Source organism: Dendrobates tinctorius, unplaced genomic scaffold (genome assembly GCF_039654945.1).
Source record: "Dendrobates tinctorius isolate UK_male_01 unplaced genomic scaffold, ASM3965494v1 ptg000073l, whole genome shotgun sequence".
In the NCBI taxonomy this organism is placed as follows: Eukaryota; Metazoa; Chordata; class Amphibia; order Anura; family Dendrobatidae; genus Dendrobates; species Dendrobates tinctorius.
Genome location: NW_027361741.1, coordinates 4072638 through 4216816, shown reverse-complemented (window position 1 = coordinate 4216816; position 144179 = coordinate 4072638). Strand labels below are relative to the sequence as shown.

The window sequence follows — 144179 nt, the reverse complement described above, 5'->3', positions numbered from 1 at the left end:
GGCTGAAACAGGCATGTGTATGACCAGGCACAAGGTGTGTATATAGTATTGGGGAGAATTGGAAGCTCCCTAGAGATTTTAGGAGGCTGAACTATTATCTCAGGCCCACTATAGATTACACCTCAATTTAACAGGCTGAAATTGGCTGGTGTATGACAAAGTACAAGGTGTGTATATAGTATTGGGGAGAATTGGAAGCTCCCTAGAGATTTTAGGAGGCTGAACTACTATCGCAGGCCCACTATAGATTACACCTCAATTTAACAGGCTGAAATTGGCTGGTGTATGACCAGGCACAAGGTGTGTATATAGTATTGGGGAGAATTGGAAGCTCCCTAGAGATTTTAGGAGGCTGACAATGATGCTCTCAGTCCAAGTATGGACACAGGCAGCCTAAGGCTGGAGTTACACACAACCATTAAAAAATCGGTCCGATTTTAACGGTACGAAATCACAAAAAGATTTCTTGACCAGTGATCCGTTTTCAATGCGATTTTTAATCGCATCCATAGACTTGCATTGTAGAATCCGATCCGAAAATCGGTGACAATCGCAGCGTGCTGCGATTGTCTCGGTCCGAGGAGCAAATCCGATAAAAAAACGCATGATGGGAGCAGCACCATAGAATAACATTGGGATGAATGCAATGCGATTTTTTTTTTTTTTTTTTTATCGCATTGCATTCGTCCGATTTAATCGCTAGTGTGACGCCGGCCTAATAAGCAGGACTGCTGCACACAAAAGTGTGGAAAAATGAACGTTTGGTAACTGTGCAGAAAAGAGGAAGAAAAGTATTTTTGCTTTTAAAAAAGCAGTTTGCACAGCAGTGTGCAAACAGCAATGCAGCTATCAGGGAGCCTTATAAGGCAGCTTAATAACCAACAGAGCTAATGCACAAAAATATAGCCTCCCCTGTCACTGCACACAAACTGTTGTGTTGTATTTTGGAAGTGCATTGAGCAGCAAGGTGGTGTGCTGGTGAAAGGGGAAAAAAAAAACAAACCTCTTTTAAATCTTCTTCCTGAGCGAGTGTGAACGAGCTGAGTGTGACCTGAGCGTAAGTGCGAACTGTGGTAAGTGTGTGACTTGAAATTCAGTGACTTTAGATTCAGAGAGTTTCCAAGGGAGGTCTTACTGAATTGCTGTTATAGTAATACTTTTTTTTTTTTTTATTTATTTTTGCTTATCTTATTGTCTGGTGCAATCCCCATTAGGATGTGCTCCACTATTGCCAATGCCATCCAGTGCACGTCTTGCCGCATGTATGCAGTCCTTGAACAGCCGGTCGAGGGTGCATACTGATGTACGAGATGTGAGCACGTTGTGCATTTGGAAGCCCAGATACTGGATCTAAATGTGCAGCTGGCAACACTGAGATCCATAGACAATATGGAAAGGAGTCTTCTGCTCACTGAGCAGACGCTCAATGGGATAGATGAGGGGGGGGGATGCTAGGTTGGAGCTGCAGGACAATGAAGCAGCTAGCTGGGTGACAGTTAGAAGGCGGGGTAGAGGGAAGAGCACCAGGGAGGCTAGTCCTGATCTGGCACACCCCAATAAGTTTGCAAAGTTGGCAGATGAGGGGAGTGTTAGTGCAGGAGTAGCACTGCTGCAGCAAGGCATGTCCTCTGAAAGCCGGAGGAGTGTCTTCTCCAGTAAGGGGGGAAATAGGAGAGCAGGGCAGGCCAGACAGGTTCTGGTAGTGGGAGACTCAATTATTAGGGGAACAGATAGGGCAATCTGTCACAAAGACAGGGTTCGTCGAACGGTGTGCTGCCTACCTGGCGCTCGAGTCCGACACATCGCTGATCGGGTTGACAGATTACTGGGAGGGGCTGGTGAGGATCCAGCGGTCATGGTGCACATTGGCACAAATGACAAAGTTAGAGGTAGGTGGAAGGTCCTTAAAGATGATTTCAGGGAATTAGGCTGTAAGCTTAAAGCAAGGACCTCCAAGGTGGTATTTTCGGAAATACTTCCTGTACCACGTGCCACGCCAGAGAGGCAACGGGAGATTAGGGAGGTTAATAAGTGGCTCAGGAATTGGTGTAGGAAGGAGGGGTTTGGGTTCCTGCAGAAGTGGGCCGACTTCTCAGTTGGCTACAGGTTCTACGCTAGGGACGGGCTGCACCTCAATGGGGAGGGTGCAGCTGTGCTGGGGGAGAAAATGGCTAGAAGGTTGGAGGAGTGTTTAAACTAGGGATGGGGGGGTATTCCTTTTATAGGAGGGGAAGACAGTGCAGATAGAGACCTGGGCACAAATAATGACATTGGGAGTGGGGGTGGCATGGGGGGTGGGGTTAGAACAGTTAATAATTTAAGAAAGAATAGAGGTACAGAGAGATACATAAAGTGCATGTATACTAATGCCAGAAGTCTCGCCAACAAAATGGAGGAATTGGAGTTAATGTTGTTGGAACATAATTATGACATGGTGGGGATATCTGAGACATGGCTGGATGAGAGCCATGACTGGGCAGTTAATTTACAGGGCTATAGTCTGTTCAGAAATGACCGTACAAATAAGCGAGGGGGAGGCGTGTGTTTATATGTAAAATCATCCTTAAAACCCATCCTTCGTGATAATATATATGAATCTAATGAAAATGTAGAGTCCCTGTGGGTAGAGATAAGGGGAGGGGGGAAAAATAATAAATTACTGATAGGGGTTTGTTATAAATCTCCAAAAATAATGGAAGCTACAGAGAATATCCTCATAAAGCAAATAGATGAAGCAGCGACTCAAGGAGAAGTCATTATTATGGGGGACTTCAACTACCCTGAAATACATTGGGGAACCGAAACCTTCAGTTCCAGCAAAGGTAATAGGTTTTTGACTACTATGAGAGACAATTATCTTTCACAACTGGTTCAAGACCCAACAAGAGGGGGGGCACTGCTAGACCTAATATTAACCAGCAGGCCAGACCGCATATCAAATGTAAGGGTTGGGGGTCACTTGGGTAATAGTGATCACAAACTAATAAGTTTTCATGTATCCTTTAATAAGATGTGTAGTAGAGGGGTTACAAGGACACTAAACTTCAGGAAGGCAAATTTCCAACGGATGAGAGATGATCTTGGTGCAATTAACTGGGACGATATCCTGAGACATAAAAATACACAAAGAAAATGGGAGACGTTTATTAGCATCCTGAATAGGATCTGTGCACAATATATACCGTATGGGAATAAACATGCGAGAAATAGGAGGAAACCACTATGGCTAAATAGAGCTGTAAGGGGCGCAATAAGAGATAAAAATAAAGCATTTAGAGAATTAAAGCAAGTAGGTAGTGATGAGGCATTAAATAAATACAGAAGATTAAATAAATTCTGTAAAAAGCAAATCAAGACAGCAAAGATTGAGACAGAGAGACTCATTGCCAGAGAAAGTAAAAATAATCCCAAAATATTCTTTAACTACATAAATAGTAAGAAGCTAAAAAATGATAGTGTTGGTCCCCTTAAAAATAGTCTGGGTGAAATGGTGGATGAGGATGAGGAAAAAGCCAATATGCTAAATGACTTTTTTTCAACAGTATTTACACAAGAAAATCCCATGATGGATAACATGATCAGGGATAAAAATTCTCCATTAAATGTCACCTGCTTAACCCAGCAGGAAGTACGGCGGCGTCTACAAATCACTAAAATTGACAAATCCCCGGGCCCGGATGGGATACACCCCCGAGTACTGCAGGAATTAAGCACAGTCATTGATAGACCACTATTTTTAATCTTTAAAGATTCCATAATAACAGGGTCTGTGCCACAGGACTGGCGTATAGCAAATGTGGTGCCAATATTCAAAAAGGGGACAAAAACTGAACTTGGAAATTATAGGCCTGTAAGTTTAACCTCAACTGTGGGTAAAATCCTGGAAGGTTTTCTAAGAGATACTATACTGGAGTATCTGGAGAAGAATAACCTTATGACCCAATATCAACATGGGTTTACAAGAGACCGTTCCTGTCAGACTAATCTGATAAACTTTTATGAAGAGGTAAGTTCCGGACTGGACCAAGGGAATGCAGTGGACGTGGTGTACATGGACTTTTCAAAAGCTTTTGATACGGTGCCACACAAAAGGTTGATACATAAAATGAGAACAATGGGGATAGGGGAAAATATGTGTAGGTGGGTTAAGAGCTGGCTCAGGGATAGGAAACAAAGGGTGGTTATTAATGGAGCACACTCGGACTGGGTCACGGTTAGCAGTGGGGTACCACAGGGGTCAGTTTTGGGCCCGCTTCTTTTTAACATATTTATTAATGACCTTGTAGGGGGCATAGAGAGTAGAATTTCAATATTTGCAGATGACACTAAACTCTGCAGGGTAATTAATACAGAGGAGGACAATTTTATATTACAGGAGGATTTATGTAAACTAGAAGCTTGGGCTGATAAATGGCAAATGAGCTTTAATGGGGATAAATGTAAGGTCATGCACTTGGGTAGAACGAACAAGTTGTATAATTATGTGCTTAATTGTAAAACACTGGGCAAAACAGTCACTGAAAAAGACCTGGGTGTATGGGTGGACGACAAACTCACATTTAGTGGCCAGAGTCAAGCAGCTGCTGCAAAGGCAAATAAAATAATGGGATGTATTAAAAGAGGCATAGATGCTCATGAGGAGAACATAATTTTACCTCTATATAAGTCACTAGTGCGACCACACTTAGAATACTGTGTACAGTTCTGGTCTCCGGTGTATAAGAAAGACATAGCTGAACTGGAGCGGGTGCAGAGAAGAGCGACCAAGGTTATTAGGGAACTAGGGGGTCTGCAATACCAAGACAGGTTATTACACTTGGGGTTATTTAGTTTGGAGAATCGAAGGCTTAGGGGTGATCTTATTACAATGTATAAATATATGTGGGGACAATACAAAGACCTTTCTAATGATCTTTTTACTCTTAGACCTGTGACGGGGACAAGGGGGCATCCTCTACGTCTGGAGGAAAGAAGGTTTAAGCATACTCACAGACGCGGATTCTTTACTGTAAGAGCAGTGAGACTATGGAACTCTCTGCCATATGATGTTGTAATGAGTGATTCACTACTAAAATTTAAGAAGGGACTGGATGCCTTTCTTGAAAAGTATAATATTACAGGGTATATACACTAGTCTCCTTAATATTGCGTTGATCCAGGGAGCTAGTCTGATTGCCGTATGTGGAGTCGGGAAGGAATTTTTTTCCCCAATGTGAAGCTTACTGTTGCCACATGGGTTTTTTTTGCCTTCCTCTGGATCAACATGTTAGGGCAAGTTAGGATAGGATATGGGTTGAACTAGATGGACTTAAAGTCTCCCTTCAACCTTAATTACTATGTTACTATGTTACTATGTTACTATGTATAGTGGATATCGCTAACAGGAGAAGCAGTTTTTTTGCTCTTCTTCCCTGCCTAACGCTCTCCCTTATTCAGAATCAGCAGCTGCAACCTCTCCCTAAGGCCGGAGTCAGACTAGCGATTAAATCGGACGAATGCAATGCGATAAAAAATCGCATTGCATTCGTCCCAATGTTATTCTATGGTGCTGCTCACATCATGCGTTTTTTAATCGGATCCGTTCCTCGGACCGAGACAATCGCAGCACGCTGCGATTGTCACCGATTTTCGGATCGGATTCGCCAATGCAAGTCTATGGATGCGATTAAAAATCACATTGAAAACGGACCACACGTGTGACTTGGGATTAAATTGCAAGACTTCTCCACATCAAAAGGAAAGAGCATCAGGCATTGGCATTGGATGTCAATTTGATGCTTAGATGCGAATAAAATCGGTTCATTGCCGGAAAATGGGATGACAGACGGATCCCTGGACAAGAAATCTTTGTGCGATTTCGTTCCTTAAAAATTGGAACGATTTTTTAATCGTTGTGTGTGACTCCAGCCTAATACTAATATCGGCAGAAGTAAGATGGCGGTCGGCGTGCATGCCCTTTTATAGCCCCTGTGACGCCACACAAAGCAAGCCAATCACTTGCATGCCCTTCTCAAAGATGGTGGTGACCGATGCCCATGTCATCGCGTTGCCCACAGTGTGCGTCCTCCATCATTGGCTGAAAAAGGGCGCTGGAAGCATAATTTGAAACGCGACTTTGGCGCTCTGGTCGCCGACCTCATGGCCGACCTCACGCTATGGTCGGGTTTCGTTTCATGAAACCCAACTTCAGCGAAAGTCGGCGACTTATGAATTTGACCGACCCGTTTCGCTCAACTTTAACAATGACACATTTTATTTGTCATATTTCCATCACTGTCCCCATCTACTCACAAACTGTACAAACTCCTGATCCTGCTGATACCCCAATACTGAGCCCGTCCTGCTGTATTTATCCTGTTACTGGACGGACCTACTATGTGGCACACAACAGGCCTCCTCTTAGTGCCCTACTTAACAATAATTTTCTGTACTAGCACTGTTTTTTGATTCTTAGTTTCTTATATTTTTATCCTTGGTGTCTAATTGGTGCCTACTTGACCGACAGAGCACTTTAAGGTTCTTTTAACATGTCAGTTTATCTTTACCATTTAGAACAGAGCAACAGAATGGAAAAAAAAACCAAAATTAGCATCCTGTGCATTCCTGTTTCAAAGGAAAGCAGAGGGACCCAATAGATTTGTATGAGGTCCGTCTGAACTGAAACAGTTTTTTTCCATTCTAAAAACAAACAACAAATGGAAACCAGACTAGACCCTATAAATCTATAGGGCCCCCATGCTTTCGTTTTGAAACAGGAATGCATAGGAAGCTAATTATATTTATCTATTTTGTTTGTCTGTTCTATATGTGACTATGACCCGGACATGTGAATAGAGACTAACGAGTACAATGAATATGATTAAACCTTTATTCTGCCTATGAGACTCTTAGGTGGGAACCACAGTAACCTATGGCATCCAATGGGAGAGCATCCATTGAGATATGGTAATGACACTCAGCTCTTGCTCTGCTGCGAGCGTGAGAGCGTCGCAGCATAGGTGTGAAGGAGATGAGTAAAGTAATTTCTCCATCTCTTCCATTGCCTGTCTAAGCCTATATTAGACGACATCCGAGTGCAGTCCGATGTTTCACAAGCACCATATACTTGTATTGGTGCATGTGAGACGAGTCTCGCTGCCAGTCGCAGCATGCTGCGATTGTTCTCTCCTGCCGAAATAAATGCAGAACTGCTCTGTCCCATAGTATAACAGTATAAAACATCAGCTAGCACTTGGCCATGTTATACGCTAGTGTGACCCCCGACCTTAAAGCACCACTCCAGTGGCTTTTTTATTGCATCGCTGGAGTGGTGCTTTACATGTAAATCCCCTGCCCCCTGACTCATATTCCCCTGTCACCACCTTCATTCTTTTCCAGTGTTGCTCCCATTGGTCTCCGGCGAAAAGTGAAAAAACTTTTCAATTGTAGATGTAGATAGAGGGGGATAAGTTACAGATTAAATATTAGAAAAAATATTTTTACAGTGAGGGTGATCAATGAGTGGAACAGGCTGCCACGAGAGGTGGTGTGTTCTCCTTCAATGGAAGTCTTCAAACAGAGCCTGGACAGACATCTGTCTGAGATCGTTTTGTGAATCCTGCATTGAGCAAGGGGTTTGGACACGCTGACCCTTGAAGACCCTTCCTACTCTAATGTGCTATGATTCTATGATATGACAGACTTGTTCTGGTTCTCATAGACTTGTACTGAGCTCTAGTGATGTAGCTTCTAACTTCCGACCAGTCAAAAGTTACAGGCACAAGATGGCGCCTTGGGACCGGAGCGGCGTCAGTAAAAGTTAAAGATTCCAGAAGGTGAGTATAAGAACCGGGGCTGGAGGCTTACATTTAAAGCACCACTCCTGTGCTGAAAGAAAACAAAATGTTGGAGTGGTGCTAAAAGCAAAATTAGACTTGTCATTCTGAAGCTGCTGTTCTTGTCTTTCTGTTTCTTTCCATATGCTACTAGTTATAGACTACTCATGGCAACAGATTAAAAGAAATCCACCTGTGCAAATATTCAATTCTGATTACTTCTTTGACCAGTTTATACAATACAATGCAATACAAAAGATAAAAATAAAAATAGGACATCAATCTCCTTTAAAAGTTGTGTACAAGTCTGCAGTGGTCATTGGGTTTCAACATATGTGAAGCTGATTTCTGAACAACAGTAAAAAAAATGTAAAATAGTGTTCTGCAATAGTCTAATAACTGTTAAAACAGTCACTTTTCCCACTAATACATATTAACAAGCGAAAGGGTTCTTGATAAACTTTACAACTACAACAACAAATTTTGGGAACCCAACACTAAAATGTGAGTCTCTTCTCATGTGGTTTAATGCTAATATACTGACTAATATGACTAATATGGGTAGTGTGAGCAGGTTGCGGGATGCAATGACAGACAGGAGACAAATCAAGGGTTAATGTATTTACTAATACAGGGAGTTAATAGGTTTTGAAGGATTATTGCAGTAATGGGCAAAAACAACAAGGAAGTAGGATGCAAGGAGCAACACTTGTGTAGAGATAGAAAAGAGTTCTTAAAGGATAAACTTATTCGGTCAGTAGACTTCCAGGTACTGGATTCAATGATGTGGAGCAGTAACGCTGACAACCATCAGCGTAAGCTTGTTTCGGTGGAGTGCTGAGGGAAACGTGGATCCGGTAGAGTCTGTACGGCAACAGTTTGTCTCTGGTACCCTACACAGGGTTCTGACTCCGAGGCTTGTGGTCGCTAATAAAGTGTGGGCCGGAACACAGTTCAGGCACACCGTGGCTCGGCAGATATGGACCGGGGAGTCAGGGCACAGTTCTCGGTCACATGCCTGGTCTTCCTCCGAAGCGGTACGAGTGCAGCACAAGCATGACCACAGTGTTCTACACCCTGGTATGGGAGAGCCCGCAGAGGCACTCCAAATCTCTGTCCACAATCCCTGCGGATGGCCGAGGATATTCTCGAGCGATGGCCTGCGCTGCTCTCGTTCTGCAGGGACAGAGCACTTACGTCCCCCTGCTGCACACTGTCCCTTCCCGCCAAGTCTGCCCACTTCTGCGCACGCTCCATTCTCCTCGAGCTAACACGCCCCCTGCTGCTAGCTGCAAAGGTCGGTCCAGTTGTTTTAGCCTTCCCCTGGACAACAGAGGAGACAGTCCCGACAGTTCCGGACCCACCCGGCGCCAGAAAGGTACCCCCAGCCCTGTCCTGCTGCTTACACTAGCATGGTGGCTTATGGTGCTGGGGTCCTGGGTTCAAATCCTACCAAGGACAACATCTTTAAGGAGTTTGTATGTTCTCCCCGTGTTTGCGTGGGTTTTCTTCAGGTACTCCAGTTTCCTCTTACACCCTAAAGATGAACTTAGGTTATGAGCCCCAATGGGGAGAGTGATGATGATGCTAAAGACTGCAGTAAGATTTCTATTATAAGGCCAAGTGCACATGCTCAGTATTAGGTCAGTATTTTACCTCAGTATATGTAAGCCAAAACCAGGAGTGGAACAATCAGAGGAAAAGTATAATAGAAACATTGCACCACTTCTGCATTTATCATCTACTCCTGGTTTTGGCTTAAAAATACTGAGGTAAAATACTGTACAAATACTGAGGTAAACACACCAAATACTCAGTGTATACATGTGGCCTTAGGCACGCCGCAGATAGTCATGAATTAGACAAACTGGGGTATCACACCCCCCATTTTGCCCCAGCTCCACACAATTTGGCAGAGATGGGTGAAACTCGTGTGACAATGACAAAAGTCGAAAACACTTAGCTGAATCAAGGCCATCGACTATGAAGTCTGATAGGTTATTTGTGAATGAACCTATTAATAATAGAACCTTATGGCAAAGAACTGTCTCCAAAATTAAATGGGTGTTAGCAAAAGCTGATTACCAGAAGAGGGAGCTTTTCTTTTGTAACCTATTATTGTGTTGAACTTGAACCCAATCGAGGGATTCTTCTGGTACTGTAGTGGATTAGTCCAAGCACGTAATTAGATATTTCCATGTAGTTGTCAGGAATATTAAACTTATTACTTTCAGGTTATAATGTACCTGATAAGCACATTATTACTAAGTGAAAATAAAATACCGTACTTTCTTTTAACAAGGAATTTTGGGGGGAAATCCATATTCCAGCCTGCCTCTCTTTGTTGTGTTTCACATAGCTCTCCTATCTTCTAGTTCTATGCTGGAAGCAAGGGTTGAACTGTCAGAATTGTGTACTATTGGGTAATGGGTATCTTACTGCATAATCCTAATTATGGTAGATTCTCGCTAAACAGATTTTGTTGCAGACATTTCTTAGACTGTTTATTACATCGGAATGGGATTTGACAAAAATCCATGCGTTACCTACCATACCAATTCCATTCAGATGACTTGAACTGATTTTAGGCTGCATTTTCTGTAAGAAAATCTGCCATGTGTGAATATACCAGTACTTCCTACACATTGTGATCTAATTATAATTTATTAGAGTTTCATGATTTTCTTCACTAGGGGTGTAATATAGTTGAGAACATATTGACTATCCTGAGGGGACATTACTGGTGAGAGGAGAGTCTTGTTTTGACAAGTAGTGCCATTTAAAAAATGAAGAAAATCGATGGACAAAAATAAGTCACATTCCAAGATACTTCATTGAGGAGGCAGGAGGAAAATCAGATAAAGTGTCTGCTGCTTGTGTCAAGGGGATCCCTGGCTGACACTACCTAACACTCGTCTTATTATGCAGCTGTTTAGGACTTGGCAGAGCTGGATATCTGCTTATAACAGATACTCCACAGCATGCTGGTGACAAGAATTTACATTATGATTGTCACTGGCTAACTGATTACTAAGATAGAATTATGTCTGCATGTTACCTATTTGATGTTATCTAGGAGAGAAATAACCTAATGTTTGATTGTAACAAATTAGCAGGAGAATGCTGTAAACTCCTGGATCTCATGCACTTTTACTATCTATGGACGGACCTAGAAATGTTGTAAAGATGTTGAAAGATTTCTCGGTTATAGTTACACAATGGCTTGAAAGAAAACATCCATTCATCAAGTTGAATGCCATCAACCTGGGGGCTAGAGAAATGACAAGTGACTTCCTTGGCCAAGTTCTCTAGATACGTGGATATGGAAGTAAATTAAATTTTGTATAATGGGCTGTAACTGTATGATGAAACCTTATTTTGTAAAGTGCCTTCTTCAATAACTTCTATGGAACACTCAGTTATCCTTTCTATATTATTTAATTGTACATGCTCTATTGTTTTGTCAATTTTGTAACATCTTTGTATAGTTTTATAAACACTGCCTACTTTAGAATTAAATATATAAAATCAAAAAATTTTGTTCCTCTTGCTCTGTCAACCACATCCCTGAAGCTATACGCTACCTATAACGAGTGTCCAATCACACTGCATAAATGATTGGTGGTGGCAGCTAGTTCCTTTTGTTATTGTGGAGTTTGGCAGCGACCGTATCAGAGTATATATGTATATACCATGTGTAGGAATCGGATGTGTATATACTATACGTTTATTGTGACCTCCCAAAGAACCAGCCTAGTAGTGAAAATAGCCGTGGCCTTGTTCATCACTCGTCAGTCAATTGTGTAATTGTCCTCTCGATTGGAGGCAGCTGAGTTTTAAGGCCGCGTCACACACAGCGAGATCGCTGATCTTGTGATGCATCAGCGATCTCGCCAGCAATCTTGCGGTGTGTGACACGTATCAGCAACCGGCCCCCCCCCCGCCGGGTATCGCTGATCGTGCACGAATGTCCTGGGCCGTTTTTTTGATCGTTAGTCTCCTGCTGGCCAGCATGCATCGCTGAGTGTGGCAGCGGGAGACCAACGATCAGTGAACTCCCAGCACTGTAAGCAGACGCTGGGAGCTGGTATTGTTGTGGGAATTTGATAGATATATACATATATATATATATATATATATATATATATATATTTGTGTGTGCTGCGGCCTGTCCTAATCAGGACAGAGTCTCATTGAGCGCTCAATGGAAAAGAAGACGCTAACCACCTTGCTAGCAGCAACTCATTCCAGCAGGACTCTGCCAGTTTTATTGCACATACATGGTTTTATCATTTTGTACAGAAAGGAGTGGTTACTCAATTAACATAAGGCTGAACTTCTTATCTTATTGGCTATTTGAGTAAATGAACATATATGGCAGTGTCCGACATAAAGGTTGATTTAGCAATATAATGTACGGCACCCATTGTTCTGCAATGTCAGCAAAACTCCGATATCGGCTGGTGCATCTGGTCTAGCTTCCTTTTTCTCATGTCTGGAAGATATATCACAAGACAATAAATGTTGGTTCTCCAGACTGGCTCATGGGGTTAGTAGGTCATCTTTCAACAACTGAATATAAAGTTCAAGATAGCTATGAATATATATCTATAACTGCATACGAGTATATATGAATACATAAATATAGAGCATGCAAGTGAGATCTATATGGAATACATATATATATTTCCATCACAATCCCCCCTTAGATATCACTTGCCCTAAAATCCTGCTCCTGTCCCAAAGCACTGCAACTCTTTTATGCTGCCAGTGGGTTGATACATGCCTAGCGCATACGCCCCCCACCGTACAGACTTCCGAAAATGGGCAGTCAGGAGGTCTGTCCCTAATGGGGGTTCATTATATTGTAATCAAAGTCTCTTAGTTAGCAGTCTATGCAGTCAGTAGTGTGTATTCTCTGTCAGGTAGATAATTTATTCAGTCAGGTAGTGTTAAGGTACTGTCACACTTAGCGATGTACCAGCGATCCCGACCAGCTGGTGCATCGCTAAGTGGTCGCTAGTGAGCTGCCACACAGGCAGATCTCACCAGCGACATCGCTGGGACGGGGGTCGCTACTTACCTGTCAGCCACGGCGATCCTGCGTCCTCCCGCCCGGCTCCACGCGTCGCTCGTCTCTCCACAGGAAGCTGATGACGAGAAACGGTCCTGAATGTTCTCGCGCGATCAGCGATAACCAGCGGGGGAGCCGGTCGTAGGTAAGTATCAGACACAGCGATATCGCTAGCAATATCGCTATAACGTCACAAGTTATAGCGATATTGCTAGCGATATCTCTTAGTGTGACAGGCCCTTTAGGAGTCAGATTTCTGCCCTGGCTATGCAGAGACCTAGACCCTTACATCCTGCAGTCTCCTGCTATCCGTCCTTCACCCCATACTCTGAGCATGCTCCTGGGACAACCTCCCATTGGAGCTCAGGAGTCAGGTGCTCAGGTCCTGCTCCTGATTCCATTGGTCCAGTTCAGGGTTATGGAGACTTGCGGAAGGTCCCATACACTATAAAAAGTGCACATGGCTGTTCCGCCATGCGCTAGTATTTTCATACTGCTGCTGTGTGTATGGTTTTGTATGCTTGGACTGGTGGATGACTTATTATGAAACCCCTTCCCTCTGATATTACGATTGTGTAAGTGATTGGGCAGCCGCCAGTAGCAGCGCTAGCGCCAGCGCGCTCCAGCCATACCTTGTGCAGCAGCTAAGCGTCCTGCATTGCGCCAGCGTCCTTGCAGTGCCTTGCTTGCGGCTCTCTTCACGCCGCGCTGCAGTTGCAGCTTATTTCTGCGTCCGCGGTTGCAATGCCAGCACACGTGTTACTACGGTAGGTGTCGGACATAGTGACGTTTTAACTACTCCAGTTTTTGCCTACCGCATGTGTGTCACTGAGTCCCTGTGTTACTAACAGGCTCAGCGTTGCTTTTCTATTTTTCCTGGAGCAGCTCTGTGCACTTAACAGAGACTGCTTGATTGCACCTGGGTGATATAGAACCCCCTGCACATTACCGCCACAGTGCTCTGTGTCTTCTAGCTGCGGTTTTTCCATCTGCCGCACGGTGGACCCCGGGCGGCGGACACGTTTATTTATATTTTTTTAAGCGTGTTCCGCCGTCGTAACATAATACTAGCGCCAGGGTCTGGCTAGAGATGACGGGACAGCAGCAACTCCTCCAGTGTGTGCGACAGCTCGAGACTCGCTTGACCACCCTTGAAAGAGCTCTCGCAGCTTCGCAGGCCACGGATGCTGCTGTAAAGGCACTTACTGATGCGGTCGGGCGGATGTCCATGTCCACCCTTGCACCGACAGTTACCCGCCTCCCGTTGCCCGATAAATATTCCCCCTCCTGCAGGGGGTTTATTAGCCAGTGCTTGATCCACCTGGAGCTGCTGGCTGCGCAATTCCCTACGGAATGGGCTAAGGTGGCCTTTATTATATCCCTACTGTCGGGCAAGGCGCTGGAATGGGCTACGCCTTTATGGGAGCGGGGTGATCCCGAGATTCGGACCGCTGCCCACTTGCTGACAGCCATCAGGCAAGTTTTTCTCGGTCCCCGGGTCACCCATGACACCTCTCTACAGTTGCTTGCCTTGTCTCAGGGGTCTCTCTCGGTTTGCCAGTACACCGTCCGTATTCGGACACTGGCGTCCGAGTTGGAGTGGTCCGACAAGGCACTGATCCCTGTTTTTTGGAGAGGATTAGCGGGGCATGTTAAGGATGCTCTCTCCACTAGAGAGATCCCTACCTCTCTGGAGGAGCTAATTTCTATCTCCTCCCGTATCGATCTCCATTTTTTCGGAGCGTGGTATGGAGCGAGCTCACTCCAAGCGGAAAGGTACCCCGGCTCCCAACCTTTTTGTGCCTCTGGAGCTTCCCGAGCCAGAGGTTCTACCTCCCGAGCCCATGGAAGTGTCTCGCACCATTTCAGAGACACCTCCGGCTCACGGGTCCATATGCGGTTGCCACCACCTACACGCTGCTTCCCAGGAAGACAGTCCCCCGCAATGGTCTGACTGTGAGTCGGTAGGCGAGACTTTTGTTCCCCCTCACCAGCGGCCTAAAATTCTCGCGTGGGCACACGCACCCAATGCGGACGGCCACCGTGGCTATATGCAGACCACAAAGTCTCTGGCCGGATCGTATTGGTGGCCGCATAGGGCTCAGGACGTGAAAAAATTCATTCGGGCATGCACTTTATGTGCCCGGGATAGCTTTGCCGAACGGAGTGTGGCGACGGCCGTCGATACACGGCGGCGTCCTCCTAAAACTCCCACTTCCATTATCTCCCAGGTGTCCTTCCTGAGACCTGGCGACCTGGCCTCCGCTGATTCCATCCGTATATCCTGGTTTTCGGTTTCACCTACCGGCACTTCAGACTCGCCTTTTGACGAGTCTGAGGCCTGTGCCACTGTCAGGCACAGGCTGGCGGATCGGAAGGTTCAGGGAGGGGGGGGCCCTAGGAGGGGGGGGTAATGTTAGGAGTCAGATTTCTGCCCTGGCTATGCAGAGATCTAGACCCTTACATCCTGAAGTCTCCTGCTATCCGTCCACTGCAGGAGAGTTTGCAGAAGAGTTTGCTTTTCAGCAACTCTCTCCGGAGGCTAAGTCCTTCACCTCATACTCTGAGCATGCTCCTGGGACAACCTCCCATTGGAGCTCAGGAGTCAGGTGCTCAGGTCCTGCTCCTGATTCCATTGCTCCAGCTCAGGGTTATGGAGACTTCCGGAAGGTCCCGTACACTATAAAAAGTGCGCATGGCTGTTCCGCCATGCGCTAGTATTTTCATACTGCTGCTGTGTGTATGGTTTTGTATGCTTGGACTGGTGGATGACTTATTATGAAACCCCTTCCCTCTGATATTACGATTGTGTGAGTGATTGGGCAGCTGCCAGTAGCAGCGATAGCGCCAGCGCGCTCCAGCCATACCTTGTGCAGCAGCTAAGAGTCCTGCATTGCGCCAGTGTCCTTGCAGGGCCTTGCTTGCGGCTCTGTTCACGCCGTGCTGCAGTTGCAGCTTATTTCTGCGTCCGTGGTTGCGACGCCAGCACACGTGTTTCTACGGTAGGTGTCGGACGTAGTGACGTTTTAACTACTCCGGTTTTTGCCTACCGCATGTGTGTCACTGAGTCCCTGTGTTACTAACAGGCTCAGCGTTGCTTTTCTATTTTTCCTGGAGCAGCTCTGTGCACTTAACAGAGACTGCTTGATTGCACCTGGGTGATATAGAACCCCGTGCACATTACCGCCACAGTGTTCTGTGTCTTCTAGCTGCGGTTTTTCCATCTGCCGCACGGTGGACCCCGGGCGGCGAACACGTTTATTTATATTTTTTTAAGAGTGTTCCGTCGTCGTAACAGGTAGGGCATCCACAGCATCATTCCAGCTCAGGTGTATCTTCTGGTATGAGGGCTTTCCTGCAATGCGATGCGTGGATCCAGGTGGGGGTTTTCCCTCCAGGTTGGTGGCATCAGCACTTGGAGAAGGGCCATCAAATCTGAGATCGAGTGCTCTCCTTACGAACTTTTTCCTCCAACACTCAGTCTTCTGACTTCTGAGCGTGCATACCAGGCACCGAATCTGGACCTGGCAATGAGGAAAAAACTTGGGAATGGACATTAGCAAGATTCTTGTTAAATTCAATTACACAAGCAGACAAAGTATCACATTGCATAGTCAACTGCTGAGGAAAGAAAACCCATAACCTGGGTTTAGACCCAAATAAAATTTCATATTGGTGACAGCTTTTTCTGAGCCTATGGGAGTGTCTAATGCCATGGTTTGTCTGTCTCTTGGGCAATTTTTTTAGCATGCTGCTCTTAAATGTCCCACTTAGTCTATGGTGCAGGATGGTGGGAAGTGTGTAGGTCTAAGTCTGACCTTACTGCTGATCAGATCTCTTGTGTCAGGTTTGCTATGAATGTGGGTCCCTGATCACTTGCTGTCACTTCTGGAACCTCATATCTGCTCACTATTTTTGAGAGTAGCTTCTTTGCAGTAGTCTTCAACAACTGGTTCCTTACTGGGAAAGCTTCAGGCCAGATGATGTGGGAGAACTTTTTCCCACTCGCCCAATATTGCTTTTGTCGGGGGCCAGACAGCTGCTGGAAATTTGACTGTTAAGGTGGGAGTCCAGTCCAATCAGGTTATTCATCTGTGTCTTCAATTCTGTGCAGGGGTCATGTGCCCATTGAACCACCATAGGGTATATACTTTGAGGTAGACTGGGTCTGCCTTGAGGTAGACATTTGAGGTAGACAAGGTTTTGGAGTCCAGTGCTTTTGCCCTTCTTCCTTCATATGTTATCCCTTCAGCATCTAGCTTTCCTTCTCCTCCTTTGGAGTCTTGTCCTGCAACTTCTTGTACAGGTCCCAGGACTTCATTTTGTCAGGTTTTCTTGTCTTCAGTCATCACGTAGTAGCTGTCCGGCTCTACGACCTCTCCCACTCTTCCATATTGTCTTCCTCTGGCTGCTTCTTTGGCTGCCAGCCAGCAGCCGTTCCTTTCATCCAGCTTGATCTCAGGTCAGCATTTGTTAACCACTTTGAGGAGCTGAGTGGCTGTCTTCTGGTCCAGGGCCTGGATAAACTTCAGGGAGCACCTTCAGAATCTTGTCCAAGATGATCCTCTGGCGCTGGAGCCGGAAGCAGTGCAGCCATTTTACGAAGCATGTAAGGTCCCTTTGGATTGAAAATTTCCTGGCCCATGCCAAAGTTCTTAGGCCGTTTGTAGCACTCAGACCTCCAGTTGGTCAGAGACAGTTTCACTCTTGGTGGTGGACATGGGATGCTGGGCCTTGTGAGGGTACGGGGTTCCAGACTTGAGTGACACCTGCACTGGCACAACTTGAAGTCTCCCTTGGACCATAGGCTTCCGGGTACTATGTCCAGCACCTCCGGGTACTATGCCCAGCACTATGTCCAGCACCACGTTGGGCGCCAAAAATGTTGTGGAAAATTGATTTATATATATATAGATCTGTGTGTGCTGCGGCCTGTCCTAATCAGAACAGAGTCTCATTGAGCGCTCAACGGAAAAGAAGACGCTAACCACCTTGGCGATGGGCGCCCATTGTAAAAAGGGGAAAGTTTGTAAGTGATTCGTGACGCCACCTGTGGTGTTCGGCAATGTAGATGTAAGCGGACGCTGCAGACAGATCCTCTGGGACAGATGGTGTGGTGCAGCAGTGATGTTATAGCCCTCCACAGGCAGGGCTGTAGTCCCAGGGCAGAGTAGGTGTAGTGACACTTAGATGGTGTAGTGTCGGACGCAAGGGATGTAGGGGTGCTGGGCTTGTTGTCGCGGGAATAAGTGGAGGACACCAGGGCATGTAGTTCCAAAGCTTTACTCACAGTCTGTTGTGGTACAGGTGCCCGCATCCATGCCGTGTCCTCCGGGTCAGGAGCTCAGCCAACTTCCAGGCAAGATGAAGTACCCCTTTCCAACACTCCGCCAACATATGTGCCTTCTCTGAACGTCTCCTCTTATAGCGCCTTTAAGTGAAGTACTCACAGTTCTGGGTTACACTGGAGTTCCTCCTGTCAGATGTTCCTATGAACTCTACTTGTACGGCAGACAGCTGTAGCCTGCTTCGGGGACTCCTTACTACCTAGTCCCGGCTCACTATCGTTGCTGTTGTGCCCCCAAGTCTTGTTTGGGAATAAAGTGGTCACTACTTCTATTCCTCCGGTGTCTGCTGCAAGACCATTAGTATCCATACAACCTCGGGGACCGGACCCCGACCTTGCGCTTAGAACTTGGGAAGGGTTCTCTCTTCCAATCCTGATCCTTAGTCCTCCTATTCTCCTTATGTTCTGTACTAATCCTTCTTTCCAATGGAGAATCAAGCTTCTTTTCTCTGTTTCTTTCCTGTGCCAGCAGACCCAGATCACTGTGGCCTGCTGCAGAACCTCCTTCTTCCATCCCTCTCCCGGGGATCTTCACTTTCTCACTCTCTGTCCTTCTACATCCTCATTCACTGACTGAATGAAATACTGACTGACTCAACTTTTCCCGCTCTTTTATGTGAACTAAACTCCACCCACCTCCCAGCACGTTTCGTGTTCCAAGCAGGGAGCCACCAAGGGGTGCTATGCTACACTCCAAGCAGGGAGCCGCCGAAGGTGCTTTGCTACACTACTTTGTGGTGTAGGGTGCAGGTGTTGGAGTGTGGTCAGGTGTCTCCACCTTACCTGGATGGTGGGGCACCACACCTCAGGAGGAGGTGCAGTACCTCTGTGGCGACTGAACCCTCAGGGGCGCCACAAATATACAGTTGAAACTATAAGTTTGCATACACTATATAAAAAGACACATATGCATGTTTTTCTCAATATCTAACGTGAGATCAGAATAAATCTTTCCCGTTTTAGGTTAATTAGGATTACCATAATTATTAATATTTGCCAAATGCCAGAATAATCAGAGAGATAATGTTTTAAGGTATTTTTATTACTTACTGCAAAGTCAAATGTTTACATACACTAAGATTACTATGCCTTTAACCCTGCAGTTATGTTCGGTCAAAAACGACCGAATTTGAACGTTAATATTTTTTAAAATATTCAAGATGCAGTTCTGAAGCTTGTGGTTGATTGATTTTTCCCCATTTGAGGGGTTCTTACTTTTTTTTTTTTGTTTACTTTTTGCTCCACAATTTTTATACACTTGTACTGTTTGGTCAAAAATGACCGATAGCCTTTTATAGTGATCTCCAGCCATTTTATGAGTAAAATAAAGGAGCTATAATCTCATTTTGGACTATATATTACATCTACTACTATTTACCAATCTATTTAGGTCCTTTTGGTCCATGCAGATTTACACATACATACATTTTCTCATTACAATACTGCTGATGGATTACCTTCAGATATTGAGAAAAACATGCATGTGTCTCTTTATACAGTATACGTAAACTTCTAGTTTCAACTGTATGTGTATACATTAAAGGGCTCCAAATAACCCACCTGTAATCTTATAAGTCATCTTTTTTTACGATCTACATTAGTCTATCCAATAAGTGACCACTAGATGACAGCAGTCCAGCTTTAAAACTATATAGAAAAACCTAAGTCATCGAACCTCCAGGTGGAAAACATACAGCTGAAGTAATGATGATGATTAGTGACGAGCGAGTATACTGTTTGTTAGGAAATCCCCACATGCATTCAGGCTGTCTAGCAGCCGCAAATCATGCAGCTACGGCGACAGAAACAAAATCTCCGAGCACATCCAAATACTCGGAGGTCACCTGAGCATACTCAGGAAATCTCGAGTAACGAATATAGTCGCTCATCACTAATGATGATTATATATATATATATACACTCACTGGCCACTTTATTAGGTACACCTGTCCAACTGTGTGTTAAGACTTAATTTCTAATCAGCCAATCACATGGCGGCAACTCAGTGCATTTAGGCATGTAGACATGGTCAAGACAATCTCCTGCAGTTCAAACCGAGCATCAGTATGGGGAAGAAAGGTGATTTGAGTGCCTTTGAACGTGGCATGATTGTTGGTGCCAGAAGGGCTGGTCTGAGTATTTCAGAAACTGCTGATCTACTGGGATTTTCACGCACAACCATCTCTAGGGTTTACAGAGAATGGTCCGAAAAAGAAAAAAAATCCAGTGAGCGGCAGTTCTGTGGCCGGAAATGCCTTGTTGATGCCAGAGGTCAGAGGAGAATGGGCATACTGGTTCGAGCTGATAGAAAGGCAACAGTGACTCAAATTGCCACCCGTTACAACCAAGGTAGGCAGAAGAGCATCTCTGAACGCACAGTGCGTCGAACTTTGAGGCAGATGGGCTACAGCAGCAGAAGACCACACTGGGTACCACTCCTCTCAGCTAAGAACAGGCATCTGATGGCTACTTTCAGCAGGATAATGCGCCATGTCATAAAGCTCGAATCATCTCAGATTGGTTTCTTGAACATGACAATGAGTTCACTGTACTCAAATGGCCTCCTCATTCACCAGATCTCAATCCAATAGAGCATCTTTGGGATGTGGTGGAACGGGAGATTCGCATCAGGGATGTGCAGCCGACAAATCTGCGCCAACTGTGTGATGCCATCATGTCAATATGGTCCAAAATCTCTGAGGAATGCTTCCAGCACCTTGTTGAATCTCTGCCACGAAGAATTGAGGCAGTTCTGAAGGCAAAAGGGGGTCCAACCCGTTACTAGCATGGTGTACCTAATAAAGTGGCCAGTGAGTGTATAATGTGTATATATATATATATATAATAACCTTAAATACTAGTTAAATAACTAAAGTAAACAAAAGTAAGAAATTAAATTATATAAGTATATATCTGTATTTATAGTCACCATCTTAGGTATAAATGTATATGTATGTAATAGACTGTAAATTTATGTATGTGTAATAAATATCGTTTATTGATACACGGTTTTGTAAGTGCTTAGTATAAGGAACAGTAAGGCATCACTAATAAGTTGTATAGTAATTATTAATAGTCGAGTTTGACATGAATAATTAACATCGGACCCAGTAGCGTAGCTACCGGGGGGACAGAGGGGGCAGTGGCTCGCCGATACAGTTATATTCTGCAGCAGAGCAGGGGGAATTGATCTCCCTGCTCTGCCGCCTGGCCGCTATGGGCCCCTGAGCAGGCAGGGGGGCCCTGTGCCAGCAGTGGGCCCCCTGCCCATCATCGCAGGGTCAGCTGTATCGGCATCTAGCCGATACAGCTGACCGCACTGATGAGAGAAGGAGCGATGACGTCGCTGTCAGGAGATGAGCGGGAGCTCAGAGCAGTGCAGGAGCCGGGAAAAGAGAGGTGAGTATTTATTTATTTTTATTTTTTTATTATTTTTTTATAGGGATGTATTATTTTAGTGTCTGCCTATGGGGGGTGCTGCCTTACCTAACTGTCTGCTTATGGGGGGCTGCCTTACCTAACAGTCTGCCTATAGGGGGGCTGCCTTACCTAACAGTCTGCCTATGGGGGCGATGCCTTACCTATCAGTCTGCCTATGGGTGGTGCTGCCTTACCTATCAGTCTGCCTATGTGGGGGTGCTGCCTTACCTATCAGTCTGCCTATGGGGGGTGCTGCCTTACCTATCAGTCTGCCTATGAGGGGGGTGCTGCCTTACCTATCAGTCTGCCTAAGGGGGGGGGGTGCTGCCTTATCTATCAGTCTGCCTATGGGGGGTGCTGCCTTACCTTACAGTCTGCCTATTGGGAGGTGCTGTCTTACATTACAGTCTGCCTATGGGAGGGTACTGCGTTACATTACAGTCTGCTTATGGGGGGCTGCATTATACTATACAGTCTGCCTAGTGGGGGCTGCATTATACTCTAGAGTCTGCCTATGGGGAGTGCATTATACTATATTGAGGACTATCTAGGGGGCCATCATATAGTGTTGGAGCCATTGAAAAGTTTGGGGGATAGTAATGGGTCAGTATACTGTCAGTGTACTGTATATAAAGTGAGGGGGCATTATACTGTGTATAACAGAGCATCATACTGTCTATAGGGGAGCAGTACAGGGGGGACTCCGGACATTATTAAATGTAAAGTGAGCACTTATTGTTATAGGGGATCTCGGGTAACTGTGACTGTCAAAGGGGTACACATAGGGCATTATTACTATTATTAGGGGGCAAAATGTGGGCACTGTTTTCTAAGGCACTTGCACCAAGCACCACTATATTGTAGAGGGTTGCTTTAGAATTTAAAAGGCACAGAGAACCACCCGGCAGGTGCAGTAATAGAGACACATACAGCAGCAGCAGCAGCTCAGCATTGGGGTATCAGTAGGATGAGGGGTTTGCACAGGTTGGGGATAGATGGTGATGGGGCTGGAATATGAGAAGTGAAACGTGTCTTTCTTGTATTCTCTGTAGCCGAGTCCTGGCTGGAGAATTGTCATTGTCGGTCTGGGCCAGATGGAAAAAACATTAAAAGTGAATGATTCCATCAGAAAGAATGTTGGCTGTAAGACACTATCTGTAATTGCTGTAATCACTTGTTCTGTAGGACTGATATCTACCACTGACCATATGGCGGTAATATCAATATTGGTCTTTATATAGAGATTATTTCAGTAACATCTCAGTCACCAAACAGCCACTTGAACTGGTAGCCTTGGACCACGTGAAGCTGAACCCAAGCCGTTCAGGCTATATCTACGCCCTCACCATTGTTGACCATTATTCAAGGTTCCTGGTAGTTGTGCCAGTGAAAGACTAGACAGCAAAGACAGCGGCCAAAGCATTTCAGCGACACTTTTGTCGAACGCACGGTTACCCTGAATGATTACTTACCGACCAAGGCCCAGCCTTTGAAGCAGAAGTGTTCCAAGAGTTCTGTAACCTGTACGGCTGCAAGAAAATCAGGACGCCGCCGTACTATCCACAGACAAATGGCATGTGTGAGAAAATGAGCCAAGTGGTAATTGACTTATTGAAGACCTTGCCCCTGGACAAGAGAAACCTGTGGCCAGAGAAGTTGCCGAACCTGGTAGATCTCTACAATCATATCACTGTAAACTCCACCAACTGTACTCCAGCCTACTTGATGAGAACAAGACCTGGCAAGTTACCCATTGACTTGGAAATGGGAGTCTTAACACCTGAAGTAACATCACCAGATGCAGATTGGAATACAGGCAAGACAAACGCAAGAAATAAATTATAATCAGCACGCCCCCTTGTCACCTGGAGAGTTGGTACTCAAAAGGAAGAGACTAGTGCACAAACTAGATGAACAATGGGAGGCTGAGCTCTACGTTGTTTTACCTTCAGACTTCAATAACACCAAGGTGTGCCTCATCAGCAAAGATGGAGGAGAAACCTCAGCAGCAGTGTCAACAGATCATCTAAAGCCATGCCCTGACCAACTGAAGGAAAAGATTGAAGACCAATACAGTAGAAGAAGTGGAGGAAAAGATCAGCACTGTACTCGGCAAGTTCCCTTCAAATTGGACAAGAGTGAACCAAGCATAGTCGTGCCTGTCTTAACCTTTCCCCAGCTGGAAGTGCCAGAAAGAGAAGCAATTCAAGACCAGCCTGAAGATCCGCAAGCTCAAGTAACAGAAGTCACATCTGCAGTAGAATGCGAAAATCTGCCCCCTGCTAGTGGTGAATCTGTCATACCCACGGTGAGTCTAAGATGTCGCAGACGGCTACTGCCCAGCTTACCAACAAACACACTAGACCAGGCTAGATCTTTACAGGCACCTGTACTGTGTAAAAAAAAAAAATATATAAGTGTAATGCTAATGTAAATAAGTTAAAAATGTTGATAATTGCAACTGTTAAGTATGTGAGCCTACAGAGACTTACTGTATGAACTTTTAACCATTCTTGTTTCATGATTATATGGACGATTGAGTCACTGGACTCGTAGTAACCAGGACAATAATTGTATATAGTTAGCACCGGTGACTACAGAACAAAAACCGTCTGGCGTGACCGAAGAAGAAGTCCAACCTGGTGACCACTAATGCCCTGTAGTCACACCCAGGGCCTACGTTGAGAGTTTGAGACGGGTTCCCTCAAATTGCACTTTGTATGGTGAAAAGGACACCCCATTTCAGGACTTCGCTGAAGTTATGTATTTGTTGTTAAAATCCTGTAAAAAGTTGTTTTATTTCTTTTATGTTTCCTCAGTCTGGATTACTGAATTGTATTAGGAGGGAATAAGGCACCCCACGAGTTCGGTTGCCACAATGGCCTTGACTCCCTCCAAGGGGGAGTAATGTTATGCCTGGAAGCAAAGAATGAATCCCCTTACCAGGTAATTCCAGCATACAACACAGTTCCTGCTCCAGGCTAGCAGAGGGAGCGCTAAACCCGATTTCAGGGGAGTTTCTCTCTCTGGTCAAGAGGAGGAAGTTAGTGGAGAGAATTAGAGCCTGAACAAGGTTGAGCGAGGACATGTGGAAAGGAGCTGGGGATAGGAGCTTCATCTGAGCTCACCCCAGGCTTGAGCACCAGTGACCTGGCACCGGAGCCTGAGGATGTGTGGGTACTAAAGCCCCAGCAGCAGAATCCAGAGGGTAGAAGACCACAGATCCTCTGTCCCCTACTGATACTCGACGACACAGCAGCACATGTGAGCTGGAGACACCAGACAGGAGCAACCCCTGAAGCAGGCTCCAGCTGCCTGTCATGCAAGTGGAGTTCTACCTAAGCATCAGACAGAAAGAGGGACTTGAATAGAGTTTACAGCATCAAGTACCTCAGAGAATAGCGCTTGAAAGGAGGCCTCCCAACCCACCTGACTAAGGAAATTCCCAAATTGCTTCCAGGCCGACCAGCTCCAGAACCATCTGTAACCTGAGCCCCGAACTGTACCTGCGCAGCTCAGTGAAAGGTAAAGAAAACTGCACCTTGCTGTGTCTTCTGAATCATTCCTGCGTCACCTGCCATGCACCACAATCACCACCAATATCACCTTTATCATCCTAACTGCCCTGGGACACAGCTCTACCCATGGAGAGCTTAACCATCTTTGCTGCCCTATCATCACCTCAGAGGATCTGCATTGCAACGTCGGTCCCCTGACTGAATACCACGGGTGGCGTCATGAACACTTTATTACAAACTTTATTATCCCCTTTTTCACCATCCCTTTTATTGGACGCCCAGGGCCACGGACCGGGTTACTGCTGCTCTGACACTTCCCCTTTAAGAAGTGGCCCAGTACCGAGTATCCCCACTGCCCTGGTGGACGATCCACATCTGCAGTAAGGTAAGAAAGTGAAAGAACTGGGAGCGCAAGTGGTCTTTACTGGGAGGATGGAAGAGGATGGCCACAGAACAAGGAGGTGGAATAAGATTTTGCAGGTGAACAACTGGCTATGTTGATGGTGCCGTCAGCAAGGATTTGGGTTTCTGGATCATGAAGTGAATTACCTATACGACAAACTACTTCCTAGAGATGGGGTGCACCTTACGAAGACTGGAAAACATGTATTTGGAAGACGCCTTGCTACACTCATCAGGAGAGCTTTAAACTAGAACAATGTGGGAAGGGAAGCAAAAGGCCAGAAAAAGCCTGACAAATACTATTGGGAACTCTGCTATTAGAAGTGGAAAGGAAGAACAAAGACAAAATAATAAAAATATTGGAGAAAGAGAAACCAATCACAAACTAAAATGTTTCTATACAAATGCACAAAGCATGGGCAACAAACAAGGAGAATTGGAACTACAAACGCAGGAAAAGAAATATGATGTCATTTGAATCACTGTGTAAGCATCGTTCCTATTCTGCTGTGTTCCGGACTTTGCCCTTACTGTTGCCCTTAAGCCTGGCTTCGTTCGGCCATACTGGTTCCTGTGACATCACCGCCTGTTGGTCCCGCCCGCCGGGTTTAAATAGCTTTCCTGGACGTGACTACCTTGCTTGTATATCTCGTCCTGTACCTGATCTGCTAGCTGGGAGTTGCACGCTGTGCTACCTCCTTCCTTCCTGCTGAATCCACCTGGATTACCTGCTGCCTAACTGCCGCTGCCTGGACCTTCTGACGGTGTCGGCCTGAAGGCTCCTTCCAGCCCTGCCTCCACCGCTCACCGCTACTACAGCACTCACGGTATGCGCTGAAGATCTTGACTGCTGTGTGCGTTCCACCTGGGAGACTATCCCTGCTACCTTTGCACATCCAGTATCAATTACCTAGTGACTTTCTCTGCCACTGCACTGTGCCCGAAGATTCCCCTCCCGCAAGGGAGAAGGCTAAGTGACTGTCCTTGCCTGCATTCTTAAGACTGTGTCTGCTTACATCTACACAGTGCTGGTGTACAACTTGCTATCTACTGGACTGAGTTCTGCTGCTGTTACCACTGCTGTCATTATCTGGCTCCGCCAGCACCTGTGCTGTTCTGTGCTGCTTGTTTAATACAAACTACTTTCACGTATACCTGTGTCTGTGACTCTATCATCTAGCCACTGTCTTCATAGAAACCTACTATACATCATTACAGGATATACAAGCCACCAATATGGAGACCGCAGGTGTAGAGTCCCTGGAGAAACGTGTAAGCAAGCAGCTTGCTTTGATACGGCAGGATGTGGCAGGCATTAGGACCCAGCTGGACATGCTGGAGCAACGTATCGAACACAACGCCGGGGCAGCAGAGGCACAGTTGCAACGACTGGCAAATCGGAATACGGCGCTGGAACAAGCAGCTCCTCTTCAGGGTGATCGTGTTCTGGCGTTGGAGCAAGCGATTCCTATGCAGCTCGATCGGATTGCTGCTCTGGAACAGGCCCCAGCCGCGCAGGTAGCAGGTGTTGCCCGGGATACTACACCGACCTTCCCGAAGCTTCCACCCTTCCGGTTCGCTGGTGAGAGGGATAAATTCCGAGTTTTTTTGAACCAGTGTCGGATCTTCTTTGCTGCTCATGCCCCACAGTTCACTACGGAACGCTCCAAAGTTCTGACCATAGTCATGCTGCTGTCTGGTAAGGCGCTCGCGTGGGCCAACCCTTTGATTGAGACCGACGACCCTCTGCTTAACTCTATGGACAATTTCATTGCCGCAATGACGCAGATGTTTGATGACCCGAACCGAGCTAATACTGCTGAGACGACGCTGCTGACCCTTCGGCAGGGGAAGCGTTCGGTGCTGGAGTATGCATTGGACTTCCGTAGATGGGCTTTAGACACCACCTGGAACGGGGCAGCCAAGCAGGCCATCTTCCGCAGGGGATTGTCTACGGCAGTTAAGGATGAACTGGCACGCGGGGACTCGCCCGTGCTTCTTGGGGACTTCATCAACCACTGCATCTGCATTGACAATCGACTCTCTGAGCGCAGACAGGAGCGCTGGTCTGATCTACGGTTTAATAACACTGTTCCGTTCTCTTCTCCCTCCAGAGATGTCACCAGCAGGAGGAATCCCGAGCCCGAGCCCGAACCGATGCAGGTGGATGCCGTACGTAGAAATCCTCCTGATGCCCGCAAGGAGCATCGCTTTAAGGAAAACCTGTGCTTCTACTGCGGGGGGACCGGTCACTTCATCTCCGAGTGTCCAGTCAGGAGACGTAAGACGGCTGCAGCTATCATTGATTGTAACTCCGAGGCGGGGGAGTCCTGCGTCCTAGATCTGAACAATTCGGGGGGCAGAGACAATCAGAGAGACCTGGACTTTGCCGATATGAATTCGCTGGCATCTCTTCCATTGAACGCAGTGGTGATCTCGATGACTTCCGTCGTTTCCTCCTTCGCTACTAAGAAGAATGCCCACTATTACCTATCCTTGAGGGTCTGCTTCCAGGGTCGGTGTGTCGAGAGCGCGGCCATGTTGGACTCCGGGGCCAGTGGAAACTTCATGGATATCGCGTTTGCAAGGAAGCATGGAATCAGGGCAGTGAAGAGGGAGTCGTCAGTCTTGATGGAGACAGTAGACGGGTCACCACTTACATCGGGACCGGTAACCATGGAGACTGAGTCGGTGAAGGTATGCATTGGAGAGGAACATGTGGAACATTTGTCCTTTTTACTAATATCTTCTCCTCACTTTCCTATTATCCTGGGGTTACCTTGGCTCCAGGTTCAGAATCCTCACATCAACTGGGAGACCAGGGAAGTGCAGTTCCCTCCAAGTTCTAACAGCAACCCCGCTATTCCTAAGGTCGCTGCTATCCCCAAGGTAGTAGCTACGACTGAGGGACAATTACCAATGGAGTATCAGGATCTGGCAGAGGTATGTGATAAGAAGAGGGCAGATATGTTACCTCCCCACCGGCCTTATGATTGCCCGATAGAACTGATATCTGGGGCGGAGATTCCATTCGGGCGTATTTACCCTTTGTCTGGTCCTGAATTAAAGGCCTTGAAGGACTTCATCGACGAGAATCTCGCCAAGGGCTTCATCCGACCGTCTACTTCTCCTGCGGGTGCACCAATCTTCTTCGTGAAGAAAAAGGACGGGGGTCTGCGTCCTTGCATGGACTACCGTGATTTAAACAAGGTAACGGTCATGAATCGGCACCGGCTACCCTTAATCTCTGAACTACTGGAGAGGGTGAAGCAGGCTAAGATATTCACCAAACTGGATCTTCGGGGAGCCTACAATCTCGTGAGAATTCGGTCTGGAGATGAGTGGAGGACGGCCTTCCGCTGCCGTTATGGACACTTCGAATCACGGGTCATGCCGTTCGGACTACGAAATGCTCCTGCAACCTTTCAGCATTTTGTTAATGACATTTTCCGAGATGTGCTTGATGTATTTATGGTTGTGTATCTCGATGACATTTTAATCTTTTCCAGTGATCTCGAGGAACATCGGCTCCACGTGAGGACAGTGCTGCAACGCCTGCTGCATAACCATCTTTACATCAAATTGGAGAAATGCGAGTTCCACAGGGCAACAGTGCAGTTCCTCGGTTATGTCATCTCTCCACAGGGTCTCCAGATGGACGATCAAAAGACCAGAGCGATCCAGGAGTGGCCAGCGCCAGGATCGGTGAAGGAAGTTCAGAGGTTTGTGGGATTCGCCAACTTCTATAGGCGCTTCATCCGTAACTTCTCTGAGATTGTGGCTCCCATCACCCAACTGACCAAGAAGGGGGTACCGTTCCGGTGGACTCTGCAAGCCCAGGAGGCGTTCACACGGCTGAAGGACAAATTTGTGTCGGCTCCCATCTTAAGACATCCAGACCCAGACCTGAGCTTTACTCTTGAGGTGGACGCATCGGATGTCGCCATCGGCGCAGTGTTGTCACAGAGAGGAGGTGAGAAGGCAGTTCTTCATCCTTGTGCCTTTCTTTCTCAGAAGCTATCCCCGGCGCAGAAGAACTATGACGTAGGGAACAAGGAGTTACTGGCGATTGTGACGGCATTCAAGGAGTGGAGACACTTGCTGCTGGGGTCCTCAACTCCGATTACAGTTCTTACCGACCACCGAAACTTGGAATTCATGCAGTCCGTAAGATGTTTGAACCCACGTCAGGCATGTTGGAGCTTGTTTCTAAACCAATTCAACTTCATCATCTCCTACAGGTCGGGGGCACGGAATGGTAAGGCAGATGCGCTATCTAGGATTGCTGCTCCTGAGGAAGTGATTAAGTCGTCTCCTAGTACTGTTGTGTCTCCCGCTCATTTCATCTCTGCAATCCATCATCAGGATCTTCTGTCTGAGATCAAAGCAGCATACGCAGCAGATCCGTTGCTAAGGCAACCTACCCCCGAAGTAAGCCTAAATTACAATGGAGGAGTGTGGTTACAGGAGAATCGGCTGTATGTACCAGAGGTGACAAGACTTGAAGTCCTCCGACTGATCCATGATTCTAAGATTGGGGGACATCGTGGAATAACGAAGACCCAAGAGTTCCTGGCTCGGTACTTCTGGTGGCCTTCGTACCGGAAGGACGTGGAGGGATACGTGTCATCCTGCGAGGTATGTGCTCTGTTCAAGACGCCTCGTGCGTCGCCTTCCGGGTTGTTACAACCCTTGCCTATACCATCTCGTCCCTGGAGATCCATCTCAATGGACTTTATTGTTGAACTACCGGTCTCCAAGGGTAAGAACACCATTCTAGTGGTCGTGGACCGCCTCACTAAGGCAGCACACTTTATCCCTTGCGCTGGATTACCCACAGCAAAACAGACTGCAGACTTGTTGATTCAAGAGGTGGTCCGTCTGCACGGAGTCCCGGATGAGGTGATCTCGGATCGTGGGGTGCAGTTCACGTCTAGGTTCTGGAGATGTTTCTGCGCGGCTCTGGATATTAGAGTAAGTCTGTCTTCGGCTTACCATCCACAGACTAATGGACAGACGGAACGTACGAATCAGACCCTGGAGCAGTACCTCCGTTGCTACTTAAGTCATCTGCAGGACGATTGGGTAGATCTGCTTCCCCTGGCAGAGTTCACATATAACAACTCGCAGCACTCCTCGATTAAGCAGTCACCGTTCTTTGCTAATCAGGGTTACCACCCAAGCATCTTGCCGCAGTTCCCCAAGGAGGCTGCAGTGCCTGCTGTGTCTGACCATCTTTCTTTCTTACAGCAGAATTTGGAAGCTCTGAAGACCACCTTGACGACTGCGCAGGAAAGGTATAAGAGAGCAGCAGATCGTACCAGGAGGCCGGCTCCGGTGTATAGGGTGGGAGATACGGTCTGGTTGTCTACCAAGAATCTGAGGGTGAGGGCACCGACTGTCAAGCTGGGGCAGAAGTTTGTAGGGCCATACAAGATCGTGGCTCTAGTGAATTCGGTAGCGGTGCGTCTGAAATTACCCCCTGCCTGGAAGGTTCACCCGGTGTTCCATGTTTCCCTACTAAAGCCAGTTGTACCAAATTCTTTCCCAGGGCGTACTTCCTCTCCTCCAGCTCCAGTGCTCGTTGATGGACATGAACAATATGTCGTGGAGAAGATTCTGGATTCACGGATCTTCAGAAGGAAGTTGCAATATCTGGTCAAGTGGCAAGGATACTCTGTCGAGGAGAATTCCTGGGAACCGGTGGAGAATATCTGTGCTCCGCGGCTGCTGGAGCAGTTTCATCTAAGGTACCCGGACAAGCCTGGTCGAAGATTGTCCGGAGGACATTCTTTAAGGGGGGAATAATGTAAGCATCGTTCCTATTCTGCTGTGTTCCGGACTTTGCCCTTACTGTTGCCCTTAAGCCTGGCTTCGTTCGGCCATACTGGTTCCTGTGACATCACCGCCTGTTGGTCCCGCCCGCCGGGTTTAAATAGCTTTCCTGGACGTGACTACCTTGCTTGTATATCTCGTCCTGTACCTGATCTGCTAGCTGGGAGTTGCACGCTGTGCTACCTCCTTCCTTCCTGCTGAATCCACCTGGATTACCTGCTGCCTAACTGCCGCTGCCTGGACCTTCTGACGGTGTCGGCCTGAAGGCTCCTTCCAGCCCTGCCTCCACCGCTCACCGCTACTACAGCACTCACGGTATGCGCTGAAGATCTTGACTGCTGTGTGCGTTCCACCTGAGAGACTATCCCTGCTACCTTTGAACATCCAGTATCAATTACCTAGTGACTTTCTCTGCCACTGCACTGTGCCCGAAGATTCCCCTCCCGCAAGGGAGAGGGCTAAGTGACTGTCCTTGCCTGCATTCTTAAGACTGTGTCTGCTTACATCTACACAGTGCTGGTGTACAACTTGCTATCTACTGGACTGAGTTCTGCTGCTGTTACCACTGCTGTCATTATCTGGCTCCGCCAGCACCTGTGCTGTTCTGTGCTGCTTGTTTAATACAAACTACTTTCACGTATACCTGTGTCTGTGACTCTATCATCTAGCCACTGTCTTCATAGAAACCTACTATACATCATTACACACTGAAACTTGGTGGGGCAATACACATGATTGGAATACAAGGCTAGAAGGATACAACTTATTTGCAAGAAACAGACTTGATAAACGAGGAGGAGGTGTCGCATTGTATGTTAGAAAAGCATATATCTGCAGAGATTGAAGCTTCAGAAACTAAGAGTTCTGGGGATACTGTTTGGGTTAGAATACAAGGAGAGAACAACAGAAAGGACACCATTGTAGGCATTTACTACAGGCCACCTGTGCAAGCTGAAGATATGGATGAACTCTTTATGCATCAAATGGCCAAGTTCTCCAAAAAATATGACATAGTGGTCATGGGAGATTTCAACTATCCAGACATTTGTTGGGAATCTCTCTCAGGCAATGCTAACTGATCCAGCAAATTCTTATCCTCTCTTGCTGACAACTTAACCTTTCAAAATTAAGAGGAGAAAACAAGGGGATCTGCTACATTGGATCTAATTCTTACAAACAGGGTGGAAATGATTGAGGAGATAAGAGTGGTTGGGACCCTAGGAGGTAGCGACCATGTAATTTTAGAATTTTGGATAACTAGAAGAGGAACATCTGTGAAGACTCAGGCTTCAAGGTTAGATTTCAGAAAGGCAGATTTTAATGGACTCAAAAAGAGAATTGGAGGGATCCAATAGCTGGATATCCTTAAGGACAAAAATGTCCACGAATGATGGGAAATCTTGAAAAATGAGATTCTCAAAGCACATTCGTTAACAATTCTAAAAAGAGGGAAGAATAGGAAGCTTTTAAGGAAACCAGGATGTATGAACATAGAACGTAAACACATGCAACAAAAAAGAAGAAAGGAATGTGTATCAAATGGAAAGAGGGAGGCATATCTAAAGAAGAATATAATGCAGTCTGCAGAACCTGCAGGGCGCGAATTAGATTACTAAAGCTGACAATGAATTGAGGCTTGCAAGAGAAGTCAAAAGCAATAAAAAAGGATTTTGGGGATATGTCAAAAGTAAAAGAAAAGTCAAAGATGCTATCGGATTTTTACAGGATGAAAATGATGAAATGGTACAAAAGGATGTTGAGAAGTCCGAACTTTTAAATTCCTAAACAATTAAACACACTGGCGCTTACCCACTAAGGAAATCCTCAGCAGCTGGAATCAAGACATAAAGTGCCAGTTCTGGCAAAAAATGCTTAGGAATAATAATTACTACTGATACCGCGCTTAAGGATAAATAATAAGAAGGAGCACCTAGAATGACACAAACAGTGTCACCTTGGTACTGCAGTGTGCTTCACAATAATATACACTCCTTGTTATAGTCCCGCTAAGTCACTACTTAGAGTAGCTCCAAATTGCCTTTTTCTAGGGTCAATTTAAATGGCCACTTTAAGAGCTAGTAAAGGTTGAATGTTGTCTAAAGTGTCCGTATAAAGTGTAGGTGTCAAGAAAAATTACCTCTTACAGTAGGATACAATATTAAATTCAAAAAATGTTAATCACCATTGATTGGCAATCACCTTAAATTGAGATGGACCTGTACATATAGTTAGATACCTTTCTAGGGTCACCACAGGGAGCTTGCTAGCACCAATTGTACAAATGGAACAATGCCCAGATTGTGAATATTGCAGAGAATGTAGGGGCACATACAGCCACTTGCTTACCTATGGTCATGTAGATCTCACAGGAAGCATGTGCTCATAAAACCCGGGAGACTGCTGGAGTGCGAGGTGCTGCATAGAGCCAGGGAAGCCAGGGAAGCGACCAGAATGGTGACGGGTCAGCAAACCATGTCCTATGAGGAACAGTTACAGGATTTGGGAACTTTTAGCTTGCAAAAAAGATGAGAGGAGACTTAATAGCTGTCTACAAATATCTCAAGGGCTGTCACATTGTAGAAGGATCATCTTTATTCTCATTTGCACAAGGAAAGACTAGAAGCCATGGGATGAAACTGAATGGAATGAGACGGATTAGATATTAGAAGAAAACTTTCTGACAATTAGGTTGATCAATGGGTGGAACAAGCTGCCACGAAAGGTGGTGAGTTCTCCTTCAACTGAGGTTTTCAAATAGAGGCTGGACAGACATCTGTATGGGATGATGTAGTGAATCCTGCTTTGAGCAAGGGATTGGACCAGATGACCCAGGAGGTCCCTTCCAACTCTACCGTTCTATGATTCTATGACATGGCGTCCGCATTCAATTCCAGCCAATTTTGCGTTCAAAAATCAAAAGGTGTTCCTTCCCTTCCAAGCCCTGCCGTGCACCCAAACAATGGTTTTCCCCTCACATATGAGGTATTGGTGTACTCAGAAGAAATTGCACAACAACTTTAGTGGTTTATTTTCTGTTTTTAAACTTGTGAAAATAAAAAAAAATGTTGCTAAAAGATGATTTTTGGGGAAAAAAATGTGATTTTTTTTTATTTTCACAGCTCTATGTTATAAATTTCTGTGAAGCACCTGGGGGTTAAAAGTGCTCACCACACAGCTAGATAAGTTCCGTGAAGGGTCTAGTTTCCAAAATGGGGTCAATTGTGGGGGTTTTCCAATGTTTAGGCACATCAGGGGCTCTTCAAACGCAACATTGCGTCCAGATTCAATTCCAGCCAAATTTGGGTTAAAAAAGTCAAAAGGTGCTCCTTCCCTTCCGAGCCCTGTCGTGCGCCCAAACAGTGGTCTTCCCCACATACAGTATGGGGTATTGGCGTACTCAGGAGAAATTGCACAACAACTTTGGTTGTCCATTTTCTCCTTTTACACTTGTGAAAATAAAAAAAAATGTTTTTAATTGCTTTTAATGCTTCTAATGCTTTTGGTGTCTGGTAGAATCCAGTTTACTGATATTGATTATACAGCTCCCCCAACTCCTGTTTTAAATTCACCTTACAGCGGCTTCACCCACTATGACAGTTGTTCCATTGGGATCTGGTCTCAAAAATGAAACGTGGAGCTTACAAAATGCAGGTTTCACAGCACCTGCTGGACCTCTGCTAATTGTCAGCGAGGGCCGCATAATGACTTGGCGGTGGACATGTGGTGGTGGCGGGCAAAGCCCTAAATTCAAATGGGCATAAAGTGAAGAGGAATATGCCTTCCACTATCTGGCTAACTATTTGGCATGAGGGAGGGAGTGAGAGCACTCCCATATGTATGATACAGGGCCACCTGAGGACCTTTACCAAACCCAGGTTTCATGGCAGCTGCTGGCACTCTGCTAATTGTCAGCGAGGGCCGCATAAAAACATGGTGGTGGACATGGTGGTGGTGGAGGGCAATGCCTAAAATGCAAATGGGCATGTTTGAAATGGCATTGTAAAGGGATGGAGAATATGTATTCCACTATCTTGCTAACTATTTGGCATGAGGGAGGGTCCTTCCAAATGTAGGAGTGAGAGCCCACACAAATGTTAAAGTAAAAAATAAAGCCAAAATGCTCAGTGTGAACATATGCTAAAGGGGAGGAATATATTTGTTTTATTTTTTTTTTTAATTTTGCATTACATACATGTAATTATGAAGGAAATAATGTTTCTTAGCATTTTTCAGTTTAAAAAAAAAATTTGGTTTGGTAAGTCTTTTGTGAGTCAGAAAAGCATGTAGGCATCTTCTCCATGCTATTCCCATTTAGTTTTCCTATCCATTTCAGCTTTTTTTATCATGCCCACAGATCTGTATGCTGGGTCCAGCAGAAAAATATTCGGCTCTCCCATTGACTTGCATTGGATTCGTTATTCAGTACGAATACACAGATATTAGAAATTATTTGTGCCGATTTTCCCATATCCAAATATTTCACTATTCGATCATCACTAATTACTTCAGTTTATCTCACTTCAAACCACTTGTGATGTCACAGAATTTGCCTGAGAAATATACAGCTACGGTGTTCCGGTTACTTTACTAACTTGTGATGTCATAGCAGATTACCTGAGTAAAAACCACTGAAATTACAGTTGCTTTCTGACTTCAAAGAACTTGTGTTATGATGGCAGATAGCTGATGGATATTGATGTTACAGCAGCTTTCTCGACAGAATATAAAATGACGTGGGTTCTCCTGTATTTTTGATAACCAGCCAGGCAAAACTGACAGCTGCAGGCTGTAACGCTCAGCTGTCAGCTTCAGCAAGGCTGGTTATCAAGAATATGGGGTCCACATGCTGTTTTTTTAATTATTTAAATAAATAATTTAAAAAAAGGCGAGGGATCGCCCCCATTTTTGTCAATCAGGCATGCTAAAGTAGACAGCTGGGGGCTGGTATTCTCAGGCTGGTAAGGGGCCATTGATATTTGCCCCCACAAGTCTAAAAATAGCAGGCTGCCGCCAACAGAAAAGGCACATCTATTACATGCGCCAATTCTGGCACTTTGCCCAGCTCTTCCCACTTGCCCTGTGGCAGTGGAAAGTGGGTTCATCTGTGAGGCTGATGTCACCTTTGTATTGTCCAGTGATATCAAAGTCACAGCTTAGTAATGGAGAGGCATCTATAAGACACCTATCCATTACTAATCCTATATTTGTATTGGAAATAAAAACACAGCAAGCATAAAGTCCTTTATTTGAAAAAAAGACAAACACACACTTTTCCTTTTTTATTTAAAGTTAACAAACACAGTTATACTAGCCAAAAGGCCATTCCACTGAATCTCTAGACTTCTGTAATAAAACAAAAATAAAAAACAAACATATCCCTCACCTGTCCATCATTCTGTCCCCTGCTGTAATCCATGTCTGGGGAGGAAAAGTTTTCAGCCTGGACAGTGCCAAGATGCGACTGTCCAGGCTGAGAACCACTGATGAATGAGCTGCTGCAAGTGCAGCATCAGTGAGAAGCGGTGTCCTCATCGAAGTTACCGCTGGTCACTGGGGCTGCATTCCCAGTCGAGCTGAGCTGTGATGACCTCAGCATTGTGAGAACAAGTCAGTGATGACGTCACTGCAGTTCAGTTTTCTTAACATGCAAAAACATATTCTTGGGGGATAACGGGTTTATTGCTTGAATTTGTGGAAAGGTGATTATGGTTCATGACTTAGGAGTTGCAAAACACTTGCCTTGACCTGAAAAATATTCAGGATTGAGAGTCCTCAGTAGTTGATACCTTTTAATGGCTAACTGAAAAGATGGTAATACATTGCAAGCTTTCGAGACTACTCAGGTCTCTTCATCAGGCTAGACTAATACAAAATCTGAAGTCACATATTTATGCACAATACAGCCTTGACCTGGGCACTGACAACCCATGCTACCCCACTTTTGGCGATCCTTTTTCCTTTGACAGTAGTATCCATAGGATTGCATCAGTGTTGATTAACATGACTAAGGATTTACATGTCTGTCCCTGGAATCCACCTGAATATGCCAAAAACAACCTAAATCAATGTAAAGCAACTACATTCATCATGTCTGAGATTTAATTTTAATCCATCATGAATGCTGATACAGTTGAAACCAATGATTGAGTAGGGAAGTCATCTGCTCCCTCCCCCATCATTCTCATTTGGCTTCTGAAATCTGATGCCTCAGTGCAGCAGATGCCAGGATGTCACTAAATGGTGCATTGGCACCTGCTGTGCATTGATGTCCAGCGCTTCAGACCACACCCTGAAGAGACCGGAGCAGTGGGGGACCAAGGGGACTTGTTATTATTTATTTTATAATGAGTACATTGTGTGTCGCATTATACTATGTGGAGGCACAGTATACTATATGAAATGCAAATGGGAAGCATTAGGCTATGTGCACACGCTGCGGATTGGTCTGCGGATTTTTTTATCCTGGGAACCGTAGGTAAAATGACCTGCAATTTTACCTGCGGATTGGCCTGCAGTTTTCCCTGTGGTTTATCATCTCTACAATGGAGGAGATGGTAAACCGCAGCAGAATCCGCAGAAAAGAATTGACATGTCAATTCTTTCTGCGGATTCAAAACCGCAGCTTTTCCGCAGTTAAAAATCCGCAACGTGTGCACAGCAGAATGTAAATCCCATAGGATAACATGCTACTGTGCACTGTCTGCAGAACTGCTGTAGTTCTGCTGCGGCCAAAACCGCAGCAAAAACAGCAGCGTGTGCACATAGCCTTACACTATCTGGAGGGCAATGGGGGTGCATTATACTATGTAAAGTACAATGGGGTGCATAATACTATCTGGAGAGCAATGCGGGTGCATTATACTATATGAAGTGCAATGGGGCTCATTATACAATATGGAGGCACATTATACTATGTGAGGCTGAATGGGGATGCATTATACTATATGGAGGGCAATGGGCAGATTATACTATATGGAGGACTATGGGGGCATTATACTATACGAAGTGCAGTGGGGGCGCATTATACTATATGAAGGGCAATGGAAGCGCACCATGCTATATTTATTTATTTATTTTACTCACTTATATACGCCATTAAATCCTCAGCACTTTACAGACATCGGCACTGTCCCCATTGAGACTCAAACTCTACATTCCCTATCAGTATGTGTTTGGAGTGTGGAAGAAAACAGGAGAACAATGTGAAGGGTTGTGTTGGGGTGATTACAGTGTATGGAGAGTTGTATTGGGGCCAGTATACTGTATGGAGGGCTGTGTTAGGGTCATAGTTGGGGCATCACACTCTGTTGGGGTCACCATACTTTGCCCAGGGGTGGGGAGTGTACAGTAGAGTCAGCATACTGTGCATGTGGAGGGTACTGTGGAGTAATTCACTGTTGGGGTATCATACTGTTTATGGAGGCAATGAGAGGGGAAGGTAGGGTCTTCAACAGTAGGAAAATTACTTTTAAGGGCTGCAAAATTGCATCTTTGGCAGGAAAATGCAGCCTCAAAAATGTTGCAGTTTTGGTGCATTTTTGCCTGCGTTTTTCACCTATTGAATGCACTGAAAAAATGCACAGAGAACTGACATGTTGCAGCTTATTTTCTGCACCAAATCTGCAAGTCAAAAATACTCAACGTGTGCACGACATGTCAGGTTTCTCATTCTGTCTGCTGGCATCAGGCTTTGTCACAAATCCGCACAGAAAAAAGTGACAGAAACTCATCAAATCTGCAACATGTGCACACAGGCTTAGGGTATGTTCACACTGGGTGTTTTGCTGTTTTTTTATGCTAATTTTCAGCTGCTTTTTACAGTACCAGCAAACCCTCATGCACACACATAGTTTTTTTTGGAATCAGGATTTTGTGCTTTGCAGCATTTTTTTAACATAGAGCATGTCACTTCTTTCAGCGTTTTTGCAGCATTTTTCACCCATTGAATTGAATGGATGGTGAAAAAATGCTGCAAATATGCATGTTGACTTTTTTTGCAGCATATATGCTGCAGAAAAGTCAAGGACAGCAGGATGTGACCTCGCAGTCAGCTCCGCTACATCTAGATGGCAGGCTGCATGATGCGTCCATACAGCCTGTCATCCAGCAGAGCGCACACAAGCCCCATTCACTTGCATAATACAGTGTTTTTGCAGAATACAGTGTTTGACACGCTGTCATGTGCATGAAAGCATGGCAAACATCGCTTCTGATCGACGGAGAAACCATCACCGCCAGTCAGAGAGCCGCAGATCCCATTCTGTCAAAAGACAGCGTGAGCGCTCAGCTGTGATTGAAGGTATAAAGTTTACTTTCGGTCACTGGTGTCAGCTGATGGGACTACAACTCCCATCATCCGACAGCTGCTGCTGCTAATAACAGTGAGAGCAGGAGCGGCTGATGGGTGTATTCATTTAATAAAAATAAAACCCTGTGTGGTTTCCCCCTATTTTTGATAACAAGCCAGGCAAAACTCACAGCTGGGGGCTGCAACCCTCAGCTGTCAGCATTAGCAAGGTTGGCTATCAAGAATAGAGGGGTCCTCATGATGCTTTTTAAAATTATTTAAATGAATAAATAATTTAAAAAAAACAGTGTGGGGTACCCCCATTTTTAACAACAAGCCTTGTTAAAGCAGACAGCAGGGGGCTGGTATTCTCAGGCTGGTAAGGGGCCATGGATAATGGCCCCCCCAACCTAATAATAGCAGCCCGCAGCTGCCCAGAAAAGGCACATCTATTAGATGCGCCAATTCTGGCGCTTTGCCCGGCGCTTCCCACTTACCCTGTAGCGGTGGCAAGTGGGGTTCATATTTGTGAGGTTGATGTCACCTTTGTATTGTCAGGTGACATCAAGCCCACGGCTTAGCAATGGAGAGGTGTCTATAAGGCTGGAGTCACACTAACCTGCGTAAAATACGGTCAGTATTTTACATGCGTAATACGGATGACAGACCCCTAAACAGTGCTCCGTATGTCATCCGTAATGAAGGTGTGGTCGCGTATTTTGCGCATGTCAGCATCCGTATGTAATCCGTATGGCATCCGTATGGTGAGATTTTCTCGCAGGCTTGCAAAATGGACATATAATGGAGCCCTATGACAGTTTTAATAAAGAAATGAAAGAATAGATATAGACACATAGAATGCATATATATATATATATATATATATATATATATATGTATTCTATGTGTCTATATCTATTCTTTCATTTCTTTATTAAAACAGTCAGTGTGAGTTTACTGTATCGTGCACTGAATTGCCGGCTTTGCTAAAAGACACCGGGTGCGTATTTCTCGCAAGTCACATGTGTGCTCCGTGTGTAATCCGTATTTTTTGCGCACCCATAGACTTGCATTGGCGTACTACGGCCGTAGTACGCTGACAATCGCAGCATGCTGCGAGTGGCACGGAGCGTAGGATACTGAGGAGAAATATACGGCTGGTGCGAGTGACCCCATAGAGAATCATTGGTCCGTGTCTAATGCGTGCTTTTTGCGCCTCTCACGCACCCGTATTCCTCGCCACTGTGACTCCGGCCTCTGACACCTATCCATTACTAATCCTATAGTTTTATTGTAAATAAAGACACAGCCAGAATAAAGTATTTTATTAGAAATAAGACAAAACTCAGTTTTCCCTTTTTATTTAAAAATAACAAACACAGTTATAATCACCTAACGCCTAATTCCTCCAACAATATCCTAATCTGTCGGTCGTTCTGTCCCACGCCGTAATCTATGTCTGGGGGATAGTTTTCAACCTGGACGGTGCCAAGATGCGACCATCCAGGCTGAGAACCACTGGTGACTGAACTGCTGCGAGCACAGCATCAGTGACCGGCGGTGACATCATTGAGGTTACCTCCAGTCACTGAGGCTCCGTTCTCAGCCGGGATGAACTGTGGTGGCCTCGGTGAGATCACCGCTAGCACCATAAGAAAGTCGAACGGTGCGGAGGCGAGATCACCACAGTTCAAATTCACAGCAGTGAAATTCTCTCAGTGCACTATCATATATGTATCAAACCCTGCACCTGTTGTCAGGCAAATAAGTAACAGATGACATCAAGAGTTAATAGATTAATGCCAAGATATAAAGAAATAAGTAAAAAAGGTCATACCCTGAATACAGCCCCCTGAGAAAGCCCACATGAAACACGCATTGGGGTTGCGTTTTCTGACGGCACAGTGGACCTATTAGGGTATGACCTTTTTTACTTTTTTTCTTATATCTTGGCATTAATCTATTAACTCTTGATGCTTTCTGTTACTTGTTTGCCTTTGCCGGACAACTGGTGCAGGTTTTGATACATATATGATAGTGCACTGGTTGCTACAAGTAGTGTGTATATATATATATATATATATTAATGGCTTGGATGTAATTTTGGTCTTTTTACCTGGTCTATATATATATATATATAATTCTGATGCCTTAGATTTTTTCATTGTTTGTGTCCTTCTATATATACTTTTTGTCCATATGATGAAATTGTATAATCTTATATATACAATTTTATGATTGAATTAATAAAATATTATATTTGATATTATTCAATTGAGGGTTTTTTTGCTCCTAATTTTTGTTGTCTCCAATCATTATTATGGGAGTATACCAGTTACTTATTAATCAGTATTGTGGCATTGGTGTTTTTATTCATGTTTTTTTGTATTCATTTCTATTCCTGTCAGTGTGATTTTACTGTATATGGCATATGAATTGCCGGCTTTTCAAAGGAACTAGGGGTATGGTTCCACAGGAAGTAGTTTTTTTTTCTCTGGGGGCACTCAACTTTATTAGAATGCACAAAGAGACAGAAGTTATCCCCCAAAACGCATGAAAAAAGCACAACAATTGCAACAAAAAATGCAAACGAAAACGCACCAAAACATGCGTTTTTGAGGCTATGGGCCCACTTAGAGTTTTAAAATGCACAATGAAAACCGGACTCCTTCCCAGAAATCGCGTGTTTTTTTCCGCGCGATTTCACCGCGATTTTGCCGCGATTTTCTCTAGCACTTTCCAAGCGATTTGAAGCATAGTGTTTGACAAGTGTGACCAGCTTTTTACTATTGAGGCCGACTATGCGGCATCAATAGTAAAAAAAAAAAATGTTAAAAATGATAAAAAAATAAAAAATCGGGGTATATTTACCTTCCGACGTCCCGCGCTGCCATCCCGGGCCTCAGCGTTCCCAGCGATGCCTTGCGAGACCTGTGATGACGTTGGTCTCGCGTTACTATAGCGATCTCACGAGACCGCTAGAGTCACGCGAGACTGCGTCATCACAGGACCTTGCCGCAAGGCATTACTGGGAACACTGAGGCCTGGGAAGACTGCGCGTGACGCCGGAAGGTAAATATACCCCGATTTTTTATTTTTTATTCTTTTTTTTTACAGGGGTATGGTACCCAGGGCCTGGAGGACAGTCTCCTCTCCTCCACGCCGTGGGTACCAACCGCACATGAGACGCTTAACTTCCCGCATGGTGGCTATAGCCACATGCGGGAAGCAAGCGATTCTCATGCATTCCTATGGGTGCGGAATTGCGGCAATTCTTTGCGATTCCGCACAAAAGAATGATCATGCTGCGATTTTTTCCGCGATGCGATACCGCAGCGGAAAAAAGCGCAGCATTAGCACAGCATGTGCGGAATGCCTTAAGAATACATGGGGTGCGTCATGTACATTATTTTTAAACGTTTTCGCGCCGAAAATCGCGGCAAAAACGCTTAAAAATCGCATCGTGGGCACACAACCTGAAACATCTTCTTTCCTGCCAAGAAATCAGGTTTTGCTGCAGAAAAAAAGCTGCAGAAAAAAAGCTGCAAAAACGCCCAGTGTGAACTTACCGTAGATCAATCTGTCCCAGTACAGTATCATGTTATCAGCAGCACATCTGCCGTTTACACAGGGCGATGTGCTGCTGAGAACAATGATTTTTGTTCCGACATAAACAATCCAATCATCCAATGCATGAGCCTAATTTTGCTCGTTCTTTGGGTAATTGCTGACATGTTTACACCTATGAACTTGATTTGCACTGCCAATATACTGCATATAAGTATGGATGCTACATACACACGCCATATATGACACAAACACTGCATGTTAAGCATGCATGTTTATATTCATATAAGGCCTGTTTCACACTTCCGTTTTTTGACGTCAGTCAAAATCCGCCAATTTTAGAAAAAAACGGATCCGCCAAAAAAGGGGCGGATCCGTTTTTTTCCCAATAGACTTACATTAGTGGCGGATGTTGACTGACGGTCGTCCGTCCCACCCGGTTTTTGACGGATCCGCCAAGATTTTAGCGTCTCCCGGGCGGATGAGACGGACCCTGCAACGTTTTTTTCCTTGACGGTCCGTCAATTTTAAGTGCGCATGCCCGGAAGCTTTACTCCAGAAAGCATTTTAACCCCGAAATGCCGTTCCAGTAGCGGCGAAAAATCTCTCTCTCTCTCTCTCCTTCCAGACCGCGGACGCTTTAAATTTTTCATCTTCGGCGGATCCGTCCATATTCGCGTCCGCTGACATCCGTATGTCACAACGGAGGCGGATCCGTTAATTTTCGTTTTTGGCGGATGTCAACTGTCCGCCATCAACGGAAGTGTGAAACAGGCCTAATACACACACATATACACAGAGCACAAACACACACATATGTATACACAGAACACTTACGCGCATATGTACACAGATCACATACACACAAACATGTATACAGAGAGCACATACACACACATATATCTATGCACAGAGCACATACACCCACTTATACATAAAGCACATGCATATACACTAGAGATGAACAAATACATTTCAGTGGAATTGATCTCTACTTGAATTTGACAAAAATACACATTTGCCAAAATGCTGATTTTTTTTTTTTATAATATGCTTTCACCTGGATTCAACAAAATACGCAACGTGTATTCTGCAAAACCCCATAAAATGAACCGTGAAAGGCCATTTAAATATTACAAAACAAAAAATATCCTCATACTTATTTCACCACTAAGCTCTCCAGCCCCTCCGCTCCTCATGTATGCCATCCGCTTCTCACCACATTGTCAGATCATCACCGCACACGCTGAAATCCACGCACCTCTCACACTGAGCCTAGATCTCCCGGTTTGAGTAGACCAGCGAGTATTCAGTGCATGCTTTTGGAAAGGTCACAATATCATGATGTGAAAGGTCATGGCATCATGACATCATAGCATGCCCAACAACCTTTGCGGGTGCATGTACAGAACCCCTCAGGGCCTAGTCAAACACAGAATTCCGATTGTGATTGTGAGAAGCGGAGGGGTCTGAGGGGTGAGAAATGGGTATGAGTTTTTAGGTTTTTTTATTATATACTTATAATCTGTGGAGATCCCAGGCCATAATAAGGGACATTCAATTTGTGGAGAATAACACATATATAGACACACATGTAAAAGCAGAGCACATACATAGACATCTATGCATACACAGAGCACATACATATATACATATAGATAGTGCATACATACAAACATATATTTATACACAGAACCAACATGCATATACACTTATATACACATGTACACACAACACATACAGACACACATATCACATAAACACTTGTATACAAAAAGCACATACATGCATACACACTTGTATACACAGAGCATACAGTCGCATGTATACACAGTGCAAATAAAGTCCGTGGAGCCTCATTTAAGAGTCTCAAACACGGGACTAGCCAGATCTTCCTCCAGGGAAGGACCCAGCCAAGGAGTGGCTCCTTTGGGAAACCACCATTACCACCATATTAAGTGGCCCTTTATGTCAATATCCAGCTCTTTACGAGTTTACAGATATGACAATGGAAATACCAAGGCCAGGTATCCATCCACAGACAGCTGTTTCGGGGTGTTGCCCCTCATCAGTGTGGAGTAGGATTCTGGCTAGATGGGAGCAATGCCTAGTAGACCAACATCACGAAACAATCACTGACCTCAGGGAGACCAGTCAAAGAAAACACTGCGGCAGCCGGCAAAGGCGCTCAATCAGTGAAATCCTATTCTAGTCCCATGTTTGAGACTCTTAAATGAGGCTCCATGGACTTTATTTGCATATTCGTATTTCCCAGGAAGCAATGCACTTGGATTTCACTGATTGAGCGCCTTTGCCGGCTGCCGCAGTGTTTTCTTTGACTGGTCTCCCTGAGGTCAGTGATTGTTTCGTGATGTAGACACAGAGCACATTAATAAAGACACACATGTACACACAGCACTAGTGATAGGCAGACCCGTGGATGTTTGGGTCTGTAGGGTTCAGCTGAATTTCTAAAAAAAAAGGTTGGTTCGGGTAAGAGAACAGTACCGAAATTCGAACCCAGACCCCATTCAAACGAATAGGGGAGCACAAACATCTGACTTTTCCCACTCTGTCATCTCTATGACAGCACAAGAAACACTGGCATTTTGCTGAGATGCAGCTTTAACCTGTCTTTCCTGCTTCCCGAAAGTAAGAACAGGGAGGAATCTTTCACAAGCAGGACACAAGTGTAACAGGATGGAGCGGCATCATATAGAAACACACTGAAACTAAATATGAAATAAGTATTATTTAAATCACATTTAAAAAAGTAGTTTAACTAAACTAAAAATACACAAATAGTTAAACTAGTCATGTCTTTCATTGAGCACGTTGAGAAAATTTTCACTGTACATGGAGAAAAAGTAAGTGTTGTGTTAATGACTTATTCATGAGCTAATTGTCACAATGAATTCCTTTAATTAAGGAAACTAAAGTGGAAGTGTGTTTTGTCTATTAAATAATGGCATACATGGTTACTATCAAATATATTCTTCTCAATTTAGTCTGAACCATGTCATTATGGAAAACATATTTCATAATTTGTGTTATAAGGATGCATGAAACTGGAAAACTCTATCTATAGTGTACAATATACATCAATGTGGGGGGGAAGAACACTGCACAACAACACCAAAACCTCATCCCTCCTATGAAGCATGATGGAGGGTGCATCATGGTGAGGGCTGCTCTGCTGCCTCAGGGCCTGAACACCTGGCAGTCATTGAGAGAACAATACATTTAAAAGTGTATCAAAAGATTTTAAAGGAGAAGGTGTCCATGACCTCAAGACAAAAACATGTTCAATTGTTCAAATTGTTTCATTTTGGAATGGTCAAGTCAGAGTTTTGACTTTAATCCTATTGGGATACTGTGGATTAATCTGAAGAGGGCTGTGTATGTAAGGCATCCTAAAAATATTGATGATTGAGACACATTTGCAGATGAGGTCAAAAATTTCTCATCAATGTTGGGCAAACCTTATTTGCACCTAAAACATTTGGTGAAAGTGAATGCTGCTGAAGGAAGGGTATACAAGGGTTCACTTACTTGTAAAGTGCAATGCGGATGCTTACTCAATGTGCTCAGTAGAAGATATGAATAGTACAACTGTTTGTGTATTCTTAGTTTAACTAGATTGTGCCTGTCCTTGTGCAAATAAGAATAAAGATGATCCTTCTGCAATGTGACAGCCCTTGAGATATTTGTAGACAGTTATTAAGTCTCCTCTCAGTCTTCTCTTTTGGTTAAACATTCCCAAATCCTGCAGCCTTTCCTCATAAGACAGGGTTTGCAGACCGGTCACCATTCTGGTCACTCTTTTCTGAACTTGCTTCAGTTTATTGATGTCTTTTATAAAATGTGGCGCCCAAAACTGGACACAGTATTCCAGATGAGGTCTGACCAAAGGAGTAGAGGGCAATAATGACTTCACGTGATCTAGACTGTATGCTTCTGTTAATACATCCTAGAATTGCATTTGCCTTTTTTGCTGCTGCATCACATTGTTGACTCATATTCAGTCTGTGATCTATTAGTATACCCAAGCCTTTTTCACGTGTGATGTTGCTTAGCCCTGTTCCTCCCATTCTGTATATGCTTTTTTCATTTTTATTGCCCAGATGTAGTACTTTGCATTTTTCCCTGTTAAAAACCATTCTGTTAGTTGCTGCCCACTGCTCCAGTTTATTTATATCCTTTTGAATCTTATCTCTCTCTTCTCTAGTATTAGCTATCCATAATCTCTTTATAACCCCGGCCACACCACTGATTGCAGCTTTATGTCTGTTTACAGTGTATGCAAAAAGATGTCAATCATTGTTGTGGTTGGGTTTATTAAGAGCTCAGCGTTCATAAAAGTGGTCAATCTGCAGCAGATTAAAAAGTGATTTTATCAAAACTACAGTAAGCAGCCCAGTAACGAATACCTGTCCTGCCACAAATTCACAAAGCAAGGCCACTGAGTTCTGAAGTGTGTGATACCTACTGTGTCACATCAGTCATTACAGAGTTTCAAACTGTCTCTGGAATGACATTGGCACAAGAAATGGGGTTTGGGAGCTTGATTACATGGGTTGCCGTAGCCAAACAGCTGTACAAATGCCTAGGATCTCCGTACAGGAAAGATGTATATATTTGTACCGTGTTAGCCAGTAGATAGAAAAACATTCAGAATTGAGAGTCCTCAGTGGTTGATACCTTTTAATGGCTAACTGAAAAGATGGTAACAAATTGCAAGCTTTCGAGACTACTCAGGTCCCATCAGGCCTAGAATCTCCGTATGCATTTATAAGATTTAGTTGGACTGATGTAAAATACCTGGACTATGGATCAGAGGAAGTGTGTTTTCTGGCACGATGAATCATGGCAGCAGGATAGATGAATAATATTTAGTGGTGAATCCCACCTCTAAGAATTGGTAGTGCCTTCTGCTATATGGTGGAGAAGCGAGAATATGCTTGGCTGTTTTTGGAAGGTCCACTTATTTCCGGTGAAGGATAATTCAGCAAAATACAAAACCAATGAACAAATTTGAGATAGTTTGGAAGGCTAATTACGAACTATGCCTTTCCAACATAACTTCTTCTCCCTAAAAATGGCTAAAGCGGCCCAAATTCTCACAAGCATGCCTATGGTTTTGGTATAGGATGGCCAACAAACTGAAGTAGGTCCCATGATCAAGTATAAATTTTTGACTTTATCGTGTATCCCTTATTTCAATCTTTTGTTTCTGCTCTTTAATTATCCTCAGTTTGGACGCCAGAATAATATAAATTTCAGATCAGTGTTTATTAAGGGTCTGCTCTTTGTGCTGTGACGGTTTTAAACCTATGTTAACTTTTCAATCCAATATCAAAAGAGATGGGCCCCTAATTGGATTGCTTTTTTACGCCCACATTTTTCCATTTTGTCATTCAGTTTTCATTGATCAACTTTGCATCAAATTTATCAAAATAGTGCACAACGTTTGATGGATTTCGTTCAAACCAAATGGTACTGCGAGGATGGAAAGAACCAGTGGAAAAAAAAGAGCAGAAGACATAATGATCTTGGCGGCAATATGAAAATGACTAAAATGCAAACTTTTACTCCAAAAATGGTAAAAATGAATGACAAAAATGGAGCCTGAATTTAAATAAATGATTCGAACTGAAATAAATTATTAAAAACAAAATATTATAGAATAAACAATAGGTCGCAGAAACAACAACAGACTATCTATCGTATGATAGGAACATAATATTTGAACACTATTTGATATGTTTGGCAAAAGGGAAGAGGTTTCCTGCCATGAAAATTCTGTATTTCACAGACAAAAAAAAGATAAAGGACACGCATTGTATGTAAAATATACTCCTGACAGAGTGCATGTAGGAAGATGTTGGAAACGAAAAGGCTGGTGAACATTGCACAATAAATAAGGAAACACAAAACGTACTTTATTTTTTCAATTCTTTATACAAAATAAGTAAATGTGAAGCTTAGAAGCTTCTCAAATTATAGTACAGCAAAGGGGCTTCCACACTGCCCCCTCCTCTCATCTCCCATAAATTATTTTGTAGGGGCTGGGAGGTTATATAAAAAAACATATTTTTGCACAATTTCTTGGAAGTGCGTAAGTAATAGATAAAGGTGACATTTTGCCTAATATCAGTGAACGACAAATCCTACAAACTTGCCACTAGAGGACATCCTAACACAACATTGTTGGTATACATGAAACGGAGCAATTTAAGCCTCTAGAACTATTTTAAAGGTTTTTTTTTTCCTTCCTTGCATTTTATCATCCGATTGTAAGAATATAAGGGTTATATATTTGACACCCATTTCTTAAGCACACTGGGTTAATACCAGCTAAGAACTTAATCAATGCAAAAACTGAAAATGGGAGCAATATCTAAATCCAATCCATCACATTAGCATGTACAGGTCTGCTAACATTTCTTATTGCTGCAAATTCTGCCCAGCATCACAGCTGATGCCTGAGAATGAAATAAAATTGAATTTTTTTTTATTATTATCGCAAATGACCCATTAGTGACAGTGAGGTTTGGCGTCCGATTTCGTATTTTCCTCTGTATTGTTGTCGATAGAAAATTCTACAAAGAATTGCAAAACACAAATCAAATAAATTATTTGGAATATAAGCTTTTTTTGCTGATGATCTGAATGCTAAATGATTTCCTCGTCTAATCAACTTTTGAAACTGACACTAGTAATAGAATAGAAAGCTATAGTATGAAAATTGGTCCCAATCCATGTGGTAAACTAGTAGCTTCACTTGCGTTCCAATACGAGGGAGGAGGCAGCCCATTCAACAGCCGTGGAGGTGAATTTTGGTTTTAGTGCCATCTTGGTCCCAATGAAGACTCTTATCCTGATCTGACGATCCAGTATTTCAGGATGAGATACAAGGAGACTGACTGGATGTCTACTGTCAGGGCGTTGGCTTTTGGTTGTTTCTGTACTCTTTCATTTTGGTATTTTACTTTGTCCCTTTTGTCAGAGGAGTGTTCATTTCGAGCTCAGCATGGGGCGTTGTGTTGAAGAGCAGGAGGTACGCCAGGAGAGCTTATACTCTACTTTATGCAGGATCAAGTCTTTGTCCTATCACTTTGAAAGATTGAAATAAAAAAACAAATGCTTGATATGTGGTCAGTGACGAGAGAAAGTTTATCCCCAAGCTTCAATTATTACCACACTGTGGCCTCATTAATGTCAGGGTTTTGATGGGGTATAGGACCATTAAAGCCACTATTGCTAGACATAGAAAACGGAGGACTTGGACCACTGCTGAAGACTTCTCCAGATATTGGATGAAGAGAGCCTGTCATGCCAGGCTCTGGACTGGGTGTATCAGGGTGAGATATCATGTCCGCATATCTTTGGTTTTCTGAAGGGTGGTGGCCTGCTAATGGTGGTTCTAGGGAACCAAGAGGAGTAGAACCAGGCCCTGAATTCTGTAAATAGCTGGAATCTGCTGGGGATTGTGTCTGGGAGGATGGAGGACCATGAGGGAAAAAATCATAGTTTCCACTTCCATAATAATCTCCTTGGTAATCTGCAAAAATAGAGACAGGAATAGAGATGAATAAAAATGGTAAAGACAGTGTTGTCATATCTCTTCTTTATATCAATTATTTTTACTTCTTATACCTAAATGTCTATGACATTGTCATTAAAAAAAAGGCAAAATTAGAGGTCAACATCCCAGACTTGTCCATGATGTGTAGTTCTAGCTTGCACTGTTTTTTTTTACCTATTTTGTTTCCAAAAAGGGTCTACTTTTGGCCTTTTATGCATGTTAGTACAGATCAGTGCCTAGCGTTCAGAATCGTAAGCTGGTCTTGGTGGCTGCGGTACACGAGATAGCACCAGAAAGCAGCTCTTTTGTGTGTTTTCTTGTGAATATATAAATTATTCTGTCCATGCGGAGAGAGAGCTGCTGATTAAAAACCCGCCATAGGATTAAAAAGCAGATGACAAGCATATGAAAACTACAAGTGGAAGAAAAGACAAAAAGACTGAAAGGAGAGAAAAGCCACTGTGAAACGAATTCTTGCTTTGCATTAATTAAGACCAAGACGGGAAAGGTGAGGAATTCATTTTTTTCTCACAACTTTTTTCCTAGGTGGAAGAACTGTTTTGTAAATATATATATATTATATTGCTTAGGGCTAGTCTGACATCATCCAGCTCTGCTTTAAAAATAGCCGATGCCATTTGTATTCATATTTCTATCTGAAAAAAAATTCAGAGGCTCAAGACTAAGCGGTATACAAATACAATCTTTACTTCTCGGCTATCAATAAAAGGTAGTGGCACATCTGTGCTTAATGTCGGTGCATATGAGAATTCCTCTAAATGGATGAAAATATATAACCTTTTTTGTTTACTATCTATCATTTAAAAGGCCAAGTGTCTTCACGTGATGTTGACAAAGTTCAGCACCATTTCTTACGGCGGTGGCGGCGTTCTTTGATGCCATGAGATAAACACCTCCCACAATACTAGCTTGTCTGGGGTCAGCGCACTCATATCCTAATTAATGGTAAATAATAAGCCAAACACTTAGTAGAGATAAATCACACAGCTAGCAGAATGAAACCCATTTGTAAGTGTGGCAAGGCATTAAGTGTTCAGGGTATGCTGGGCTGCATTAGGAGGAATGGGATAATACAAAGATGCAGGGAGGGAGCAGATGGGGAAATAATTACTTTTTAGGCTACTTATTACACAATGAAAAAAAAGTACCAAGATGGAATCAAAATGATATATTCTAAAAAAATAGATGCAAAACCTAGAGGCACAACTATAATATTAAAAGAGATACTTCCTTTAGTTGTTTAATAAATATTTACCTTACTTTATGTCATGAACTGAAACAAAATCTAAACTAGATTTCTACTAGTAAATATAAATGTAAATGCAGAAAGGATCCTGTGTGAAAGGATCCATGGGTCAGATTTAGTATCCTTTTAATTGAATTTGCGACTAAATCACCTAGAGGAGAAGGAATAAAGCCATGTATTTGGATTCTTTTGTTTTGCTCTTTGCTCAGAATGAAAGAACCGATTCTGTAATCTCTTGACATACAAATCTATTCAGGGCACAGAATGCACAGCTCTTGGTAAACAGACATCCCCATTCATACAGCTCAAAGAAACAAGACACATCTAACTTGTAACAGATCACAAAGACATAGGAAGGGGGGGATGTATAGAGGAGAACAGAAAATCCGAGATTTGGGAGAGGGAGGCAGAGATGTGGAAAGGATTGAAGGAGGAATATATATTAGGTGTAAGGATGGTAGGGGAGCTGGGGAAGGCTGGTGTAATAGAGGGAAAGGCGTACAGATGGAAAATATTGACATCAATAAGCTTATGAAATAGGCTGGACATTGTACTACATGGTACATGAAGAAAGAAAAAAAATCATCACATGAAGTCCAATAACTAGAATGACATATAAAACTGTGAGTATATCTAGATAGATAGAGCTCAAAAGGTTCTTGACTCATTCCCCATAACATAAATCACACTATATACTTTATTTATATATAAAAAACATATATATTATATATATATATATACTGTATATAATATAGATAGATAATGTTCATTTAATCCACACAATTATTAATTTAAGCCAAAAGATCAGAAAACATTTTTGTTTAAGGGCTTTGAAGAATCTTAATATTTGGTAATAATGCACATGGTAAGGCAGGTGAGAGAAAACATGATAGTTGAATACATACAACAATACGTCAGAGGAGAGAAAAATGATCCGCCGCAGCATTTTGGTATTCTCAGATTATTATTTATGTCTGAGCTTCCGAGCACATGACACTCATAATAATTGCAATGGGTAAATTGTGAGTCAGAGGAAGGAGAAAACAAACAGAGAAAGGCAGGGTACCCTGCTCTCTTCCAATCACCCTCCATATGTTCAAAGAATGTGAAGGTAATTGGAACAACTGTTGTCTGAATAAGGTACAAAGAAAGCAGCTGTGCTATTGTCCCCTACAACACTATGGAGCGAGATGGAGAGAGTGAGGGGAGAGTAAGAAGGGGGAGGTAGAAAGAGGAAAGAGCAGAAAGGTGGGGAGCACATCATGGGGAAAACCCTCCGGGGGCATGTCACCTCTACAATGACATGTCTATTTTACTTTCTACTTGCAGCACAAGAAAAAGTTTTTGAAAAATATTTAGAATTGAGAGTCCTCAGTGGTTGATACCTTTTAATGGCTAACTGAAAAGATGGTAACACATTGCAGGCTTTCGAGACTACTCAGGTCTCTTCATCAGGCATAGACTAATACAAAATCTGAAGAGTCACATATTTATGCACAATACAGCACAGAAAAAATGCAATAGATGAGACAAGTGACGTGAAGCAGAATTATGATTATGGGAGAGGGAGAAATATAAATATTGCTCCAGTTCATAGATAAGGAGTCCGGATGTTTTATTGTCCTCTGATAGGGGTCTCCTAATGTGTTGTGATGCCCCCACAAGGCACAACTGGGTGCCTCTAGTAGTCACCTACAACCCAAATCTGGAAGTGCTAAGGGGAGCTGCACGGAAATTACAACCTTTACTACAAAAAAATACCCGATTACAATCTATTTTTCCAGACCCCCACTACTGTGCTTTAGGCAGCCCCCAAATCTAAGAAGCATCATTGTCAGAAGCTCCCTGTCCTCTCCAACAGCTGCAGGAACCTTTCCTTGCAATCAGAAAAAATGTAAAACTTGTCCATCTATAATGACCACGGACAAGATAAAGATCCCCAATTCACATCAGGACTACAAGATCCCAGGTACTTTCAGCTGCATCACATCTAATGTGGTGTACTTAATTATTTGTACTAAATGTCCAACTGGGGGTCTGTATGTGGGGGAGACAGGGCAAAAGCTTAGAACAAGGATGAATGCTCATCGTCACACAATAAGAGAAAAAAGAATGGATCTACCTGTGGCAAAACATTTTTGTATGATGGACCACAACACCAGGGATATGAAATTACTGGTATTGAAAGGTAACTTCACATCTCAGAGAGAGAGAAGAGTCTGTGAGTATAAATTTATGACGACCTTTGACACTCTCAATGCTGGAATGAATGTGTTGCATGGATTTATGTCTTTTTACATCAATTAAGGAATTTGCTCCTAAGAACTTGTGGGGGTATCACAACGCATTATGAGACCCCAATCAGAGGACAATAAAACATCCGGACTCCTTATCTATGAACTGGAGCAATATTTATGTTTCTCCCTCTCCCACAATCATAATTCTGCTTCACGTCACTTGTCTCATCTATTGCATTTTTTCGGTGCTGTATTGTGCATAAATATGTGACTTCAGATTTTGTATTAGTCTATGCCTGATGAAGAGACCTGAGTAGTCTCGAAAGCTTGCAATGTGTTACCATCTTTTCAGTTAGCCATTAAAAGGTATCAACCACTGAGGACTCTCAATTCTGAATATTTTTCTATCTACTGGCTAACACGGTACAAAGATATACATCTTTCCTGTAAGAAAAAGTTTAGGAAACCTTCTAGAGGTGATGGCTGCCGTGAGAGGAGGAGGTGATGATGGTGGTTAGAGGATTGAGAGGGAAAAGGAGATTAAAGAGACCTCAGGAAGAAACCTTGCGAAAATCCTTCTCTTGGAGGCTTTGCAATCATTTAATCTTTGAAAATGAGGTTTCTGGGTAGGGCAAAGGTATTTTAGGGATAAAGAAAAGTAAAATCCTTTACTATTCCTTAAATAGGCACTGATAGTGGTCACCACAAGGAATGTCATACATCTTAAGTTAAATATGAGTTTTCATTATTGACCTTTTGGTAAAATAAAAAAAAGACGTTAAAGAGATTGGACAACTTTAATCTGTGCACAGAGCTTGGCATGGAACATACGTTCTGTCTGAGTCCAGTAGTGACGCAGGCAAAAAAAAAAAAGATTGTATGCTTTTGGTCATGTATAAAGGAAACATAGGGTTAACACAATTATCAAGTTTTTTCTTTGAGATATTAAAAATGGAGACTGAGCATGATTCTAGAATAATTTGCTTAGTTAATGAAGTTTTATAGTAGAGGGATTTTATTTAAAAAAAATATACACTGTGAGACAAAACAGAAAGTCGTCACTATTCTGAGGGATAATGCATGTTAGGTACTTGGGAGTAAGTTGGACATATTGGTATATATGGGTGACCAAATGTGAATGTTTTAATTAGCTTATGAAATAGATAAATGTATAAACCCCAAATCCCAAAATGTTCTTAATCGAAAACTCATTCCCCATAAAACAATCACACTATATACTTTATTTATAAAACAACCAAAAAAAAACCAAAACAAAACAGCAACAACACAAAAAATACAAATTAATTAATTAGAAAACTTTAACACTGAGAATCAGTTTAAAAAAATAACGTGTGGCCACATCGGACATGAATTCACATCCATATTCCAACTTTGATTTTTCACCAGTAAGGATTAATACTGCCTTTGATCTCACACGTGGTATCCCCAATCAGCTGAGGATCTGTCTGCTGGCACATCACTCTCAGGCTGTATGTTACCTCCATAGTAGCTGTAAGGGCCTGACCCAAGAATGTCCGACTCATCAAGCCTCCCGCCTAATGGCCTCATTCGTCTTGGGCTTCTGAAAAACGCGTGCCTTCTAGCACCTAAAGCACTGAGTTGTTTCATTCTCCTCTCCTTGGATCTCCTATTTTGAAACCAAACCTAAAATAAAAAAAAAGATAAACCTAAGTTACAAAATTATCTACATGGCAACCAATAATACATTTTTCATGTGGATATTAGTAAAAAATTTAATCTTTGTAAAAAAAAAAAAAAAAAAATAATAATCCCGACATCTGTAAAAATGACTTGTCATCAGGAAAGAAGACTATGTTACCCTCCAGTAGCTACAGATAGAAAATTACTGGTTTCCAGCATTTTGCACTAACACACCTGAGACCGGGGCTAGCTGCACAACACTGACATACCAATCATAGCAATATCTTATTAGGTTTGCCAGGCAATGGTGTATTGTCCTTTCTGGCTAACATGAGTGGTATAATCGTAGGCTGTGCCCGAAAAAGACATGATCGATAAGTGACTACTCAAACCATTAGATACCAGACAAAATTAAGGATGACACTTTAAAAATGTATTATTTTTATATGTTTCTTATAGAGCTCCATCATATTACACAGCGCTTTACATACGTTATTGCTGTTCACATTGGGGTCACAACCTAAATTCCCTATCAGTATGTCTTTGGAGTGTGGGAGGAAACCGGAAAACACAGGAGGAAACCCACGCAAACACGAGGAGAACATACAAACTCCTTGCAGATGTTGTCCTTGGTGGGATTTGAACTCAAGACCCCAGTGCTGCAAAGCAACAGTGCTAACCACTGAGCCACTGTCTCCTTATCACTGAGCTACCGTGCTACCCATAATGTATACAAATGAAAGTCAGCCTAACTGTCTAGATATTTTAATCTTTATACAAATAAAGATATTGTCCCCCACCGACTGGTTAAAGAAGGCAGTTGACTCTGACAGTATATAGCAGTCTTTTTTCTTTAGCTTAGTACTACAGACTACCTTAAGGGTGTCCGAGATATTGCAAAATGTCCCAAACATTAGCAAATGAGAAAAACAAACAAACCATAACTTATGCTTTAAATCTCCACTGCTCCAGTGGTCTCTGGTGCTTTGTGCTGTTTTCCGTGGTCATGTGCCAGTGAAGTGCATGACTGCTGCAGCTAATCACTGATTTCAGCAGTGGTGCATGCATGCATGAAACAAAACCACTAAGGCCAGTGATTAGCTGCAGTGGTCATAGGCATGTCCAGCACATAATTACCGCAGAAAGTAACAATTTTAGAAGAGAACACCAGATTGATGGTATGGGGTTATTGGGATTTAAAAAGTAAATTACGGTTAGAGGGTCTTCCAAGCTAGGAAAAAATACGAAACCTATTTATACTCACCTATTAGTACTCATCTGGTCTGCATTGGCACAGGAAGTGGAGGTACTACCATTCAACCGGCCACCACAACACTGCGGCCTGTGATTGACTGCAGCGGTCAGGTGACTTTGAGCAGCTTGTTATCTGAAAAACATTCAATGATGTGCTACAAAAGTCACCTGACCACTGTAGCCAATCACAGGCACCAGTGGTCCGGTGGCTGTTTGATTGGTGCCGATGCCAAATGCAGAGCGGCTTGCTCTTGATCCAGGTGAGTGCCGATAGGTGACTTTAATGAGTTTGGACATTTTTACATATCCAGCCCCCTGTGCAAGCTTTTAGTTTATCCAGTTACCCTTTTAATTAGTATTTATTGCATTTGCTGCTGTTTGGACATTTTTAAAAATATTCGACAACCTCTTAAACATATCCCTAATGATTGAGTAACCTGCGATGAATGGCTTTACATCCAAAACTTAACGTATGAGTAATTGCGTAACCATTCAAATATACAGAAAACCAGAAGATTTTGGGAAGCCTGCATGTTTAATGCTTGGGTACATATAAGAGTCTTCATGAAGATTATTTGTATAGTTTATGATTATTTTTTGTAGTTGTTCCATTAAAACTTCAGCGGCCTCTGCAGTGAATTTCTTGTTCCTGCAAAACTCCTCTCAACAGCTCTTGTCATCCTGTCAATGTGATTAAGGACTAGGGGACATCACACTCCACTGGTCCATACAAGGTCACTGACTAGCAGAGCATAGCAATAGCGGCATGGGAAAGGATGATGGACAGTACAACTTCCAAACCGACTTGTATTAAACCTGCATAAGGAACTGTACGAGATTTAACATAATATCAAGTATATGAAAATAAGTAGAACAAAAAATGACCCATTTGGAGATGTTTCATAAAGGCTCTACTGTCCATGATGAGTATGTGACTCCTAAAAGGGCGGACATACCATTGGTTCAACCTGTGAAGCTGAACGGGGGCCCACTCTGACCTACAAAGCAGATGGAATTGTGCATTATGATGAGCTATTGGCCTGCAGAGGGCCCAAAAAGTGTTCTTGCACAGGGGTCCTCTCCTGACTATGTTCACCAATGTTGATACCAACCTTTAATGAAGGGTGACTTTTTACAGATTTGCTGTGATTGGCCACACTTTTATCAAATATGGGCAGACTGGATCAACACTAAGGCTATGTGCACACGTGTGGAATTCCCGCAGAAATTTCCATGGGAATTCCATTCCGCGGGAAATATGCGAGAAAACCGCATTTTAAATTCCCGCCTATTTCCCATAGAAAAACTAACGATTTGCAAGTGTAATTAGCTTGCAGAATGCTAGTGTTTTCTAAGAGATCTGTAGCATCGCTTGGAAAACTGATTGACAGGTTGGTCACACTCGTCAAACAGTGTTTGACAAGTGTGACCAACTTTTTACTATTGAGGCTGCCTATGCGGCATCAGTAGTAAAAAGATATAATGTTAAAAATAATAAAAAAATAAAAATCGTGTTTTTCTCACCTTCCAACATCCCACGCAGCGTTCCCAATCGTCGCAACGTCATCAAAGGTCATTGTCGCAAGGCATCCCTGGGAGCGGGACTTGCCGGGAGCATCGCTGAGGCCTGCTGATGCTGCAAGGGACGCCGGAAGGTGAGAATATGACAATTTTTTATTTTAATTCTATTTTTTACAGGGATATGGTACCCAGAGCCTGGAGGAGAATCTCCTCATCTCCAGACCGTGGGTACCATCCGCAAATGTTCTGCTTACTTTTCACATGGTGGGCATAGCCACATGCAAAGTAAGCGGAACAATGCATTCCTATGTGTGCGGATTTTCCCTTGATTCTGCACAAAGAATGAACATGCGTATTTTTCCACGATGCAATTCCGCCGTGGAAAAATCCGCAGCATTAGCACAGCATGTGCGGAATCACATAGGATTGCATGGGATGCTTTTTTTTTTGCGTTTTCGTGGCAAAATTGCGCATTTAAAATCGCCGCAAAAACACAAAAAAACCCGCTATGTGTGAACACAGCCTAATTGTTTAGAATGACCGATTGTGTTAAGACTACGTCATGCAGCGCTGTTTCACTTGTCAAAATGGTGAATACTGCTGATAATAATGTCTGTAAAGTGCTGTGGAATATGATGGCTCTGTATAAGCAATTAACACAGCAAAAAAGGGCAATAGTATTTACTTGCCCAGGTCTGTGCACAACCTGTGTGTGACCAGCGCCATATGCAAGCCTTTTTTGTGTGCATTTTTAATACAAAACAATCACCCCCTCCTTGAATTGTTAGGTTGTGAGCTGTTTTCTCATCAATATTTTGCACCTGTGTTGCCACCATCTTTATTAGATGGGTTTGCTGCATCCTGATGCGTTAGTTCTGTGACCTGGCAGGTAAATACTGCTGCCCTTTCTTGTTGTGTTAAATCTTAACCTTTGGGGGGAATTTTAATTCCTATTTTTGCTTTACATTTTTCTACATAAGCAAGCATAAAACATTATAGCAATCTCAACTGGCCCTGCCATAAGTTATTAGGTTTAGTTGGTCATCAAAGGCATCTGTAGTGTGACCAATACGGCACCTTAAGGGCCTGTCACACTAAGCGATATCGCTAGCAATATCGATATAACATCACTGGTTTTTGTGACGCTATAGCGATATTGCTAGTGATATCGCTATGTCTGATACTTACCTCCGACCGCTCCCCCGCTGGTTATCGCTGATCGCGCGAGAACATCCTGGACCGTTTCTCGTCGTCAGCTTCCTGCTGGGCTTCCTGTGACGCTGATGAGCGACGCGTGGACGCGGGCGGGAGGACGTCAGGATCGCCTTGTCTGACAGATAAGTAATGACCCCCGACCCCTGCTTTGTCGCTGGTGAGATCTGCCTGTGTGGCAGCTCACTAGCGACCACTTAGCGATGCACCAGCGATCCTGACCGCGTCATATCGCTGGTCGGGATCGCTGGTGCATCGCTAAGTGTAACGGTACCTTTACTGGGGTTTCTGGTTGTAATATAAATCACAATGAAGATGTGATGTCCACAATGCAGGTGTCTTAGTTATGGAAGCAATCAGATTCTAGATATCATTATTCTTTTCTTTTTTTTCTTCTTTCAATAGAACAATGACCTGACTCTGTTATCTCCATTTCTTTATTGTAATAAATAATGTAATAAAGCCTCATTTAGCTCCATTCCTTGGTTTTACTAAAGTGCTGGTAAATGGAAGATAGCATTGGGAGGGAATAAATGTATATCAGTGTCATACCTGATCAAATCAAGCAGAGAACAATTTTTACTATCATTTCGGGGGGTGTTACCAAAAATATTAGTCACTGCATTGCGTCTACAGCGTAAACTTGACCATGACCTGTATAAGGAATGTATGTTGACCAGAATGTGGACATAATAGCTTACGCTATTGAGGTAATTTACAGTAGGTTGGAAAAAAATGAATCCAAGTGGCTCTGGAAATAATCTACTGGAGATTGATTTTTAAGGAGATAATACATTGACATCTGCTTTAAGCCTCTCGTACATTTTAGAAAGCTATCGGCAAATCGATGGTTCGGTTGATCCTTTGGCCAGCAGCTACATTGGGTACAAAAAGTATTCAGACCCCTTTACATTTTTCACTCTTTGTTCCATTGCAGCTATTAGGTAGATTCAAAAAAGTTAATTTTTTCTCATTAATGTACACTCTACACCCCATCTTCACTGAAAAAAAACAGAAATGTAGAAATTTTTGCAAATTTATTAAAAAATAAAAATTGAAATATCACATGGTCATAAGTATCAGACCCTTTGCTCAGACACTCATATTTAAGTCACATGCTGTCCATTTCCTTGTGATCCTACTTGAGATGGTTCTAATCCTTCATTGGAGTCCAGCTGTGTTTAATTAAACTGATAGGACTTGATTTGTAAAGGCACACTCCTGTCTATATAAGGCCTCACAGCTCTCAGTGCATGTCAGCCCGAATGAGAATCATGAGGTCAAAGGAACTGGCCAAGGAGCTCAGAGACAGAATTGTCGCAAGACACACATATGGCTAAGGTTACAAAAGAAATTCTGCAGTACTCAAGGTTCTTAAGAGCACAGTAGCCTCAATAATCCTTAAATGGAAGAAGTTTTGGACCGCTAGAAGTCTTCCTAGACCTGGCCGTCCAGCCAAACTGAGCAATCGTGGGAGAAGAGCCTTGGTGAGAGAGGTAAAGAAGAACTCTGAGATCACTGTTGCTGAGCTCCACAGATGCAGTAGGGAGGTGGGAGAAAGTTCCACAAAGTCAACTATCACTGCAGCCCCCAACCAGTCAGGTCTTCAGGTCTTTATGGCAGAGTGGCCCGACGGAAGCTTCACCTCAGTGCAAGACAAATGAAAGCTGGCATAGAGTTTGCTAAAACACATGAAAGACTCCCAGACTATGAAAAATAAGGTTCACTGGTTTGATGAGGCAAAAATAGAACATTTTGGTGATAATTCTAAGCAGTATGTGTGGAGAAAACCAGGCATTACTCATCACCTGCCCAATACAATCCCAACAATGAAACATGGTGGTGGCAGCACCATGCTGTGAGGGTGTTTTTCAGCTGCAGGGACAGAACGACTGGTTGTAATTGAAGGAAACATGAATGCGGCCAAGTACAGAGATATCCTGGATGAAAACCTCTTCCAGAGTGCTCTGGACCTGAGACTTGGCCAAAGGTTCACCTTCTAACAAGACCTGAAAATGACTGTCCACCAACGTTCACCATCCAACCGGACGGAACTGGAGAGGTTCTGCAAGGAAGAATGGCAGAGGATCCCCAAATCCAGATGTGAAAAACTTGTTGCATCATTTCCAAGAAGACTCATGGCTGTACTAGCTCAAAAGGGTGCTTCTACTCAATACTGTGCAAAGGGTCTGAATACTTATGACCATGTGATATTTCAGATTTTCTTTTTTAATAAATTTGCAAAAATTTCTACATTTCTGTTTTTTTTTTCAGTCAAGATGGGGTGCAGAGTGTACATTAATTTGAAAAAAAAAAATTAACTTTTTTAAATTTACCAAATGGCTGCAATGAAACAAAGAGTGAAAAATTTAAAGGCATCTGAATACTTTCCGTACCCACTGTATACTGCAAGTCTCTCCCATATACATCAGCGCTGAGTTTGATGGGCTCCCCTGTGTTTTCTATGAGAGAGAAGTTGTCAGACATCTCTGGTGGCAGCGCTCAGAGAAAAAAGGATCAGCAATTCAAAATTGGACATATTGGATTCTTCCTGTATCATCTATTGGAGGAGAATCAGGAGTCCCATATACATTAGATTGTCGGTCATACCCGACGATATTGGTGGGTTTGGCTGATGTTAGCTTAATGTGTATGGGGCATTCAGGCAATACAAACACTATGCCAGGTGTAGAATGTCAGCGAGTCATTGTTATCTTAGCGCCTAGTTGGTGTATATTACATAGACTTATCTATGGCCAGATACCTGAAAATAGCGAGATTCCATGAATCACTCTGTGCAGATTTGTTCTAGAAGTTTCTGCGACTGTTCCAAGGATCTAAAAGGGGCTTTCAAAACTCATTGGGATCGTTGTCCATATTACCCGATTCTGATAAATGGAACTGATTTTAAGTTTTAGAAATCTCTGAAACAAAGCTACATCATGTGAAATAAACATAACAAGGAAGGGAAATACTTTTTGTTTTTTATCCTGTGGTATCAATTTTCCTCAAAGCACAATATACAAGCCCTACCAAGATGGAAAGGAATGATCACATAAAAAAAAACAAAACTAGCCCTAGTCCAATAAAAGTACTCAGGCACTTCCCATCTGATCTGGTGAGATGGGGAAGTTTCATTAACATAGCTTGTACTGGAGATGAGCAAAGGTTATGCACTATTATTACACAATTAATGTTTAATGAGTCTTCAGATGTCCTATTTTGACATACAAGTAGTGAAATATCTTACTCATTTTCACAAAAAAATCCCATAAAGTAGTCTTTACTGTTTAACCTCCATGAAGTTCTGAAAAGAGGTCTTTGCCTGGTGGTTGTTCAAAGAAGAACCACAAAATTGTGATAAATCATCGAAAAAATTTTTATTTCCTGGAACAGGTAATCTATTCACTACTGGTCTGGTGAAAAATAGAAATATTTCACGAGCTAGGGGCAACAACAGAAATTTGGTAAAAAGAGGGTACTGTACTTCTTGAGAAGAACACTTAGAAGGAATGAATATGCATGTTGCATCTATTTTTCAAAGATGTGAATGTGCAGAAGTACCGTACATTAAAATAAAGAGTGTATGTGCATAAGTTATTAACACATAATAATCTTTACATCTAACTATGTTAATAACTTCTAGTAATATAACATTTAGCAAAATATATGCAACTTTGTGTCTGGTAAAAAAAAATACTGCCAGACAGATTGTCAGATACAGAGAGAGTTCAGCATCTTCGTTAAAGTGCTAAAACAAAGTGTCATCCACTTAACGCTATGCGTGTTCCCTGTGAAAGGGAAAGGCAGTACAGTTTTGACCATATATTGGGTAAGTAGTAAATATTTTTTATCTGCCTCCAGCATGTTGACACAATGGTTAGCATTACCGTCTTGCGTTGCTGGGATGTCCTCATTTATTCAGAATCAGGCACCATCTGCATGCAGGGTGAATGAATGACCCCATATTTGCATGGGTCTCTCCTAGACACTCTGGTTACCTCCCACAATCTAAAAACCACAGTTGCAGGTTAATTGGCTTCCTATGAAATTGACCCCTGTGTGTTTTTTTGCCTGTGCTATGAAAATTAGATAGCAAGCTCCATTGGGACAGGGACCTGAGATGAAAGCATAAATCCTATCTGTGTGGCGCTGCTCACCATGTTTGGGCTATGCCAACAAAGATTAGTAATAGCCGCTTATATACTACTCAAAAAAATAAAGGGAACAATATTCCATTTGCAGCAGGCTGCTTGTGTTCCCTTTATTTTTTTGAGCAGTATATTTACATGAGGAGCTAGTGTTATAGGGTACACGCTACAAAAACAGGTTGCTATGATTTTTTGTTTTTGGAAATGTATTTAACATAAACTAGATAATCTACAGAATATAAAAGTGAAAATAAAAAATAATAATCAAATAATTTTGGGCACAACATGATCTAGTGTCACGAGCTTCTCATCCGGTAATAAAACGTATAAAGTTAAAGTATAAATACTCTATAAGATGAAGAGAGGAGCAAAACATTGATCTTCTGATCGTCGTTACTTAAGGACTTGTGGAAAACACTGAAATTTCACAACATGTCATTGTAGAGGACAAGGTAATTACAAACTTAGTGTAGTGAAACGGTGATGGCATTTTAAAACCACAGGTCTACAGCTCATCCCTTAAGTTTGGTTCTGTCATGGCATCCCACCCCTAAGATGAGGGATTACTGAGAACTTTGGAGGAATTCTTACTGGGATAAGCCGCAAGAGAAGGAACATGAAAACCATCAAACATGAAAACCACTTTATCAAAAGCATCATATCCTGTACAAGCCCCTCTAAAGGGCTTATAGGATACGGATTACAACTCTTTCAGGGCGATGAATGGGGACCCCCGTCTGAGAGACAAGGGAAGGACCTTACTCTTTTGCCGGTGAAATGAGGATTAAAAAACACCAATCTTTTTTACAAACTAAATAATAGGCAGGGACTTGGAAAAAAAAAGTATTGAACTTTGAAAAAAAAAAATAGCTACAGAAAAATACAAAGACCCACAAAAAAATGTAACTAAGAAAGAGAAAGACCGAGCTCTGCCATTTCATCCAGATGTACACCTGAGTTCAGGAACCAGACAAGATAAAATATTACGATTGTGGCATTTGTTTAGTTTATTAATATTCTTTTTATTGTTTAGATATTTCTTTATATATCTTTATATATCTTTATTTAAACCTTCCCTTTAAATAAAGATTCTGAAAATGATTTATAACTTTATTAGTATTTGAGGCTGTGCTCATACTAGCATTTTTTTTTACTGCTGATTGCACAAAAACGTCATAAAATAATACTAATTTTTGATAAGCAGTTTATAAATGTTGTCTCAGATTTAGAGATCTTGACAGAACATTTGGAAATTTTTGTGTAGTCAATATTTTTAGATAATTTTTAATTAATTTCTTTATATATGGAAAAATCTGCTAGTTAATGTGTCAACTGAACAAAGCCAAGTCTAATGTCCTACTGGATGTGCCTAAAATATAAATAAACAAAATCAGTAGCTCTGAGTAATAATTTAATACCGGTCAGGTTCTCTGATTTCTTTATTAAAGGAGTTAAATTATAATTCAAAGTTCCAAATTATCAGATAGGTTTAGAAACCAAATAACTTACATATAACATAATAAAATACCCAAATTAGCTTTTTCTTTAATACCTCCCTTGCTCTACTGTATTTTATCTTACATAATTCAGAATTATTGAAAAATTATTAATAGAAAAGATGCATAATTTGTGATTTTATTAAGTAACTTTTCATTTTTTAAAAAACCAAAAGAGAAATTTCCTCTCATTAAGAACCTCTCACTTCCTGTAAAAACAATATAAAAGTGTTCAACGTAAAAAAAACCCATAAGAATAATCTCCCTAAATATTTCTCTGGAGAACATATATGTGCCCCCTCTACAATGAAAAATATGGGGATTATTTTAAAGAAATTTTTTTTCCAGCAAACACATGGATGAACATTTGACTGTGCAATATTTTATTAATGGACAATGATCATATAGCAAATATAGGGTAAATAACATGATTATGTCATGAGACGCCTCTGACAAAGCCTAGAGGGCGAAACGCGCGTCGAGGTGCAGCTGAGCAGGGTGCTGCGGTGTCAATCTGCCTCCTACACATGGGACTTATGGCCTCAGGTATATTTAGGTCTCTAAAAATATCCAAAATATTAAGCCTACCAATAATGGCACTAGAAAACATCCAACAATATCCAAAAAGACAAAATAGCCTTGCCATAAAATTTTAAAATTTATTGAGGCATAATAGCCATGAAAACAGCTTAAAAAGAGATATCAGTCCACATGACCAAACATAGGTAAATATACACATGTGTAAACAAGTTTGTCATAGGGAGAAAGACCAAAATTCTTTATGCCATATATCTAATTAACCCAAACAGTGTTGTTGGGAAATCTCCCTTTAAAATTAACACTCTCCTCCCTGCACCGGCATGCATCAATATAAAAGGTGTTTCCTATGTATAGTTGCTACACCTACAACTTTCAGTGTGTGTATGGTGTAAAATACCATACACTATATCCACCACCCCTTATCAGGATAAGTGTGTAAACAGTAAATGTGCAGGTGTAAGCACATGGATGACATATATAGAGGTTGTATAATGAGATTATCCTGTAAGACAAAATTATGCACTGAACACTAAGTGCTGAGTATATGCCAAATGTATCTATAAATGAGTAGATTAAAATACACACTAAACAGAATTCAGGAGGCAAACCTGCATTACTATGTATGCCAGTATATTATTATGTCATAAATGGCACGCAGAGAGAAGCAGTATACAAAATAAAGTGCACAATGCATATAGAGAGTGTACAACCTTGTTGGCAACTATCCCCGATGCGCGTTTCGCCACAGCGTCATCCAAGGGGTAAAGTATTATATTTATGTCTCTATCTAGGATCTAATCATCTAGAGAGCAAATCTTGTCACTTGATTAAGTGTTATGAATGAGTCACCGAGGAGGAAAAAACAAAAAGCAAGCTAAGCCCAGAAAACTGGAGAGGTTGGTAACTAGAGGATTGCAGACCCCTGATCCTATCCACAACAACTAGCAGTAGCCGTGGAGCATGCCTACGGTGGTCCTAGACGCCTCGTCACGGCCGGAGAACTAAATAAGCCTAAAGAAAGAAAGGGAAAATCTAAACTGCCCCAGAGCAGACCCCAAAGCAATAGACAGCCCCCAACATGTATTGTCGGTGAAACAAGATGAAAACACAGACACAGGCAGAAAGATAGGCTGAGCAAACGATGGGGCCCTAACTAGAAAGGACAGGAAAGAAAAGCTGCTGTCTGCAATCACGCAAAAAACCTGCCAAAAAATGTCCAACACGTCTGATAGAAAAAGGCCCTGAAGTTGCTAGACTTCAAATCACTATATCAGCACTCAGGTATATTCTGAAGACAGAGCAAAAGAGATCAACTGATCACAGACAAAAATGGGGATTCAGCCCAGTCCCAGCCAGGGCTGGCTGAACACAAAAACTAAGTAAGCCACACAAAAACTCATATGAACAATAGCAGAGAAAACTTAGCTTTAGGAAGGCAGGAACCAAACTGGAAACCAGGAGCCACAGTCAGGAAAAATCACCAGCAAGAAACTAGGGAATCGGCTGCCTTAAATCCAATCAGAAACTCCTGATGTCCAATCGCAGTCCTCTTCCTCAGGTGGCCGGTCTCTGCCATTTAGATCAGCTTCATTACCTCCCTTCACCAACAGAGGGAGTCCAGATAGAGAACTCACTACTCCTCTGTCAGCACAGCCAGCTCCATAACCCTCACCAGAAGCCAGAGGCAAACCCGAAAATGAGCTCACAACAATTAAGCCTAACTACATTGGCAAGCAATAGTTCCAATTTTATAAACAATGGTGGGTTTGCTCATATGAATGACAATGGCTGTTTGACTACTTTTATATTAATTGTTGGATCAGGGGCTTTTTTCTAATTTTATCTGAATGCTACTACATTAAAAACTATCAGATGATAAATGACAACTATATTAACATAAAGGTCCTGCTTTATTTGTAATATACATGTAACTGCAACTCTTTTTTTCCCGGTGTATTGTCCCTATTATGTGGGTCTTTATGTGAGGTTTTCATTTTCTCCTCCTAGCCCCGGCTCTATATGTCTTTTTTACAAGTCTCACATAATCATGTTATATCCCCCGTTTTTTGTATATTTTCTATATGATCATTGTCTATAAATAAAGTATTGTACTGTCAAATGTTCATCCATTTGTTTGCTAAAAAAATTTTTTCTTTAAAATAATCCTCATATTTTGCATTGTAGAGGGCACATGTTTATACTCCAGAGAAATATTTAGGGAGATTATTCTTATGGGTCACTTTTCATTTTTTGCCTTGTGGTATGCGTTGGTGCTGTTTGTTCCAAATTCATTAACATAGCGCACACAGTTCATGAATTTTGAGCAAAATAAAAAAAAAATTATTTATCTTTGTGTGACTTTTTAGTGCAAACAATGTCACATAAATTGTACCAATGTTTCATGCGCCCATAAAATTACTTTAAGGGGACTGGAGTACATTTGTTCCAAGTTTTTCAACTTTTAGAAAAGTCACACATTATGAAAACATCTAGAAACCTCAAACTCTGCCCATAGTGGAAAAAAAACAAAAAACACATGACCACATGAAAAAGGAGCAAATAAGATGAATATAGCACAAACAAAAAAAGCGCAAAACACTAAAAACTTGTAAAAAACAGGCGCAAATGCAGTAATAAATCGGGCCATTCATTTTTCCATGAAATGTGGATATGTATAATTATCTTTTTCTTGGAGCCGGAATAGGCCATAGTTCAATATTACCTGGAGGCAATTAAGGCTTACACAAGCATGTGGTATATATTAAGGAAAATTCATTGCCAGTGGGAATATTAGCAGCATATCGCATTGCCTCTGTGTGATGTCGCCAATAATAAAGCAGCGGTATGTCATGAATGGGCACTACGACGGACTCATTACCACTTATGACTGTTAATGGCCAATCATTGTAGGAGGGACTATTATTTTTCTCTATTGTGACATGAAATCATTATAGTGTTCTTGGATCAGCTGAAAAAATATAAAAAAAAAGGATAGGATGCACTTTAACCCCTTAACGACCCAGGAATTGTTCATTTTTTCACTTCCATTCTTTCCACCTCTTCCACCAAGAGCCATAACTTTTTTTTTTTTAAATTATTTTTCCATCAACATAGACGTGTGAGGGCTTGTTTTTTGTGGGCTGAGGTATAGTTTGAATGATAACATTCATTTTACCATATAATTTACTGAAAAACGAGAGATAAAATTCCAAGAGAAATTGTAAACAACCAAAAAAAAAGCAATTCCGCCATTGTTTTTGGGATTTTTGTCTTCAACGCGTTAATTCTTTGGATAAAATAACTGCGGAGAGGAGTCTACAGGTCAATATGATTTTAGTGATACCAATCTTCCATATTTTTTGTTATTTTAATGGTGAAAAAAGGCCAAAATTTGTAAAAAAAAACAAAAAACAAAAAACCTGTGTTTGTGTCTTCATTTTGCAAGACAGAAAACTTTCCTTTTTTCCTATAGAACTGTATGAGGGCTTGTTTTTTATGCGCTGATCTGTAGCTTTTATTGACACTGTTTTGGTATAGATACATTTTGATGTCTTTTTATTATATTTTTGGGGAGGAAAATGAGGTGACTGCAAATACTGCAATTTCGGAGTTTCACGTCTTTTTTTCTTTTCAGCATCTAATGTAACATTTTAATAACCTTATATTTTGTTAGATTGGACTTTTTAGAAAACGGAGGCCCCAATTATGTTACTTTTTTATTTTGTAATTTTTAATTGGGAGAATAGGTTAATTCAAATTTTAATTTTTTTCATATCTTGTACAACATTTTTTTTGTACATTTTTACTTTACTTTTCAGTCCACGTGTTGAACTTGAACCTACATTTGTTCGATCACTTATACTATATATTTCAAAACCACAGTATTGCAGTATATAGTGTGGTGCAGTGACCGCTATGACAGCTAGGGGGCGCTGTATGGGTCATGCACTCAGGCATATCCATTATTGTAATGGAGAAAGGATGGTAAATGACCGTTATGTATCACAAGGTGGGTGGCCTTGTGATGGAGGCTGGAACCGCTATTAATCAGCAGATATTCTGCTGAGGGTTTGTTACTCTGTATTAGGGAGAGCTTCCAGGTGGCTAGTGAGATGGGTGGGACCAGTCACCTACAAACCCACCCAGGGGCATGTGTCTGAAGTAAAGCCTATGTGTGTGGTTGTGAAGGACCTGCAATGAGGTCATAGCCATGTGATGCTGTGGGTGTGGCTACGGACAATATAAGGTGACCAGGGTAGGTCACATGAGTGAATGCCTGGATCTGATTGGTCCGTGTGGAAGGTCCCGGAAGGCCGACGTGCTAGGAGGTGTGCTACCTTCCTGATGCGCACATGTGGACACCGCTGACCGTGTGTGGTCTGTGTGTAATAGCCTGTGAGTGCTGGCCAGTCCCCAGAAGGGAAGGGGCGTCAGGATTGAGAAGCAGCTAAGAGGTAACCCCGTACTTGGGGGGAATTAACCGAGAGACTGTAGAGCCTGATTGCTGGACAAAGCACAGCCTGTGTGAACACAGGGCTAAGGGAGCGGCACTCCATTGTGAATATTCGTTTGGTCTGCTGTAAGACTGTGTTCGTTTCTTCATGCTGCTATGGTTTATGCCGTGATTAATAAACCGCATGGACTGTTTTATATGAAAAGCCTGTGCCGCACCTGGTTTATCTTCTGCCAAGCGAGTGTTCCCCTACATGAACAATAGGCGCTACCTTACAATAGTAATTTGCGGTTCTTCTATGGATCTTAGCCTGTGAACTTTACTGGAGGATCTAAATGGCGGCTTAAACTACAGTGATTGTAAAAAGCTCTAGTCATTGTAGTGAAATGCATAAATCTGTTGTGCAGCACAGCATCTGCTTGATATAGAGCAGTTGCAGCTCCTGAGACTGTTTCATACATTCGTTATCGACCTATGATGGAAATGTACATCGTAGGTCATTAAGGTGCTAAGTTAGTGTTTGTAATGTCCTAAAGGGCAATAATTTGCTTATCTCTGGTGTAAGAATTCTAGTGAACCCCTCAAAGGTCATTTTCATAATGGTGTAAAAAGAACATATGACATGGGCTCATTATGGCAGAATCCTTCTCACATGGCCTAAACACTAATTTAAAAAAATGTCCCAAAGGTAGATAGAATCAATGTTAAATTTGTAATGGAAGTCTTCTTTTGGTTTCTTTCTTCTCAATGTAGTTTTGCCCCAGGGCACCTGATGTTACACAATGGCCATGTCTTCAGTGACTCATCTGTGCAAATCTTTGGTAACTGGCCATATTATACTCTACTGGTGGTCTACAGAAATTGGGACCCATCTGTACAACAAACATTAATGCATACCTGTCATTTCAGGTAACTTTTCAAAATAAGCTGTCATTTGTGTTTACACGAGGAATTACTTAACTTCTGGACACTATATGACTTGTATCCTTCATCTTGCACCAGCTTTCGCCTCGGCAGGATCTATAATTTTCAGTTCTATCTGAGCTACTGGAAGGAAACTAGCTTCTATGATGTCTCCCATACATAGTATACAAAAACAGAGGGCTGTTTGCTCTTACGCCTCTGTGTAACACATGATCTCAAGCAGCAACATCTCATGGAAGACATTATACAGCTGTACTGAGCTGTGTGGCTGTGAATCCAGCGCTATGCTGAGGTATAATATTTGCTTGAAGCTGCAGCACAAGTCTTGTGTGTCACACTGTGCTGAGCATTCCTAACTTCTCCTCATCCCTCCCCTCTACATAGACTATAACCGGAGGTGTGACCTTGCACCTCATTGGTCTTGTTCTAACCAAAATGGATTTTTTTTTTAGAGTGGATAGTGAGTTCTGGAGATGTGAGGAAGGGAAGAAGTGGCTCCTAAGAATAGAAATTAGCAGATTTCTTTGATAAGATATATCATATATTGGCCACATGCACACAACTGAGTATTTGGTGAGTTTTTTACTCCAGTATTTGTAAGCACCAGGAGTGTAACGGTCAGAGGAAAAGCATAATAGAAATATTTGCAAAACTTCTGCATTTCTCACCCACTCCAGGTTTTGTCTTACAAATACTGGGGTAAAAAACTCACCAAATACAGAATGTGTGCACGTGGCCATTTTCTTATATTCACCTGAACACTGATAATGCAAATATTGTTGAAATTACAGAGACCCTTTATAATGCAAGTTACACATATTACAAATGGAATAACCATGTCCTATCATAATTGTAGAGAAAAAAGGTTCTTTTTAAGATGATGAATTCTTTGGATAGTCTAAGCGCTTAAGGCCCCCCTAGTGGAGGAATCGGGCAGACAGAATTTTACCATTTAACTCAAAGTGCAAACAGGGGATTTGTAGCTCTGTATCAAAAAATTGAGCTACAATGTAAAAATGCATTGATAAAATAGGCAGCACAGAATGGTAGACCTAGAAACAACATGACAAATTGATTTTCACTTTTAAGTGAATCTGTCACCAGGTTTTTGCCACCTAATCCGAGAGTCGTATGATGTAGTGCCAAAAGCCCAGAAACCAGCAATGTGACACTGGACTGCTTGCTGCAGTCTTGATAAAATGGAGTTTATCACTAAAGAACTAGTAACCTTGATGCCATGTAGTCCTAGATATTCATTAGCTTTGTATAACCCACCACTGATTGGCAGCTTTCTGCCCATGAACAGTGTACACAGAAAAATGCCAATCAGTGGTGTTGGTAGGGTTATACAGAGGTCATCATTCAGAGAACTGCTAGATCTGCAGCAGATATAACAGTGATTTTATCAAAACTGCAGAAAGCAGCTCAGTAAAGGGTTCATCACTGTAATCAGGGTGTTAGAAATTTTAAAGGGATAGTCCCATCTCCAAGATCCTATCACATTATGTAGTAGATGTAATAATATTATTAGCAAATACTTTACATTAAAAATGTAGTATAGCTCTTCTGATTCGCTATGTTGCTTACCCCATGTGCAGAGCATTGCAGTAGCTTAGGTATCCATGGTTACAACCACTCATATAATGACAGTTAGTTGTTCATGGTCGTAACCATGGATACCTAAGCTACTGCAATGCCTTGCACATGGGTAAGACATTGCGAATCAGAAGAACTATACTATATTTCTAATTGAAGGTATTTGCTAATATTATGATTATTACACCTTCTACGTATTGGAATAGGAACTTGGAAATGGGAATACCCCTTTATGCATCATTCAGTATTGATCCATTGTAGATAAGGCAAAAACATACACACTGTTTAACTACCAAATCAAACAACTGTTTTTGTAAATTTTTAACAATTATCAATTACATAAAAATAAGGTGGAGAGTTCTTTTTATCCCTTTATACCTGCTTTTTATTCAACTGCATCTAAAGTAATAGACATTAATCACTTTCTGCTTGAAAGAATTTTCATGCATTTTCCCAAACTCCAAGAACAAATACAGGAACAGAAGTATGAATAATAATATTGCACCATAAACGTATACTCTGGAGAATAATAAGAAAGTATAGATTGTAAAGGAAATAATATCTGTCATTTACCTGAATCACTCGCATGTTGAGTCCTGTTTCCTGTGCTAACTGTTCTCGAATGTGTCTTGTTGGTTTTGGAGTGGCTGCAAATGCTGCCTTGAGGGTCTCTAGTTGCTTTGCTTTAATGGTGGTCCTAGGTCCTCTTCTTTTGGTACCAGAGTTCTGCTCCTCATTCTCATTGTTGGCAGTCTCTTTATCAGAAGAGGTGGAATGATCTGTCTCTTTACTTTCATCCTGTATTGGGTCTTGAAGATCTGGAGATAAACTTCTGTCTGTACAAGATGACACTAAGAAACACAGAACGTAGTGTTATACAACCTGTATGTTTAGAAGACAACTAAAATATTCTGTCTAAATGGATTCAGGCACAGAGTTTCAGTCTTTTAGATAGTAAAACAAATACAGTCCAGCAATGGTAGAGTTTCTGAGTAATGCCTTCAAAAAAGTACATCCAACCACGATTCCCTGTCTTGGTGTTAGGGACGGTGGAACGCACCAAATATAAATAATAGGAGGTGCGCTCGCCGCCCGGGGTCCACCGTGCGGTAGGTGTAAAGACCGCTGCTGGATAATGGCAGATTCGCCAGAGGGAGGAGTACAGCGTTCAGGTTAGCGTCACCCGAGGTGCTAGGAGCGGCTCTGTTTAAGGCACAGAGACGCCCTAGAGTAATTTAGAAATAAACGCTGGGCCTGTTCACATCATAGGGCCAGCCAGCGTGTGGCGTCGCAGCCGTGAACGCCAAGAGGTGCTGCTGACTGCAGCGCGACGTAAACAGAAGTCGCTCAACGACAGTGCCGGAGGAGCCGGACACTGTCAGACGCTAGTGCTAGGTGCGGAGAGCACAGTGGCGTATAGCCTGCCACTACCTGGCGCTGACTAGAACCAACACTCTGTCACCATTCGTATTATCAGAGGGAAGGGGTTTCTTAATAAGTCAGTCACCAGAACATGCATCCATCACCATTCACACTCAGCATAATATGCCACACTAGCGCATGGCCGAGCCGCCATGCAGGCTTTTTATAGCCATGCGCTTCCGGGACCTTCCAGTACCCTGGAAGGAACCAATGAGATCCGAAGCAGGACCTGGGCACGTGACCTGTGCTCTCCAGTTAGAGGTCAAGTTGCGGGCATGCCCAGTAGCACGGCACGAGGACTTAGCTTCTGGAGCGGTTCCCTGCTGAGCAGGTTGCGCTACCATTGCTGCACCAGAGGTGGCAGCAACATCCAGGCTCACAGAACAAGTCTGAGCGGCACGCCTGGCTCACCGTGATTGCTGAGCAGGGCCCTGAGCGGTCGGAGTGGAATGAGAGACCGCTGTATGTATGGCTCTGGATTCCTGCTGTGCAGAGCCAGAAATCCGACGCCTAACATTACCCCCCCTCCTAGGGCGCCTCACTGTGCTCAAAGGCCGCGATCAGGAGCGGTGCGTGGATGTTTTCCACCAGCTCCCAGGTTCGAGCCTCGGGCTCATGACCCTTCCAATGCACTAAATAAAATTTTTTGCCACGGACAAACCTGCGCCCTACGATGGCATTAACCTCAAACTCGTCAGACGATAAGTCTGACGACCCGGCCGATGACTCAGAAAACCGGGCCATGTGAACTGGTTTGAGGAGGGACACATGAAACACGTCCGAAATGGCTAAATGTGGAGGAAGAGCCAGGCGATAGACCACCAAGCTAATTCGCTCGAGGACCTTGAAAGGTCCAATGTAACGCGACGTGAACTTGGGGGACTCGACCCGCAGTTTGATATTTCGGGTGAAGAGCCACACCATGTCGCCAGGGGAGAAGCTTGGAGCGGGTCACCGATGCGTGTCGACGGACGCCCTCATCCTTTCCTTAGAAGCACAGATAGCATCCTGAGTGTGATCCCAAATGTCCCGGGCCTCCACTGCCCAGTCTGCCACCCTGGAGTCAGTGGAGGACACTGGCATCGGGACAGGGACGCGTGGATGTTGGCCGTAGTTTAGGAGAAAGGGCGTATGACCAGTGGAATCCGCCACCGCATTGTTTAGGGCAAATTCGGCCCATGGTAGCAAGGATGCCCAGTCATCCTGCCTGGCAGAAACAAAATGCCGTAGGTAGGTGACCAAGGTCTGATTGGCTCTCTCGACCAATCCGTTCGTCTCGGAATGGTAAGCGGAGGACAGATTTAGCGCGATGCTGAGTAAGCTGCAGAGCTCCCTCCAAAACCGAGATGCGAACTGGGGACCTCGATCACTAACGATTTTGTCCGCCATGCCATGTAGGCGGAATACGTGCTTGATGAACAAAGTGGCAAGACCACGAGCTGACGGCAACCGTGCGAGTGGCACCAAATGCACAATTTTGGAAAAATGGTCGGTGACCACCCAGATGACCGTACTGCCACCAGACTTGGGCAGGCCAACCACGAAATCCATGCCAACCATCTCCCAAGGTCTATACGCCACTGGCAGGGGATACAGCAGCCCCGCCGGCCTCTGTCTAGAGGGTTTGTTCCGAGCACACGAGATGCATGCTTGCACGTATTCCTTAACATCTCGAGCCATATGTGGCCACCAATATGACCTTGCCAGGAGTTCAGTGGTCCGTTTATTACCAAAATGACCACCCACCCTGGAGGCATGTGCCCAGGCGATAACCTATGGCCGTAGCTGAGGAGGCACCAAGGTCTTGCCTGGTGGCACTGACTTGAGAGCCACTGGAGCCACGGTCGTAAAACTCTCCGGCGGGAGGATTAACCGCAGCTCAGCCTCCCCTTCCTCCGCCGAAACCACCGAGCGCGAGAGAACATCTGCACGGACATTCTTCTCTCCTGATAGATAATGCAAGGTGAAGCGGAAGCGGGAGAAGAAGAGCGACCACCTGGCCTGACGAGAGTTCAGGCGTTGGACCGTCTGTAGGTAGACCAGGTTTTTATGGTCCGTATAGACCTGGAAGGGAAACCGAGCTCCCTCCAGGAGGTGTCTCCACTCTGAAAAGGCCAACTTCATGGCTAGCAGCTCCCTGTCCCCGATGGAGTAATTCTTCTCCGCCGGTGCGAAGGTCTTTGAGAAGAAGAAGCAGGGATGCTTCCGACCTTGAGCATCCTTTTGGAAAAGGACTGCTCCTGCACCGACAGAAGAGGCATCTACCTCCAGTATAAATGGTTTGTTCACATCGGGACGATGTAAAATGGGAGCGCCAGCAAAATTAGATTTTATAGCCGAGAAGGCCTTGGAAACCAGTTCGGTCCAAGCATTAGGGTTAGCTCCTTTCTTTGTGAGAGCAACCAAAGGAGCAACCAGTGTGGAAAAGTAAGGTATAAACTGGTGGTAATAATTGACGAACCCTAAAAAGCGCTGCACCGCTTTGAGTGAATGGGGTTCTTGCCAATCCATTACCGCTTGCAGTTTGGCCGGATCCATAGCCAACCCCTGGGCCAAGATGATGTAGCCCAGGAACGGCAAGGACTCCTGCTCAAACTGGCACTTTTCTAGCTTGGCGAAAAGGGAGTTCGCCCGTAGACGGTCGAAGATCCTGCAGACGTCTCTCCGGTGAGTGGCCAAATCTGGCGAAAAGATGAGAATGTCATCCAGATAGACCACCACCGAGGTAGAGAGCATGTCGCGGAAGACGTTGTTGACGAAATCCTGGAAGACAGCAGGCGCATTACAAAGGCCGAAGGGCATGACCAGATATTCATAGTGGCCATCCTTGGTATTAAAGGCTGTCTTCCACTCGTCTCCTTCGCGAATGTGGATCAGGTTGTATGCCCCCCGTAGATCTAGTTTCGTAATGATCCGGGCCCCTCGCAACCTGTCAAACAGTTCAGAGATCAACGGAAGAGGGTATTTATTTTTTACAGTTATGGCATTGAGACCTCTGTAGTCAATGCAGGGACGTAACTCTCCGCTCTTCTTCTGAACAAAGAAGAACCCTGCACCAGCCGGCGACACCGACTTTCTAATAAAACCCCTAGCCAGGTTCTCCTGGATATACTGTGACATAGCTTCTGTCTCGGGGAGTGATAGTGGATACACACAGCCTCTAGGAGGTTCTGTGCCTGGCATGAGGTCTATCGGGCAATCGTATAGACGGTGCGGCGGGAGCGTCTCCGCAGATTTTTTGGAGAAGACGTCCGCGTACTGGTGGTAGGGTTTAGGTAGCGCGGAGAGATCCGCAGGCACTTCAGTGGAGGCCACCTGAGGACTGCCCCTCAGACACCTCCCCTCACAGTCCTTGCTCCAGGTGAGTATCTTCCCTGTCGCCCACTCAATATGAGGAGAGTGGCAACGGAGCCAGGGAACCCCGAGAAGCACCTGATCGATGCCCTCTGGCAAGACGAGCAGGGACAGAGTCTCATGATGAGAGGGTGAGATAGAGAGCCCAAGTAGAGCTGTCTGATGGGTCACCTGAGAGGGTAACGGTGCTCCGTTAACCACCCTGATGGTCATAGGCTGTGGTAATAGTACCAGGGGAATGGCGTGTTTCTGGGCGAAGGTAGAAGACATAAAGTTCCCCTCGGCCCCGGGAATCCATGGTAACCTCTGCCTCCCAGGTGGAGGACCCACTGTCTAAGATGCCCTGGAATACCGGTTTGGGTGAGAATGGTTTCATATTGGACTGCCCACCACCTATGGCTACTGGACGTTTTTTTTCGCCCGCGGTGGACACGTGCTAGCTGGGTGACCAAACTGTCGGCACTGATAGCTATGTACAGAGCTTCGCATCGGCCGTGGCTTTGAGCCGGTGCAAGACACCTCCATAGGTTCAGAGAGCGAAAGCTCCTGTGCGGGGTATGTCAGCGGCTCGGAGAATGTGGGAGCCAAGTGAACCCTGCATCTGGATTGTGCCCGTTCCAGCCCGCGCTCCATAAACCGGAGGTCTACGCGGGTGGAAACGGCAATCAATTCCTCCAGACTTGCGGGAACCTCTCTGGTAGCTAGAGCGTCTTTAACGTGCTCAGCTAACCCTCTCCAAAACACCAGGACTAAAGCTTTGTCCAGCCACTCTAATTCGGACGCCAATGTCCGGAAACCGGACGGCATAATGGCTGACCGAGAGTGACCCCTGTGTTAGGGATACTAGCAGGAGAGAGGTATCGTGAGTGATCCGTGGTCCCAAAAAGACCTGCTTCAGGGCCGCGAGGAACTGAGCAGCACCTTGAACCACTGGATCATCACGTTCCCACAACGGTGTAGCCCACTGTAATGCCCGGCCAGACAAGAGTGACACAATAAAGCCCACCTTAGCCCGCTCTGTAGGAAACCGTGCAGCCAGTAACTCGAGCTGAATTGAGCACTGGCTCACGAATCCCCTACAGGTGGCGCTGTCACACGAAAACTTGTCGGGAAGCGGGAGGCGAGTAATAGTCGGCGTGGGCAAAAGTGCGGGCACACGTGAGACAGCCTCAGCGACTGTCTGAGCGGCAGCTAGCGCAATATTCGCAGCTAAGTTGGCGCTCTCAATAGCAGCCAACCTGCTCTCTAGCTGCCGAATATAGCGCTGCAACTGCTGCATGTCTGCCATTACCAGCCAGGCCCTGGCGCTAGTGTAATGTTAGGGACAGCAGAACGCACCAAATATAAATAATAGGAGGTGCGTTCGCGGCCCGGGGTCCACCGTGCGGTAGATGTAAAGACCGCTGCTGGATAATGGCAGATTCGCCAGAGGGCGGAGTACAGCGATCGGGTTAGCGTCACCCGAGGTGCTAGGAGTGGCTCTGTTTAAGGCACAGAGACGCCCTAGAGTAATTTAGAAATAAACGCTGGGCCTGTTCACATCACAGGGCCAGCCAGCGTGTGGCGTCGCAGCCGTGAACGCCAGGAGGTGCTGCAGACTGCAGCGCGACGTAAACAGAAGTCGCTTAACGACAGTGCCGGAGGAGCCGGACACTGTCGGATGCTAGTGCTAGGTGTGGAGAGCACAGTGGCGTATAGCCTGCCACTACCTGGCGCTGACTAGAACCAACACTCTGTCACCATTCGTATTATCAGAGGGAAGGGGTTTCTTAATAAGTCAGTCACTGGAACATGCATCCATCACCATTCACACTCAGCATAATATGCTACACAAGCGCATGGCTGAGCCGCCATGCAGGCTTTTTATAGCCATGCGCTTCCGGGACCTTCCAGTACCCTGGAAGGAACCAATCAGATCCGACGCAGGACCTGAGCACGTGACCTCTGCTCTCCAGTTAGAGGTCAAGTTGCGGGCATGCCCAGTAGCACGGCACGAGGACTTAGCCTCTGGAGCGGTTCCCTGCTGAGCAGGTTGCGCTACCATTGCTGCACCAGAGGTGGCAGCAACATCCAGGCTCACAGAACAAGTCTGAGCAGCATGCCTGCTGACCAGGGCCCTGAGCGGTCGGCGCAGGATGGGAGACCGCTGAATGTACGGCTCTGGATTCCTGCTGTGCAGAGCCAGAAATCCGACGCCTAACACTTGGTGCAAGAACTTTATACCGGTGAAGCTTTACTCCGCAGTCCTCCCGTTGCTGGATTATAACTAGAGATGAGCAAATTTGTTAAGATTTTGTCCCCGAATCTGATTTTGACATATTCGGCCCATATTCGAACACTATTCGTCCTGAATGTTTGTCTTATGTTCGGTTCTGAACATATTCGTTAATTTCTACTCCCACTGACTCTAATGACGTTCGGCAGTGTTCAACGAATATTGCAAAAACAATATTTGATTCCAATCGTATTCAGAACAGAATCTGAACAAATTCGCTCTCCTCTAATTATAACTTTATTATACTTGTTGACTTTATGTATACTGGGGATATGCATGCAAGGGTGGATTGCTGATACACAGGTGGTGAACCGATGTCTTTTGGAAGATGTAGAAAGGGTCTATCAGGTAAAATGGGATTTTGAACATACTTCTTAAACACAAACAAATACAAGCCTAAAACTCTAAACATTGTTTTATCAATGTTTTCTACATTGAAGTCAGTGGTGTAAAGTGGTGCTTAGACTGGTCAATAGCATCAGTTCTTTGATCCTAAAATTGGTATAACTTGCATTTTATTTATTGAAATCATTGTTGATTCTTTGCTCAAAAGTCCAGTGGGAACCTGAAAACCCACCTCATCAAGAAAGCCTACAGCCTGCAATGACCCTGCTACCTCCTCACCACTACTGGAGATATCACCTCAACCAACACCGGAACTGCTGCAACCCCCCAACCTTTTGTCTCCATTCCCACCATCCTGTAGCATGTAAGCCTGAGAGGGCAGGGTCGTCTCCCCTCTGTATCAGTCTGTCATTGTAAGTTTGTTTACTGTAAGTGATATCTGTAATTTGTATGTAACCCCTTCTTATGTACAGCACCATGGAATCAATGGTGCTATATAAATAATAATAATAATAATACTCGCTCATCACTATACACCAGTGATTGCCAAGAAGGGTAAACCAGTGTTCACACACATATAGCACATGAAGTCACAAGGAAAAGGTTTTCTGCTACACTGGTTCCATGGCTGTTTTTGAGCACATGGCCTATGATGACTCTAATAGATGTTAAAGTATCTTGCAAGTTTTATTTTATATCCTATATACACAAATAGGATGGAAGAGGCTGGGTCATGTTGGGTTGACTTGAACTCATGCACAGTAAATATAATGTATACAAGAATCATTTCATTCTCAAGACAAAGTGCACATTGATAGTAAAGTAGTTTTAAGGCTAATTTTCAAAGAATATATTATAATTCATTCACAGTGTTATTTAAGATATAAAAAGGTCACTAAATGCAAATAATCTTAGCATGTTCGCACACGTAGTCTTAACACGAGTGCTTCCTTAAGAATGGACACTGACACAATGAAGCATCTCCTATTTTCATGCATAGTCCCATGCTAGAATTCATCCATGTGAATGGTGTCCTCATAAGCATGGCAAAGGGACACTCAAGAAACACAACACCAGTGGATTTCTTTTTAGAAGTTTTGTGTTGTATACTTAAACATAATTAGCAGTATTGTGTTCATTATTAAAAACACAATATGGTTTCATAGCCATGCATTTCTCTGAAAGTCCCACGATCTGACATTTACAAGGTATATTTTGCTTATTTTTCCAAATAGTAATCCATAGGAAATATAAATGTAACATTGTGACTGGGAAAGGGCCAGTTCCAGGTATATTCGGACCGTTGGGAGACAGGGTTGGCTCCTCTTCACTTTCACTTTTCCATCTTGAATTCCAAGATCATAGCTTTTATATTTTTTGGTTGATGGAATTGTACAAGGTCATTTTTGTTGTACAATCTGTAGTTTTTTTTTATCACTACCATTTTAAGGTCCATACAATTTTCTGATCTTTTTTATTCTAACTTTTTAGTAAGCACATTGATCAAAAACAAAAATTCTGCCATTTTCTAGCACCATTTCAGTATTCACCAAATGGAAGAATACTATGGTTGGATCACTATGCCTCCAGACATACCATATATGTTATTTTTTTTTTTTTTTACCTTTTTGATCTGGAAAAGGGGTAATTTGAACTTTTAGATTTTTTTCTAAATATTTGTCATTGTTTTTCTTTTACATGTTTTTATACCCCACAGATGACTTAAACTTTTGATCTCTTGAATAATACTGTAATATTTCAGTGTATTGTACATTTAAGGATACATTCCCACAATAAGCATTTGGTGAGTTTTTGATGTTATATGTAAATTAGGTTACTTTCATTACATTTTTTAGTGCACTTTTTTTTTTACATGTTTTTTTATTTATTTTACTGTTATATAGCACTATTAATTCCACAGCGCTTTACAGACATTATCGGACTGTCCAAATTGGGGCTCTATCAGTATGTCTTTGGAGCGTTGGAAGAAACTGGAGTACCTGGAGGAAACCCACCCAAACTCCTTGCAGAAGTCCTTTGTGTTTATTATCACAATTTTGACGTTACGGTTGTTGTCTCGTGCTGGTGTGTTATGCTTTAAACAAAGCTTCTTTGTTTGATACCTGCTCATATTTGGCTTTGACAAAACATTATTCATATATACATGTGCGGATTACCTACATTTTTACTGCGCTTCTGTAGCGTAAGTGCGATGAAAATGCATATGCTTTTTCCTACCTGCAGATTTTCTGAATCTAATGAAAGTCTGTGGGGAAAATCTGTGCAAAAACTTCAGTGTACTCACAAGAGAAAATGACACGTTGCAGATTTAAGACGTTTTGTTTTTTTGCAAAGCAAAAATATGCAACGTCAAAAACTCACCAAAATCTTATCGTGTATCCTTAACCTAATGGATTCCTAGTAGGCTCAAGCCACACGCTGGGCTTTATAGGTGCACAAACATGGCAGTCATGGGTCTTTAGTAGTATTTGCGGTCTTGTGAGGAGGGAAAATAATCGTTGGAAGGGGAAACTCCTCCCAATTTCCAAGCTTATTATTGCAGCTGAGTCACTCGACAGCTGTCATGATTGACCAAAACTAGGTCTGATCACAATGACAGCAGTTAGGCTTGCGTGCCAGCTGTACAACGAAACAGGCCCTTTCTCTGTATGGAGTGGGTTTAACTACTGAGACCCTCCATAGATGTGGTGTAAAGAGGGCCGAGTGTGCCCTCCGAGGTCTTGACATATACTTGGCCCGCCAAGAGCTGGCGCCAGCCCCAACCAAGAATATATGAAGTGTGTGCCTTCTGCACCGCTCATTCCTATATTTTGCCATTCACACTTTTTACATTTTCTGCTTGCAGCCTGCCTAGACGAATGGTAATGGTAAATGTGCACAACACTTATTGTAAAATAACATCCATACTGGATATAAAACCCATATGGAAACTAACAGGCGGACAGCAGATATGACTATGGACAGGAGGCCTTTTAAGGAAAATCATCATGGACAAGGAATCCTCCATGTAAACACCAAGAAACGCACAGAAATATAAAACCTATAAAATGCAAAAGTGCATATAATGTGCTGTACCCAGTATGAGCAGGGAGGTCCTGTCCCTAGGTTTAAGGTAAGGGTCAAGTATAAATAGAATTCATGCCAATAATGTGTAACAACCTTTAACAGAAGTGGCCAAACCACCCAAAGTAAAGAAGGTAATCTAAATTGACCATGTATAAACATAATGATGTAGAATCCCTTACCCATATGGTTGCCCAACCAATGTGCAGAGAGCCCCGACGCGCGTTTCGCTGTATCTTCCTCAGGTTGATATTTTTCTACCTTTTGGTATTGATTTGTTTTTTGACGTTTCCACAATGTGGTTAGGAGATCTTGAAAACTCTCTATAAATCATATGTATTTTCTATGTCCTTTTGAGAGGATCCTTGTTTGCCTAATATGAGGTTTCATATGTTAATTTTGTTCTGGTATGCTATTAGAATGGTAATGATATAATCAGCCATTTTTACGGATTGGGTCACTGCTCTTCCCACATCCCCCTAAGATGGTAAGCTCAAATGGACAAGATCCTGTCTGTTTTTACCATAGTAATAGCTGTATGTGTTGTCATGTTTGCTTACTGCTTCTCCATGCTATGTTGGCGCTATAGATACAAATTCCATTTATATACCCTATGGATTTTATAACCATTATTGTACATGGAATGCAAAAGAGACTTTGCAGCAAGAAGAGCCAGACCTGGTAATGTGCACCTGCCCTGTCAATAGTGAGAGATGGCAGTGGATATCTAGCGTACATAACCAATTACACCTTGTCTTCATGCCAGAGTATAGAATGTCAATGATTTGCAAGATGCTGGTGTGAAGGGAGCAGAATAAGGCCGGGTCAGATGAGAAAATGAAAAACTGCATGTTTTTCATTTAGAAAAAAATAGGATGCTTATCACCTGTATTATCATTCATATGCCATCAGTGTGACCTCTATATATATGTTACATCCGTATGGCATCCATTTTTAAACAACAACTCTTAAAAAATATACAAAACCAAATATTTCTTCTTAAGTTAATAATTGCATTTTATCAGTAAAAAATGTCTACAATATGGCTTATCCATCTGGGAGCCATCAGATGACCGACCCTATGCAATAAGAATAGTCCATGTGCTGTCTGTGTGATATCTGATGTAACATGAACTGAAAATCTACGTATTATATGCTCAGCTGAACAAGCCCTTAGACCGCGTTCACACGTTTAGTATTTGGTCAGTTTTTTACAACACTATTTGTAAGACAAAACCTGGAGTGGCGAAATCAGAGGAAAAGTATAATAGAAACCCGTCACCACTTCTGTATGTATCACCCACTCCTGGTTTTGGCTTACACATACTGATGTAAAATACTGACCAAATACTGAACGTGTGAACGTGACCTAAGGCTGAGCACGGTTGGGGCTATATTAGGCTGTATGTATTCTGAAACCCCTAAATTAAATTTAAACTTCATATTTTTAGGAATGTAAAACAAATTCATTTGCCTATGTATATTTAACACAGATATAGCCAAGTTAGAAAACAGACAATTCTATTTTAGAGAACACAGAAAATTCTATTCTACATTAAAAAAAGATTTTAGGCTTTTCTTTCTTTTTAATCAATTAGCTAAATATGTTATTTGTAATTAAAATACAAGCCAATTACCTAAGTCATTAGTATACTCTATAAGTGCTGCGCCAAAAAATGTCCTTTACATAATAGGGCATACAAGAAAAGGTCGGGTGCACGGCTTCTGGTTGGAGAAGTGATGCATAACATGCTATCAATTTGCATTTGTTTTTCAGGTTCCTGGATCAGGTTATTATATGACATATAGATGCTATAAAAAATTGTTCTTTACTGAATAAATGATAGATGCATATTTCTTTGCATCTGACACCCTCATTAAACAAAATCAAAGTTTCAGGATGCAACACATAGAAAAAACAGTGGAAGATAAGGGCTGTGCTCAAAAGAGCCTCAGTTTGGGTTCACATATATTAATTGCATCAGGCTCATCTTTTTAAAGAGAATCTGTCACCCTTTTTTTGGACTATGAGCTGCCGGCATCGACATCAGGGGCTTATCTACATCATTCTGTAATGCTGTAGATAGGCCCCCGTTGTAACCTGAAAGATAAGAAAAAAGAGTTAATTATACTCACCCCGACGTCCGGTCCGGCGCCTCCCATCTTCATATGATGCCATCCTGTTCTTCCCTTCCTGTCATGGCTCCGGCGCAGGCGCACTGCTCTGGCGCCTGAGCAGTGTAGTATTCTGCTCTGCCCTCAACAGGGCAGAGCAGTGTGCCTGCACCGGAGCCACGACAGGAAGGGAAGAAGATGATGACATCGTATGAAGATGGGAGGCGCCGGACCGCAACACCCATCGGCCCAAGACTGGACCGCCCCCCCTTGGTGAGTATAATCTAACTCTTTTTTCTTCTTTTTCAGGTTACAACAGAGGCTTATCTACAGCATTACAGATACATGTAGATAAACCCCTGATTCCCTTTAAGCCTCCCCTAATCACAACTGATGACAAAACTGATGCAAATATGATCGGTTTTCATCAAGCTTTTTCTGTCCTTTTCTTTCTTTCGCTTTTGCTTTTTACTCCCAGGCAATGGTCTGAGGGCAGAACAATAAGGTTACATTAAGGCTGTGTGCCCACATAAGCGTTTTTTTCTTGTTTTTTAAGCGTTTTTTCCATGCAAAAACGCTTTAAAAACTGCATACATTAAGCATCCCATTCTTATCATGCATTCTGCAATTTTTGTGCACATGATGCGTTTTTTCCGCAAAAAACCACATCGCGGTAAAAAACGCAGCATGTTCATTAATTTTACGGAAAAATGCATTTCCAACTATATTTTATGAGAATGTGGATACTCCGGAAAAAAACGCATAAAAAACGCCCAAAAAACGCAAAAAAATGCGTTTTTCCTGGGAAGGAGTCCGGTTTTTAGTCAGGAATTTTCTGCATACATGGGCACATAGCCTAAATGTTGCCCCACTGTGGCACTTGGAGCTGTCCTAAGCTATCATCTATCTATTACCTACCTATTTATCTATCTATCATTTATTTATTATCTATCATCTTTCTATCATCTATCTGTTATCTGTCTATCGTCTATTATCTATCTATATACAGACAAAAAAAGAAGGCACCACACCAGTTCAGTGTGAAAAAATGTGGCTATTTAATTGTCCAAAATGGCGATGTTTCAGCACAGGAAGCGAGAAAGGCCACCCTGCAGAACTCACCGGCAGCGAGGTCCCAACTGCTGTGAGCTACAATCAGGGCCACCGCCTTCAGCGTATCAGTGCATGGCAGGCAAAGGCCACATCTAGCTTCGTCGTGTCTAGAATGGAGTTGCTCCTCTGAGGCATGACATCAAGGAAAAGGGAGGAGCCTCATGGATTACACCGCTGTGCTCATAACCGGAAGCTGCCGTGCATGTGTGAGGGGAAGAGCGGTGTGAGGGGAAAATGAGAGGAGTGGGGGGGGGAATGAGAGGAGGGGGGGAAAGAGAGGAGGGGGGGGAATGAGAGGAGGGGGGGATGAGAGGAGGGGGGGGATGAGAGGAGTGGGGGGGGAAATGAGAGGAGTGGGGGGGAATGAGAGGAGTGGGGGGGAATGAGAGGAGTGGGGGGGAAATGAGAGGAGTGGGGGGAATGAGACGAGTGGGGGGGATGAGGAATGGGGGGAATGAGACGAGTGGGGGGGAAATGAGAGGAGTGGGGGGAAAGGAGAGGAGTGGAGTTGCTCCTCTGAGGCATGACATCAAGGGAAAGGGAGGAGCCTCATGGATTACACCGCTGTGCTCATAACCAGAAGCTGCTGTGCATGTGTGAGGGGAAGAGCAGTGTGAGGGGAAAATGAGAGGAGTGGGGGGAGAAAATGAGAGGGGGGAAATGAGAGAAGTGGGGGGAAAATGAGAGGAGTGGGGGGAAAATGAGAGGAGTGGGGGGAAAATGAGAGGAGTGGGGGGGATGAGAGGAGTGGGGGGAAAATGAGAGGAGTGGGGGGAAAATGAGAGGAGTGGGGAGGGAAATGAGAGGAGTGGGGGGGAAATGAGAGGAGGGGGGAATGAGAGGAGTGGGGGGGAAATGAGAGGAGTGTGCAGACCCATCATATAGTAACATGTTTTTTCATGGTCAATGTGCCCACAGCTTTGATGTTTTTGTTTTACAGCAAGAGGCAGTTAAAAATCACTTGTCAGCTCTCAATTGACAACAGGGTGTGTCCCTACAGAGTCTCATGCTGTCCAGTCCTGTCGCTGTCCTGTGCTGGTAATTGCAGATTGTGTAGGGACACACCCTTTTGATAAAACAAATATTATATTATGTCCTAGTTGTCAATATATTACACATTTTTAAGACCAGCACAATGCATAATTCTAATTAGCATGTACTACAACTGTTTTTGCTAATTGGCATGTGAGGCGTGTTAACAGTTCTTTAAGTAGCTTCAAAACAGAGACATATCCATCACGTGACCACACCAGGCATGTCTGTGAAAAGGAAAGCATAAATAGGAGCATTTTGGGGAGAACATGTTCAAACTAATTGAAAAATATTGCATAAAAAGATCTCCAAAATCATAATATAATGTTGGTCAAATGCTGCAACACTGATTTACTCTCTAACATATGATGTACAAGCTTACACTAATATTGGAGGTAAAATGTATAAATCATATCTCAAATCTTGCTTAAAGGGGTTTTCCACTTTCAGAAACATGGACCCCAATACCTAAAATAAATACAGCAGCTACTCACCCTCTCTGGGCCCAGCGAAAGCTACCAGTTGCTGCTGGTGACTGTGTGACTTCACCGCTGGCGCCAGAGCAGCAGTGAGGTTGTTATTTTAGATACTTTACTGCATTTAGGATCCACATTCCTGAAAGTGGAAAACCCCTCTAACTTTGATTTCAAAACAGGTACAACTATCAAAACCTTTTGGAAACTATTCCTCTATAAAAAGTGACATCTAGTGGTGTGGTGCTAAAACTTCAAAGGCCGTTCCAGAAACGACCAACAATCCACTCACTACAACTCATCAGCATAAATAAAATCAGTGAGATGTACCTGAAAAGTAGGACAAGTGTCATGCGAGTACACTGCGATTTTTCTAACCTAGCATCTGTATGACATCCATATGACATGCATATGCAATCTGTATACAGTACGTTTTTAACCCTCTTCTGACATCGGGCGTAATAGTATATCCATTTTGGAATCCCTCCCTTTGATGTGGGCTCCAGCGCTGATCCCCCATCTTTCCCAGCACATGTCAGCTGTTTTGAACAGCTGACATGTGCCTCTAACAGCTGCGAGTGGAAACAATCTCTGACAGCGGCATTTAACTCGCACTTCCGGCAAGCATGCCAGAAATCGCGCCCATTGGTGAACCCATTACGTGATCGCGGGTCACCGATGGGTTATCATGACAACCAAAGATCTCCAGCAGACCTCTATGGTTGTCATAGCCAGATTGATATGAGCGGTCGGCGCTCATAGCAAGTGAGCATTTCTGCTACATTCAGGCGATCTGATCATCGCCTGTATGTAGCAGAGCCGATCGGACAACTACAGCTTCTAGTCTCCCATGCAGACTATTGAAACATGCAAAAAGTTTTTAAAAAGTTTTTAAAAATATTAAAAAATTAAAAAATAAAAGTTCAAATCACCCCACTCTTGCCCCATTCAAAATAAAACAATAACAAAAAAAAAAATAAATCAAACATACACATATTTGGTATCGCTGCGTTCAGAATCGCCCGATTTTTCAATATAAAAAAAAAAGAATTAACCCTCTTGGTAAATAATGTAACAAGAAAAAAATTAAAAATTTCAGAATTACAGTTTTTGGTAGGTGCTACATTGCAATAAAATGCAAAAACAGGAGACCAAAAGATCGTATATACTGTACACCAAAATGGTATAAAATAAAAACGTCAGCTTGGTGCACAAAAAATAAGCCCTCACCCAGCCCCAAATCGCGAAAAATGGAGACGCTACGGGTCTCGGAAAATGGCGCCTTTTTTAACCAAGGTTTGGTTTTATTTTCACAGCTTAACCCCTTAACGACAAGGGTATTTTTGGTTTTGCGTTTTTCATTTTTCCCTCTAATTCTTCCCAAAGCCATAACTTTTTTATTTTTCCGTCAATATGGCCATGTGAGGGCTTGTTTTTTGCTGGACGAGTTGTACTTTTGAACAACACCATTGGTTTCACCATGTCATGTACTACAAAACGGGGAAAAAAAAAAGTGCAATCCCACACTTGTTTTTTGCTTTGCTTTTTTGCTAAGTTCACTAAATGCTAAAAGTGACCTTCCATTATGATTCTCCAGGTGATTACAAGTTGACAGACACCAAACATGTCTAGGTTCTTTTTTATCTAAAGGGCATGTCACACTAAGAGATATCGCAAGCAATATCGCTATAACTGATGACGTTATAGCGATATTGCTAGCGACATCGCTGTGTCTGATACTTACCTACGACCCGCTCCCCCGCTGGTTATCGCTGATCGCGCTAGAACGTTCAGGACTGTTTCTCGTCGTCAGCTTCCTGCGGCGCTTCCTGCTGTGAAGACGAGCGACACGTGGAGCCGGGCGGGAGGACGCAGGATCGCCTGGTGTGACAGGTAAGTAGCGACCCCCGTCCCCAGCGATGTCGCTGGTGAGATCTGCCTGTGTGGCAGCTCACTAGCGACCACTTAGCGATGTACCAGCGATCCTGACCGCGTCATATCACTGGTCGGGATCGCTGGTACATCGCTAAGTGTGACAGTACCTTAAGTGGTGGAAAAAATTCCATTGTTTGTTTAAAAAAAAAAAATTGCACCATTTTCAGAGACTCGTAGCGTCTCCATTTTTCGTGATCACGGGTTGGGTGAGGGCTTATTTTTTGCGGGCCGAGTTGACGTTTTTAATGATAGGTTCTTTTGATCGCCCGTTATTACATTTTAGTGCAATGTCACAGCGGCCAAAAAGGTCGTAATTCTGGCGTTTTGATTTTTTTTCTCGCTACGCCGTTTAACAATTGGGTTAATCCTTATTTTTATTGATAGATCAGGCAATTCTGAACGCGGCGATACCAAATATGTGTATGTTTGATTTTTATATTGTTTTATTTTGAATGGGGCAAAAGGGGAGTTATTTGAACTTTTATATTTTTTTATTTCAGATTTTTAAAAACATTTTTTTTAACTATTGGCATGCTTCAATAGCCTCCATGGGAGGCTAGAAACTGCCAAAGCTCAATCGGCTCTGCTACAAATAGGCGATGCTCAGATCGCCTGTATGTAGCAGAATTACTGCATTGCTATGATTCTGATTTGGCTTTTATTCTAAGTCATATTACAAGACTCGTTAAAGGGTTAACTGTGACGTGTAGGATCGCTACTACCAGCAGGTGGCGCTATAGAGTTCAAGTCCTCTTTTTCTCTGAAGAGGCAATTTGCATTGCTATGAGCGCCCACCACAGTGTGGCGCTCATAGTAATCCGGCATCGACAACCATAGATGTCTCCAGGAGACCTCTGGTTGTTATTCCAATGCATCGCTGACCCCCGATCACGTGACAGGGGTCAGCGATGCGCATACTTCAAGCTGCACTGGTTAAATGCCGCTGTCAGGGTTTGACTAGTTAATAGACGCGGGTGCATCGTGATTCCATCTGCGCCTATTGCGGACACATGTCAGTAGTTCAAAACAGCTGACATGTCCTGGCTTTGATGCGGGCTCACCGCTGGAGCCCTCATCAAAGCGGGGGAGACGTCCAATGACAGACGTGTCCGTCATTGGACGTTAAGGGGTTAAATAAAAAAGACCTATATATGTTTGGTGTCTATGAACTCGTAATGACCTGGAGAATCATAATGGAAGCTCAGTTTTAGCATTTAGTGAATATGGTAAAAAAAAACGAAAAAAAAAGTGTTTAATTGCACTTTGTTTGCAATTTCACCGCACTTGGAATTTTTTCCTGTTCTCCAGTACAAGATATGTTTAAAATCAGTCATGTTGTTCAAAAGTACAATTTGTCCCGCAAAAAACAAGCTCTCACATGACCATTTTGATTGAAAAATAAAAAAAGTTATGGCTCTGGGGAGAAGGGAAGCAAAAAACGGAAACGCAAAAATGGAAAATGACCCGGGGGTTAAGGGGTTAACATTAGCTTTTACATTCTACAATTTTTTGTCATTTTAAAGCTAGTTTTCTAAGTAATAAATGAATCGATAGATAAATGTCAATGAGCTATATAATCAGTGCTTTGTGTGTACAGCTTACTGTACATGTGTTTAGCTAGCTAATAAAAAAAATTAAACAAAAATTTGGCTTGGGTCCCTCTCATTTTTCTTATCCAGCTGAGGGAAAGCACAAAGCTGAGGGCTGGTGTTATTATTCTGGGAAGGGGTCACTTTCCATGAATTCCTCATCGTTTTAAAAACAGCTCACAGCTGTCTGCACAGCCTACACTGGCCATTAAAAAGGTGGGTACTCCCCAAAAAAATGACCTCTAATGTTATGTTGGGTTTTCGAGGAGACAGGTGTGTAAAATTCGGATGGCTCACACATGATCCGTGTGCTGTGCCATTTTTTTCTGGCATCCATTGACTTGCATTGGTGAGTCTCGTCCGAGATACGTAAGACAATCGCTGCATGCTGTGATTTTTTTCTCAGTCTGATCTGAGCTGAGAAAAAAATCACAGATGAGCACGGACTCATAGACTAAAGGGCCTGTCACACTAAGCGATATTGCTAGCGATATTGCTATGTCTGATACTTACCTCCGACCGCTCCCCCGCTGGTTATCGCTGATCGCGCAAGAACGTCCTGGACTGTTTCTCGTCGTCAGTTTCTTGCTGGACTTCCTGCTGTGACGACGAGCGACGCGTGGAGCCGGGCGGGAGGACGTCAGGATCGGCTCGTCTGACAGGTAAGTAGCGATCCCCGTCCCCTGCGATGTCGCTGGTGAGATCTGCCTGTGTGGCAGCTCACTAGCGACCACTTAGCGATGTACCAGCGATCCTGACCGCGTCATATCATTGTCGGGATCGTGGGTGCATCGCTAAGTGTGACAGTACCTTAACATTAGTAAGAGTGCAATCCGATTTTTTTTTATTGAATTGCACTCTTCCGATTTAAACGCAGATGAGTGTGAGCCCTAAGTCAAGACGATCCTAAGTAGACTATCACAGCTCCATATCAATATTATCACCATATGACTGAATGTTACCTGTAGGCCATAAGGCCTGTGGATAGTTTTGTGTATCCTTCCTTTCTAATGTTTAAATTATAAATCCTTATAATCCTTATTTCATAATTAGAAATTCTGGCAGTATGAATCAGAGCCTGGCTGTGAGATTGCAGCCAGGTATATTAACCTGTCAGTTGAGAAATGTTGCCCAAACCGTGAGCAACACGCATCAGCCACTGGCTGTTGTAACCCAGCCATATATGTTTGTCTGTGAAAGGCTGAAGAGTTTCAGAGAAATACATACTTTTAATGGCCATTGGGGACCAAGCCGTGTGGGTGACTAGGCATACAGGTGGGTCCCTGGCAGCTTCTCCCCGCCCACTGACAGTGACTGACAACCCTGAACCTGCTTGTACATATAGGCAGAGGCATGTCAGTTACTGTCAGTGGGAGGGGAGAAGCCGCTGGGGACGACTTGTCACTAGAGTTGAGTGAATTTGTTCGGGTTCCCTCTTATTCGGAAAGCTATAGTGCTTACCGAATAAGCTGCAGAGGGAACTCGGCTTCCTGGACCGGCTGATCGGCACCACAGCTGAATGTGTCGCGGCTGTGTGACAGTCAGGACACATGCATGGAGAGCCCAACAAACAGGCGACACATGAAGCTGCGGCACTACTCAGCTGATCAGCCGGCGTGATCCAGGTATCCGTGTTCACTCTGCAGCTTATTCGGTAAGCACTATAGCTTGCCGAATAAGAGGGAACCCGTACAAATTTGCTCAACTATGCTAGTCACCAACATGGCTCAGTCCCTGGCAGCTAACAAAAGTATGTTTTTCTCTGAATTGCTGCAGATATTCAGACACAATTATCCATGAATTGGATACGACAGGCAGTGGCCGATACATGCTGTCCATGGATTCTGCAACATGTATCATCTGACAGGGTTCCTTTTAAAGATTGGATAGTGTACCATAGTTGAAGACCAGACTAATCCATCTCCACCCCTGGCCAATTTTCAAGAGCGATGCTGTAGGTGATTGACATGTTTCTCTTGTGTACAGAGGGACAGACCTGTCAATCACCTTTGGCAATGCTGGAAGGAGCTGGCCAAGGGTGGCACCGAACTAGTCCGGTCTCTGGCTATGGTCACCAGCCAGGTTTTTGAAGTATATTTTCTCTGAAATGCCAGAGTGTTTCCGAGAAAAACATACCTGGTTACAATCACACAGCCAGTTTAGGCAGCATGAATCAGATGACAGGTTTCCTTGTCAGTCTTGTCAGAAACACTTGTCAGTCTTATTGCATTTCTTTCCTGTGTGGTACTACAGTGCAGACATTTCTTTTAATTGTTTAGGTCAGTTGCATCCGTAATTATAGATTTGATTAGAAAAAAATTAAACCCCTTAAGTGTATATGCACCCAATGTCATTGGGACACAGGCGGAGCTACCAATGTTTTCTAAGGGTGCTTTCAGATTGTGTTTTGCCATTCTTTCATTGATCCCTCCACAAAGCGGGATTCCGACAACTGCGCCGATGGGGTCATAGACTATAAGGCTATGTGCACATGGTGCGGATTCTGCTGTGGATCCGCAGCGTTTTTCAGGCTCTGCGGGTCCGCAGCAGATTAGGTGCGTTGTACAGTACCATTGTTTTCAATGGTAAACTGAAAAACGCTGTGCACATTCTGTGGGTTCAAATCCACAGCATGTCAATTCTTTGTGTGGAATCCGCAGCGGTTTCACACCTTCTCCAATGTAGAGGTGTGAAACCGCAGGCTAATCCGCAGTTAAAACGCAGATCTTTTGACCTGAGAATTTACCTGCGGATTTTTCCAAATCTGTGGGGAAAAATCCGCAGGACCTCAAACTACGTGTGCACATAACCTTATGGTACAGACAGAGTGAATGTGTGCTCTACTGGATGCAGACATTCAGACATAGTCTACTACATACTATGGCGGTATTTTTCCTAAAGCGGCGTTGCAGGTGGTTTTGCCATCATTCTTGCGGCAGTTCATCTGCCGGTGTATTTTTCTTGTACTTTCAACTGTATTGTCTTTTCATGGTTTCCAAACACTGAAGTGGTAAAAAGAAGCGATAAAAGACTAATCATGTGCACAACAATGCTGTTTTTACTTTGCTGTGCATTATGTTCATTTTTTTTGATGTGGTGTTGCAGCCCTTTTTCAGGCAGAATTCACCTGAAAAAGACATTGTTTGCACATGCCCTTAAAAAGTTTTCTTGAAAATGTATTTTCAAAGCTATTAGACCTACGCAAATTATCCATAAAAAATGTTACATTTGAAAAAAACTGAATTAAACAAATCCATCCTAAACAAACATATTTACAAATATATATTTTTTTAAGTTCAAAGAAAATAAAATTATATAGATGTACCAGGTACAGTCTAAGGAAAAAAAAAGGTGTCTTTAGATGTGCAATGAAAGGAAACAATGACAAAACAAAACTTCACATGTGACCTTGAGGCTTCATTGTGTTTTTTTTCTACTGTATGGTTTTCTTGTTAGATTGATCAGTGCACAATAGAAAAGAAAGGCCTCCAACACATCAATCTGCCAGCACAAGAAGCAATGTTAACATAATATGCCCACTGAATTAGTGACGGCACATTTGTGCCTTAGGTTCTGTTCACATGTCTGTTTCTCTTTTTCATTCGTTGGTTGGGTTTGGAACAAATAGAACAGATAAATGGAATTAGCATTCAGTGTACTCCTGTTTCAAAGGGAAGGGGGGCTCATTTACTTTTTAATGGGTCCGTCTGGCATCCGTTTGTTGTTTATTTTTGGAAATCGCGCTGAACGTATTCATTTCATTCAAAAAAATAAACAGAAAATTAAGAGTGACCCCATATAAAGCCTCATTCAGACATCCGTGGCTCATGTACAAGTTCTATCAGTGTTTTCATGGACAGGACATGTACCCAGTGTAATCTATGGGGCTGTACACATGTCCTTATTTTTTTTTGCAGAACGCATGGCCATAATCAAATAATAATAATCTTTATTTTTATATAGCGCTAACATATTCCGCAGCGCTTTACAGTTTGCACACATCATCATCACTGTCCCCGATGGGGCTCACAATCTAAATTCCCTATCAGTATGTCTTTGGAATGTGGGAGGAAACCGGAGTACCCGGAGGAAACGCACGTAAACACGGGGAGAGCATACAAGCTCCATGCAGATGTTGTCCTTGGTGGGATATCCCAGTTCTGCAAGGCTGCAGTTTGCTTTTGGTGTTTTTGAGTCACAGATCAATTTTTCACAATGTCATCCGTTTGCAATCCGTGCGCTGTCCTTGATTAACATTATAACACATAAGAGAAGCTTTATCATTTATTAATTTTCCATATGAGAAAATCAATGATGAAACTCTGATGGCAAAATCTGACACATGGACCAAATACTGATCAAAATTGGATCAAAAATATGGATGGAACGTTGTTTTACATAACAGAAATGACATCTGAATGGGGTCTTCCAAAAGGGAAACAGGAATGCAAGGGATCCTTATTCCGCCTATCCGCTCTGTTTATCTACTCTACATGGAACGATCAAATGGAAAATATAAACGGACAAGTGAACCGAGTCTAACAACTCATCCCAAACGTTGCTTTGATAGGATATCATAGTATCATCAATTTTAGAATAAATATTTTCTGATTAGACAATGGTCTATTGCAATCTGAAGTTCTGAAGTTCAAGAGACTTTAGGCAGGTAAAAAAGTAATAAACAAGGTTCATATATAAAATGTCTATAGGAATGTATAGAATTCCATAAAGTTGATAAAGGAGTATCCCCAAAGAGCAAATAACAGTGTTCATACTATACTAAGGACAATAACATAGTCAATACTTATCTAGTTGTTTTTCTTGGTCCATTGATAACCCACAGTTAATAAGGACTAATGTCATAATTATGGGTAGGGAGCCAGAATAGTGTGCACTGAAACTAACACAACAAAGTATTGGCCACTAGTGAAATTGGCACCTGAGTGCATGGAAAAAGGGCACTGATGGAGACTGACAGGCTGGGCACTACACCTCTTGTAGGGGATGCCAGTGTCTGGAGAAATACTTGTGGTCCTGGCTAGTTAACAAAAGCAGGTGTGTCTGGCAGTAGTGGTTATGTTCAGACTATAGCTCCTGCTTTCAGGTCCACCCGCAGGCTGGCATAGAGGGAAGGGAGGACGAGGGTTTGTGTATCTCTGTGCTCTGTCTGAGATTAGCAAATCATGACCTCTATTAAGGGCTCATGTAAAAGCGATAGAATTGGGGGTGAGAGGTGGGGGAGGAGGAGAGGGGCATGCAGTCAGCTACATACAGCAATGGACAGGATGGGTATAATAATAATAATAATAATCTTTATTTTTATATAGCGCTAACATATTCCGCAGCGCTTTACAGTTTGCACACATTATCATCTATCCATCCATCTCACATCTATTCTATCACATATCCATCCATCCATCTAGCCATATCTATCCATCTATCTCATATCTATTCTATTCTATCTATCCATCTCATATCTATCATCTCATATCTATCTATACATCCATCTATCCATCCATCTCATATCTATTCCATCACATATCCATCCATCTAGCCATATCTATCCATTCATCTCATATCTATCTATCTATACATCCATCCATCTCATATCTATTCTATCCATTCATCTCATATCTATCTATACATCCATCCACCCATCCCATTTCTACTATTATATCTCATATCTATCCATCAAATCCATTCATCCATTTCATATCTATCTATTACATATCTATTACATATCTATCAATCCATCTCATATCTATCTATCTATGTATCACATAAATTCTACATATATATATATTTATTATCTATCTCTCCTATATATAATCTAGCTATCTAGCTATCTATGTATCCATCTAGCTCTTATTTATCTATCTCATATCTATCCATCCATCTCATATCTATTCCATCACATATCCATCCATCCATCTAGCCATATCTATCCATTCATCTCATATCTATCTATACATCCATCTATCTCATATCTATTCTATCTATCCATCCATTCATCTCATGTCTATCTATCCATCAAATCCATCCATCCATTTCATATCTATCTATGTATCACATAAATTATATATATATATTATCTATCTCTCCCATATCTATCTATCTCTCCTATATATAATCTATCTATCTATCTAGCTATGTATCCATCTATCTCTTATTTATCTATCCATTTCTCTTCCAAACACTCCTGACTCAGATATGTGTCACAAGGCAAAAGCAATGACATCACGGTCACCTTCGATGACGTCACAGCGCCACTCGCAGGTCTCTGCTCTCACCTGAGTTGAGGCTGCTCTCTTTCAGGCTGCTGGCGCTCACATAATCCTCCTTGCAGACAAATTTATTCTCGTCTATGATGTAGAGTTCCTCCCCAGTAGACAGCTGCTTGTTACACACCATACAGGTAAAACAATTCAAGTGGAAAACTTTGTTCCTGGCTTTCCTCACCAGGTCGCTGGGAGAGATCCCAAGAGAGCACCCTGCACATTTCGTCCCGAATTTCCTAGAGAGAAAAAAGAGCACGCCGTAATTTCAGACAGCAAGATTTCCAGAAATCGCGATTCTGCAGAGAGAGTGGTGCAATCTCCGTGCGATCAGTATTTCTCCTACAGCCGTTATATAATGCTCATTAATTTGAAAACCGCAGGGTGGTGGGAGCCCAGTGTGAACGGGGGAGAACCAGAGACCGGGACCGGGCAGAATGGCCGAGGGGTGCTCAATCCTGACAGGGAAGAGGCAGCTCCCCATTAACCGTGCAATGGGCACTTCAGAGAGAATCCACAATATGTCGGGCAATATATATATATATATGCTGCTCCAAAAAATAAACGGAACACTGTTCCATTTGTACAACGGTATTTGTGTTCCCTTGAATTTTGGAGCAATATATATATATATATTACTATATGTCGGTGTCAGAATCACATCACTAACAGCAGTGACTTGTTCTGCCAAGCGTCTATCCCATCATATGGGGTTTTTACATTATATTTTCCTGAAATCATTACGAGAATATATTATTTTACTGCCTTATGTTCCTTTTAGTCCTAACGGAACCTCAGGCCGCTCTCCGGTTCTATTATTTCTATATATTTGCTTCATTTCCAGTTATGTTATTTGCCGCTGGAATCTTAAGAATGATTCCATCCTGACCATGTTCATATTCCCCCTGCTAATGAAAATAAATGAGTGATAACAAATATAATAAAGTAGAAGATAGGTAATATATCGTAACAAGAGGGAGGAATTCTATGGTGCAGGGGAGAGATGTGAGCACTGGATGGGGGAACGGAGACCTGGGCTGCTCTTCATCGCACCGGCTGGAAATACTGCCCGACCACTGCTAGAATCTGATTTCTGTTACGTCATAACAAAGTAAACTACATATAAATCTATCTAATATCTATCTATCCCATATCTATCTATCTATCTATCTATCCCATATCTATCCCATATCTATCTATCTATCTAATATCTATCCCATATCTATCTATCTAATATCTATCTATCCCATATCTATCCCATATCTATCTATCTATCTAATATCTATCCCATATCTATCCCATATCTATCTATCTATCTAATATCTATCTATCCCATATCTATCTATCTAATATCTATCTATCCCATATCTATCCCATATCTATCTATCTATCTATCTATCTATCTATCTATCCCATATCTATCTATCTATCTATCCCATATCTATCTATCTATCTATCTATTCCATATCTATCCCATATCTATCTAATATCTATCTATCCCATATCTATCTATCTAATATCTATCTATCCCATATCTATCCCATATCTATCTATCTATCTATCCCATATCTATCTATCTGTCCCATATCTATCTATCTATCCCATATCTATCTATCTATCTATCTATCTATCCCATATCTATCTATCTATCTATCTAATATCTATCTATCCCATATCTATCCCATATCTATCTATCTATCTATCTATCCCATATCTATCCCATATCTATCTATCTATCTATCTATCTATCCCATATCTATCTATCTATCTATCTATCTATCTATCTAATATATATCTATCCCATATCTATCTATCTATCTAATATCTATCTATCTATCTATCTATCTATCTATCCCATATCTATCTATTTATCTATCTCATATCTATCTATCTATCTATCTATCTATCTATCTATCTATCCCATATCTATCTATCTATCTATTTATTAAGATTGTGGGTATTGCATACAAATATATGAACATGTTTATGTAGGTGTATGTGTTGAAAGCGATAAAGAAGCAGACAATATATATCTACTAAAATAATATATTAAGCATGACTGTTATATGGCAATACTATTTGCAGTAAATTACAAGACCAACATAATATTAAAATAATACAGGCATGAGGAAAATGACTCCATACACAGGACAATCCCAGTATAATAGTCCATGTGGAGCCGATGTGCGGTTGTGCTTTGTAGATAAATTTATTCATCCATCAATAAGTAAGTCGTATGTTCATACAGCTTGGAAATTAAAATACTAAAGTGCTGTAAAATAATTTCCAATGAAATTGTGAAAAAAAATCAATGTAAACCATTTTTAAGACAAAATTTAAATGAACAATTATTTCTTGAGCAATGTGATTGCTCCTGCATTAACGCAAAATATTCCCTCATGCAAAGTATATATATATATATATATATATATATAGTGTGTGTGTATAATGTGTGAGTATATATATACATATATATATATCTATATATATATATATATATATATATAAAGACACAAACAGGTAAGATAATGATAATGATGCATATTCCACCCTGACCATCCCTGTGTGAGGAGTAGCAGTGTTCACCTGAGGCTTCTTGTGACTTTGATTTAGTGTCTGTAATACAGGTCATAAGTCATGGCTGCCTTATCCAGAAAAATAATTAGCTCACCTGCACCTTATCAAAAATCATTAAATGCTTCTAAATAGTTTTCACATTAGTTGGGAGGGGACTTTGAGGAACTGTTCATTTGTTTCATGATGGGGAAGGGGGGGAAACGAATCGCCCAATTAACCCCTTCCTCGGATAGCTTTCAAAACTATCAGTCAATCAAGTTGCCAAAATCAGAAGAACTCTGTAAAAGGTGAGCTGGAGATCCAGGAGCACAATACCCATTCATTCCAGGCTCATTTAGCTCAGTGACATTATATGGCATAACATGGAAGTAAATAGACTGGAAATTTACATGAAAAAGAAACATCCAGATGTGAAAAGTGAGGGATCTGCGATCCTGGAGCACTAATGCTGATGGGCTGGCCCCTATGGCCAATTGTGCCTTAGAAAAGATGGAGAGATCAGACTATTTCACGCAAGAAATATTTATTCACACATATGTATACACACACCCATATATATTTATACATTCACACGCATATATATAAATACAAACACAACTATATTCTCTCACACAAACACACACACATATATATATATATATTTCTATGTGTGGTATGTGTGCAATTATTTATTCAGGTACACTCTCACACATACATATATATGCACCCATAAAGGCATACATGTGTATGTACATACACATATATTTATATATTCACTCATAAATTCCAAATATTCCATTCCAAAGACATACTGATAGGGAATTTAGATTGTGAGCCCCATCGGGGACAGTGATGATGATGTGTGCAAACTAAAGCGCTGCGGAATACGTTAGCGCTATATAAAAATAAAGATTATTATTATTAATAATAATAAAAATAAAGATATATATATAAACACAAACACGATTATATACTCTCACACATCCAAATATATATATATATATATATATATATATATATATAATGAGCACACAAATATATACACACACAGACACACACATATATATATACTTTCATATACACATGCACACATATATATATTTCTTTATATGCACACATAGATAAATAAATACACACACATAAATATATACATTCACACATACAAGTGTATCTATGTGTATATATATATATATATATACAGTGTATTTATATTGTATTACATTTATATGCGTGTGTACATAATATTGATATATATTCACAATTTTATTATTATTATTATTATCATCAGCAGCATTCGGTTTCTTATTTGCCCACGTGTAATGCACCAATGTTGCCTGATTTTATTTTCATTTTAAGAACATCTTAAAGAAAATCCAGCTAAAATCCAAAGTATTATCCATTTCGGTGTGCAGAAAACTGCCATTTACAATTATTTATTTGGGATTTGGTATCTGTAAATGTGAGCTACATGTATTTTAATCTTGTACAGTTAAACTTTTATGAGTAGATAAATAAAGATACAAACAAATAAGTAAATATTATGCTAAACTAATAACAAGTAAGATAGATTGATAAGTAGATATATAGATTTACAGACAGAATGCCTTATGATATTTAATGTGTCTGCTAAATATACACAAACACACAGTATTTGCAGATACAGGAGCCGCTGTCGCCAATACCCGGCACTGTGCACGGCTCCACTGCCCTAATACCCGGCACTGTGCACAGACTCTTCTGCCATAATACCCGACGCTGGGCAGACTCCTCTGCCTTTGTAGCCGACGCTGGGCAGACTAATCTGCGCTAATACCCGGCTCTGGGCACAGACTCTTCTGCCCTAATACTCGGCTCTGGGCACAGACTCTTCTGCCCTAATACTCGGCTCTGGGCACAGACTCCTCTGCACTAATACCCGACTCTGGGCACAGACTCTTTAGCCCTAATACCCGACTCTGGGCACAGACTCTTTAGCCCTAATACCCGACTCTGGGCACGCCTCTCTGCCGCCAATACCCGGCGCCGGGCACGGTTCCTCTGCCCTAATCCCCGGCTCCTGTGCAGACTCTGCCCTTACCTGAAGAAGTCTGTCTTGCAGTAGAGCTTGCCCTCCCTGGAGAAGCACTTCTCGGTGAGGTTACACTTGCAGTCGCAGCACTGGACGCATTTGATGTGCCAAGGCCGGTCCAGCACATTGAGGAGGAAGCGATCCAGGATGGGCCTCTCGCAGCCAGCGCAATGGACCATCATGATTCACCGGAACACCTAGACCTGGATCCAGATAAATCCACATACACCCGGCTCCTCAGCGCCAGTCCCGTGCCCGCATCTGACAGCTGGCAGTGCCCAGTGCTCCCTCAGGTCCTCCTCATTGGCGGCGGTGTGTCCTCCTCACCGGGCACCGGCTGCTGCCTTCTCTCCTGGACGTGCCCGGATCCTAGATGACACTTTCTCCAACTCCACCTCTATGCCCCATAACCAGCTTTGTGTGCCCAGCCTGGCAGTTCGCGCATCCTTATTCAGATTTGGTGACGTCCACCGGCACGTTTGCCACGAGCAGCCAATCAGGGCTCAGTAGCTATGGTTACCAGTTAATTTATATCAGGACTACACTGGCTGGAGACTGGTCCCTGGCACTGGGCAGAGGCCGGGCACTGCTAGGAGTGCTGCCACACGGGTGGACGGCAGCGAGCTCTGTGGGCACACATGGCTGACAGCCTCCATGGGGGCTGCGCAGTGGGCTGTGGCAGCAGCTTTGCATCACAATCACACAATGAGCTCTGCATTTGTTTAGGAGTGTATGGAGAGTAAGTGGCCAGTGCAGCAGCAATGGAGCCCAGAGCCATGGCACCAGGACAATGGCCGGCGCCCTCACTGTCCTCCTCCTCTTTGTCATGCAGAACAGGAGACTTCCAGCCTCCCCTCCACCCGCAGGACTACTCTGGCCAAACTTCATGCTGCCAGTATTGGGCTGGGCTGGGAGGAGAAACAGCTCCTAATGGAGTCCTGCAGGAGAGGAGCCACAAGTGGCCGGCTAAGACTCCGTGTATTTATAGCAGGGACCCCCGCAGTGATCCCCTCCTACTGGCCTTTTGACTTGTAAAATCAGGATTAGTCGAAAATTCCAGGCCCCCCTGTCTGCTTTGTACCTTCTCCAATAGCCAGGCAGTGTGTAACCCTTTGAGTGCTGGACTGATACATCAGGAGTTAAAACGATACAGTATGAAAGTGAGCAATGGGGGGGTGCAATGGGGCCAAGCCAAACTCAAGCCCTAACATGGGTGTGTGGTGAGGGGAGCATCTGGATGGCACAAGAGGAGTAATGTGGGTCTATCCTGTGTGACTACAGGCCTGCTTCCATGTGTGGTGAGGGGAGCATCTGGATGGCACAAGAGGAGTAATGTGGGTCTATCCTGTGTGACTACAGGCCTGCTTCCATTGCAATATATATATACACACACACACACACACACACACACACACACACACACACACACACACACACACACACACACACACCTGCTCAAAAAAATAAAGGGGGCACTATTCCTTTTGCAACAGACTGCTTGCGTTACCTTCATTTCTTGGAGCAGTATATATATGTATGTATGAATGTATATATATATATATATATGTGTGTGTGTATAGCTAGTGTGTGTATATACAGTATATATATATCACCAATGAGTATTTAGTAGGACTGTTATTTGAACATTTGGATTTTAGCTGCCTAGTCGGATCTGTCTGGTGGCAATTGGAATAAGTTGTATAATATCAAAACAAATATACATGATGAAATGGATACAAAACTTTAGTCCATAATATATAGATAGCTATGTGCGTGTATAATACACAGAAATGTATGTATATGTGTGTATATATATATATATATATATAGATATATGTAATATATATCTATCTGTAGGTCACATATATATATATATATACATATATACACACACAGTATATATATATATACACACACACACACACATAAGCTAATGCTATAAATATATATACACATATAAATAAATATATGTATGTGTGTGTATGTATATATATATATATATATATATATATATCCACACACACACTGATCTAGTTTTGGTGTAATTGTCACGTCCAATTCCCTGTGTGGCTGTGATCTGCAGCTCCTCTCTGCATGCAATCATCTTATCACAGGCTGGCCCTGGTTAGATTGGCTTTATGTCACACATTATTTATTTTGACTGGTAATGTGGGAAATACATCTGTAGTCACCCTTGAGTGGGTAATGGGGATCTGCAGGCTGCTGATAACAGTGGCAGCTCTGCCTCTTGCTAACCCATTCAGTGCCAGTGCTGGGGGTTGTGGCTCCCAGGAGAGCAGACAGCTTAGCTGGAGGGGTGATCGTGGGTGCAATGCTGTGTCTCCGGACAGGAGCGCTTCACTGAGCCCTAATGTCCAGAGACTGCTAGCAGAGGGGGAAGCTGTCCAGCATTGGGCTCTTCCATCCCAGCAGCTCCCCGGCCATAGAATATATACAGGAGATCTAGTGTAGGCACAAAACACTTTTTATTTAAAAAAGTTGACTTAATCGAGGGAAAGCCTTCAACTGCACGGTGGCACAGCCTGTTATGATTGTCACAGGAGTTGAAGTGAATATGTTATGACTTCACACCTTACCTCCCATATGTCATGTCAAGTTTAGTCTGGTCAGAAGCTCTGACACTGAGAGTGATAACTGTTCTGTTCTGACACCCCTGCAATTTTGTCAGATAATACTCAGCTTCTTCCTGAAAATGATTGCAAACACAAATTCTTTGGTATTATTATCTTCATTTAATTTGTCTTAAATAAAAAAACACAAAAGAGAATGAAGCAAAAAGCAAAACATTGATCATTTCACATAAAAACTCCAAAAATGGGCCAGACAAAAGTATTCGCACCCTCAGCCTAATACTTGGTTGCACAACCTTTAGCCAAAATAACTGCGACCAACCGCTTCCGGTAACCATCAATGAGTTTCTTACAATGCTCTGCTGGAATTTTAGACCATTCTTCTTTGGCAAACTGCTCCAGGTCCCTGATATTTGAAGGGTGCCTTCTCCAAACTGCCATTTTTAGATCTCTCCACAGGTGTTCTATGGGATTCATATAAGAAAAAAATCCGGCACTCCCAAATGCAAAAAGAAGTTCCTTTTTATTTTTCACAGCTTAATAATCCACATGATGTACATTCAATAACGTTTCGGTCTCTATAATGGACCTTCTTCAGACATGTGGAGCTGTGAGAATCGTCATGTGCAGGAAAACATGCGCTGTCAGTTGTATGCTGCCATAAGAAAAAGTGCGCACTTTTTCTTATGGCAGCATACAACTGACAGCGCATGTTTTCCTGCACATGACGATTCTCACAGCTCCACATGTCTGAAGAAGGTCCATTATAGAGACCGAAACGTTATTGAATGTACATCATGTGGATTATTAAGCTGTGAAAAATAAAAAGGAACTTCTTTTTGCATTTGGGAGTGCCGGATTTTTTTCTTATATGATTTATTGGGACTGGTATCCTGTTCTGAGCACCCCTTATCGAATTTTCGGAGTGACGTGTCTTTTTGTTATTCTATGGGATTCAGGTCTGGACTCATTGCTTATAAGTCTCCAGTGCTTTCTCTCAAACCATTTTCTAGTGCTTTTTGAAGTGTGTTTTGGGTCATTGTCCTGCTGGAAGACCCATGACCTCTGAGGGAGCTCCTGCTTTCTCACACTGGGCCCTACATTATGCTGCAAAATTTGTTGGTAGTCTTCAGACTTCATACGCCATGCACACGGTCAAGCAGTCCAGTGCCAGAGGCAGCAAAGCAACCCCAAAACATCAGGGAACCTCCGCCATGTTTGACTGTAGGGACCATGGTTTTTCTTTGAATGCCTCTTTTTTTCTCCTGTAAACTCTATGTTGATGCCTTTGCCCAAAAAGCTCTACTTTTGTCTTATCTGACCAGAGAACATTCTTCCAAAACGTTTTAGGCTTTTTCAGGTAAGTTTTGGCAAACTCCAGCCTGGCTTTTTTATGTCTCGGGGTAAGAAGTGGGGTCTTCCTGGGTCTCCTACCATACAGTGCCTTTTTATTCAGACGCTGATGGATAGTACGGGTTGACACTGTTGTACCCTCGGACTGCAGGGCAGCTTGAACTTGTTTGGATGTTAGTCGAGGTTCTTTATCCAACATCCGCACAATCTTACGTTGAAATCTCTTGTCAATTTTTCTTTTCCGTCCACAGCTAGGGAGGTTAGCCACAGTGCCATGGGCTTTAACCTTCTTGATGACACTGCGCACGGTAGACACAGGAACATTCAGGTCTTTGGAGATGGACTTGTAGCCTTGAGATTGCTCATGCTTCCTCACAATTTGGTTTCTCAAGTCCTCAGACAGTTCTTTGGTCTTTTTTCTTTTCTCCATGCTCAATGTGGTACACACAAGGACACAGGACAGAGGTTGAGTCAACTTTAACCCATGTCAACTGGCTGCAAGTGTGATTTAGTTATTGCCAACACCTGTTAGTTGCCACAGGTAAGTTACAGGTGCTGTTAATTACACAAATTAGAGAAGCATCACATGATTTTTCGAACAGTGCCAATAATTTTGTCGACGCTCTTTTTTATGTTTGGTGTGGAATTATATCCAATTTGGCTTTAAGACAATTCTTTTTGTGTTTTTTCATTTAAGACAAATTAAATGAAGATAATAATACCAAAGAATTTGTGTTTGCAATCATTTTCAGGAAGAAACTGAGTATTATATGACAAAATTGCAGGGGTGTCAATCTTTTGGCCACAACTGTATCTATCTATCTATCTATCTATCTATCTATCTATCTATCTATCTATCTATCTATCTATCCCATATCTATCTATCTATCTATCTATCTATCTATCTAAATAGAAAAAACAGATAGCAGCACAAACTTGAGCAGATTTTGGGTGCAATAGACCTGAATAATGCAGTTGTCCAACACAAAAATATAAATAGAAAAAAACAGGCAGCACTCCAGTTAAAGGGAAAATTGTGGACTTTAATCCAGCGCCAAGTGGTGCAGCGTTTCGACCTCACAGCACGGTGCTTGACAAAGGCCGTGCTGTGAGGTCGAAACGTTGCACCACTTGGCGCTGGATTAAAGTCCACAATTTTCCCTTTAACTGGAGTGCTGCCTGGTTTTTATCTATCTATCTATCTATCTATCTATCGATCTATCTATCCCATATCTATCTATCTATCTTTCTAATATCTGGTGACAGGTCTGAAGAGATCTATGTTTCTATTTTATTTGGGAGAGCATATGTAAAAAGTAACAATCACGTGGAGCCAAGGTTTTCTAGATTAAAGCTTGTATACTAAGGCCTTCTACATTTTTATGTTAGTTATGCCAACTTTTTGTGAAGTAGGTGGAGATTATCTGAGAGGGGGTATGTCCAAGGGTAGCTTGCAAATTGATTAGTATTTACACCACAAAACTAGCCAAAAGGATCATTTACCAAATGGCAGTCATTTAATAACTAGGTTTACACAAGCAGACTGCCCTTAACAATGTACACTGAATGATCTATAATAGCTCGCTCCGTTCACATATTCTCCCATTCTCCCATTGTTCTTGGCTGTGTGAGTCCTGGTTAGACAGGATAATGAACTTCCAAGAACGATGATCTAATCTCACTTAATACCCCAAAACTGGAGCCGACAAATTTGTTATCACCGTTCCAAAATCGTGGGTTAACAACTATGTTTCAAGCATGTGATGCTCAGTCAAACTCACCTGTGGCAAGTAAGTCATATTTCCCACACCTGAAATCAGTTAAAAAGGGGAGAAGTTTACTCAATCTTTGCATTGTGTGTCTGTGTGTGCCACATTAAACATAGAGAACAGAAAGAGAACTATCTGAGGACTTGAGAACCAAAATTGTTGAAAAATATCAACAATCTCAAGGCACTATACCTAATCTCCCTGGATGTGGAAAACAGAGAAAGATTAATTAAAGGTTGCAACTCAGTATAGTCTGGATGGTGGATAAGAAGCCCTAGTTAAGTTCCATAGAAATTTAAACTGTCCTGCAGGCTTGAGGTGCATTAGTGTTAGTGCATATTATCTATCTACATTTGTATGAAATTAAACACTATGGCAAGAGACCCAGGAAGACCCCACTGCTGACACAGACATGAAAAACCTTGACTGCGGTTTGCCAAAATGTACATGAGTAAGCCAAAATCCTTGTGGGAAAACGTCTTGTGGACAGAAGAGACCAAGATAGCACATTTTGGTAAAGCAAATCATTGTACTGATTACCGAAATGGAATGAAACTTACAAAGAAAGGAACACAGTACCTACAGTCAAAGATGGTGGAGGTTCAAAGATGTTTTGGGGTTGTTTTGCTGTTTCCTGTACTGGGTATCTTGCCTGTGTGCAAAGAATCATGAAATATGATGATTACCAAATGATTTTAGGACACAATGTAGCGCCCAATGTCAAATACTTGGGTTTGCGTCTTAAGTCATGGGTCTTCCAGCAGGACTCAGAAATGGATGGAAACCAAGCGTTGGAAGGTTTTGGAGTGGCCAAGAATGGGTCTGGATCTAAATTCCATTTTCCACCTGTGGAGAGATTTTAAAATTACTATTGGGAGAAGGCACCCTTCAAATTTGAGATACCTGTTGCAGTTTGCAAAAGAAGAGTGGAACAAAATTCCTGTTGAGAGGTGTAAGATGCTTTTTGTTGGTTATAAGAAGCGATTGATTGCAGTTATTGATTCCAAAGGGTGTGTAACCAAATGTTAAGCTGAGGGTGCCAACAATTTTGTCTGGCCTATTTTGGGGGTTTTCTGTGAAATTATGTCAAATTTACCTTTATTTCATCTGTTTTTTTTTGTGCTGCTTCAATACACACAAAGGAAATAAATGTGTAATTGCAATGATTTTCTGGGAGAAACACTTCATTTTCTGGGACAATTTCAAGGGTGTCAGTGCGTTCAACCATGACAGTGTGTGTGTGTGTGTGTATATATCACAATCTTTATTGAAAAAAATTTAGTAATCATGCAATTTTTGCACTGACCACTGGGGCTATTTTAGTCTCATGTTTTAGTCATAAATATCATAATCTTTATTGAAAAAGTAACTGCAGCACAGTAGATTAAAGGGAACCCGTCACCCCCCCCAGGCATTTTTAAGTAAAAGAGCCACCTTGTGCAGCACTAATGCTGCATTCTGTCAAGGTGGCTCTTTTATTTAGGTCCCTTCCACCGCAAAAATAATCATTTTTAAAATTGTTCAGACATACCTGAATTTTGACCGGGGGGCAGGTCTTTCCCCCTCTGACACAGACGCCTCACATCCATCAGTCATTTCTTCCTGCAGTGTTTGCTCCGCCTCCTCATCGTTCATTTGAAATTGTGGCCCCTGCACTGTACTATATTTTCTTGGGCATGCGCAGTTAGTGCTGCCCGTGCTCTCACATCACATCCTGGCCTTCTTATCACGCCTGCGTGGACGCGCTGCCAGAGATCCCACCCCGCAGTGTGAATAAATCATAAGCGACTGTGGGGCGGGATCTCTGGCTGCATGTCCACGCAGGCACGATAGGAAGGCCAGGATGTGATGTGAGCACGGGCAGCGCTAATTGTGCATGCCCAAGAAAATATAGTACAATGCATGCGCCAGGATTTCAAATGAAAAATGAGGAGGCAGAGCAAACACTGCAGGAAGAAATGACTGATGGATGTGAGGCATCTGTGTCAGAGGGGGAAAGACCTGCCCCCCGGTCAAAATTCAGGCATGTCTGACCAATTTTAAAAGCGATTATTTCTGTGGGGGAAGGACGCTAAATAAAAGAGCCACCTTGACAGAATGCAGCATTAGTGCTGCACAAGGTGGCTCTTTTACGTAAAAACGCCTGGGGGGGTGACAGGTGCCCTTTAAAAATAAATTGACATTGGAAAAAACCCATCAGGTAACACATAAACCTAATTTAACTGGAGTACATTCCTATAAAAATTTACTCCACTTTAGCAGTAGAAGCAATAATCAATTTGTCGTCGAGCAATCCTCCTACCAGTGAAGCTTTGCCACTTTTTAAAAAGTTTGTGCAGCTGGCTCAAATTGGTGTAAAAACTACACGTTGTGCCAAAAATTGCGATATTTCAGTTTTCTGTCACAATTCTTGGACAAATTGTTTGCTGAATAAGGGCCAGAATGTACTTGTATATGTCACTGACTGGAGCGCATTTCTTACATGGGCGCACTGCATACACATATTTTCCGTAAAACTACAAATTAAGGACCGTGCCAGGATTTAAACCAGCAGCCTGTGATTTGGGGGTTAAAAATTCTACAATTGATTCTCAAGCTGCTGTACGTCACATATATAGAGAGTGGGCCATTTATATGGATACACTTAAATTTAATCGGAATGGGGTTGGTGATATCAACTTCCTGTTGGTGGCACATTAGTGTATGGGAGGGGGGAAACTTTTCAAGATGGGTGGTGACCATGGCGGCCATTTTGAAGTCGACCATTTTGGATCCAACTTTATTTTTTCTGACGGTAAGAGGGTCATGTGACACATCAAACTTATTGCGAATTTCACAAGAAAAACAATGGTATGCTTGGTTTTAATTTAACTTTATTCTTTCATGAGTTATTTACAAGTTTATGACCACTTATAAAATGTGTTCAAAGTGCTACCCATTGTGTTGGATTGTCAATACAACCCTCTTCTCCCACTCTTAACACACTGATAGCAACACCGCAGAAGAAATACTAGTCTAAGGGGGTCAGATTCCTTGTAGGAATGCTCTTACCTGACACCCATGATGTGGTGGTGCACCATCTTGCTGGAAAAACTCAGGGAATGTGCCATCTTCAGTGCATAAAGAGGGCCACACATAATCATGTAGCAATTTCAGATATCCAGAGGCATTGAGGTTTCCATTGATGAAGAATGGTCCCATTATCCTTGTATCCCATATACCACACCATACCATCAACTATGGGTGGCAGGTCCGAGCATTCCTACATGAACAGTTTCCTGGAAAGTGGATTGGTCGTCGTGGGCCAGTTGAATGGCCACAAAAGTCTCCTGATCTGACCCCCTTAGACTTTTATCTTTGGGGTCATCTGAAGGCAATTGTCTATGCTGTGAAGATACGAGAAGTGCAGCTTCTGAAACAACGGATACTGGAAGCCTGTGGGTACGGAAAGTATTCAGACCCCTTTAAATTTTTCACTATTTGTTTCATTGCAGCCGTTTGGTAAATTAAAAAAAGTTCATTTTTTTCACATTAATGTACACTCTGCACCCCATCTTGACTGAAAAAACCCCAGAAATGTAGAACTGTTTGCAAATTTATTAAAAAAGAAAAACTGAAATATCACATGGTCATAAGTATTAAGACCCTTTCCTCAGTATTGAGGAGAAGCACCCTTTTGAGCTAGTAAAGCTATGAGTCTTCTTGAGAATGATGCAACAAGTTTTTCACACCTGGATTTGGGGATCCTCCGCCATTCTTCCTTGCAGATCCTCTCCAGTTCTGTCAGGTTGGATGGTGAAAGTTGGTCGTGGACAGCCATTTTCAGGTCTCTCCAAAGATGCTCAATTGGGTTTAGGTCAGAGCTCTGGCTGGGCCCTGACCTAATTTCTAATGAAGTAGAACATCTTCATCACAATTGATAAATGTGGTAAATAGATAATCTGATAATGAATTTTTATTAAACAAAAACGTCTTACCTCTTATTAGCTTATTTCTAAAGGCCCACTATGTGTCATCCTTCAGTGTAACTTGCTAGTCAACACCTCTTTTTAAGTGTTTAATCTCCAGGATAAAATGTACTGAGACTGATTACAGAAAGTAGGAGCAGATTTTTGTCTCCTTGCTCTTGCTCTCCTGTCTGTCAAGCTGCATACATGCATAACATAGAGGTGGGCTTTCAGTCATGCCATTGAAAATTGGAAACATTAATTACACTTAGGCCGGGGTCACAGTAGCGAGAAACTTGCACGAGTCTCGCGTCTCAATACCCAGCACTGCCGCCGGCACTCGGACTGGAGCGCTCAGCTGCATAGAAATACATGCAGCCACACACTCCGGTTCCGAGCACCGGCGACCGTGTATCGGGACTCGAGACTTGTGCGCGTTCCTCGCAAGTGTGACCTCGGCCTTAGAAAGAGTGTATGGTGTATTATAGAGCAAGAGAATATGAGAAAATGCATAGTTCCTGGAGAGTTTAGACTGGTGAGGCAGTTTTAACTTGTGGAGAATGATGATGAATTATGAATGAATTTACTATTGTTGCCTAAATTACTAGCCAGCTCTGAAGTCTTTTGGAGGAGGAGGGTTTTTTAGGAAAGTGATGCTTTGAAGATGGCTGGATTGCTGGATTAATCCAGGTTAAAAGGGTTGTCCAGTATTTACACAATCTTTCTTAAATGTTGTAGTCCCTCCTGTAAAATAAAAAAGGTATACTCGCTTCCTGCACTTACACCGTTCCAGTAATGGTGTGCTACCACACTTTCCTTAAATAAAATTCAGACATCCAAACGGAATGTTAAGGCTGCTACGCATCAGCGACTGCTGATAGGCTGCAAAACTCACACTTCATAACAATGTCACATGAGTGCTGGGACAACTCTGGAACGCTTCAACGGATTCTACTGATTCTGAGACTGTTTTTCCGTGACATATTGTACTTCATGTTAGTGGTAAAATTTATTTGGCATGACTTTCGTTTATTTATGAAAAAAACGGAAATTTGGCAAAAATTTAGAAAATTTTGCAATTTTCAAACTTTTAATTTTGTGCCCTTAAATCACAGAGATATGTCACACAAAATACTTAACATTTCCCACATGTCTACATTACATCAGCACAATTTTGGAAACATAATTTTTTTTTGTTAGGACATAAGGGTTAAAAGTTGACCATCGAGTTCTCATTTTTCCAAACCATTTTGTTTAGGGATCATCTCACATTTGAAGTGAGTTTGGAGGGCCAATATAACAGAAAATACCCAAAAGTGACACCATTTTAAAAACCGCACCCCTCAAGGTGCTCAAAACCATACTCAAGAAGTTTATTAACCCTTCAGGTGCTTCACAAGAAGTAAAGCAATGTGGAAGGAAAAAAAATAACATTTTACTTTTTTCACATAAAATTTACTTTAGACCCAAACTTTTTAATTTTCACAAGGGTACCAGGAGAAAATGGACCACAAAACTTGTTGTGCAATTTCTCCTGAGTGCACCAATACCCCGTATGTGAGAGAAAGTCACTGTTTGCGTGCATGGCAGGCCTCAGAAGGGAGGGAGCGACTTTTTGAATGCAAAATTGGCTGGAATCAATGGTGGGCGCCATGTCGCATTTGGAAACCCCCTGATGTACCTAAACAGTGGAATCCCCCAGTTCTAACGCCAACCCTAACACAGCCCAAACATAACCCCAATGCACCCTAATCCGAACCCTAACCACAACCATAACCCTAACCCCAACACACCCCTAACTCCAACACCACTACCTTAACCCCAACACAACCCTAATCCCAAAACAACCCTAACCATAATCCCAACCATAACCACAACCATAACCCTAGCCACAACACCACCCTAACCCCAACACCACTACCTTAACCCCAACACAACCCTAATCCCAACACAACCCTAGCCCAACCCTAACCCTAGCTCTAACCATAGCCCCAACCCAAACCCTAGCCCTAACCCCAGCCCTCACCCTAGTGGAAAAATGGATTTTTTTTTAAAATTTTATTATTTTTACCTAACTATGAAAGAGGGGCTTGATTTACTATTTTTTTTAATTTTGATCACTGTGGTAGGGTCCGGAGGATATCTTGTGCTGTTCATTATTTGTGAGTTAAACATTAAAGAGACTTTTTGCTTTGAACTTTGCTGGGTCACTGCCTCATCACTGCATAGTGTGCTACCGCTGCACTACAAAAGCCACAATGGTCAGACTCCTACTGTATAACTTGTATTGCAGCATCTAATGAGTGTGTGCAAAGGTGATTGAGCAGGATCAGCTGTGACATCACCTATTGTGATTAGTGGATCCTGTGTTATCAGCTGTACATAGAGGGGGTACCTATAATTGTAATCCTGCCCCTGATAATATGGGGTCTTGTGGAAAATTAAGGAGCCCAGGTTGCAGGGAGGTTAGCAACCCAGGTGTACATATCTCCTCCTTGGGTAGGTAACAATTTTTCCTACCTGGTGATTATTGATAGCAAAATTCTACCAGTAAGTAGGATGCCCATTCCTCCTAGTTTTCAGAGACAAATCACCTGAGGTAGGTCTCCAAATTCTGGTTAACACGCTCGATCTGTCCATTCGACTGGGGATGAAAGGCAGAGGAAAAGGACAGCTGCACCCCCAGTCAGGAACAGAGCGCCCACCTGAACTTGGAAGCAAACTGGGTTCCTCGATTGAACACCACATTGGAAAGAACCCCGTGAAGCATCGCAATCTCATTTATAAACACCTGAGCAAGAGTCTTGGCATTCGGAAGATCCGGGACCCAGTCCTTTTGTCTGCCTTTATTCATACACTGACGTCAACTTTGACACTTGAGAAGGTTTTTAATATTAGACAGTGTAGAACCGCCCCGATCAGAGTCATCATGTCGATGGTGGGACTCCTTTTGTGCTACAGTCATATGTTAAAGTTTGGGCATCCTTATTAATGTTAACCTTTTTTCTTTATAACAATTTTGGTTTTTGCAACAGCTATTTCAGTTTCATATATCTAATAACTGATGGACTCCAGTTATATTTCTGGATTCAAATGAGGTTTATTGTACTAACAGAAAATGTGCAATCTGCATTTTAACAAAATTTGACCGGTAAATTTGGTTTTATTCAGACTGGCCTACCGCCTCAACACATTAACCTAATCTATCCCTATGTGGCACAGCCAAAAGTTTTTACCATTACCAGGTTCCCCGCATCATGTTCCCACATGCTTTATGCATCCATTAGCCCTCTGCGTCTATACTGTTACACACTTAACATTATGGCTGGTCCATACAATCAGGGCAACTGTTACCACCCACCTTTTGTGTCTCCCTTTTCTTTCCTCATAGATTGTAAGCTTGTGAGCAGGGCCCTCATTCCTCTTGGTATCTGTTATGATCTATGTGATTATTGTTATGCTGTAATGTCTATTGTCTGTACAAGTCTCCTCTGAAATGTAAAGTGCTGCGGAATATGTCGGCACTATAGAAATAAAATTTATTATTATTATTATCATTTAATTTAATTGCCAAAACTCCCTATTACCCATGTCATATTTTCTCTCAGCCGAAGAAAATTTATTAGAAAAGAAGGCGCATGGACATCATTTACCAGGGGATGGACCCTGATACAATACAGCCCCAACCACCACATCTGATGCATCAACCTCCACAACAAAGGATTGGGAAACATTGGATTGACTAAGCATAGGAGCCGTGGCAAAACAGCTCTTAGGGGAGGAAAAGGCCACCAGGGCATTATCGGACCATTTGGAAAAGTCCGACCACTTCCTTGTCACGTCAGTAAGGGGTTTCACAATTACTGAATAATTTTGGATTAATTTCCGGTAAAAATTAATAAAAAACAAAAAACATTATAGGGCATTCAAGTTCTCGGGATGGACCCAATCATGGACAGCATGGATCTTCTCCGGATCCATCCGAAAGCCTGAAGATGACAACAGGTCCCTAAAAACTGCACCTCCTGGATGGCGAAAGCACATTTTTCTAGTTTGGCATATAATTTGTTATATCTTAAAATTTGCAGCGCCTGTTTAACATGCCCCCGATGTGTGAAGGGTTAAAACTAAAATCAGAGCTGAAGTTTCATTTTCTCCATTCTCTGAAGGTTTCGTTTCTCCATTTTTGTTGGTGTAAGATAAATTTTTGTAATTAGGATGAAAAAGTTCAGGCTGTCATGAAACCAGACTGTTCCCATTAGATGCAAGATAAGGGAACTGGGGGTGTAGAATTCTGAAGAATATGCCATTATACTACTTTCTATGCTATTTGGATACGGACATATGTGCAGTTTCCGGTTTTCTTGCAATATTATTGGCTTATAAAGTGAAATGATGCTATTGGTAGTTGAGAACTTTGCATAATTAAGCAAAATCTTATAACAGAAGTGACTAAAATAAAGGGGACTAGTGATCTGTCTCGATCCTCCCGTACAGAGACCCCCGTCTCCGTGTGGTCATTCCCAGTTGCTAGCATCGCCCTGTGGATTAATTTGGAAATCACTGGATCAGCTGTGAAGGGTTAATTTAGCCCTCCCTCAATAGCTACCTCGACAGCTGGTGCCCAACATGGGGCCCCCGAATAGGGACGCCTCTGCCCCCGGAGGACAACAAGACAAAGGACCCTCAGAGCGGACACAGGTGCTGGAAAATTGGGACTGATCATCCCCCACGACAACCACGGTAAGTTGGCTGTTATACTGTTCAGACTGACCGTTGGTGTGGCTTTCCTGTGTCTGTTGCTGCAAAGAGGATCTGAGGTTTGTCCTTGATGGTGGGGTGATTCATGGGTGGAATCATATATAGGTGTAGTCCCATTGGGAGCCCAGTGCTCGAAACGTACTTCATAAGGAACGGACACCCCGGATTCACCAGTGATTGTGGCTCTCTTTATAGTCAAAATATCCTGAAATCCGGATCACTGTTAGAGTCAGGCGTGGTGATGAGATCGAAGACTGGGTAGGATACGTAACTCAGGTATATATAGATAGATATATATAACCAGAGGTGTCCGGAGGGATAGTCTGAGACGCTCTCCTCCTTTCACTGAGTACCGCGTTTAATTTTGGGCATCCCAGAGGGGGATTATTGACCCAGTGGTACAGAGACTGAAATGGCCGCCAGTACTGTGCACAACTGAAGTAAGGATATTTAGCTCTAAATGAGAGAATCCGTGGAAGGAAAAGAATTTTGTGGCTTGGCATATGAATTGTGTGACGAAGGTGTTAGGAAGAACAGAGGAAGTGAATTCTGATTGTTTCTGTTACTGTTGTCTATTATTATGGCAAGGACTGGATGTTTTGTGGTTCAAGAAAGTGACTGTGGTGTGAGAATTGAGGAAGTGATTAAAGAAGAAACTGATATCAAGACTGATGTGTCAGGCAGACAAATAGTTAAGAGTGATTTGAATGAAGTGGTCTCCCTGCTAGATGACAATTGTACAAGGAGACCGGGAGAAGCAGCCCCCGCCCCCACCTTTCTTTTGTTAAACTCTGACGGTACCTATTATCATCTGCCGCCAGCCTCAGTCCCCGCTATGTCTAATATTGCTAGTGGTTATGAGTATACTCCCTTCACCCCATCCCAAATAGACACCCTCTGCAATCAGTTACCCAATCCAGAGACTTCCCCCATGGCTTTCTACAGGCAAATGGCAGCAAATCGAGTAAAAGTTGGGGAGGGGTATTTTCCAATTATTGAGGGTGCCATAATGTATAATGTGAATCTGGACGGGAAACCTATGAGAGTGGTGTTGATTTCTGCAATGCTTTAAAGGTTTGGGCACAAGATAGATTAGCGGACCAAGCTACCTCTCTCACAGATGTCACACAGGCCAAGTGGGAGACCGCCGAGAAGTTCTATGGGCGTCTTATGGTAGTATTTAGAGATCTGGGATTCTCACTGTATAATAAAGCCCATATATATTTTTTTTTGTGGCAGCTTTGATGTCCGGTCTTAAACCTGAATTGCAAGAGGTGATAATGTCTGTTAGACCTGACGTTGAGAATTCCACTTCGGATTATGCTTTGAAAGTAATTCAAAGTTTTCAGAAGAATTTAACCCGCTCTGCAGCAGCAAGGAAATAGAAAAATAAATCAACAGCGGCAGCTGTGACAGCTCCTGCTCTAACAGCAGCCCACACCATCGCGCCCAGCGCGGCTGCGAGCACACAGCAAACTCTGGCCCCCTCAGACTTCAGCTCTCTACTCTCCTAATCCTATGACTAGGAACCTTACTCCCCAGCCCCTCCCTGCCAATTCTTGTCTGCAATGCTGGCGCTGTGCCTGACTCGGACACTTTCAGAGAGATTGTCATACAGGCCGCTGTTTTAATTGGAGTAGATGGCAGACCCAATAAATATATTTTTACAAATTTATCCCTGTGGGACCTTTCCCCGAGGTTACTACTCAGTTTGTAATCTCTCCCACATGTCCAGTAAACTTACTAGGGGCAGATTTATTATCACAGTTCCGCTCCAGAATACAATTCCAAGATGATGGTCAGATGGTTCTTACGTTATATAACCCTATGTAGATGAAGACAGTGAGGAAATCTGTATTTTGCATGCCTTTCCCACTGATGCCACAAGGAGCCCAAAACAGTCCCAACTAGTTTGCAAACAAAAAAAAAAATATATGAGCAGGTGTCTTTTGCCATTGCTGCCACTGTTAGCCTCCTCAAGCATCTGGCAGCACTGAACTGTCGGGTTTCGGCCTCGAGACTTCAGTTCTGCCTTGATCAAGTGATATTCTCGGGTCACTGTCTCCTTCAGGGTGCCAGACACCTCACAGAAGAAAGAAAAATAGCTGTCAGCTCCCTTCCTTTCCCAAAAGATGAAACTGAACTCCAGCGTTTTCTTGGACTATGCACTTATTTTTGTCAGTGGATACCGGATGCATCCCGCATAAAGCAACCCCTTTGCAATGCCTTGAAAGACGGTATAATGAATTATAAGGAAAGATGGCAGTGATGAGGATTATCTCCAACATGATTGTTCCCAACTTCTGACTGAAGAAACAGCTACTCCATCAAGTGAGAATTCACTCCCAAATCCTGATCTGGTGTTATACACGGATGGTTCAAGAATTACTGACGAGTTTGGTAGATTCCACATGGGATATGCTGTTACCACAGAGGACACTGTAGTGCACGCAGCTGCACTCCCGCCCTCACAGTCAGTACAAGAAGCAGAACTCCAGGCTCTGTCTACTGCATGTACTTTGGCCAAGAACAGGCGGGCTAATATATACACGAACTCACGGTATGCATTTGGTATTGCTCATGATTTTGGGGCTCTATGGGCCAATCGAGGGTTTATTACTACTGCCGGAACTCCAGTGAAAAATGCTGAAGCTGGTAAAACCCTCATGGACTCGATCAAATTACCTACTCAGGTGGCCATTATCAAAGTTAAGGCGCACGGTCCTAGGACCAGTCCACAGACTTTTGACAACGCATTTGCGGATATGCAAGCAAAAGCCGCCGCTCTCTTACCCGTTGAACCAACCATACCAACTATGGTGACCACACGCTCTCAGCGTAAACAGTTACAAGAAGCATTGACCCTATAAGAACCTGATGATCTACAACAGACTGAAGTTTTCTGTCGGACCCCGCGAGACCGCTTAATGACGATGCAGAGACCTTCATATCGAGGAAAGAATAAGGCCCTCGCACTGGTGCAAAAATTCTACTGGGCCCCGGTTTTCCAGTTGGCCGGAAGCATTCCCTGTTACCAACATGGCTGCAAAGAACACAGCGAAGAAACTGGTGATGGAAGTCATATGCAGATATGGGTTTCCAGAAGTTGTTGAAAGTGATCAAGGTCCGGCCTTTTCTTCTCATGTGTACCAAGAAGTTCTGACAATGCTTGGATCTACTATAGCCATCCATACTCCGTACCACCCACAATCCAGTGGGGAAGTTGAGAGGCTGAACGGCACACTGAGGGGACAATTGACCAAAATGATTCAGGAGACTACGGCTCCATGGCCAGAGCTCCTACCCATTGTATTATGCCACATTCGTACTACCCCTATTGCAAAATATGGCTTGTCCCCATATGAGATATTGTTTGGTACTAGACCCCCAATTGCAAATTTCCAACCTCAGCAGTTATCAGAAGAAACTGACCGTGCTGTTCAATGTGTTATTCAGCTTAGTAAAAATCTTGCTAACACCCATGCTCTAGTTTCTTATTTTCTTCCAGATTCAGCAGAAACTGACACCTGTCATAACCTGAAGCCTGGTGATTTGGTAGTTGTGAAAAGGCATGTCAGGAATCACGGACTAGAACCCTTGAATGACGGTCCCTATCAAGTTCTCCTCATCACCCAACAAGCCAATAGCAAATAAAGGGGACATAATGTTTTGGTTTTTCGCATTTTACATATTATTATTGGTAGAAGTTAAAAGTTAAAGTTAGAAGATATTCAAAGACTCAGAGATCAATATGATAAAGACAATGATTGTAATAAGGACAGTTGGTGGTCAGACACCTTCTCCTTTCTCAATCCAGCCAATTGGTTTAGGGGAATTGGGGGCTGAATAGCTGGGATCTTACAAAGCTTGTTGCATATTGCTGCCTGCATCATTGTTGCATATGTGATACTAAAACTTGTTCTTTGGTGTATTTCTGTATGTATTAGGAAATTCTGCACTAAGACAGCTAATGATGATACCAAAGGTGTCGTTGCCCCTGCTCTTCTCTGCACCGATCTCAAAAGGCTACTTGATGAAGATGTTGAAGCCAAGCACATGGCTACCTTCAAAAGATCTCAACCACCGTCATCAAAAATTGTTATTCGTGAATTGCAGTATACAGGGGGGACGGGTGGGCCGCGACAGCCATAACTGGTAACACGGCATCAGTCATGTGAAGACCAGTACCCCTCAAGCTGTTAGCTTGGGATAGCACCTCTGATGCTGCATATGTGTTAAAAAATTTTTATCTAGGGGAGATTGTGATGGGTTAAAACTAAAATCAGAGCTGAAGTTTCATTTTCTCCATTCTCTGAAGGTTTCGTTTCTCCATTTTTGTTGCTGTTAGACAAATTTTTGTAATTAGGATGAAAAAGTTCAAGCTGTCATGAAACCAAACTGTTCCCATCAGGTGCAAGATAAGGGAACCGGGGGTGTAGAATTCTGAAGAATATGCCATTATACTACTTTCTATGCTATTTGGATGCAGACATACAGTTGTGGCCAAAAGTATTGACACCCCTGTAATTCTGTCAGATAATACTCAGTTTCTTCCTGAAAATGATTGCAAACACAAATTCTTTGGTGTTATTATCTTCAGTTAATTTGTCTTAAATGAAAAAACACAAAAAGAATTGTCCTAAAGCCAAATTGGATATAATTCCACACCAAACATAAAAAAGAGGGTGGACAAAAGTATTGGCACTGTTCGAAAAATCATGTGATGCTTCTCTAATTTGTGTAATTAACAGCACCTGTAACTTACTTGTGGCACCTAACAGGTGTTGGCAATAACTAAATCACACTTGCAGCCAGTTGACATGGATTAAAGTTGACTCAACCTCTGTCCTGTGTCCTTGTGTGTACCACATTGAGCATGGAGAAAAGAAAGAAGACCAAAGAACTGTCTGAGGACTTGAGAAACCAAATTGTGAGGAAGCATGAGCAATCTCAAGGCTACAAGTCCATCTCCAAAGACCTGAATGTTCCTGTGTCTACCGTGCGCAGTGTCATCAAGAAGTTTAAAGCCCATGGCACTGTGGCTAACCTCCCTAGATGTGGACGGAAAAGAAAAATTGACAAGCGATTTCAACGCAAGATTGTGCGGATGTTGAATAAAGAACCTCGACTAACATCCAAACAAGTTCAAGCTGCCCTGCAGTCCAAGGGTACAACAGTGTCAATCCGTACTATCCATCGGCGTCTGAATGAAATAGGATTGTATGGTAGGAGACCCAGGAAGACCCCACTTTTTAACCCAAGACATAAAAAAGCCAGGCTGGAGTTTGCCAAAACTGACCTGAAAAAGTCTAAAACGTTTTGGAAGAATGTTCTCTGGTCAGATGAGACAAAAGTAGAGCTTTTGGGGGCAAAGGCATCAACAAAGAGTTTACAGGAGAAAAAAAGAGGCATTCAAAGAAAAGAACACGGTCTCTACAGTCAAACATGGCGGAGGTTCCCTGATGTTTTGGGGTTGCTTTGCTGCCTCTGGCACTGGACTGCTTGACCGTGTGCATGGCATTATGAAGTCTGAAGACTACCAACAAATTTTGCAGCATAATGTAGGGCCCAGTGTGAGAAAGCTCGGTCTCCCTCAGAGGTCATGGGTCTTCCAGCAGGACAATGACCCAAAACACACTTCAAAAAGTACTAGAAAATGGTTTGAGAGAAAGCACTGGAGACTTCTAAGGTGGCCAGCAATGAGTCCAGACCTGAATCCCATAGAACACCTGTGGAGAGATCTAAAAATGGCAGTTTGGAGAAGGCACCCTTCAAATATCAGGGACCTGGAGCAGTTTGCTAAAGAAGAATGGTCTAAAATTCCAGCAGAGCATTGTAAGAAACTCATTGATGGTTACCGGAAGCGGTTGGTCACAGTTATTTTGGCTAAAGGTTGTGCAACCAAGTATTAGGCTGAGGGTGCCAATACTTTTGTCTGGCCCATTTTTGGAGTTTTGTGTGAAATGATCAATGTTTTGCTTTCTGCTTCATTCTCTTTTGTGTTTTTTCATTTAAGACAAATTAAATGAAGATAATGATACCAAAGAATTTGTGTTTGCAATCACTTTCAGGAAGAAACTGAGTATTATCTGACAGAATTGCAGGGGTGTCAATACTTTTGGCCACAACTGTATATGCAGTTTCCGGTTTTCTTGCAATATTATTGGCTTATAAAGTGAAATGATGCTATTGGTAGTTGAGAACTTTGCATAATTAAGCAAAATATTATAAAAGAAGTGGCTAAAATAAAGGGGACTAGTGATCTGTCTCGATCCTCCCATACAGAGACCCCCGTCTCCGTGTGGTCATTCCCAGTTGCTAGCAATGCCCTGTGGATTAATTTGGAAACCACTGGATCAACCGTGAAGGGTTAATTTTGCCCTCCCTCAATAGCTACCTTGACAGATGTGTCTCCAAATCAGGAGAGTAAGCCAAAATACCATCAAGATAGACCACCACAAACCTACCCACCAAATGATGGAAAATATCATTGATGAAATGCTGAAATACAGCAGGTGCATTGGTCAGACTGAAAGGCATGACCAGACTCTCGAAATGACTCTCAGGGGTATTGAACACCATCGTCCATTCATCACCTTCTCTGATTTCAATCAGGTTGTAGGTCCCCCTTAAATCCAACTTGGAGAGCACCTTAGCTCCCACAACCTGGCTGAACAGATCAGTAATCAGAGGAAGAGGGTATGAATCTTGGACAATAATTTGATTTAATTCCCATACGCCATCTTTTTTCTTCACGCAGAAGAACCCTGCCGCCAAGTGTGAAGATGAGGGTCTAATGTGTCCCTTCTCCAGACTTTCAGCAATGAAATCCTCATGGCGTGTCTCTCAGGACCAGAAAGATTATACAGTCTGGACTAGTTTAGCTCAGGGGGTCAGATTAGTAGGACAGTCATATTCATGATGAGGAGGCAAATCCTGACACCCCCTCTCAGAGAAAATGTCCTCAAACCCCGACAAAAATGCAGGTAAGGTTTCTGTAGAAACTGTAGAAAGGGAAATATTTAAACAGTTCTTATGGCAGTAATCCCCCCTCTCAAGGATCTCCCTGGCTTGCCAATCCACCAACGGATTATGTTTCACCAACCAGGGAAAACGCAATTTAAGTGGAGTGGGAAGACCATCCAGGGCATAGCAAGGAATCATTTCAGGATGAACCGACCCCACCCTCAGTCTTACATTCTGTACAATTTGAATGAGAGTTTTCTGTGCAAGTGGCGCTGAGTCGATGGTGAAGATGGGAATGGGCTTAGCTAAAGCACAGCAAACCAGCCTGAGTTCTGGCAAACTCCACATCAACCATGCTGAAACCAGCTCCACCGTCAACAAACACATAAATCTTCTCAGGTTTGCTCTCCAGCACCTCCTCTGCTGTCAGGACCAGCCGGTAACTGCAGGTTGATGATAGATGCACCCCTTGTTTATTCCACTCTAGACTACCAAGGGTTAAGCGAGTCTCCTTTTGTTTAGGCATCAAAGAACATACCCCAATAAAATGTCCTTTTTTTCCACAAACCACCCTCCCTTTTTTTAGCGAACCTCCCAGGAAATGTACGATGCAGAGGTACCTCCTAACTGCATGGGTTCCCTCACCCTCTCCCATATGGGTTCACCTCTACACTGCTCCTTTGGCAAAGGGGCAATACCCGAAAAATAGGCTCCGGAGAAGGTGGTCTTACCCAACTATAACATGTATAGCCAATGACATAGCGGTCTCCAAGGACTCAGGGGTTTCATATACCGCTAAAGCATCCTTCAACCTTTCAGTGAGACCCTGAAGAGATTCTTTCAACCTTTCAGTGCGACCCTGCAGAAATTGGCTTGTGAGAGCCAGGTTATTCCACTTAGTATCAGTTGCCCACCTGTGGAATTCGGAGCTATATGTCTTCACTGACCAATTTCCTTGCTGAAGGCGACACAACCTGGAGTCAGCCAAGGCTACTCGGTCAGGGTCATCAAAGATAAGGGCTAGAGCCAAAAAAAATCCCTCCACAGACTGGAGACAAACCGAATCCTGTGGCAAAGTGAAAGCTCAGGACTGCGGCCATCATCAATGTGGTAGCATGCATCTCGCTTTGCCGCCCACTTTTAGGATTCATAATGTGTTTCACCGTTTGCTACTCAAAAAATATGTTGCGTCTTCGGTACCATCACTGCTACTGCCATCTCTGGTCATTGTTGATGGAAATTTGGAATTTCAGATAGCTAAGATCGTTGATTCTCGCTTAATTCATTGGCCGCTTCAGTATCTGGTACACTGGAAGGGTTACAGTCCTGAAAAGAGGATGTGGGTACCAACATCTGCTGTCCATACGGTAACATTGATCCGGTCTTTTCTAGCAGCACTCCCGAATAAACATGGCCCTGAGGTTCAGGAGGTCCCTCGTAGAATGGGGGGTACTGTCACAGGTTTACTGCAAAAGAGAGGAGCCAGAAGACCACGCCATCTGCTTTCTCCTACACCTGCACTGACTAGAAGCATTTCTCCTTTATATTAAACTAGCTGAAGAGCCCGGCGTTGCCCGGGCATAGTAACTAACTGTGGTTAGTTATAACAAATTATAATGATTATTCTCCACCCCATAGTCCAATGCCCATATCCCCATCACATATCCTCCATCCCATGGTCCCATGCCCATATACCCATCATACACATCCTCTATCCCATAGTCCCATGCCCATATACCTATCATACATATCCTCCATCGCATAGTCCCATGCCCATATACCCATCACACATCCTCCGTCCCATAGTCCCGTGCCCATATACCCATTATGACATCATCTTCGCCATGGCAACCTATTATGACATCATTGTCACCATGGCAACCATTATGACATCACCTTCGCCATGGCAACCTATTATGACATCATCGTCGCTATGGCAGTCTATTGTGACATCATAGTCACCACTGTCACCATGGCAACCTATTATGACATCATCATCGCCATGGCAACCATTATGACTTCATCATCATCATGGCAACCATTATGACATCATCTTCGCCATGGCAACCTTTATGATATCATCGTCGTGATGGCAACGTTTATGACACCATTGTCACTATGGCAACCAATTATGACATCATAGTCACCACTGTCGCCATGGCAACCTATTATGACATCATTGTCACCATGGCAACCATTATGACATAATCTTCACCATTGCAACCTTTATGACATCATCGTCGCCATGGCAACCTTTATGACATCATCGTTAATACACACAATCATACACACACATACACATACGCTCGTTTTTTATATGTATAAGATGGTGCAGGTTTCTTCTATCAGTGCAAGGGTTAATCTGCTCAGTTGAGAACTCCTGGAAGCTTACCTGCATTAAGGCTCTCAGCTATTCAATGTTGGCCACTCCCCTCTCCTATGTAAACTGGACTCTGGCAAGCAGGCATTGCCAGAGCTAGCTTTATTACTGCATGGTTCAGGAGCTTGTGGAGAGTTGCTTGAGAAGGCATTTGGTGGATTTATCTAAGATTGTTATTTGGTTTGGGCATGTGCATATCCTCTCCTCCTACTTTGGTTTTTCCCCCATCCTCCACTCCCCAGTGTTTTGCTCTGTTATTTGTGTGTGCATATTTGTATGATTGGTATTTTCCTTTATCCCTGTTTGTGTTAGTTTGGTGGGTGTATTACAATACACCACTACTCCCCTCTTCCCTGGGAGGGAACAGACTAAGAGCAGATTAAGAAGCTCAGCAAGGTACATGGCCCAAGTGTCTTCGCCATTAGAAGTAATCCAGGGAACAGGGTTAGCTAGGGCGCCCCCTAGCTTTAAGGACATGGAAGGAGCTCCTGGTCCTGGGATACCCATCAAGAGTCGTGACACATACAGCCATGCAGTCCAATTGAACATAATCCCTAAATGTGGTGTAAACCTACATCAATCAGCTTGCCAAACTCAGACTACTAGTCTTGTCCTTTGCTTCTTTCAATAGACACTTTTATTCTTTAGTATTGAAAAAAAAATCAATTGTGATGGCCTCATTCAGAGTTTGACATTTTATCAGTGTTACTAATTGGGATCTTTTTTAAAACTAGTTGAATTCAATGTGCTGTAAAATAAATTTGAAGTCCACAATATAGAGTATTTACTGACCAAAATCCCACAATGTCTGTCTGCTATTTCAGCCTTCGCTTTCTCAAACTGAACATGGACAAAACAGAATTCATCATCTTTCCCCCATCTCACTCTACCCCTCCACCAGACCTATCCATCAATGTCAATGGCTGCTCACTTTCCCCAGTCCCGCACGCTCGGTGCCTTGGGGTGATCCTCGACTCTGCCCTCTCTTTCAAACCACATATCCAAGCCCTTGCCTCCTCCTGCCGCCTCAAACTAAAAAATATTTCCGGATCCGCGCATTCCTCAACCATGAAACCACAAAAACACTAGTGCACGCCCTTATCATCTCCCGCCTCGACTACTGCAATCTCCTACTCTCTGGCCTCCCCTCCAGCACTCTGGCACCACTCCAGTCCATCCTACACTCTGCTGCCCGACTAATCCACCTGTCTCCTCGCTATTCCCCAGCCTCCCCCCTATGCGAGGCCCTTCACTGGCTTCCGATTGTCTAGAGGCTCCAGTTCAAAACCCTAACCATGACATACAAAGCCATCCACAACCTGTCTCCTCCATACATCTGTGACATGGTCTCCCGGTACCTACCCACACGCAACCTTCGATCCTCTCAAGATCTCCTTCTCTACTCCCCCCTCATCTCTTCTTCCCACAACCGCATACAAGACTTCTCCCGTGCTTCCCCCATACTCTGGAACTCTCTGCCACAACACATCAGACTCTCACCAACAACGGAAACCTTCAAGAAGAACCTGAAGACCCACCTGTTCGGACAAGCCTACCGTCTGCAATGATCCTCAGTCTACTGAACCACCGCACAACCAGCTCTACCATCTCCTAGTGTATCCTCACCCATCCCTGTAGACTGTGAGCCCTCGCGGGCAGGGTCCTCTCTCCTTCTGTACTTGTGTGTCCCTTGTCTTGCACATGTTTATTGTACTTGTCTATATTTCCCCTTTTCCCATGTAAAGCGCCATGGAATAAATGGTGCTATATAAATGTATAATAATAATAATAATAATAATAATAATAATAATAATAATAATTTAATTTGGTGCTTTATGAAACCCTTAGGTCTCCTTCAAATGCACTTTTTTCAGCATTTTCAAACACTTGGAAAAAAAACATGAATTTTAAGTGTTTTTAATAGCTTAGTTGGTTAGATTTTTTTTAATTTTGTAACATTTTAAATTAATTTTTCATGGTGTTTTTCACGTACAAAGAGGCTTATGGAGAAAATGACCATAAAAATTATCAAACCAAAAGCACAAAATGCTAACGATGCAAGAAATGTCACCAAAATGCCCAAACAATAAACAGCACAAAATAATTTTGTATGTAAAAGTGGCCTTATACTACTTTTCTAAAGCCAATAATGAAGACACTGAGGTCTTTTAGGAACATTTTAACACTGCGTTCACATGTTGCAGGCATAATATATATTTTTTTGTTAAAAATTGAAATTTTGTTGTGATCAAATGCCGCGTGTAAACATTCATGTCTGTTTTTCTTATGAAGTATTGACTAAGGGCCCCGTCACACATAGCGACGCACCAGCGATCCCGACAATGATATTACCTTGTCAGGATCGCTGGGGTGTCGCTACATGATCGCTGCTGAGCTGCCAAACAGGCAGCTTCACCAGCGATCAGCACCAGCGACACGTGGGTAACAAGCGACGCACGTCGCTTAGTTACCCACTGTGTACCTTAGTTACCAGCGCACTGGTGCAGGGAGCTGGTAACCAAGGTACACATCGGGTTTCTAAGCAGCGCACGGCACTTAGAAACCCGATATGTACCTTGGTTACCAGCTCCCTGCACCAGCGCGCTGGTAACTAAGGTACACATCGGGTTTCTAAGCGCTGCGCGCGCTTAGAGACCCGATGCTTACCTTAGTTACCAGTGGCAGCTCGCTGATCGCTGGTCTCCCACCTGTCACACGCAGTTATGCGTGCTGGCCAGCAGGAGACCAGCGATCAAAAAAATGTCCTGGCCATTCCAGGACGATCAGCGATACGCGGCAGGGGGGCCGGTCGCTGAAGTGTCACACACAGTGATCTCGCTGGTGAGATCGCTGTTGCGTCACAAAACTTGTGACTCAGCAGCGATCTTGCTAGCGAGATCGCTATGTGTGACGGGGACTTAATTTCCATCAGTATCTTGGATCAGATTTTGACTGATAGCAATTGTTCACGTGTTATTTTATTGGGCTGTGCACAAACCCGATTTTTTCCTCCGACAAAGCTTGTTGTGGGAAAAATGAAATCACTGTATGCTCGATATTTGGAGTGCAATCAGCCATGCAAGTCAATGGGTCCGTTGAAACCATCAAACTGTGCTCGGATGACATCTGAGTGCAATCTGATTTCAATAGACTGAATGGAGAAGATGGAGAATTTTTTTTCCATCGTCTCCACATCCGAGAGAATCGGGTCATACTATGATCACACTCTGATCAAACTCAAGGCTTGATCAGAGTGTGATTTCCATAATTGACCCGATTCTCTTGGATGATAGAATACATGGTCATTTGCACTTAGCCTAATGGGTACTCGTTCCATGGATGAAAAACATGGATAGAATTCATAAATGAAACAGACATCTGGATGAGGTCTAACTGTTGGATTCTAAAGATAAGAATCTATCTGTGCACTGTGATGCGATCGTCGTCTGTGTTTTAAGGCCGTCTGACCACGCCCTAATAGAAATCTCCCTTCTTAACATCAGAAAATATGTGTAGAGTCTTATGTGTTAGTGATCATCATGAAAAGAACAGAAATGGCTAGGCTGGGATTTTATCTAAAAATATTTATTGAATCTCATCTACATGTCATGGAACTCTATAATGCCATTAGCTTTCTAATTAATTCCCAATCTGTCACTATCGGGTGTAATAGCTGATGAAAAATAGCTACAGTGAGAGTGGATTAATGCATTCCTTTAGGACCAGCAGAAGATGTTTGTTTTGTAAAACATGCATGATGTAAAATGTGTTATTTGGCTGTTGGGAAAAACCGTGTATGTGTAAACACACTTGCTCTTTTCAAGTCACATGTATTAGGTAAAGTTGTGCAGAGAGATGGTTGACTTGTCTTTGTGTGCATGAAAATATAGAAGAGCTGTATATTTTGGATGCCAATATGTAGAAACAATGTGTCAGGTCTTTTTTAATACATTTATTAGGGATGGGCGAATCTCTTAATACTTGAATTCACCAGCGAATTTGTCAACAAAATTTGATTTGCAGTAAAATAATTCTGCATGAATCACAATACCTCAAATCCTTCAATTGCCTGGAAAAGATGGGTGATGAGTTGAACGGATTTTATTTCCACAACACATTTCAAAGTTGGACAAGCATCTTTTTCATGTGTAAAAATAGTAATTGCGTGGCAAGTGTCCGAGGGCAGGGGGCTGAAATGTGTTGTCGAAATAAAAATCGGTCAACTCATCTTGGTTCTAAGGGCTCATACTCACTTGCGAGAAATATGGATGAGTGCAATCCGTAAAAAAAAGGAATTGCACTCAGACCAATGTTATTCAATAGGTGACATCTCATTTGTGAAATCGGACTGAGAAAAAAATCGCAGCATGCTGTGTATTGCTACGTATCTCGGACGAGACTCGCCAATGCAAGTCAATGGGTGTGAGAAAAAAATCGGACAGCACACGCACGAGTGTCCTTTGAAAAGCCAGCAATTCATATGTGGCTATACAGTAAAATCACACTGACAGGTTACAATACAAAAGATAGAATACATGTATATACATAGAATAGGTGTATATATATATATATACTGTATATGTCAGTGACACACAAACACATATATATATATATCTTTATATTTCATAGAGAGATACATAGTAGAATAGCTGGTAATTCATTTGTCAGCTTTTGTAAAACCATTGCAAAACAGGCTATGTGCACACAGTGCGGATCCTCTCGCAGATTTTTCCGCGCGGATTTTACTAAATCCGCAAGTCAAATGACCTGCATTTTTCCTGCGGATTTCTTCCTTTTTTTGCAGTTTATACAGCGGTTTTTGTGCGGTTTTGCACCTGCGGATTTGTAGAATGGAGCAGGTGGAAAGCTGCAGCAAAACCGCACAAAAGAAGTCACATGCTGCTTTTTTTATCCGCACAAAAACCGCGCGGAAAAAAACGCAGCATGTGCACAGCAGTTTTTTTTACCTAGGCTTTAATGTACTGTACATCACCTGCAGTTCTGCTGCAGATCCGCAGCGGCAAATCCGCTGCGGATCCGCAGCAGAATCCGCACAGTGTGCACAGGGCCTTAGATTTGTATATGTCAGAGACTAATAGTGTTAGTAGCATGTGGGTGTAAAATTTGGGACCTGTATATATGTAATAAAAGAATATATTCATGGTAAAAAATTGCTCCCGCGCAATTTTCTGCTCCAGAGAAGGAAAGCCAGTGACTGAGGGCAGATATTAATAGCCTAGGAAGAGATCATGGTTATTGGCCCCCCTTGGCTAAAAATATCTGCCCCCAGCCACCCCAGAAAAGGCGCATCTGTAAGATGCGCCAATTCTGGCACTTAGCCTCTCTCATCCCACTGCCATGTAGTGGTGGCATATGGGGTAATAAGGGGTTAATGTCATCTTGCTACTGTAAGGTGACATTAAGTCCGGTTAATAATGGAGAGGTGTCAATAAGACACCTATCCATTATTAATCTTATGGTATGAAAGGGTTACTAAAACACACAGACATTAAGAATAAAGTATTTTAATGAAATAATGACACACACTGGTTTCCCATCTTTATTAAACTCCCAATCCAAGCGAATCCCTCGTTCTCCTGTAAAAAAATAAAAAATAAAAAAGCAACAATATCCCATACCTATCCACCATACAGTCAAGTCCCACATCGCAATCCATCTCAAGGGGTCAAATAGTTTACAACCGGGAGCGGTGCCAATGATACCGCACCAGCTGTAAACCACTGTGTAATGAATGAAAACCTGCCTGCGCAGCCTCCCTGCCTGACCGGACATGAACTCTGTAGTGTTGGAAAGTTCCTGAACATTTTCCCATGCTGCCGAGTTCACCTCAGGTCAGGCGGGGCCTCAGGGCATCCTCAGTGACTAGTGCTAACATTACTGAGGCTGCCCAGAAGCCCCCGCCTGACCTGAGTTGAACTCGGCAGTGTGGAAAAATGTTGAGAAACTTTCCCATGCTACAGAGTTCATGTCCGGTCAGCCGGGGAGACTGCGCAGGCAGCTTTTCATTCATTCCGCAGTAGTTTACAGACAGGCCTGTAGCATTAGCACCACTCCCGGTTGTAATTTAGTTAACCCCTTGAGATGGATTGCAGCGTGGGACTTGACTGTACGGCGGATAGGTATGGGATATTGTTTGTTTTTATTTTTTACAGAAGAATGATGGCTTCGTTTGGATTGGGAGTTTAATAAAGATGGGAAACCTGTGTGTTTAATTATTTCAATAAAAGACTATATTCTTAATGTGTTTGTGTTTTTTTAACCCCTTCATACTATTGGATTAGAAATGGATAGGTGTCTTATTGACACCACTCCCTTATTAACTGGGCCTAATGTCACCTTACAATAGCAAGGTGACATTAACCACTTATTACCCCATATGCCTCCGCTACAGGGCAATGGGAAGAGAGAGGCTAAGTGCCAGAATTGGCGCATCTTACAGATGCGCCTTTTCTGGGGTGGCTGGGGGCAGATGTTTTTAGCCAGGGGGGCCAAAAACAATGGTCCCTTTCTAGGCTATTAATATCTGCCCTCAGTCACTGGCTTATCCTACGCACAGTCCAACTGGTGGAATTCACCTCACTTGATGCCCAAATATTTAATTTCACAAAAACATGAAGGATATACTGAGACAGCTTTCTTCTGCAAAATAGTGGCAGCTATGTATCTTCCATTAAGGTTGAGCACATGCCATCATTTTGTAGAAAGAAGTACAATACAAGTGATATAGCACAATGTGGTGAACTTGGACATATTAGAGTTGATTTTCTACACAAAAGCATTACTAGAAGCACATTTCTTGTGCACACATAACTGATGACACAATGCAGGGAGAGAAAGACAGAGGGCAACTTGAGCCTTGCTCACATTGCTGGTCAGTTTGCTTTTCCTATGGGAGCAGGTGATGCCGTCTCATGTTGTCACAGAGAGCTGTATTTCCTACTGCCAAAACTACACTGCAATAGATTTATATTCAATTGGTTTCTTGTGTTTGCAAGATTAAGGAGGTCTCCACCCCTCCCTTGTGGGCCATGCACATATAAGCCATCTTCCACAGCGTGTCCACATCAGACATTACCTTTTTGAATCCTGCTCATATAGGTAAAATACACATGGTCAGGTTTTTAAATACATCGGTTAGGGACTGCTCTGATATAAGTATACCTTGACGTTTGGTAGAGCGGCTTAGTATACATTTTTTGCAAAAAACATATCAACCAAATACCCTGTTTTGTAATCATCTTTTTACTAGCACTTGCTGTTTACTGTTCCTTTTTTACAACAGAGTATTTTTATATGTTTGAAATACTGTGTTTTTGTGTTTCAGTCTTTTGGTGGAGTGAACACTTTCCTACAGACTTATTCACTGTGTACATGGCCCATGTGTTTATATTCAATTGGTTTCTTGTTTTTTGCAAGATTAGGGAGGTCTCCACCCCTCCCTTGTGGGCCTTGCACATATAAGCCGTCTTCCACAGCGTGTCCACATCGGACATTACCTTTCTGAATCCTGCTCATATAGGTACTATACACATGGTCAGGTTTTTAAATACATCGGTTAGGGACTGCTCTGATATGGGTATACCTTGACGTTTGGTAGAGCGGCTTAGTATACATTTTTTGCAAAAAATGTATCAACTAAATACCCTGTTTTGTTATCATCTTTTTACTAGCACTTGCTGTTTACTGTTAGTTTTTTTTACAACAGAGTATTTTTACACGTTTGCTATACTGTGTTTTTCTGTGTTTCAGTCTTTTGGTGGTGTGAACACTGTCCTATAGACTTGTTCACTGTGTGCATGGCCCATGTGTTCATACTGCAATAGATTGGTTCTGTGTGCATGGCCCATGTATTTATACTGCAATAGATTGGTTCTACGGCTATGTGGAAAAGGATTTCCACACCAAAGATGGCTGCACATAGGATATGCCACCACAATGTCTACCAAAAAAATGTATTCCAGCATCAGGGTCTTCCATAAAAAGCCATAAATTTATTTTGAAAAAAGAATCCAAAAATCGTAATTTCACACCAACAGCAAATCAATTTAAAATTCAGAGCAAATTCACTTCAGATGGTCATCATTAATCATTGCATATCAAAATGTGAAAAGTACGGCATGTTAAGTCATATGTCATGACACATGATAGATGGGAACCAATTACAGAATGGCAGCATTTCTGTGGACAAAAAGTTAATAAAAAATAAAAGACAAATACAACCATGTAGATAGGTGCTGAAGCTGTTGGTACCTTGATTGACAGCTTGGCCATCCAATCTAGTACAGGGGCATGCTGAGCTGTCAATGTGTTGAATGACTGCCCAGCTATCCAATCTGAGACTGTGAAGCGTCAACTGTCTCCATGTGTTCACTATTCACTAGAGTTGAGCGACTTTGGTCGGATCGGGTTTCATGAAACAAAATTTGAGTCGGATGAAACTGGTCCGACTAGGGCTCAATGCCGACTTTTATTTCCCATTGACTTGCTTTGGGGTCGGGTTTCGGACGAAACTCCGACTTTTTTTGCCCTTGTCGGACCAGTTTCATCTGACTCAAATTTTGTTTCATGAAACCTGATCCGACCAAAGTCGCTCAACTCTACTATTCACGTTAATTGCCATGCTTCTTAGCTAAGCTGTCTCCCAGAGCTCTTCCAGATGTACATTCAGCCTGTGAGGTTTGTGCTTTGTGCTTTCCTATGCCTGGAGTTCTGTATGCTTGATCTGTTGCCTGACCTTGGACTTTGTTCTGACCATCTGCATGTTTAACCCCTTCAGCTCAGATCCGTTATCCTCCCGTTACTCTGACCTTTGAATGTTTTCTGACTATGCTTTTGTCTCTGCCTTCTGTTTATGATGTATGCTCCTGGCTTCTGACCTTTGACTCCTTTGACTCCTTGAGCACTCTTACTCACGGTTTGGATGTGAGAAGTGACTAGTGTCACATACGTTTTTCTTTTTCGCCAGTATGTATTCTGCTCACACGCTTTTTGACCAGGTGGCGAATTTGATGCAGGTAATCTGGCGAAGGATTGCCAGAGTCTGGAGTCATCGCAATATCAGTTGCAGGGTCAGATAAATAATTTTATGAAGTGGCTGTGACGTCAGTACCCTCTGATGTACAGTTGGTCTCTCCAGAACCTGTAATATCCCTCCTGATTAATTTTTGGGAGAGAAGGACCAGTTTAGGGTATTAAGGGAGAGCTGTAAGTTATTTTTTACCCTGTGCACCCGGTCATCAGGGGAGGAGTTCCAGCGGGTGGGAATAATCATGTCCCTACTGCGAGAGGGTTCTCAGACCTGGGCATTTTCTTTGTCCCCACAAGCCCCAGAATGGTTTTCTGTTGATGCTTTTTTGAAAGTTTAGGTCTGATATATGATGAACCCGACAGAAACCAGGTCACTGAGGCTAAGATCATGAACCTGGCACAGGGGGGGTCGCATTGCTGAGGACTACTGTACTGAATTTCGGAAGTTGTCCACCGAAGTTCTACGGAACGATGCTGCTCTCAGGTGCCAGTTCCAAAGAGACCTTTCTGAGACACTCAAGGACGCTCTAGTCCTCCGTGACGCCCCTTGTTTTTGTTGGAGGCCATGACTCCGGCCATACGAATGGACCGGAGAATCCATGAGAGACATGGTGAACAGCAGGTTGCATGTTATACCTCCCCGGAGCACGTCCATTTACCCGAGGTAAGAGTTGCCAGTCTTTACAATGCGGAGAGAAGATGGAGACAAGATCTCGGACTCTTTCTATACTGTGGTCTCTCTGGACATTTTCTTAAGAATTGCCTAAATCGTCCTCAAGCTATCAAACCTCCCAAGTACCTTTTCCTTCATCTGAAGGTTCTGCTAAATACGATGATTCACTTCGAGAACCAGGTGTTATCAACATTGGTGTTTATTGACTGTGGGTCTGCTGCTAACTTTATTGATTCATGACTGGTTCTGAAGTTAGGGTTAGGGAGAGTTAGGTTAGAAAGACCCATTCAAATCATTACCCTTGACAAAACACCGTTAGCTCACAATTTGGTCAAGAGAGCAACGGTGGATTTCACTCTCCTGTTTTGTGTTGGATAATTTACCTGTTTGGTTGGTACTGGGGTTTGCATGGTTGTAGATTCACATTCCAGTTATTGATTGGTGTCATAAGGAGATTGTGAAATGGAGCCCCAGTTGTTACAAGAAATATCTAAAAAATGTACAAATATGCTCCTCCAGTCTGGAGGATCTTACGGGGTACCTGAAGGACTTCGGAGCTGTGTTCTCGGAAAAAGAGGTGGAGATACTACCTCCCCACTGTCCCTATGATTGTGTTATTGATCTTTATTCCTAGCACCAAGTTGCCAAAAGCTCACTTTTACAATTTGTCGGTGTCAGTTAAAGTAAGCAAGCCATATATATATATATATATATATATATATATATTTATAGTTCATAGAGATCTACATAGCATAGCATAATAGCCGCTAAATCAATCGCCGGCTTCTGTAAAATCATTACAAAACCCGACATGAAATGACACAGTAAACCATTTCATTTCATTTAGTTTTTTATATGTCTTTGACTAATAATTAGATTAGGGTATGTGTGTAAAATTTTGGACATGTAGGTGTTAAATTAACGGGTAAATTCGTTAAAAAAAATTGCATGGGCTCCCGTGGTAATTTCTCTGTCAGAGAGGGAAAGCAGTGAGTAAGGGCAGATATTAATAGCCTAGAGAGGGACCATTGTTTTTGCCCCCCTCCTGGCTAAAAAAAATCTGCCCCCAGCCACCCCAGAAAATGCACATCTGTAAGATGCACTTTTTCTGGCACTTAGGCTACTTTCACACTGGCTTTTTTTTGCAGCGCGTTTTTCCCGCAAAAAAACGCATGGAAAAAACGCATACAAATGCTGCGTTTTTTTCAAGTATTTTTATGCGCATGCATAAAAAAACACAGCGTTTTTATGCGTTTGTATGCGTTTTTAGTGCGTTTTTACCGCGTTTGCGTTTTTTTCCAACATTAGTTGGCCTCACCAAAAAAATTAAGATAGGGTTAGGATTAACACTAACCCAAACCATGACTTTACTAACCCTAACCCTAACCCTTAACCAAACCAAACCATACTAACCCTAACCCTTAACCAAACCATACTAACCCTAACCCTTAACCAAACCCTACTAACCCTAACCCAAACCCTAACCCTAACCCTAAACCCTAACTAACCCTAACCCTTATCCAAACCATACTAACCCTAACCCAAACCCTAAACCCTAACCCTTAACCAAACCATACTAACCCTAACCCAAACCCTAACCCTAACCCTAACCCTAAACCCCCTTAACTAACCCTAACTCTAACCCAAACCCCTAATTTCCATTGTCTAACCAATGGTCAACAAAAAAACGCATGCGCAAAAAAACGCATACATGAGCTTGCCAATGCACACGTATGTGCACCCATAGACTTACAATGGGTGTCTTGCCGTAAAAAAACGCATTGCGCGTATGCATTTTTTTGAGGCAAGTCAGACACCCAAAAAATGCAACAGGATGCATTTTGTGTGCCCGAGCGCACACCACAAAAAAATGCATGTGCATAAAAACGCATACAAACGCATGTGTATGCGCACATAAGCGCATCCCATGCAAAATATAGGAAAAAAAAAGCGCATGAGTTTTTTAGCACTAAAATACAGCGCAAAAAAACGCAAGTGTGAAACCAGCCTTAGCCTCTCTATTCCCATTGCCTTTAGCGGTGGCTCATGGGTTAATAATAATGGGTTAATATCACCTTGCTATTGAAAGGTGACATTAAGCCGGGTTAATAATGGAGAGGTGTCAATAAGACACCTCTCCATTATTAATACTGTAGTAGTGAGGGGAGAAAGCAATACGCGAAATACGCGTCGGGGTACCGCCACCGCTTGAGATAATGTAGGCCACTTTCTCCCTCATCATTTGTTTTAGGTCACCTTATTTATTACATGCTTTCAGGCTGCTAGCTTCATGGATTTTACTTCTTTACCTTTGCTTACTTAAGCTAAAAATCGCTTTCAGTCCATATCTTTATGCATTTATATTTGGGACCTATTTTCAACATTGTACAGGAGGGGATTGATTATTTTTCCTCTAACATTAAGCCTATTTTATTTGCATAAATTGCAAGTGAGGTTTTCCCACAGTTTACTTAAACATTTTTTATAGGCTTTTTTTGATGTTTCAGTGGCTTGCTTACTTTAACTGAGTGGTTCATTTGTACATTGTGTCTCTCCATTCATGATATTTTTTATGTATATTTTTTTTTAATATTGTTTCAATAAAATTTTGCTATTTTATCATTTTTTGCCATATAGCGTCTTTCAGCTCTTTGGATATATGTTTGATTTTTGAAGCTGCCTCTAGGCTCTGATTCTTTGGGATTGCAAGTTAAATAATGATAGTTAAAGCCTAAGGCCGGGGTCACACTGGCGAGGAATACGGCCGAGTGAGAGGCGCTAAAAGCACGCATTAGACACGGACCAATGATTCTCTATGGGGTCCCTCGCACCAGCCGTATATTTCTCATCCGTATTCTACGGTCCGTGCCAATCGCAGCATGCTGCGATTGTCAGCGTACTACGGCCGTAGTACGCCAATGCAAGTCTATGGGTGCGCAAAAAATACGGATTACACACGGACCACATGTGACTTGTGAGAAATACGCACCCGGTGTCTTTTAGCAAAGCCGGCAATTCAGTGCGCTATACAGTAAACTAACACTGACAGTTTTAATAAAGAAACGAAAGAATAGATATATACACATAGAATACATATATATATATATGAACAACGACAAAGCAAAGTCCAGCAACATACATCCCACTCCCATCAGGGTAATTATAAACATATGTGAGAGACTTAAAAACATGTGGAAAAATCTGCAGCATGTGCACAGCCTTTTTTGTTTTACATAGCCTTAAATGGTACTGTGCATCACGTGCTGTTCTGTTGTTCTGTTGCTTTTCTGCTGCGGTTCTGCAGGGCCAAATCTGCTGCGGAACTGCACGGAGTCTGCACTGTGTGCACAGGGCCTTAAATCTTATGGTCAGGTTATTGGACATTCCTAATGTACTTTTCTCCAATATGTTGAATTCTTTCCTTATAATCTTTATGCATGTTGTATACTGATCAATATGTGGATAGTTTATATGTTTGATCTTCTTTTATAGCACATGTTTTTAAGTCTCTCAGGCTAGTTTCACACTTGCTTTTTTTTGCAGCGCGTTTTTCCCGCAAAAAAACGCATTGAAAAAACGCATACAAAAGCATACAACTGCTGCGTTTTTTTCAAGCATTTTTATGAGCATGCATGAAAAAAATGCAGCGTTTTTATGCGTTTGTATGTGTTTTTAGTGCGTTTTTACCGCGTTTGCCTTTTTTTCCAACATTAGATGGCCCCTCACACTAACCCAAACCATGACTTTACTAACCCTAACCCTGACCCTAACCCTAACCCTAACCCTAACCCTAACCCTGACCCTAACCCTAACCCTGACCCTAACCCTTAACCAAACCATACTTAACCCTAACCCAAACCCTAAACCCTAACTAACCCTAACCCTAACCCTAACCCTGACCCTAACCCTAACCCTGACCCTAACCCTAACCCTGACCCTAACCCTAACCCTAACCCTGACCCTAACCCTTAACCAAACCATACTTAACCCTAACCCTGACCCTAACCCTAACCCTGACCCTAACCCTTAACCAAACCATACTTAACCCTAACCCTGACCCTAACCCTGACCCTAACCCTAACCCTAACCCTGACCCTAACCCTTAACCAAACCATACTTAACCCTAACCCTGACCCTAACCCCAACCCTAACCCTGACCCTAACCCTTAACCAAACCATACTTAACCCTAACCCTGACCCTAACCCTAACCCTAACCCTAACCCTGACCCTAACCCTTAACCAAACCATACTTAACCCTAACCCTGACCCTAACCCCAACCCTAACCCTGACCCTGACCCTTAACCAAACCATACTTAACCCTAACCCTGACCCTAACCCTAACCCTGACCCTAACCCTTAACCAAACCATACTTAACCCTGACCCTAACCCTGACCCTAACCCTAACCCTAACCCTGACCCTAACCCTTAACCAAACCATACTTAACCCTAACCCTGACCCTAACCCTAACCCTGACCCTAACCCTTAACCAAACCATACTTAACCCTAACCCTGACCCTAACCCCAACCCTAACCCTGACCCTGACCCTTAACCAAACCATACTTAACCCTAACCCTGACCCTAACCCCAACCCTAACCCTGACCCTGACCCTAACCCTAACCCTAAACCCCTAAATTCCATGGTTAAAAAAAAAAATGCATGTGCAAAAAAACGCATACATGAGCATGCCAGTGCGCATGTATGCGCATCCATAGGCTATAATGGCCATTTTTAGCGCAAAACGTGCGCATATGTGCGCATGCGCTTTTTTGCAGGGCCAAAAAATGCAACATGCTGCGTCTGGAAAATCCAAACGCACACCCCAAAAAAACGCAGCGCATGAAAATCGCATACATGCGCTTACCAGCGCGCAGGTATGCGCACCCATGTTAAATATAGGGGAAAAAACGCATGCGCAGGTATGCGTTTTTTTCCAGCGCTAAAAAACGCAAATGTGAAACCAGCCTCACATATGTTTATAATTACCCTGATGGGAGTGGGATGTATATAAGGTTCCATGTTTGGAAAGCAGATTAGATTCTGGACCGTGAAGAAGGCAGGTTCTACTGCTGAAATGCGTAGTCCTATCTGCACGACTTTCCTGCGTTATTGCTGTTTTGAACTGCTTGGACCATTGCATTTTAATGGATTTATGAATAAAAAGAAAAAAATTTTTAACAGCATCCTGGATTGCTCATGTTATTGCTGGACTTTGCTTTGTCGTTGTTCACATTTGTATGGATGGACTCCTACATCCAGATCCGGGCACAACGGAGTTAACCAGGTCAGCTGAGGTTCCAGGTGGTTCACAGGAGTGAGCTGGTCTACATTGTTGGATTTATATATATATATATATATATATATATATATATATGCATTCTATGTGTCTATATCTATTCTTTGGTTTCTGTTAGAAACCCTGTCATAGGGCTCCATTATATGTCCATTTTGCAAGCCTGCAAGAAAATCTCGCCATACGGATGCCATACGGATTACATACGGATGCTTACATGCGCAAAATACGCGACCACACCTTGATTACGGATGACATACGGAGCACTGTTTAGGGGCCATTCATCCGTATTACGCATGTAAAATACTGACCGTATTTTGCGTCGGTTAGTGTGACCCCGGCCTTTGGCCGAGGTCACACTTGCCAGGAACTCTCACGAGTTTCACATCTCAACATCTGGCACTGCTGCCGGCACTTGTCCGGAGCGCTCAGCTGCATAGAAATACATAGAAATACATGCAGCCGCACAATCTGGTCCCGAGTGCCGGCGGCAGTGCCAGGTATTGAGTTTTTGCTGCGTTTTTTTCCGCATGTCCCCAGACACATAGAAAATAGCTAAAAACGTGGACTTTTCCGCAAAATTAATGAGCATGCTGTGTTTTTTACCGCAAAGCGTTTTTTTTCGCGGAAAAAAACGCATCAATATGCACAAAAAGTGCAAAATGCATTAAAATGAATGGGATGCTTCTTTTGAGCGATTTTTAAGCGTTTTTGCCGGTAAAAACGTGACTGACGGCGACGGATCCGACACCCATAGGCATCCATTATAGCAGACAACGGACAGCGACGGATCTGTCACCATCTGTCTTTTCAACGCAGACAAAAAACGTTGCTATGTCCATTGTATCCAGACGACGGATGCTGAAATTCTGACGGATCCGTCAAATAATAGATGAAACGGACGGCAATCCATTGCATTCCATCCCTAATGCAAGTCTATGAGAAAAAAACGGATTCCGCTAAAAAAAAGACGGATCCATTTTTTTCAAAAAAGGGCGGATTTTGACTGCTGTCAAAAGACTGAAGTGTGAAAGAGGCCTAAGCCAAAAAACTGATCCTTTCGAATGAAAGAAAAACGGATGGGTATTTAACGGATCCTTTTTCCATAGACTTAAATATTAACCCCCGACATCGAGTGTACATTTACGTCGATGTCAGACACCCTCCTTTTGATGTGGACTCTGGCGCTGAGCCCACATCTTTCCCAGCACATATCAGCTGTTTTGAACAGCTGACATGTGCCCTTAACAGCCGCTGGTGAAATCTCGATCCACCTGTGACTATTAACCCGTTAAATTCCGCTGTCAAACACTGACAGTGGCATTTAATGCGCGCTTCCGGCCATCGGGTCGGAAGTCCGCCCATCAATGACCACCGTCACGTGATTGCAGGTCACCGATAGGTTGGCATGACAACCAGAGGTCTCCTAGAGATCTCTATGAATGTCACTGCCAGATTGCTATAGGTGCCACCTGGTGTTCGGTGATCATAGCAAGTCAGTAATTCTGCTACAGACAGGTGTTCTGATCATTGCCTGTATGTAGCAGAGCCGATCGGGTTATGGCAAGTTCTAGTCTCCCATGGAGACTATTGAAGCATGCCAAAAGTAAAAAAAAGTTTTTAAAAATATAAAAGTTCTAATCACCCCCCTTTTTTCCCCATTCAAAATAGAACAATAAAAAAAATCAAACATACACATATTTGGCATCACTGGGTTCAGAATCGCCCGATCTATCAATAAAAATTTTTTTTGACCCGATCGCTAAACGGCGTAGTGAGAAAAAAAGTAAAAACGCCAGAATTAAGTTTTTTTGGTCGCCGTGATATTGCATTAAAATGCAATAACGGGAGATCAAAAGATCGCATCTGCTCCAAAATGGTATCATTAAAAATGTCAGCTCTGGACACAAAAAAGAAACCCTCAAACAACCTGCAAATACGAAAAATGGAGACACTACGGGTCTCGGAAAATGGCACAATTTGTTATTTTATTTTTAACAAAGATTGGAATTTTTTTTCACCACTTAGATAAAAAAGAACCTAGGCATGTTTGGTGTCTATGAATTCGTAATGATCTGGAGAATCATAATCGCAGGTCAGTTTTAGCATTTAGTCAAAATGGTGAAAAAAAACAAAACAAAAACAAGTAGTGAAATGTAGTGGGATTGTAGGGATTGAAGACAAATGTAGTCAATGAAGACTAAGGGGAAAGTCAAATGGATGGTCAAAAGTAAATAAAAGGTTGGCAATGGAGATCAGAATATGACTCTGCACAGAGCAAACACACACACCACTTGAGCAAAGCTACAATTGGCAATGGTCTGACTATTGTCAGAGTGCTAAATAACCCTGTAATCACCCAGAATGGATGACACCTGGAGGAGATCCCACAGATCCATCCAGATATGACAGCTGAGCTGTTATTCACAATACTCGCATCTCTGCCTCAGATTGGGCAGTTGAGCTGTCACTCACAATCCTGACAGCTCAGCAAGCCCTCGATCAAATAGGGTGGCAGACATTTGCAACATTTTGAATATATGTTTTAGGTTTACAATTTTAAAGGGAACTTGTCACTATGAAAATGCAGTCCT

General features: G+C 42.7%; 1 protein-coding gene across 1 annotated transcript; it reads right to left on the bottom strand.

Moving 5' to 3' along the window:
* Nucleotides 1–49185: 49185 nt before the first annotated feature.
* Nucleotides 49186–103384, bottom strand: LHX5 (LIM homeobox 5). The gene is made up of 5 exons (XM_073582559.1): nt 102811–103384; nt 98193–98416; nt 73739–74016; nt 55856–56021; nt 49186–50828 (listed from the first exon to the last, which is right to left on the bottom strand). Exons 1-5 carry the CDS (start codon nt 102981–102983, stop codon nt 50461–50463), a joined length of 1209 nt encoding a protein of 402 aa, XP_073438660.1. The 5' UTR covers nt 102984–103384; the 3' UTR covers nt 49186–50460.
* Nucleotides 103385–144179: the final 40795 nt, after the last annotated feature.

What these genes read in the sequence shown, in the direction of transcription:
- LHX5 (XM_073582559.1), bottom strand. Translation starts at nt 102,983, where the DNA reads ATGATGGTCCATTGCGCTGGCTGCGAGAGGCCCATCCTGGATCGCTTC. An exon ending in TGCAAGACAGACTTCTTCAG is followed by an intron (nt 98,417 to 102,810) that starts GTAAGGGCAGAG and finishes TTTTCTCTCTAG; the next exon opens with GAAATTCGGGACGAAATGTG. An exon ending in AGAGAGCAGCCTCAACTCAG is followed by an intron (nt 74,017 to 98,192) that starts GTGAGAGCAGAG and finishes TGTGTTTCTTAG; the next exon opens with TGTCATCTTGTACAGACAGA.